Below are 141,203 nucleotides of genomic sequence, written 5' to 3'. Positions count from 1 at the left end.
CACCATCCTTCTGGCCTCACAGCTCACCGTTCACTCCCTGGTAATTGGAGACAATTTAATCCCCATCCCACCTAGCCAATCACAAGCCCGGCAGAGCAGGTGACCATAAAGACGCCCCCGCCACCCGGGCAGCGAGGCAGAGAGCCCCCTCCGCACTCTGACTTCCCCTTCCACTTTTGCAGTTGAGATGGAATTTACAAACCTAGACACGCACAATACACACACACATGCACGCACGCACACACACACCCTGGTGTCCCGAGGTTGCATATATACACACACAAATACTATTCACAGAAGCACACACAATTGTGTGCACACACAACTACACATGCGGGCACAGGAAGATTAGTGTACACGACAGATGTCAAAGGCTCCATGGATAGATGGTGTCTATATCCACACAGATACACAAAGTCTCACATTAGTGCAAACGTGTGTACACAGTTCTACTAATGTGTGTAAACTCTTAGATATATCATGGCACCTTGAGTCGGGGGACACATATACAACAGCCACACACAGATCTCAAGCTGTGCTTAGCGAACACCCTCTCAAGGTGTCAGAGCCTGTGTGCACACCAACACACGGCAAAGACGAGGGGGAGGAGGTGTCAGGCACAGAGACAGTGGTGCGTGTGTACACATGCATGCACACATCAAATACACGGGACCCCTCAATGTCCACTGTGTGTCCCCACAGAGCCTTGTGGTCCCTGCCTGCTGAACTCAGAGATGGCCCAGTTCCCCGGGCTGATTTCCCAGGAGAAGGGGGGCCGCAGCCCCACCTGTCAACCTGCTGTTTGTCACTCCATCATGGCCAGTGCTCTGACATTCAGAGCCCGGCACTGAGATGATCACATTTAGCTGTAATGTACCACAGATTGCACTGACATTTGGAAAATATTCCACCTCGGGACCCATTCGACTTCAAACTTTTCTCCTGGAAGAGGAGAGAAGCAGCAGAGAGGGGGCAGTCGGGGCCTACTGTGTTCCCAGCCTCACCTGCCGGAGACCCTGCCACACTGGCTGCCCCTTCTGCGTCTACTGGGGACAGGGGGGTGGGGTGGAGGTCCCCAAGGCAAGATGAAGTTCCATACCATACAGCAAGTCCTCACAGAGGGTCTATTGAAGTCCCTCCACCAAGTCTGGGGCCTGGAGACATCTGCCTGCTGTCAGTGGAGCACCCACTAAGCCAGGGCTTGCTTGAAGCATGACCTCATTTGGCAATGGTAATGTGAGGTAGGAACTATTTGCATCCCTTTCGAATGATGAAGGACCTAAAGCTCAGAGAGGTGAAGTGACTTGCCCAGGGACACACAGCCAGGAAGGACTGGAGCTGAGATTTGAACCCCAGTCCGTCTGGCTCCAAGACCTGTCCTTTTTCCCCTCCACATGATGTGTCGTTGCAGAGTCAGGCAGCGCTGAATCCTCCCCAGGACCTCTCACCGCCTCTTCCCTTCTCCCCTTCTCCCCTTCTCTCTCTGGCTTCCTCTCTCTCCTCCCACCTCCCCTCCTCTCCACCTCACTAAGCAGGACCAGCGTTCCCAGAATGACGGCACAGTCTGGGACAGCTTCCTGCAAAGGAAGAGGAGGGGCCGAGCTGCACCTGCAAAGCCAGAAGAGTGGCAGGATAGGATGGGTGTCTGCGGAATCGATGTGCAAGCCTCGCTCTAACGCCACTGAAACCACTGCCTGTTGGTGAATGGGACTGCTGGATCCTTCCTACGTGGCAGCTGCAGGAACCCAGGGCCCGGATGGGGGAGACTTGCCCAGGGTGGCCCAGCCCTCTCTGATGCGGTGCCCAGCCCAGTATCCAGGAAACAAGGCTACCCAGGCCGGAGGTGTGCCTACCATTCCCCAAAACAAGAGCCTGCAGAGAGTCCCACTGAACCAAAGGAACTAGGAATAACGGTGGAAGTATAGACAGGGTAGTAGGGAGAGAGGAAAAAATATATTCCGAAGGCAGGATGACAATGACAAGGCCCCAGCTAGCCCATAAAGAGAGAGAAGAGGTAGGAAGACTGTCTGAATCTCTTACAAGCTGATTAATCTCCTTAAATAACTCGGAGTCCAACTTCCCAAAAGGCAAAAGAAAGTTAGGTTAATCTACTCTAAATGATTCCTGAGCTTCTAGAGATGGCAATCAATACTCTCTCTCTCTCTCTCTAATTCTCAGTAATTACAAGAAAGAGGGGGTTTTGTGGAAAATGACATTCTAGCCACAGAGAGAATCCCAGGCAGGGGAATCAATTGGCCTCCAGTGGGAGTCAATCCTGCCAAGGAGGGTGCCGTGGGACAGCCGCCATTACTTCACATTCCCGGCCACAGGGTCAGCACGAGGTCCGTCTGCTGCAAGAGCTCAAATTGGGTGGGAGAAGGGAGGCCAAAGCGGGAGGGTGAACTGAGCTCTCCGGCAGAAACACAGTCAGGTCCCTACCCTACCAGTGCCTATCACTGATGTCACTGGAGCACTGCTAGTGCCCAGCACCAGTGGCCTTGGGGATACTAACAGCGCCCACCCTTGATCATAGGAGTGCCATCAGCATCCATTACCAATGTCGTTGGGGGCACATCAATGCTTAGCACTGGCACCCCGAGGACACCATCACTGATGGAAATCATCAACGATGACTTGGGCACCACCATCAATGTTCACCGCTAGTGCCCTTGGGGGCCCATCAACTGTATTCTCAGTGGTTACCCATCAGGATCCATCCCCAAAGCCTGGATCTGCATCCTCACTGGTGCCCCCAAGCACAGCGACGGTGCCACTCGTGATCATCACTGTATCTCCACTAGCCATGGTGGCTGGCACGTAATAGACACTCAGTAAACATCTGCTGAATAGATGAATGATGGGGTGAGTGTTCTCGGGACAGACAGGCACCTCTTCTCTGTCCTGTCCACTACCCTGTCCTCAGGGCCTTACACAATGCCTGGCCACGGAGAGGGCTCCATAAATACCTGTAGGGCGGGTGGGCGGGGCGGGGACCGCAGGTGCATACAGGATGCAGGATGCGTTCGTGGAGGAGGAAGGGAGGACTCTGAGCAGTTACTGCCCATCTGTAAGGCCAGGGAATCGGCTCCGAGACCACAGAGCCCAGCACAAAGTAATCCCGAGAGAGAAGAGACACACGTGGACTCGGTGGTTTCAGCTGATTCTCTCCTTTGCAGTGGAGCTTCCTGGCCCTGCTGCCCGCTTCTACCCTCCAACCTGGGCACAATTTTCTAGAATGTCCCTAGGTTCTGAAGGGAAAGCTCATTACCTGTGATCTGCCCATAAAGACGTCAGTAGCTGCCTGGCGGCCGGGGAGCCAGTTGCCGTCGACTGAGCCTGGCAGCGGCTGGGGGAGTCAGCCCCGCCCCTGTGCAGCCACATGCTTCGTGCAGACTCAGCCATGACCCTGGAGAGCTGACCCCATACAGTGCTCCCCCGGGGGGTCCGGCCGAGGATGGGGAAAGCTCAGCCTATCTGCCATTTATCCAGCACCCACTGTGTGTCACTCGCTCCTCTGCGCCACCGAATCCACACCCGCAGGACAACCCTGGGAGTCGGGTCCAGCCACCATGGAGCCCCATTTCACAGTTAATGGGAACTGAGGCTCAGAGAGGTGGGGGAGTCTCCTGAAGTTACAGCGAGGATGCAGCAGAGTCAGCCCTCAAACCCAGGTTGGTCTGCCCCCAGGGCCCGCTCCTGCGGATGGCTGTGCACAGCCTCTGAACCCAGGTCAGCCCACGCCACCAAGGTCATCTTGGGACGGGAATAGCATCCCTGCAGGCAGGGGTGAGCAGATGGCAACAGGGAGCAACCCCCATCTCAGCCAACCTCTAACCTCTGACCTCTGCCGGTCACCTGGCTGCCTCCAACATGACCCGCCCCATGAGATGTGTATCTCAAATCAGAAGGCAGAGATGAAGGGACCTGGCCGGGGAGCCTTTTGGCCCACAGCACATCTTCATGTGAATTAGAAGTCACTTGTCATCCAGGCGAGGGCCTGGCGGCCTTGTGCAGTGGCCAGCCTGCGCCACCGTGATAGCAGCGCTACCGCCACTTAGAGATCACGTTTTGCTCTTAAATCACAGGGCCTTGGAACGTTAGCTCTAGAAACATTATGGAATCGACCCATGTTTTCCCTGTCTCGGCCATTCGAATACCATATTTATGATTTCTGCCCCACCCAAGTATCACCTGGACTACCATTTACTTAATGTTTTTTCTTCCTCCAACAACTCTCTTTTTATACTTAATTTTATTTTGAAAGCAAAACTTACATTAGTACATTAAGTGGAAAACCAGTAACAAGACACAGAGAGTATAAAAATAAGCACAGTGACCAGTGGTACTGAAGCTGGATCCGACAGGGTTGCCGGCTGAAGGCTTCGCCCTGGGTCCTGTACTCCCCTCATGAAGTTTACTGAGTATGAAAGAAGTGACAAAGACACTCAAATGCCAAAGCCCACTTTCTCTTTGCCATAGTCAGAAGATGGAAAGAAGATGGAAGAGGAACCACCCTTCCCACCAGGTGAGTTCAATGTTCCCTAGTGCTATATAGGGATTGCCGGGGGCGTGCAAACCACACATTTGGAAGCAGAAGCATCGGTGAGAGCTCTCCGGGTTTCCTAGAGCAAGAGCCTAGGGTTCTCTTCTGGATTCTTCCACTGTCTGCTGTGTGACCTCAGTCAAGTCCCTTCCACTCTCTGTGTCTCAGCGGGACAATATATTCTGTACAAATGCTTTCAGCTCTGATATCCTAGAAGTATGAGATCTAACGGGGGTGGTTATATTGTCTAGGATAGGGGTGAACAAACTTTTTGTATGTTTGGCTTTGAGGGCCATACAGTATTTGGTAACTACTCGTCTTTGTCACTGTAGTGTGAAAGCAGGCACAGACAATATGTCAACAAGTAGATGTGACTGTATTCCAGTAAAACTTTATCGACAAAACAGGCGAGGGCCAGCCCACGGGTGGCACTTTACCAACCCCTGGTCCGGGCCTAGGAGGATGAAAGGGGCCCCCCTGGCTCCAGGTCTGTGACAGGCCAGGCGTTGGTCTCCTGTGAGGGCCCAGCCTCCCTCAAGGAAGCGATTCTTCCCTGCTGCCTCCCCGGCAGCCATTACCCGCCCGTTCTCTCTCCCTTCTGCTTTCAAAGCTTATTCATAGGCAAAGATCTAAGTCATTCTTCGAGGCGAAAATCATGGTCTCCCTCAGAGCCAGCAGCATCCCCCCCCCCATTTCAGTCTGGTGTGGCTGAAATGCATGGAAGGTTCTAGAAGTCAACAGATTTGGATTTGAAATCTCACTCCTCCACCTGGACAAGCATTTTCACCTCCTGGGTCTATTTCTTCTACTGTAAAGCAAGGGCTGATATATACCCACCCCTAGGAGGTCAATTGCCGGGATTAAAGAGTTAATCTCTACAGAGCACTCAGCAAGTATCTGGTGCACAATAGCCCCCAACACTTTACCTGATATTATCATGAGTAACAACAAGGACAGCCCAAGGCAGGCCCCCTTGGTCCTTGGCCTCCCTGGCCCACCTCCCACCACGCAGCTCGGCCTGCTGTCCCCCAGGGCTTCCCCTCAGCACATCTGCTGCACAAATCACTGCCATCGATTTCTTGGGAGGCAGCTTTAGGGTTTTGTGATTTTTTTTATTTTTAGTTTGATTTTAAATCCCTGTTTATTCTTAGCGCTTTAGGAGACGAAGTGAAGACTTGGAGGCAGGTTGGGTCCTTCCTGACACCTGGCTTTCCTGCTCTCCCCCGGCTCCCGGCCCAGCTCTACTGCATGGCTGGTCTCCCCACCCCCCTTGGGGGGATGGCACTGGGGCCTCTGCCCTGTCTGGTGGGGGAGGGGATGGAGTCAATGATAGGGACTTGATGCCCAGGCACTGTCCCCTGTCTTCCTGCTGACTTCTCCCCAAGCCCGAGTCAGGATCTTCCCGGGCTTCCTCTTCCCACCCCTCAACCTTGGGCTCTGGGCACTGGCTCAAGGGCCCCCCCAAATGTGCCACCTCATAACTGTGGGTCTTGAGCACACCATTAAAACTCTCAAGGCCTCTGTTTCTTCTTCTGCAAAAAAGGCATACAGGTGCCATCTTTCAGGACTGTGGGAGGACTCATGGAGATAACCGAGGTGTGGGGCTTTGCGAGTGCTCTGCATGCATGAGGGGGTCTTGGTGATCACCGCCTGGCTGGGAGAGGGCCTGGCTGCCTCCCAGGGGCCGCTGGGTCCAGGTGGAAGCAGGCAGAGAGGCCTTCCCAGCTGGGTGTTTCAAGCTCAAGCTCTGGAAATGTTGCAGCTGCCACTCTGCTACGACCCAGCTGGGACCCACTGACAGCATCTTAATTTCTGCCCAAGCTCTTTTCCAGACCGGCTGCTAATTAGGGCTAATGGGCAGCTCTCCCTGCTGGCTCCTGCTGCCTCCTCCTCCTCCTCCATTAAAGCAGGCCACTGAGCAGGGTCACTGGGCAAATGCCCCAGGCCCCCACTGGCAGGTCAGTCCTCTGGGTTAAACATTGCTCTCCAAAGTCTTTTTGCAGGGTGAGCTTCGTTGTTGCTTTTTCACCTGACAAATGTGGGGTGGGGAAGGGGGGGTGGTGGGTAATATTCATCCAGGCAGTCAGTCATTCAACAGCCATGTACCCACTTCCTACTTTATGTCACGCCCGTGGGAGGCACTGAGGACATACAGATAAGCTGAGCCAGGAGCCTGACATTCCTGGATTCAAATCTTAGTTTAATCTTATTCTCTCTGTGTGACCTTGGGCAAGTTACTTAACCTCTCGGAACCCAAGTCTCTGCATCTGTAAAACAGTCGTACCTCATAGGGATGTTGTATCCCAGCTCCACAATAAGGATGCCAATGAGATGTGGTGGGCTGAACATCGTGTCCAGCACCGCAGCCATGAAGCTGAGGTCAGGGGATTGCAAAGGGCCTCGAATGCCATCTTGAGAAGCTGGAACTTCATGCCAAGATGGCATAAACCATAACTATCATTCTTACCATGTTTACTTCTGTTCAACACTTATTAAGCACCTCCTGGTGCTGAGAATAGTAGCTGCAATTACACAGCACTTACTGTGTACCAGGCACTGCTCTAAGTGATTTACATGTACTAACTCATTTAACCCTCACAACAACCCCACTAGGCAGGTACGACTGTTGTCCCCATTTCATAGATATAGAAACTGACACACAGAAAGGTCTAGGAACTTGCCCATGATTGTTCAGTCAGTTTTAGTTATCTACTGCTATGTCACAAATTAGCCGAAAGCTTAGCAGCTTAAAACAATAAACATTTCTTGTCTCCCAGTTTCTGTAGGTCCAGGTGAGGTTCAGCTGGGTGCCTGTTGGCTGCAGATGTCAGTTCCTTGCCACGTGGGCCTCGCCATGGGGCAGCTTGTAACATGGCACTGGCTTCCTGCATAGAGAATGAGCCAGAGAGGGTGCCCAAGGTGGAAGCCACAGTCTTTTTATAACCTAATCTCACAAGTGACGTCCCAATACTTTTGCTGTATTTTATTTATTAGAAGCAGGTCACTAGGTCCGGCTCAAAGTGCAGGGGAGGGGTCTGTGCAAAGGCATGAATACCAGATGCACGATTGCCCTGAGAGCCTTCTTAGAGGGTCTCTACGACAGCCAGTAAGAGTGGAGCTGGCATGTCACTCCAGGCAGGCTGGCTCCAGGATCCGTGTTATTAATCTAGAATCTAGTTCATATCCCAGTTCCACAATTGTTGCCTAAATGATGAGAAACTAGATACCATCCCTGCCTTCCTGAAGCTCTGCATCTAGAAAGGGAGGAGGGTGAGTGAGCCAGAAAGTGCTGCGACAGAGGAAGGTGAGGCATATTAGCAGGAAGCCTTCCTGGAGGAGGTGATGCCTGATCTGAGATGCAAAACACAAGGTGGAACGGGCCACACAACGAAAGGTACAGCAGAGAACCTGGCCACGGGAGCAATTTGTGCAAGGCTCACATGGAAGACTGTGTGTTGTGTGAAGGCCAATGTCTGTAGGATGAAGGGAGCTGGGTTCGACAGACAAGGAGCAGGGAAGGTACACAGAGGCCAGGTCATAAGTGGGCAGGGAAGGGACCTTGGGCATTATTCCAAAGAACTAGGGAGTCATGGAAGGTTGTCCACAGTAGGATGTGTGTTTTTAATTTTTGTGTAATTTTTTCTTAAGAGACAGGCTCTCACTCTGTCACCCAGGCTACAGTGCAGTGGCATAAATAATCATGGCTCATTGCAGCCTCAAACTCCTGGCCTCAAGCGATCCTCCTGCCTCAGCCTCCCAAGTAGCTGAGACTACAGGTGTGAGCCACTGTGTCTGGCCATGGATTTATGCTCTGGATAGTCATGGATAGTCTTTTTAAAAGACTGCCCTGAATGGTGTGAAATGAAGAGGGTGACTTGGGGACACAAACAGGAGTGAGGAAGCCCCCTTTATTCATTCATTCGGGTAATATGTATTTAGCAGGGACCAGCTATGTGTACTGTTCTAGTCACTGGGGACACGGCAATAGATAGCACAAGGCCGGTCTCTCTTAGAAGTTACATTCTAGTAAGAGAGAAAAATAAACTTGAAAAACTAATAAAAAAGAAAATTATCAGAGTCATAGGTGCTATAAAAAATGGTAAAGCAAGATAGCATAAAAGCAAAAGGGGCACTTTCACCTGGGTGATTGGGGAAAGGCAACATCGACCTTAAACTTGAATGAAAAAAAAGAGCTGGCTGTGGGAACACAGCATTCCAGACAGAGAAACAGCAGTGCAAATGTCCTGAGGTGCGGCGAGCTTGGGCGGAGGCTAGCGCAGCTGAGGCATACCGGGCAAGAGGAAGAAGGATAGGAAGTGAAGTTGGAGAAGTAGACAGAAGCCTGAACAAAAGGATGATGCCTGACGCTGAGACCTAACCGACAGGGAGAGAGATGGGAATGCTGGAGAGTGAAATTAAGAAGGCTCGAGCCACTGGCCTTGGGTAAGCAATTTGGAGTAACGATGCTGGGTCCAATGGACCAGGGGAGCCATAGCAAGTGAGAGAGAGAGGAGAGGCTGACCCAGCCCTGGCCCACTTTACAGCCAGGCCTCCTCCCCAGGGCCCAGCCACAGATTAACAGTCATCCTGGAGGCAGACCCAAGCACAGGCAACCGGTTAGGCAGCATTTGCATATTTGTTTAATAAAAAGTTATGGATGTACAAAGACAGATAATTAATTACCCAGCATATTTCTCGCTGCTCCTTCCCCTCCTCCCCACATTGCCACCACGGCCCCAATTGCTTTCCTCTCCTTCTGGCTGAGTCAGCAGAATCCCTGCCTCTTCTGAGGGGGGCACAGGCCCAATAAATATGTACTTATTACGTGCGTATTGCAGCCAGTCAGGCCTACGCAAGCAGCAATCCCGGACCGTTCTGCCTGAAGTATTTATGCCAGTACCTAGGGCCACTTTAGCTATTTATTTTCGCAGGGAAATTAGATAGTTTGATAGCTTTCAATGTAATTATGAAAGAAATTTACATGAGATGTTTATGGGATGGGGGATCATTAGGCACCCGAACCCCAAGGATTTCCATTAGCTGGGTCCCCTTTATGTCCTCCCCAGCTACTGCAAGGGGGTGGGGAGGTGTCCCTCCCAGGGGAACCAGAGGGGTGGAAATCCAAACTGCTGGAACAGGAGCCCCAAGGAGGGGGAGCTATTTCTGTCTGTTTCAGCAATAGGCTTGGAGCACCATAAGTGCTCAGTAAATGCTCAGAGTCACTGCAGGGATAAATGGATGCTAGCGCCACAAAGCAAAAGGTTTCTTCTCTTTGAGCCTCAGTTTCTCCATCTGTTGTAATGCCTCCCTCACCAAGTTGTTCTGAGAATTAACTGAGATAATATAAGCAAAATGCTCCCTAACCATACACTGCTATTTATTGAGCACTTACTATATGCCAGGAACTGTTTTAAGTACCTTACTAGAATCCTCATAACAACCATTTTAAGTGGATGTCAGTACTTTAACCTTATCCCCCTTTAATGGATGAGAAAAGTGAGAGCTGATCAACTAAATGAGTCACCTAACAGCCAGGTTTCAAAGCAGGCAGCCAGGCAGAGCTCACGCCTCCAGGCAGAAGCTGTGCAGCCACCTTAGCTTCCTCTGGGGTAGGCGGCGAGGCTCTTTCCCGTGCATTTCAGCGAGAGCCTCCTGCCTTCTCCCACCCCTATGTGTAGCCAGGGAAACCGAGGCCCAGGGGGAAGAGCCCGCGCCAGCGTCCCACTGCGCGAGCGAGGCTGAAACCTGGGTCCACCGCCTCCGCGGCTCCCTCCCGGCGTCGCCGCGCTCACCTCCCCACGGGCTGGATAATTAACGGTGGCTGATTAGCGCTGATTGCGGCCCCCCGCGGGGCGGAGGAGGGTTCCCTTCTGCCGGCTGGGACTCGGGGTGTGGGGTGGGGCGATCGGGGAGCCGCGGACCCCTCTCCTCCGCTCAGTGCCTCGCCCGCCGGGACAAGGCTGGCTGCCGGGGGTAGGGGGCTGGGGGCTGGGGACTGAGCCCCCGCGGGACTGGACGCATGAGGAATCCAGGGCCAGGACGAACACACTTTAATCCAAAAGCCGGAAACTGAGGCTGAGTTGGTGGGGGGCTTCTGGGGCCAGACAGCCTGAATTCTAATCCTGTCTCTGCCACTAAAACCAGCTGTGTGGCCTTGGGCAAAGTTGTTTGTCCTCTCTGAGCCTCGGTTTCTTCATCTATAACGTGGAAAGCTAATAGTCCCTTCCTCCCTGGCTTGTTAGGAGAACAAAGTAAGACGTTGTAGGAGCATGTCCGACTGGAAGTAACACTCAAGAAACATCGTTTTTATTACCCAAATCCCTGAAAGCCGGGAAGGCCACTAACTGGCTTTTTAACCAGAGACTGCATGACTGATAGAAGCAGCAGAAAGCTCCACCCTTGGGACCTAGGGGCCGCCCCCCCCAACCCCGCGTGGGACCCCCCCAGATGTCAGAGGTGGGTGAGGAAGGAAACTGTGTGTTGATCATCTGGGTGTGCCGGGGACCAGGTGAGGTCACAGGTGAATCCTATTTCCAGATCAGGGGCCCTTGCACAGGTCAGAAATTCCAACTTGGGCCCCTCTGACCCCAGAGCCTCTGGGAAGAGATTGGGGGCCAGGCTGAAGCCCCCTTTCCTTCGTGGAAACTCACCTGGGCCCTGGGTGGCCCTGCCAGTCCCAGGCCTGCCAGAGGCGGAACCAGGCTAAACGGCGCGCAGAGGGCTTAATGGAGAAAGCTAATCAGGGAATCCTAGAGGGGACGCCAGACGAGATCCAATTAAAACGCCAGCCTCAGTGAGTTCCCTGTTTTAATTTTCCACAAATTAGCTTAAAAGGGGGATGGAAATGAAGATATTAGATTTTTTTTTTTTTTTATAGAGCCAAAGGGGAAATCCTTTGAGGATTATGTTACTTGTTTCTCGTCTTAAAAAATCAAATCAAATCACTCTGAGTGAGGGGATTTGGGGGATTTGGGGGCTCTGCCCACCTTGGAGGCACTTTTCAGGGCCTGCCTGTTAGGGTGCAGGCACAGTAACCCCTTCGTAATAGACAGCACCGTTTCCCGAGTCAGCACTTCCTGAGCACCTTCCTGACAACCCCACAGGTCCGCATCTTTGCACCTGAGGCTCAGAGAGGTGGAATGATTTGTCTGACGTCACACAGCTGGGTAGAGCCTGGTTCCAACATTCATGTGCTCCCCACTGCAGCCAGGCTCTTTTTCAGCCTCAGACCCTGGTCCGGGCCTCAGCCTCACTCCCTGGTCCCCACCACCTGCTCCAAGAACACCGCAGAGTCGAGAATGGGGAGACAGGCAGGCTCCAGCCTCCTGCTGCATCCCGCAGGGCCAGCCAGAGGTCATTAGTATTCCAGAGGCCCCACGGACTTCCTGGCCTTCACCCAAGGTGGGATAAGTCCCTCTCCTGGCTTCTCCAGGGTGGCAGTGATTTCTGACGCCACCCCCGGCCCCCTAACGCAGGAGCAGAGTCTTGCTTTGCCCTTAGGCACCCCAGGCTGGGACCCAGCCCATCCGTAACTGTCTCCTAGCAAAGGCCAGCTCCCCCGACCCCAGTGGCTGGCCCTGGCAGCCAGTGTCCTCCACTCCCATGCCCCCACCCCCATCCTCCTTCTACTGGAAATAATTCGTTTCACCAGTGTGGAAACAATACAAACTTAGATTCTGCAGCAATACCCACCCCTCAGCCTTCCTCTCAGGCAACAGCCCTCCCAAGCCCCAAATCCTGAGGGCATTCCCAAGCTCTGCTCCAAGTCCTGGGGTGGGATCCTGGCAAAGACAAAGCTCCCACCCTTCTGGGCTGTGTGCCTTTGGACAAACGACTAACCCCTCTGCACCTTTATTTCCTCCTCTGCGAAATGGGTATAATAAAAATCTAGCCGGAAAGGTGGTGGCGAGGGTTCAGTGATCGCAGACATGCCAGGTCCTGGCATGCGGAGGATGCTGAGTAAATGTTACCCACCTCCCTCCAACAACTGGAGGTGCAGGGCCCAGGTGGGATGGGGAGTTACATGGAAGAAGCAAAAGAGGGCTGAAAAGATGAACAAACTTCCCTTAGTGGAGTACCAGGTCCCCTGAAGGGGAGATAAATAGACATCAGGGAGCGGTGACAGATGAGAATATCTCAGCTGCCTCCCTGGCCCAGTGGAAAGAGAGCTTAAAGTCGCAGGGCTGGTGGGTGAGGGCCAGAGCAGATGCCAAACTTCCCAGATCACTGGCAGAGCAGCAGCTGCCCTGCACCTGGGCAGGAAGGAGCCTGGGACTGGAGGAGCCAGACCTTCAAGGCTCAGTATGAGCTTGCTTAGGGGGTGCCTGAGTCTGAGGACAGCCCCTTAGGTTCTGGTGGTAGCCCAAGGCTAGGGATGTCCAAGCTAAGGGTTGGAGTCTAGTCTGGGGAGATGTCTGCATCTGGAGTTGTGCCAGATGTGTGTGTAAGTGCAGGTTTGGGGGATGTCTGTAACTAGACAGTGAACTGCGGGTGTGAAGCTCCAACTTTGAGATTCCCCAGATCTGCATTTGATGCTGTCAAAACTGAGATGAACCCCAAGTCTGTCTGTGAGCCCAAGCCTGGGAGATGTCAGAATTTGAGGTGAGCTCTGGATTTGGGGTGCACTGACAGTGAACCTCAAAATCTTGGGGGTATCTGTCAGCCCAAGTATGAGGGTCATCTGAACCTGGATGTGAACCCCACATTCCAGGGATGAGGTCTGTTTGGGGGTCCTGCCTACGAGGGTCCACACCAGCTCTGGAGGTGTGTTTGGAAAGGGGCCGGGCGTCTCAGCGCAGTGAGGACTGAGTCTCGGGTGGTTACTGAGCAGCAAGTGAAGACCCGCCCAGTTCCCACCCTTTGGCTCATCCTTCACCCCTCTTTCAGTGCACACAAGCCTCATAGCCTTGGTCCCACCCCTCCCCCCATTCTGTCCCCTCCCTCAGCCCCACATCTGCCGTGAATTGCTAATACTACAGAAAATTGCTGTTGCTGAACCCCAAGTCTCAGGCACCTCCACACTCCTTCCCCGGGGTGAGGAGGATCAAGAGATGCGAGAGAGCCCATCATCCCCTCCTCCCCCAATAGGGAAAATCCTCCCCAAATTGCCCTTTGGGGCCTGGGAAAGGCAGATCCGATTCTTGGGGAGCTTGGAGGCCTGCTGCCTTATCTAAGTCTCTGGAACAAGCATTTTGCATTTATTTCCCCAAATGTGTTGCCGAATTGCGTTCCAGCCCATGGCTCCCAGCCATCTGCAGAGAGAAATCCAGTTAGACCTTGTATAATAAGTTCCTGACAATCTTGCCGAGGACGCTGGGTCATAAAAGTCTCCTGGTTTTATCGCCGGTAACAGACACGGAGTGAAATTAAGTTGTCTTATCAAATTTAGATAATATATATCCCTCTAGAGTAGAAGGTTGTGCATGGGGCTTTCATGGTATGGGCCCAGGAGGGGGACAGGGAGTGGCAGAGTGTTCCTGGGGATGTGGCGCAGGGTGAGGGCCTTCCCAGAGAGCCTGGCAGGACTGGCCAGCAGCGGGGCAGGGTTACTGGCATCCCGGGTTTCAATGTCAATCAGGCCTAGATTTGGCACCTGGCTCTATCATTTCCATGCTAGGTGAACTTGGACAATTTACTTCTGAGGGCCTTGGTGTCCTCATCTGTAAAGTGGGCATGAGAATAATGGTGCCTGCATCTTGGGTTGTTGTGAGATTTAAATGAGATGCTACATGCGGCAGGCTTAGCCCAGCGCTTGGTGTGTAGTGAGCACTCAATGCTTGTTGCTGTCATTTGGGAATGGAGAAAGGAAACAAGGGCTGGACGCTGATACTATCTAGTTCATTCTCTTCTCATCTTCCAGGTGGGGAAACTGAGGCTCAGAGAGAGAATAAATGGACAGTGGGTACCCCAGCAGGCAGGGCTCTCAATTCACCCCTTCAAGGTTGAGCAATCCCAGCTCAACCTGGGCTTTCCGAAAGGGGCCGCAGGTCACCTCTTTCCTGCTTCTGTTGATAGTCCTGCCATTCAATGCCTTGCCCCAGGAAATGGACGTACATAGTAGGAAGCCCAGATGACCTTTTGCTCCAGGAATGGACTCCCAGGACATCGCCCAGGGCCAGGCTCCCACAGGCCTGCCCAGTTGGTCCTGGGAAACTTATCTCACTGTCCCAGCAGGGCCATCATACAGAAACCAGGGTCTGCCTAATGGAGTTGACCTGCCTTTCTCCCACAGCCAGGATCTTCTCTGTGGCAAGCTCAGACTTTGGCTTGCACACCTCCAGTAATGTAGAGCTCACTACGTTACCAGGCAATCATTCCATTTCCCCAAATCTTCTGACTTCTAAGCTAAGATTCATTCATCATACAACCACACTCTGCTACCACAACTTTCTTTCAGCACAGCTTGAGTGTGTGTGAGCCTTTGCGTGTGTGGATGGATTTCTCTGTGTGTTCCACACTGTGAGCTCTGAAGGGAGAGGAAACTGAACCGGTACAGCTCTGTGTCCCCAGGGTGCAGGGCCCTGCACACAAGAGGTACTAAAAAAAAAAAAAAAAAAAGCCACACTAGCTAAACTTTATTGAGCACTTACTATGTGGCAAGCATGAGTTGCATGCATTAACTCATTTAATCATTTATAATAACCCTGGGATGCTATTACCATTATTGGCTCCAATTTACAGAGCGGAAACCTGAGGCACAGAGAAGTGAGGTAACTTGCCCAAGGTCACACAGCCAGGACGTGGTAGAGCCAGGATTTGAATGCAAGTCCAGACCTGCTACTCTTACCTCCCAGGTATTTGTAAAGATTATTTGGAATGAAGGAAGGGAAGGAAAAAAAGGAAGGGCACACCCAGGTATTTATATCCACTCTTCCAGGTAGATTGGGCTCTTGGAGGACTGGAAATGTGTGTGACTCATCTCTCTCTCCCCCACCCCTAACACAGTGCTTGGCAAACATTGGTTGCCAACAAACAATAAATGTTTGGTAAATGAGTATTTACTCATCACAGGCATGGTTTTCTTCCCCATTATCCAAGAGCACTTGAGGACTATATTCATATCTGTAGAGCTGCCGCTAGCCCATGCTATGTGCGTTAGAGAAAGGCCCCCCCTCTAGACAGGCACAACCCCGTGGATTCAGCTTGGCAAGTTAACAGCCCATTGTGCAAAGAAAAGAAAAAGCTTCCTTATCTGGTGCCAGGGGTCCCAGGTTGGCGAGTGGAGCCCCCACTCTCCTGGGAGTGCACCTTCGTGCAGCACACAACCTGAAAAACTGTCCACAGAAATTCTGTTCCGACTTCCTAGGGCCCAGCACTGAGCCTGAATATGCAATAGGCGTCATGAGTGTTTGTTGAACGACTACTTGCCAGTATTTGCCTCTCTCCTATCCTGTTTCACCCGCAGCCAGTATGAGCCCCAGGAGAGCCATTGGTGGAAGAGCCACCAGCTGGGTATGCTGTGGCCATGGTGCTGATGGGGGAGTTTGCAGATATGAGAGGGACAAGACAGGGTCAGGCATAATTGGTAAATATTTGTCTATCTAATCAGAGGGCTTTTTAATTAGCAATTTCATCCTTGCAACTGGTTTATTTTTTTTTTCTTTCTGCGGGAAGTCAATTAAATGTAACAGATGGAGGAGAACATGGGGGTTTCCTTGTCTCCCACCATCTGTCCCATCCCACTCCACCCCAGCTGTACTCACACCTCATTGGTGGAGCTGCCTGCCAGTTGCCAGAGAAGGGCGGGGCTGGTGGACTGATACACAGAGGCAGGATCCCTGACCCCTGGGGAAGCCCTCCTTGGTGCTCCTGGTTTCCCTGGCCACCACGCACATCTAGACTGATGCCTCCAGGGTCCTAAGACCCTTTGCCAGCTGGGCATCTTCCTCCCCTGCCCACCTAAGAACCAGCAGCATGGAGCCTGGATGCACTCCCACTACAGGCCTACCAAGGGCCCCCATCCAGAAGAGACTCTTGTTTAGTTCAGCAAACATTTATTGAGTGTCTGCTTTCTGCCAGGCAATGTGTTGGGCACCGGGGACATAAACTGAGTCACCCCTGCCCTTCAGGAATTCGGAACACATTGAAGAAGACATTTATTCATTCCTTCATTCTTTAAATATTTATGAAGCAGCATGTGTATGCCAAGCTCTCTGCTAGGCCCTGGGGACACAATGATGAATCCAACAGGTCCCTGACTTTAAATAACTCAGTCAAGCAGAGGAAACAGGCAGGTAAAGCCATGCATTCAGTAAGCATCTATTGAGTGTCTACACGAGCCGGGCACTCCTCTGGCTGTTGGGGACACAGCAGTGAACAGCACAAAGTCCTTGTCCTCTCTAGTAGGGGGAGAGACAATAAACAGATGGATGTATAACAGCAGGGATGATCAGTGATATGAAGAAAAAATAACCATAATGTTGGAATCTAATTGAGCTCTGCAAACATCCATATTTCTTGGCGTGGCCTGCAAGGACCCCCATGTGAGGGTCCAGCTTCCTCTCTAGGATCTTTCTTACCGCTCCCCACCTAGTAGGCGACGTTACGGCCATGCCCACCCTCCGATGATTCCTGCAACCTGCCGTGCTCTGTCCTGAGGCCTTCACCCAGACTGTTCCTTCTGTGTGGAACGTGCTTCCCCATTCTTTGGCCGGCTACCTCCTCAGCGGCAACAGTGTCTGGGGAGGCCTCCCCTGATCTCTCAGTCTGTGTTGGGTTCTTCTGCTGCCCTCCCATTCCTGCAGCCCAGGACTCTCCTCCTGCCCTGGGTGCGGCCGTGTCTTCATCTGTTGCCTCATCCTGTGCGGGAACTGGCCTGGGGCCCAGACTGCGTCTGCCTTGCTTCCCTGCACTATCTCGCCACCACCAAGCACAGTGCCTGGCACATGCCCCGTCCCCTATCAAGCCCACCTCTATTGACTGGGTTGAATTAAACCAGGTGGAGAAAAGGAGAAACCACATCCCAGGCAGGGGCCACGATTTGCAAACACAGAGCAGCGTGAAAGCTTGCTAAGTGCTTCAGACCTAGGGAGCAGGCCAATCAGACCAGGGCATGAAGCTGGAGTTAAGCGTAGGCCTTGCGTGTTGAACTAGGATGTCTAGAATTTATGTTCATACACCTATAAGCCAACTTCAACCATTCACATTCCTCTTCCGTGACTTTACCAGAGATCCATGTGTCCCTGTACTGCTCTTGGCTTTTTCTTTAAATCATCATCATTTCACTTATTTTTTTATAACAGCTTTATTGAGATATAAGTCACATAGCATAAAACTCACCCTTTAAAAATGTATAATTCAGTGGTTTTTAGTATCTTCACAGAGTTGTACAACCGTCACCATTGTCTAATTTCAGAATATTTCTCATCACCCCAAAATGAAATCCTGTACCCATTACTCATTGCTTCTCATTCTCCCCTCAGCCCCTGGCAACCGCTGACCTATTTTTTATTTCTGTGGATTAGCCTATTCCGGACATGTCATATAAATGGGATCGTACAATACGTGACCTTTTGTGACTGGCTTCTCAATAAGCACCCTGTTTTCAAGCTCCAGCCACATTGCAGCATATGTCAGGACTTCATTCCTTTTTATTGCCAAATAATATTCCATTACCACAGCAGTGCATGAGCATTCCAATTTCTCCACGGCCTCTCTGTGTCTGAGTGATCTTCCCAGGTTGGCAGTTGCTTAGTAGCACAGACCTGCTTCGGGCCAAGGAAAAGGGAAAGAATTGAAGAACAGTCTATCCCACCACGGCATCCACTGCAGCAGGTCGACTGTGCAATTCCAAAAGAATACTCAGTCCTGTTACACACACCTTCCAGTCATGATGCCTGCAAATTTTGGAAAAAATAAATTGCAGACATGGGAAATGCAGTAAGGGACAAATTCTGGAGAAAATACAAAAAGAACTGTCCAGGGTATGCTCCAAGGTTCATTGATCTTGCGCTATAGCAAATGCTAAACCATTCCGTTTACATTCATCGGTTGGCAGACATTTGAGTTGTTTCTGCTTTTTGACAATTTTAAATAATGCTGCTACTAATTTTTGTGTACAAGTTTCTGTGTGAACATATGTTTTCACTTCTCTTGGGTATATACCTAGGAGAGGAACTGCTGGATTGTGTGGTAGCCCCATATTTAACTTTTTGAGGAACCGCCGAACTAGTTCTAAAGTGGCTGCACCATTTCACAATCCCACCAGCAACGTCTGAGCGTTCCGGTTTCTCCACATGCTTGGTGACACTTGTTATTTTAGCCATTCTAGTAAAGTGATATCACACTGTAGTCTGAAGTGGTATCTCTATAGTTTTGATTTGCATTTCCCTAATAACTAATGACGGTAAGCCTCTTTTGTGTGTGTGTGCTTATTGGTGATTTGTATGTCTTCTTTGGAGAAATGTACATTCAAATCATTCGCTCTTTTTTTTACTTGTATTTGTCTTTCCATTGTTGTGTTGTAAGAGTTCCTTATAGCTTCTGGATACAAGTCTCTTATCAGATCTTTTTGCTTTATTCCTAAAAGGAAACTTTCTGTCATTATCTTAAATGGAAAAATCAGCAACACCTGTCATACACCAAAGGTAATTGTAAGACTTACTCCAATTCATTCATTTAATCAACAAATACTTAATAATCATCTTCTATGACCCAGCACAGTTCTTGGCACTGAAAATACAGCAATGAACAAGAGAAGTAACATTCCTACTGACATGGAGTTTACAATGACGTGGAGGAAAGCAAAAACCAAAGAAAGAAAACAAAAATGCCATGCTCTGCAAAGAGCAAGAAGAGAAGAATTCGGTGGTGTCTGGGGGCGACTTTGTCGTTGGATGGCCCAAGAAGGACTCTCCAAGGAGGTGACCCTCAAGCAGACAGCTAAAGGAGGGGGAGGTGCTGAGTGTGCAAAGATTATGGGGAGAAATTCTCTACAGAGGGAATAACGTGGAACTGAGCTCAGTATATTCAAGGACAAAAAGGGGGCAATGTGACAGGAGCAGTGTGGGCCCGGGGGACAGTCACATGGGGTGGAGCAGGAGAAATGGGCAGAAAAAGACCCCGGCCACACAGGGCCTTATAAACCAGAGCAAAGGTCTTGGATTTGTTGTCAGCACGGGGAATGCGCTTGAAGAGTTTTAAGCAGTGGAGTGACGTCATCTGATTAATGCTTTTGGAAGACCCTCTGCTGCGGTGTGGTGGATTGTGGGGGTGCGAGGTGGAAGCAGCAAGGCCCGCGCGGAGGCTGCTGCAACCCGCAGGTGAGGGATGACGCCGGCTTGGCCCAGGGCATGAAGAGATGGAGGGAAATGGCTATTTCAGAATGTTTTGCAGGTGAAGTTGACAGGCGTGGGTGATGGACCGACTGGGAAAGGTGAGGGAGAGGAATCAAGGATAATTCCTAGATGTTTGACCCTCTCCTAAAACCAGGCAGGCGAGAGGAGAGGCCGGGGTGTGGAGTCGCACAAGGCTCCATTTAGGACTTGTAGGTTAGAGACATCTGTTGGATATCCAAATAGAAATGTCAAGAAGGCAGCTGGAAATTTATCGTCATCTGGAGAGATGTGTTTGGGAATCACTGGTGGTGTTTAAGGCCGTAACTAGATAGAGTTCCTGACAAGAAGGGGCTTGATGCAGAACCTGGCAGTGCACTTGTGTCAAGAGGACCGGCTGCAAAGGAAAAACCAAAACAGGAGTCTTGGGGACAGCAACCAGTGAAGCGGGGTGGCAAACAAGTAAGTGTGGCATTGAGGAGCCCAGAGGACAAAGTGTTTTGAGAAGAAGAAAATGGCTGGAGAAATCAAATGTTAAAACAAATCAGTATTATTGTGTTCAAACTAGACACAGTTGTTTGCCGATGGCTCTGAGTCTGACCTGACCTCCCTTTGGCAAGAGAGTGAAAGACAAACCAAACCAAACTGGGGTGTCCCCCTTGGCATCAAAAGAGAACTGCAACATCCCCGGGGAACCCAGATCATGTGCCCCCTGAGGTTATCCCCCAACCTCCAGGGGATTCTCCCGGTGCACCTGGAGAACCACTTCCACAGGCCAAGGGGAGTCTTCAAGGGCTGCGGAGGAGGGGAGTGGCGTGGTCAAATTAAAGGGGACAGTGGATGGACTGGAGGAGGAGAGACGGGGCAGGAGAAGAAGGACGGAGCAATGGCCCCGGGGAGAGATGGGAGGTCTGGGCTGAAGCAAAGGAGGCTGAGCCTGAACATCTTCAGGGGTCACCTAAACCCCCACTCACCCCTCAAGCCTCAGAGCCACACACCTGCTCTGCCACCTTGCTCTCTGCTCATCCGAAGTCCCACCTCTTCCCCCAGCTCTCTCTGACCCCCACACCCCCATCCGTTCTCCTGCGCCGGCTCACATAGCATGCTAGAACTCACGGACAGCTTACTGCGTGCCAGCCGCTGTTCTTAGCACTTTGCTCATGCTACCCATTCAGTCCTCAGCCCCCCTCCATTTTACAGATGCGAAAACTGAAGCACAGAGAGGTCTAGCAAGTTGCCCAAGGTCCCACAGCGAGTGAACAGTGGAGCTGGGATTTAAACCCAGGGGCTCTGACTCAGGTCCATGTGATGGTGATGGAGAACAGAGTCCAACCTTCTATGCAGCAGGGAACCCCTCTGTCAGTGAGCCTGACAGGGTCGGGCATTCACCACCTTCTTGGTCAGTCTGCTTTGCTGATCAGGCGGGTTTGTAAATTCCCCTTTTTCTGTACCGCAGTCTGCCTTCCTGTAGCCTCACCCACCGGCAGTGCACAGGGGCCTAGGAAGTGGCAAGGTGGCACAGAGGTTAAAATGAGGACCTGGATCCATAGCTGCATGACCTTGAGCAAGTCACCCTACCCCTCTGGACATCCATTTCCTCCTGCGTGCGCCTTGCTGGTGACAGCACTGGCCTCTGTGCAGTGAGGACAACAGGGCAGGTGCTCAGCCCATGGCCAGGCCCACAGGAGCTCCCACTTGGGATGATGGGTAACAATGGATCCCATTTAGAGTGACGACAATATCTGCTCTGCACACTGTCACCACCTTCCCCAGGACCCGTGGCTGCTCCTCTCCCTCTAGGCCATCGGTCTGCATCCTCAGCCTCAGGTCCTGTTCCACTTTGTGCCTGTCCCATCCTTGGGCGTCCCCCTCTGCCCCCTCCGACTCCCCGCTGCCTGCCCTCCTGTGGCTCAGGTAAACCCTGCTGCACCTGCTTCCCTCCTAATCAGGGACCGGGCCCCTCTGACCCCTGCAGCGCCCCATGAGGTGCCTTGCATTCCTCTTCCTCAATCAGCTGTGCTCTAGTGGCCTCTCAACTGATTGCCCCTTTGTCTCCTGCCAGGCCGGCACCTCTGGAAGATGCCCAGACCCCCTACCGTCCCCGGGTGCAGGCCAGTCTGCCTGCCCTGCCCACCCGGCTCTGTCCAGCAGGCTGTGCCTGGGACCTGCAGCCTTCCGAGTGGGCCGGGGTGTGAACGGGGCATGTGCAAACAAAGCCATCAGGACCGTGTGGGTGTGCACACACACACTGATATGAATTCCAGCAGCACACTCAAGAGAAACATCAACACCATGAGCAGGAGGCAAAGTGCTTACACCTTCTTTCAAAGGACGTCCACGCTAACCAGAAAAACACATGCACACTTTTGGAGACAAAACCTGGAAATCCAGACCACCCAGGGACACACATACACACACATTCCGGCAGGTGCTCTCTCCACCCCAGCCTGGGCTTCAGCTCCCCACCCCCTCCTCCTATCGCTCCCCCGCTTCTTAACTCCTCGGATGGGTTGGTTAATGCCCAAGGCCCTGGGCCTGAGCGAGCACAGATAACAAGGCAAATCTCATTTCCAGAGCAGTCTGTGTCTGGCCCCCACCCCCACCCCGCCTAATGTGAGCCTGGGGCTGCACTCAGACACCCCACCCCCGCCCAGCCTGCAACAGGGATGGGTGCTGCTGGTCTGGCTGTCTGGCCCTCCTCATTCCCCAAAGCCACTGTGCCCCCTCCTGGGAAAAAAAGGGGGAGGGGTCTCGGGGCAAGACCAGGGTGGGCTGGGGAGGGCCAGTGGCCCCAGTGGACCCCTGATGACTCAAGGGACCTCATTGTCTCCCTGTGGCTATGGCCGGCCTTGCTCAGGAGGCAGAATGATCACATCCCAGCCAGCTGGCTGCATCCCCTTCCAGCTCAGTGCCCAGGGTGGAGGGGTCCCCTGCAAGCTGGCTGAGGTGGGAGGGGAGGCAGGAGAGCTTTGGCACTCTGGGCTTAGCCCTTCGGCTCTGCGCCCATCCCCTGGTTCCACAGCCTAAGGCCCGGCCATCATGCAGTGTCTTTGGAGAGGGGACCCAGATGCTGCTGGGCAGGCGGGGGGGGGGGACTTTGGGGGCTTTTTCGGGGCAAACTGCCCCAACCCTTGCCCTACTTCCAGATTGGTATTCACCTGGAACATGCAGTCCTGCTATAGAGGTTGGTAAAATACTGAACTATTCCCAAGCCCACCGGAAAATAAGTGTTGCCCCTAAGCTCTCTGAGTAGCCTCAACACTGGTCCCTTCCCTGCCTCTCCCCTCATTCCCAGAAATTAAGGAGTTAACACCTGGCACAGCAGGGGGCCTCCAAGGTGGGTGACTAAATATGGGAAGCATCACCCAGGACCTCCACCCGACTCTGACTCTGTCCACACCTCCACCCCAGACCCGGTCCGGCCACCCTGACTCGCTCTCTGGCCCTGGGTGTCTGGAAGCAGGGGCGACACAGGACCCCATCACAGCTGGAGGGTCCTGCATCCAGCCCTTTAGATAAGAGTCCTAATGGGCAGGGGGCTCCAAGGAGAGTTGGGGGTATAGACAGAACACTGCCCCACCCCCCACCAAAGACGGCAAAGGGAGGAAGTCAGCGGAGTCCCCTCCCTGGGTCTCAGCCAAGGGGAGTGGCAGTGGCCCTCCCACCTGAGCTCTGGCTTCCGGCTCACACTCCTTGCTGCCCCCCACGCTGCCAGTCCCTCCATCATCCGCACAGATTTATTTCACAATAATTTCATTTCATCCCTGGCTCCAGAAAGATGGATGTGCCAGCGAGGTGATCGGGGAATCGGTGTTGGGCTCATAAATTCGCTGCCCCTCTATGAAGCTCCCATGAAGCCCCCTGCACTTGAGGTGGGGGAGCTGAAGGGGTGTGTGTGACAGGTGACCGTCCATCTCTCCCTGCCACCTTCACTGGGGGTGGCAGCGGAGGGGTAGCTTGAAAGCCTGGAAGAGGGAGAATTTCCTGCCCTAGAAATAGAGAGGGTTCTCGCTCCACTTTTGTCACAACAAGGCTATCTGTCACTGGGCTGGCAGGATGGCCCGCCTCACCCCGCCCCTCCTCAGCCCCCAGCCACAGAAGAGGAAGTCACCAGCTAAGTGGTCCTGGAGCTGGCTGGGGGACCGGGGCAAGAAGCAGGGGTGGGCACCCCTCTTCCATCCTCTCTCTGGGCAGCAGGAGGCACTGTGCTGAGGCGGGCGGGCAGAAGCCTTGTCCACAGCTTGCTCTTTCCAGGAGGGAGAACACACGCGCGCGCGCGTGCACACACACACACATACACGCAAGCACACACAGCTAGCAAACACTCACACACATGGAATAGTAGCACGCCCACACCGACACCTGCTAGAGAAGCCATCACAAGCGCAATAGCAGAACCAAAGCAATGCAGGAGAAAGGAGCATAGGATTTGGAATTGAGGAGAGCCAGAAATTGGATACTTGCTCTGCTGTGTGGCCTTGGGCCACTTTCTCAACCTCTCTGAGCTATACCTTACTCAGCTGCAAGGATAACCATACTCCCTCAAAGGATTATGGTCAGGATAATGTGGGAAAAAAAGTGCCTGGCACATAAATGGCATCTAGAATCATGATTACTATACCTCCATAACTCCCACTCCTCTGACTACCTGTGCACACGTACACACACACACACACACACACACACACGATCTGTCCTCACTCTGCATCTCTCCATAGCCTGCTTCGCCACTCTTTTCATGTCTGCATGATTCCTACCTGACCTCTCACTTCAGACCCCCAGGAGATTCCCAGAATGGTGCAGCCCGGAGCCCCCTGGGGCCACACTCAGGTTTTCCCCCCTCACTCCACCCCTACCTCCCTGGTTGTCAGAGCCCTCCCCCATCCTCTTCCTCACAGTCCCTCCTGCCCCAGCTTCCGTGCTCTCAGATGTCAGGAAACCAAGGCTAGAGCCTGGAGATCATTCGGGACAGGATGGCTCAGAAGAAGAATGGATGTCACAACGAGCAGCAGGAACAGAGACTCAAATAGGGAAATAAAGTCTGAACTGGAGGTTCTCAGTCCTGGCTGAATGTGAGAATCACCAGGGCAACTCTAAAAAAAAAAAAATACTGATGCCCAGGCTGAGCTCCAGCTCTGCCCTACTCCAGCTGTCTGATCTTAGATGCATGAGCCACTTCACTTCTCTGAGCCTCAGTTTTCCTCGGGAGATGACCAGTGTGCCCACCCACGGAGGGTAGCATCACGATTCTGGGCATCTTGTCTTTAGCACAGGGCCTGGCCGTTGGTGGCGCTTGGGAGCACAGGGGCTTCCTCCCAGGAGCCAGCTGGGTCCCCTCTGCTGTAGGCGGGCCTGCGGTTGCCTGCCAGCCCGCCCCACCCAGCCCGTTCCCTCCAGTGCTGAACCCTCCTGCTACTCTCCATATTAAACATTAGCCCCCTGCCTTGCTCAAGCCCCAGGCTCAGCTTTCATTCCCCCTGCCCCCAGTCCACATTAGCCCTTCCCGGGGGTCCTCCAATTAGATTCACACAGGATCCGTTTCTCCTCTCGACCCCCAGCTTCCCGGATGAGGAGGGGGGCAGGGAGAGGCGTCTCTGTCCCTGATTTTATCCCATCACTCTGGCCCTCATTAGTATTCCAAGGAGAGCCCTCTCCGCGGGCCCCAGGATTTGTTTGCCAGCCGGCCAGTTCCCTGTCTCCCCAGTTCAGAGTGAGTAATTCTGTCCCTCCCAGGCCCATTTAAGGGAGTGAATAATTAGTTACATTCAATTAGGCCTCTCGCTGCTACTGTGTCTCCTGCCTGCCTCACTTGGGGGGACAGGCACACTAATGAGACGGCACATGTCTGATGCAGAGCGGGTGTTAAACACCGCCGACCCCCGCCGTCCGCAGGGGGCAGAGAGTGGGAGGGACTGAGGGGGGCAGAGAGGGCCGGGAAGAGTGGGGTGTGGAGGGGGGAGAAGACAGGAGACACCAAGTGGGGGGACCCTGGGGATGAAGGCAGGGGAGGATGGGAGGGTGAAAGAGGTGCAGAGAAAACGGGAGGTGGGAGAGGAGACATGGAGAGAGAGGGAGAGAGGGCAGAGGAGGCAGCAGAGGGAGACTTACCAGGAAAAGGAAAGAGAGAACCTGCCTAACGGTCCCCCACTATGGGCGTCTTCTCGTGAAGCGGGGTCCCACCCTCCGGTGGAATCCTATGCACCAATCAAAAAGCATGTTGTCGATCTCTGTTTATTGGCATGGAGAGACGTCTGCTGTGCACTGCAAAGCAAACAAGGCTGCTTGCAAAACAGTGCATATAATAATAGCCTAAGTTTAAAAAATATCTTTGGCACAGAAAACAAGCCTGGAAGGACCCGTACCTTGTGGTTGGCAGGGTGTGGGAGCCTTACAGGTGGTCTTATTTCCCCGTTCCTGTTTATTGCTTGGATGGGGGGGCGACGCACCAGGATTTTCATAATGAGCCAGAACGGTGAGATTTGTTCGAAAGAGAACAAGGTGAGATGGAAGGGCTGGAGATGGGAAAGGAGGTGGTTGGGGTGTAGGCAGATGCTGCAGAGGGTGGGAAAGGAGGTGGCTGGGGTGCAGGCAGACGCTGCAGGGGGTGACAGGGAGCCCTGGAGTGAGGAGGAGGGAGGGGACTAGCTGGGTAGCAAAGCCCAGCAGGATGAACCAGGCGGCAGGGAGCCCCAGGGACAGGGAGGGACATAGGAATGGAGGTGCTCCTCCACCCCCGCCCAGCAGCCCCTCTGTCTGGGCCAAGGCTGCTCACTGACCTTGCTGGGCCCCTTGATGGTGCTGCTCATCCCAGGGGAGCCCCCCTCAAGAGCTTCCCCCATCCCCCAGACTCCAGGACCACAGCAAGGGTATTTTTTTTTTCTTTTTTCTGTTAATACAAATTAAAACGGCATCTCCCCAACCCTGCAGGTGAGTTTGTAATTTTCTGTGCCAGAATCACTCTAGGGGGAAGAAATCCTTGGGAGCAGAGTCTTTAATAACTTCTGCTGCCCAAGGAATCGACTGCAGGGTCTGAAGGCTTAATGGGGTGGGGTGTCCATACCTGTGGCGGGGGCTGCAGGACTGGGGTGTGGGGGCTGTTCATAGAATTAGGAGGAGGGTTGACCCAGCTCTGCCTATCCCAGGGCAAATCCCTCAGTCCTAGAGCTTCAGTGCCTTGGGCCCTGGTCACCTGGGTTGCATGGGGTAGCACCTAAGACCCCAAGGGCACACTCCAGCCTCCTGGCTGGGTGTGGCGGGAGACAACCTGCCTAGGATGTGTTGCCTGAGCCAGCTCTGTACCCTCCCAGGGCCTCAGTTTCCCCTTACATAAAGCAAAAGATAAGACACGATGAAGTTTTCAGTCTTTTAAGCCCAACTCTCTGTGACATGCTTTCTTGGGCTCTCACTGAGTTACTTATTTTTGGAATTGGTACCATTGAGACATTGAGAGATTTCACATAAAAACTGAGATTCCCAGCAATATACAATCCTCATTCCTACTGGGCAGCCACTGGGAGGCGCTGATGGACGCTGCCCCCCCACAGACGGGCAGAGCCTCTCCACTTTGCCATAGTTAGTGTCTCCCACCCTAACCTGCCTCGCCTCCCTCGCCCTATGGGCATGAGTTTACATCCCCCCCCCCATCCTGCACCAATGCCCATTTTCCTATTTACTAAATGGGTAAAAATCACAGGTTTTTTGAGTCAACCTAGTTAGGTCCAAATACCAGCTGTAACTCTTGAGACCTCAGCGAGTCATTTGACTTTTGAGCCTCATCTGTGAAATGGGTGTTATAAAAGACCACGCCGTACGTGGGACTGTGCGGACTAAGACAACGCATGTGAAGGTCTTAGCGCTGTGCCAGGCACACAGCGCGCACTCGGCGGGAGCTCTTAGCAGAGTCACTGCGCACAACCCCGGCTCGCGGGGAGGCGCACAGCAGGAACACAGTCGAGGTTTGTTACACGAAGTAATGAATGGAGAGGACGAGAACTGGGGAACGGATGAAGTTGCAGAGTCCAGGCTGCGGGAGGCCCGGGCTCAGGGGCCAGAGGAGGAGAAGCCTCATCTTCAAAGTCTGGCAAAGCCAACTTCACTCGGGAAGTCCCAGCCGCCGCCGGGGTCTCCGGACGTTGCCTTGGCGCCACCTTCCGGCTGATGCGGGCCTCACAGCCACCCCTCCACCCACGCGCCAGGGAGGACCCTACACCCTGAAAAGGTGGGTCCTGTTCACTATTTTCCGAACTTGCGTAGGAACCCAACCCTTCATCACACATCCAGGGACAAAAGCCCGGAGCCAGAGAGGAACTTTCCTGAGGCCACACGGAAAGCTCCTGGCGGAGCTCCCATCAGGACCAGAACTAGCGAGAGCTGCCAGGATTAACCACCTCTTCCGTTTGCCAGGGACGCTCAGAAATACAAAATTGCACATTCTTGTGCAGGGGCCCTGCTGATTCTCGGGGAGAACGTCTTCTCCCAGAAGCAGACCAGGAGGTGAGGAATAGATGAAGGTAGTTTATTTGGGAACCCAGGTTTATAATCGAGGAAGCAGCAGTGATGAAGTAGGAAGAGAGACAGGGAAGGGACGGAAGCCGAGGCAGAGTGCCCACCGTGGGCATCTATCTGGGGCTCAGTCCCGCTGGGAGCCTAGGAGGCAGTGTGGATCACACCTCAGATCTGTCCGTCCGGAGGGCAAGGAAGCTGGGCTATTTATCCTCCCACTTTCAACCCTGGTTAGTTGAGAGTACTCCCTGCAGCTCACCTGGCCTACATCCACACCATGCATGTTTTCGAGACCTGGGGGAGCCCTGAGGGCACCCATTCCCGCCCCCCCCCACCCCGGGCCTGCAATAGGAAACCAGCTGCTTACATAGACTGCCAAGGGCAGTCAGTGGTTCTCAAAGTGTGATCCCCGGACCAGCAGCGGGAGCACCACTTTGGAAACTCATTAGAAATGCAAATTCTTTTTTATCTGTATATATTCCTGGGGTACAAGTGCAATTTTGTTGCACTGATGTATTGCATAGTAATACAAATTCTTGAGCTCCATCCCAGACCTACTGAATCAGAAATGCGGGGGCTGGGGCCTAGCAACCTCTGACAACCTCACAAGGTGGTTCTGACACACACTCAAAGTTTGAGAACCTCTGACCTGGGAGAGACAATGGAATCTGCTACAGGTATTGTCACCATTTGCCAGATAAGGAAACAGAAGCAAAGGGGTGAAAGTGACTCCCCCAAGGTCATGCAAATAATAGGTGGCAGACATGGATCTTTTGTCTCGTTCCACCAGACCACGGCACAGAAGTAAGCAGCACTAGCATTTGGGCTCTATGTAGGGGGTGAGAATTAGGTCCCAAAGCTTCCCTCTCCCCCACCAGCACTTTGCTCGGCTTTCTAAACCAAAGGCCTCCACCTGGTGCATCCAAATGGTCCTTGAAGCTCCTCTGGGAAGTCTGCCAAGCCAGGTGCCCCTCTCTTGGCTCCCAGCTGCCCCCACAGCCTCCTTCAGGACAAGCCCTCTCCACCCCCACCCTCTAGCCAGCAGGATGCATTAGGGGAATCCAAAGCAGCTTCTTTCCTGGGAAAGGTTGAGACCCCTGGGCTAAATCTCAGCACGGGTCTTTGAGTCCTTGTGCCGGGGCTTTGCCTGGCACCTTGCATTGCTCTTCCTTCTCCTCCGTGTCCTCCAACCTCCCTCCCCTCCCCTCCCCTCTGCTCCCACTCCATCTGCTGCTCCTCCTGGCTAGGCTCCCCCTCAGTTGGCACAGCAGGAAAAGAGAACAGGATGGTTTATTTTTATCCTGAGATACTGCTGGGGGAAGGGGGTACCATCTGACCGAGAAGCAGTGGCTCCTGTAGCAGTGGAGAGGTCAGAAGGCGGTGGGAGACCCAGGATCTCCCTGGGAAGGAGCTACAGATGTCGGTTCCAGACAGCAGGCAGACCTGGGAGAAGCTCAGGATCAAGAGTGGGGAGCTCTGTGCATGGCACCACTGGGTACCACTGTGTGACCACAGGCAGGTCACTTCCCCTCTCTGGGCCTCAGCTTCCCCTTCTGTGAAAAGGGGAGGGATGCAGCCTGCCTGCCCCAGAAGGCTGTTTTGGGGAACTTGAATCAAATGGAGAGAACACTTTGCAAACTTGATGCCAAATGTTAGCACACGTGGAAACCACCCTGGAGGAGCATCAGCCTGGGGACACTCTTATTTGTCCTTAGAAAGTGCCCTAATTCTGGGAGCCTGACAGCAAGTTAAACAGCTCGTGTCACCCAGCATGTCCACTCTCGTTTTTCTTTTTATATGTTTGATGATTTTTTAATTACATAAGCATTATGTGAATTCACTCTCCTTTTAGAAAAAAAAATGAAGCATTATGGGAAACCCAAATCTCCCTTTAACCAACCTTCTCCCAGACCCTTCTTCCCCACCCCAGACGTCACCACCCTGAGTTGTGGGTTTTCTGCGTATCCTTCCAGAACCTTTGTTATATATAGGATGTATATTATATTTATACATATATCCATAGATAACATATCATACATCAAAGTGTAGTACTTTACCAAAATGTCCCATACCCATCATTCTGCAACATGTTCTTATTTTCTCACTTGACAGTGTTTTGGAGATCCTGCTGTATAAATATATTACAATTTGATTTAGCCAATCCCCTGCTGGTGGAGCGTTAAGTGGCTTCCAGTCGTACACTATCACAAACAATGCTGCAATGGAACCTCCATGTATGTCTCCCTGGGCACAGGGAAGCCACCAAGACACATCTCTGGACACCGATCTGCTGGGTTGGAGGGTGCGGTGGCCATTACTGTATCACCCCTGCCACCACCACCTAAGCTTTGCCTCCATCTTTGAAAACAAGTTGGAGACTGGCTGGGCTCCAGGGCTGGGATGGGAGGTTCTCCAAGGTGACCTGTTTCTGTGTCCGGTGCTAGGGCTTCTGTCTCGACCGCAGGGGTGCAGGCAGAGGGGTCCGTGCCCGGCCAGTGCTGGCCCCTCGCTCTCACACCACGGCAGCCGCAGGCTCTCTGGCAGGTGCCCACGCTGCCACGCTCCGGGGCACGCACAGCTCACTGTCTCTCCTGCACTGAGATTCGGCTTTCTTTGCCATCCTCCTGAGTGACTGGCTGGCACCCGTGCAGGGTTTCTTGCACTGGAGCGGCAGGGTTGGCGCCAGGAGGATCGTCTATATAAAATGTCTCCTGAGGATCCTGCAACACAGCCTCGGGGTGAAGGGCCTGGGGAGCCAAGGTGTGAGGTTACCCCGACAGCAGGGGCAGCTGCGCCTCGGGGGAGTCCCTGGCTGGAAAGCGGAAACCCGCCCAAGCCCTTTCCCCGTCCCCACACGCTGGATCAGCGTAGATTCCTTGGGTGCCTCCTGCCCCCTGCTGGCCACACCAAGGGTGACAAGGAGTTTCCAGAGCGAGAGCCAGGGGGTTCTGGGAGCTGCTCCTCTTGCTATCACCCGGCTGACCCAGCACCAGCACCCAAAGACATGGCTCCCCACGTGCTCAGTGCCAGGAGGTATGAAGAATACCCAGGGTTAGACTTTGCCAGTGGTGCCAGGTCAGGTCGGTGGGGAGGTGACAAAGCCTGGCACTGAGGGAGTGGACAGAAAGAGCCAAGGCCGGAGCATGGGGGCATGGGAATGAGAGTAGCCAGTCCTACTGCCACCCCAGTGGCCACAGGGACAGACCCAGAATCTGTTTTCCTGCCCCGTAGGCAGCAATGTGTCAATCTTTCTTCCCAGTTTGCCAAAGCTCTGTCCCAGTTCCCGGGGTGACCTACCTTAACCTTTGGCTTCTTGACCACCTTTCCTAGAGAAAGAAAGGATGGAAGATTGGGGAGGCCAGACCAGGAAACAGGTCCCCCCGCCTCCTTAGTACCTCCCCACCTGGGGACTCACTGATGTAGACAGACACCAAGAGGACGATGGCACACAGGATCCCCAGCGTGATGGGGATCAACACCCAGGCTCTCGGCCGTTCCCAGTGACCTGGAGAAATCGAGACTTCAGCATGACACCCCCCCAGCCCGCCCCTGTGCCCAACGCTGCCATGCCTCGCCAGACTGTAAAATCCAATGTGCAAGCTCATCGACATCGGGGTCGCCCGTGGGGAAATGTGGCTGGCAGATGTCTCTGCCTTTTTTTTTAATGTTTTGAAATATTTGCCAACATTTTAAAATTGGGAGATTCCATATGAAAAAATCTGGATATCTTGTTTCTCTTACAAATTGGGAAGCTTGAGCCCCAGTGGGCAGCCTCCCCACCTGGCCATCGCGCTGAGTGGCAGTAGCTGTCTCTGCCTGCACGCCACACTCCCCACCACTCCCTACTCATCTCTGTACTGCTGCTTTTCTTACAGAAGAGCAGAGGGGAAAAGCAAAGCATCTTGTACCTAAGTCTCTATTCTAAGTGAGTAAATGAAAAAAAGACCAAGAGGCAGACAGGAACAGGGTGAGGCAAGGGATGCAATTGCTTCAGGACAAAATTTAAGGGGACATCAAAAAACTCCGTAATCAAGATAAATGCTATTTTAATGCCATATTTTGAAAATCAGCAGGAAGACACCAACTCAGCAAACTACAGCCCGTAGGCCAGCCGCCTGCTTTTCAAATAAAGTTTTATTGGAACCAGGGCCAGGATGAGGGTGAGGCAAGTGAGACGGGGTTGTGCAAATGCTGGGTTGGACTCTGTTCTTTATTTAAAATTTTACTTTTTTGTTCATCGTAGATTTTTTGCATTAATTTTGATTTTTAAAAATATTGCATCCAAATGTTATTTATCTTGATCACTACATTTTTATGGCACCCCCATGCATATTGTGACTGGGGCAAGTGTCTAGCTCACCTCACTCTAGTCCCAGCCCTGCCAAGGGGAAAGGAAATTTTAAGGAAAATCAAAGAGAATGTATTTCTCTTACCCCTGACCTTTTTCACTCATTAGCATGACCTCCCTAGTCCCTGCAGTTATCTGAGTTCGTGACCTGTGCTGTAGGCCAACCTTCTCATTCTAAAATCTAAACTGAAGCTGAGAGGGGACAAAATCACCCGTGCTAGTACCTGAAGTGCGGGGTGGCAGAATAGCATTTATGGAGTGCCTCCAAAGTGCAAGAACCCATGCCAGGCACTTACACCAACCTCTTAAGGGAGGTGCTATTATCCCATTTCACAGATAAAGAAACTGAGGCTCAAAGAAGGAAAGTAACTTGCCCAGGCCCCCAAGATAAATGGCAGAGCTAGGATGCCTCCCCTTCTCATTTCACCTCCCCTCCCCTTTTCCCACTCGGTGTTTCTATGTGCCTCAGTCTTCCCCTTGAGTTCCCACCTCCCAAGACTGCTGCCAGGGCCCATCGTCCAGGACTCACCACAAACAGTATCAGCCTTGTCAGTTCCTGCCTGTAGCTCTATCAGGTTCTGGGTCTCACACCTACGCACAGACACATGTGCACACACACACACACACACACAGAAAGAGATATTAAGTTTCCCCAACCATAAGATTTGCAACCCTGGAGGGAGACAGTCTACAATCAGCAAGTCCAGGTTCACTGGGCATGCATTATGTACAACGTCCTATGCTGGTTACTATAGGAATGACACAGACCCTATTCTTATGGAATTCATAAGTGCAGAGAAAAGATTATTGCACATCTTGAAGAAGTATTAATAATAAATAAGAGAGTCTATAATGAGTGCCAAGCTTTGTGATATAGGCTAAAGTGAAACGGGAAGTGTCCATTGGAGACAGGGACCGTAATGGCTGGGATGGTGAGATGATAAGTTTGGCTGAAGACAGGGTTTCTCAACCTTGGCACCAGAGACATTGGCTGGATCATTCTTTGTTGTGGATGTTTAGCAGCACCCCTGGCCTCTACCCACCAGATGCCAGTAGCATCCCCCTCCCCAGCTGCAACAACCAAAATGTGTCAGACGTTGCCAAATGTTCCACAGGGAGAAAAACTGGCCCAGATTAAGAACCTCTGGTTTAAGGATCTTCCAGAAAGACTGCCCTGTGGAAGTAGGATCTGAGTGAGCCCTGAGGAATGGTGAATTTGGAGCAACAGTGCATTCTAGCTAAGCAGGACAACACGATGTGAGGGACACCGGGCAGGTGGCATGCAGGACGGTGTTGGGGAACTACGGAAGACTGAGTCTTTAGAACCACGTTGCTGGTAACCAGGCACGGAGGCCTTGACTGGATGCAGCTGGCAGGTCTCATCCACAACCAACCCGATGACTTAACCAGTTAGGGCATTCAGCCCGCCAGAGAGCCCAGAGGAGAAACAAAAGCAAGGAGGCTGAGCAGGCCAGACATGAAATGCTGAAGACCTGGTCCAGGTGACCCCAGGAGGAGTGGGGAGGAATTGACAGAGAAGGATGTTGCTCAGGAAAAACCATCTAAGGTGGGGGAAAGAAAGAGAAGCTTCAGAGAAAGCACACTTTAGTTTTACATAAGAAAAGCGTTCAAGAGTTTACCACACGGTCACTCCCATTTTCCAGATGAGAACACCGAGGCTCAGAGAGGTGAGGGTCACACATTTACTGAGCTGCAGTCGGATTAGAAGCCAGTGTGCTGATTATACTCTGTGCCTCCATTTATCAGTCAACATCTATCAGTAAAAATGTATTAGGCAGGCAAGTGCAGTGACTCATGCCTGTAATCCCAGGACTTTGGGAGGCCAAGGCAAGGCAGGAGGATTGCTTGAGGCCAAGAGTTCCAGACCAGCCTGCGCAACATAGCAAGACTCTATCTTTACAAAAATGTTTTTAAATTAGTCAGGTGTGCTGGTATGTGCATTTAGTCCTAGCTACTTGAGAGGCTGAGGTGGGAGGATCGCTTAGCCCAGGAGTTCAAGGTTGCAATGAGCTATGATCAGGCCACTGCACTCCAGCCTGGGTGACAGAGCAAGACCCTGTATCTTGAAAAAAAAAAAAAAAAAAAAAAAAATTGGTCAGGCATGGTGGCACACACCTGTAATCCTAGCATTCTGGGAGGCTGAGATGGGAGGATTGCTTGAGCTCAGGAATTTGAGACCGGTCTGAGCAAGAATGAGACCCTTGTCTCTACTAAAATTAGAAAAATTAGACGGGCTTCATGGCAGACACCTGTAGTCCCAGCTACTCGGGAGTTTGAGGCAGGAGGATCACTTGAGCCCAGGAGTCTGTGGTTGCAGTGAGCTATGATGATGCCACTGCGCTCTACCTGGGGTGACAGAGTGAGCCTCTGTCTCAAAAAAAAAAAAAAAAAAATTGATTGAGCACCTGCAATGCATCAGGCACTGTTTTAGGCAAAGGGGATGTATCAATGGGGGGGGGGGGGAGGCCAAGTCTCTACATTTAAGGAGTTTGCAATCTACCAGGGAAAGGCAGACAGTTAACAAATAAAGTGTATATGGTATGCCAGTATTTATGTAAAAAGTAAAAGGAATGAGAATATGTGTGTTTGTGGGCATGCATTTATTTTCTTATTTGCATGTGTGTACTATAGAATCTCTGGAAGGATATGCAAGGAACAGTGGCTCCCTCCAGGGTGGAGAACTGGGAGCTGAGGGGCAGGGCTAAAAGGGAGACATCACTGTGGGCCCTTTCATGTTTTCTGGCCCATGTACCTGTGTTTCCCAGTTTTAAAAATCAAATGCAAAAAATTAATGGGCCATGTGTTTAAGGTACTCTAGGCAGAAGGGTCTGATGCAGGAAAATGAACAGTGTGTCCAGGGGACTGCAGGTAGCAGGATGCACTGCCATGCAGGGAGGAGATCAGGAAATGCAGCTGGAAGGTCGAATGCCATGCTAAGGAGTCTGGGTTTTTTTCATCCTGAAGGCAACAGAGAGCCATGAAGCATTTCAAACAGGGAGTGTCGTGATCCGAAAGGAAATGTAGAACACTCACTTTGGCAAGGGGATGGAGAACCAGCTGAAGGGAGGAGGCTAGAGGCAGAGAGGCCGGTGAGGAGGCGAGGGCATCACCCAGACCATAATGACGGGGCCCGGACAAAAGTGATGACAGTGTAGACAGTGAGGAGACGACCCCCAAACTTAGAAGGCCAGATGGACAGGACCTGGTGACTGGTTTGGATTAGAGGGGAGGAAGGGAGGCCCAGGGGTGAGTGCCCAAAGCCACAGTGGTGCCTTTCACCCATGGTGAGGGGAGTAGGTGGGTGTGCCCCCCTGGGATGCACAGAGCTTGAGGTGCTGGCGAGCCGCTGGGTGGAGGGGAACACTCAGCAGTTGGATATGACAGTCTGGGACCCAGGAGGCAGATCTAGATGGGAGACGCTGATTGGGAGCCATGGGAGAGAGATGGGAGTGGAAGCCATGGGTGTGGGTGAGACGGCACGAGAGGCTGGCAAAGGCATTAGACAGGAGAGTCCAGAACAAAGCCCTAGAAAACCAGATAAGGAACAGGAAAGAGGAGGAAGACCAAGGAGGAGCAGAAGGAGAATGAAGAGGAGTGTCCCGACACCCCCAAGATGGGACAGCCTCATGAAGATTGAGAGCTCAGCAGTATCTATGACCACTAAGAGACAGCAGGCAAGAAAAATGCTGAAATGTGCCCATCTGGCCGATCACGAGGCCACTCTGTAGATGTTTCACAAGTGTACAAGTGTGTGTGGACCTGGGGGAGCAGAGACTGCCCCGTGAAGTGGCTGGACAGAGTAGAGGCAGGTCCATGCCACTGTTGGGGCAGGGAATACAAGGGATGAGTCCTTATACCTTGTCCAACGGCGACACTCTTCGAAAGCAGATGACACATTGGAGAAGAAGCCAACTGCACAGGGTTCGCAGACAGTGTCAGAAATGCCTGTACCTGGAGCGGGTGGGGAGGGGAATGTTGACCATCACAGTGGACACTTGTCTGGCTCTCGAGGGAGTCAGTGGACAAGCAGGAGAGGAAGAGCTCCTGCCCTGAGTCTTTCTGAGACGACTGCAGCCCTCAGGAGATTTCTCCCGATGCCCCCCAAAGGCAGATATACCCACGGCGGGCAGGGGCATGGACAAGGTCCCCTTTCCTACTCACTGTAGCAGGGATGCCATGCAGGCTGGAGTCTCACTTCCTCTGCCCCTGGGGCTAAGTGCCCCCTGCCCAGCCCCTCACCTTTGACCCTCGGCTCATCTGTCTTGTCTCTAGAGCTGATTCCTGGACAGGCCACTTACCGATCCGCTTGACGCCAAAGCCAGGGGAGCACGAGCTGTGCGGGGCGCAACTGTCGCAGGCCTCGCTGGTGCAGTGTAGGCCTTCTTCACAGGTGCAGGTGGTGTCTGTTTCCGAGGTGCCCTGCCTCTGCACCTGGAGCCCTAGATCTGAGCAGAGACAGGCCAGAAGGATGCGAACTCCATGCTGGGCCACACTCAGAGCCCCGCTCCCCACCCTCCCTGCTTTTTCCCTTAGGCCCTCTTCCAAGTAGAGATGGCAGTCAAATAATTAATATCTAACGGCCAGTACAACCCAGACTCCAACCAATCAGAGCAGACCCTGGCTACACACAATCAGAATGGCTGCACTGTCAGCAACATCGGCTGGAATATGAGCCTGGCTCCCCAGTGTCCCCTTCCCAGCAGCCCACGCACTGTGGTCGCAGTGTTTGTGCTGGTAGCAGTATTTCTCTCTGTTCCAGGTGTCTAGGAATTCGCCGTTACCGCAAGGCCGGCATTTTGTGTCGATGACATCTGTGCACTCATCCACCAGTTTCTCTCCTGGAAAACATCCGGAAATGAGGCAGCTCTGGCTAATTCAATGAGCCAGACACGTATCACAAAATGATCAGGCCAGGCCTTAGAGTGGGGGATTCAAAGATGAAAAGTCTCGGACCCTTCACAGTATGGTGGGAAAGATGGAAGAGACAGGAACCCTAATCTAGGGTAGACAGAGGGTTACCTGGTAGAGAGGGAACCCAGAACATTCTGACAGCAAGGCAGGGATGGGAAACGAGTCATTTGAGACTCGAGTTTACAGGTAATACATGGGTCTGCATCTGCTGGGAAACCAAGAGGGATCCCACTGCGGGGCTAGAGGGCTGGCATCTCACCTGGCCGGCACAAAGAACAGCACTGACTGTTTAGTAGGTACTTTTGTCCTCTGCATTCAGTGTGTAGTTCTGGGTGGACCTAAAAACAGAATTGTGCAATTTGAAGAGAGCTTGAAATCTCTGCTGTGGCCTCTTTGGCAGAAAAGTGAAAGTCGGCAAGGACAGAGGCTGCAACTGAAGTGGAAGTCCAAAGCAGAAAACGGAGCCTGCATCTGACTTGGTGTTTGTTTTTAACTAAACTGCCAACTGAGCTGATTACAAACACACCCAGAGAATCATTCTGGCGGTGGCGCTGGAACTCACAACATTCTCTCAACTGAACAGATCTGCCTTTTGGTTGGACTCCCGACTCTTCCTCTTCCCAAATTCCCAGCAGGACATGAGGACTCCAGTGCCTTCCCCGGCATCCTGAGGCTGGCTGGCTTCAGCTGCTCCCAGTCCTGCATGGGGCTATATTTAGCACTCGGCCTCTTCCTCCCATTCTTCGGCTCCTCTTCCTTCCCCGCTCCAAGCCCCATTTTCTCCCTCCAGCTCCTCATCGTCTGCTCATCCAGCCCCTCCCTCACACATTGCTAGGATTGTGAAGCTGGAAGGATCAACTCCCACTCTTTCATTTTCCAGATGGCAAGACTGACCGACCACCAGAGAGGCGAGTCACTTGCCCAGGGTCTCATGGTGACAAATTCCGAATGAGAACCCAAGTCCTTCTCTCCATCAACTTGTGTTTCACCTACACCACTTTTACTACATCTGGGTACCACCTATGCTATCAATTACTACTTGTTAATTTAAATACATTTATTTTCAATGTAAACCTTATTTCATTGCCATGAGAGAAGAACAGTGTAAGCTCTCAGAAATAAAAGGTAACCTTAAAAATAAATTCAAAGCAAACAAAGCAATGTTATTAAACCCCAGCTGGTTGCTTTGCTTGCTGAGGGCCGTCCACCCCAGGCCTGCTCTTGATTTTTGTTTTAAAAGGAGGATTAGCAAGACTGAGAGGCATTAACTGGAGTCTACCTCCAGAGACTTCCTCCTTGAAAAAAATGGGAAGGATTTTTAAAAGAACTGTAAAGTGAGTCTGCATTTAGTTCTCTATGCATGTTCTCCCTAAAATCATCCCACACTTTGAGAACAGCCAGGGAAAAGAGCACAGTTTTGAGAGTCAGACAGCTTTAGGCTCTAGTCTTGACTTTGTAACACTAGTTATGTTGCTTCTCTTAGCTTCAGTTTCCTCAACTCTAAAATGCGAGTACTAACACCTGTCCTGCAGGTTAGGTTGTGAAAATGGAAAAGAATATAAATATATGTATATGGCCTGGCACAGTGTCTGGAACATAGGAAATGCTCATTAAATGGCAGTTCTACTCATCATACACATGTAGCTGCTTGGATGCCCAGCACCCTGGCTCACTGGCTGGCGGTCCAGGATCCTACCCAACTGGTAGCTGTCACTCAACCTGAGTATCTGAACAAATTATTTACAGAACTGTGTCTTAACCTAAATGAGGAAGGAAGCAGAAAAGGCTACTGCCCCCACCAGCACATCACAAGGCACCATCCTGTGAACATGGACATTCCCATTGTGCTCCCAGATCATTGAAAGTCCTTGATACCGTCTTCAAACACGTGATAAGTACAGCTCCTCCTCTTAAAGTCTATCAGTCTCCCTCCCCAAAGCTCTGGTTCTTCTGCCACAAAGAGCTCAGGACTAGGGCTCAGAGACTCTCATCCTCTGAGAGGCAGGCTCAGGAATCTGGCAGATGTAGATTCATATCCAGGTCCCATCATTACCTAGCTATGAGACCCTTGGGAAGACAATTCCCCTTTTTGAGCCTCAGTTTGCACATCTGTATAATGGGGGAGTGGGGAGAAATCAGACCAAGAATGCGTGTAGTGTTTTGCTCAAAGTCTGACACATGGGTAGCCCTCAATAAGTAGCCCGTGCTACTGTTGTTGTCACAGCCCAGCCTCTACTGGTAGCCAAAATTGGGAGTTATGAGGGCAGACCCTATTCTTGAGAAGACCATACTTCATTCTACCTCCTCTGGCTCTTCCTCCAACCTCCCTCAAGGGCCGTCTTTGCCTCTCTCCAGCTCCACCTTCTCCCTGCCTACTTTCTTCCTAAAAGCCACTGCTTGGAGTGAAAATGAAAGCTCTGGGACCAAAGCAGCTTTCCCATTCCCTCTCTTCCCTAGCTGCCAACCCCCACGCCACGACTCATTCCTGCCCAGACCTCATGCCAGAATCTACAGCCCCTGAAAGTAGGGGGAGGCCAGAGGGGCTGGATCGAGAAGGCCAGGTACTTGGGGGATTCCCAGCCTCCAGAATGAGGAACTACAAAAATACATTTCAACAAAAATTGAGTCAAGTGTGGGCTTCTGAAAATCCCGGAGATACGCTTGGCTGAGCCTCAGCCCTCCCGTGCCTGGAGAAACCCCTGCTGGTCTCCATCCCTTTCTTGAACTCTTCTTCTCTCCCAGGGCCCCCATGTCATCTTAAATTCAGGGCACAACGACAGCCTTGGGGAATCCTCCAATGGGAAGGGGTTGTTAAAAGCTCCTTGCCTTCTCAAACCAGTACCTGGGACTCTGCTACCACCCCTTGTTCCCACAAGATGCCCTGGAAGAAGGCAGCCCCAGCTGGCAAGAAGATGATAATCACTCACAGAGGCTGGCATTTGTCCACAATGGGAAAGGGACAGGAAACGGGCCAGATCCACCCCTTCTCTTGGCCCGCCTCACACTCCCCGCTTCTCCCCAAATCTCTACAGGTCTCTGTGTGGGCAGCCTCTGAGGCTCCCTAAACCCAAATCCACCCACACCCCCTAGGCACGTGTGTGCCAGCCATGCCTTACCTAAGCGGCCTCTATGGGCTACCTGGGACCCCAACCAGGGAGAAGGGAGAGGCAGCCCACCTCATTTAGCCAGGAACCAGGGTACTTTGCCCAGCCTCCATCCACCCTTCTGTTCCCCCAAAACCAGCTAGGAAGGTCTCCTCCCCGAAGTCTTGCTTCTCTTTCCTTCTCATTCCCCACTCTCAAATCCTGTCGGGTCGGGGCAATAACAACTCACGGTGGTCAGCAAGCAGCCCCAGAGGACACACTGCAGACGCAGACGAACCATGGCGAGGTGAGACCCAGGCGGCAGGGGACTGGGCGCCCGGGCGGGGCCGCTAGTAACTCCCCTGTCCCAGCTCTGGCCGCGCCCAGGAAAGGGGCGGGGTCGTGGAGGACCAATCGCGGTCCGCCTGCGGGGGGGGCGGAGCCCCTTGCAAGTCACAGCAGGGATTTCCCCAGGACATTCCCAGGACTCTAATTCCCTCCGGGAGTTTAGGGACGGGCTTTGCTCAATAGGGGAGGAGGCGGGGTCCCAGAAGGAGCCCTTCCTCCTTGCCCCCAGCACTCACAAACGCCAAGCCGAGGCGGCCCAGGAGCCAGCCTGCTTCCAGGGGGGCGGAGGGAGGAGAAAGAGGTCCTCGTGGGTGCTGGGGAGGACGCTTTAGGGACCCCCCCCCCACCACGGTTCTCTCCCGCACCGCCCTACCCCCGCCTGCTCCGGGAATCCTGGCAGAACCGAAAGCGTTTCCACCGTGGACAGAGTGGTCTCAGGAAGTCCCCCCACCTCCACCACCCCAGAAAACGGGAAGGTCACGTTGGTTGCGGGGAGGCATTTCTAGGAAAAGGGGTTTCCAACTCAGAGTTTCACTCTCTTTCAAAGGAAATTCCCTCGTGTGGGCGCGGCGTCCCAGCTTCTCCATCCATCCATCCATGCACCCATGCGTCCCCACCGCGTCCCAGCTCCCACCCAGCGCCTGGAGACAGGAGTTCATTGAGTGGACCAGACTTCTGCGGAATCACAGGACCCCTCGAGAATGTGAGGAGCCTCGGGGCCCTGTCATCCTGCAGAGACACACATACCCTGTGCCTATATTTCCCCAGTTTCTGGCTGCCTCGAGCCGTTTTTTTTGTTTGTTTTGTTTTGGTTTTGTTTTTGTTTTTTTAATGAACGTATTTAAAATACCAAAGAATAAAATAAGTTTCAATTAAATAATCCTCCCAAATTGACCGGCATGATTAGAACATTAGTAAGCCCTGAGGGCTAAATTGACAGCTGTTAACGCTCATGATTTGGTTTTAACTGCCCCCCCCCCCCGCCCCCCTCCCGCCACTGGCACCGCTACCCCACCCGGCTGGTTGACGAGAGTTTATGGGGGTCCAGTAAGCCAGTCTGTTACCAGCTTTTGACAACGGTGCACTGTGTTTCTGTGTGAAGTGGAATTTGTGAATAGTTGCACAGCTCCACAGTATTTTTCAATTCTGTCTGTGTAACAGCCCATCACGTCAAAGAAGACCAAGAGAATGCTTGGCAGTTCCTACTGCCTTTGACCTTTGACTTTCTGCTAAGCCCACTGGTACTGGAAGGGGCCCGTGTGGCCTTGTCTGGCTTTGGGGGCCTTGGTAGCCTCAGCCAGTTTTGCCTCTGTGTCCTTGGCCTCGCTGCCTTTCTTGGGGGCCTTCTGCTTGGCTGTACATGGTTTGGGAGGCGCTTTCCTCCCCTCCCCAGGCGTCTTGGCTGGCTTTTCCACCTCACCCAAGCTGGAAGGGCCCTTTTTGCCTCACTTGGTTTCTTGGGGCCCTTCTCCTTGGCCTCCCCAGCTCTCCTAGGGGCCACTGAGGCAGCCGTCCTCCTGGGCTGGATTTTCCTCTTGTGCTCGGGAACTAATTTGAAGCTGCCGGTGGCCCCCTTGGCCTTGGAGTTGAGAGGTCTGGTGAGGAGGCCGCGACGCATGCTGGTGACCAGGGCCTGCTTCAGCAGGCACTTGAAGGGGATGACGTTCACTGTTGGGTACTTGTGAAGAATGTAGAACCCGATGGCCGCCAGCGACATGCCTGAACATTGCTCTCCCGCTCCACAGCGCCTCCAGCACCAGGTGCAGCATCCGGGCGCCGGCTCAGCACGAAGTTTCACCTGCGTGGCTTTTCAAACCCAGGAGACCGGGATGATCCTGCCACGGAAGTCGAAGTAGAGGTTTTGCCGGTGAGGCTCCCAGGAGCCATCACACAGGCAGCTGCAGCTGGCTAGCCCCAGGTGTCCTTCCAGCCGTTCTTAAAATCAGCATTAACCCTCTGCTCTGCAGCATGGAATGTGTGAGTTCTGGTCCGGGTTCTGCCTCTGACGGACTGGGGGTTTCCTTGAGCCTCAGTTTTCTCCCGAGGAAACCTGAGGAGCTTGAAGTAGACAGTGGTTGGAGTGATGTCTGGAATAGGCCAAGCGGCCAGACTGCACCGAGCCGAAAGGAAAGGAAGAGGCTGCTGACCACATTCTCATGGCTTCTGCTTCTGAGGGCACACTTGCAACTCATGTGAGTTCTACCTCTGGAATCTAACCTCTTTTCTATAACCTCTGCCACTGTCCTAATTCAGAGGCTCTTCATCTTTCGCCTGGACCATCCCAACAGCCTTATTCCTTCAATACGTACTTCTTGAGCACCTACTATATAGCACACAACTCTCTCTCCACACTATTGCAGTTCTCTTGGTAAACTCCAGATCTGATCTGATTGGGGCACTTTGCTGCTTAAAAACCTCTTTGGGCTCCCCTACGCCCTCAGGATGATCCAAACTTCTTATCCTGGCTGAGCACGCCCTTCCCTGCTCAGCCCCAACCTCTCTGCCCACACTCACTTCCTGCCATGCCCTCCCCTGCACACTGGCTTCAGCCGTGCTCACCCTCTCCCAGTTCCCCAAACACACCATCTTTTTTCTTTATGGTTTATCTCACCATGTCTTGCTGTTTCCTTCCTTCTGTTCTCCTTCCTGAAACCGGTTTAAATGTTGCCTCCTCCTTAAGCCTTCCCCAACTCGCCAAGCCAGAGGCAGGTACTCAACCCCATCCTGCCTCCTTCCCGCTGTTCCCATAGCATTTAGCATGCTAGACCGTAACCCCATCTGCCTGGCTCCATTTGCTTGTGAGCTCCTTGAGGACAGGACTGAATCTATCCCAGTCCTGGACACATGATAGGACACAGGTACACATGTGTTGAATGAATAAATGAGTGAGCGAGTGGGTTCAGTAACTTCCCATTCTAAGCACAGCCTCTGTCATAAAAAGGAGTTGGGGTCAGGAGTACAAAGCTGGTAGTCTCAGCACAGACCTCAAGCTGCATTGGCCCCTCGGACAGAAGGGACAGTGGTCAGCTATCAAAAGGCCAGAAACACTTGAAATCGGGATCCAGGGGACTTCATTAAAGCCACCCAAACATGCCCAGGATGTTGAAATACCTTTTAAATATGTTAAGAAGGTTAAAAGATCTTTTCCCTTTTTAACCCACTTGGCAAAAAAGACAAGCACAGTTTTAATTCCTTCGGGAAGGGGGGTGTTACTATAATAACTTCAGCCATTACTTAGTCTTTATTTGCTTGATTCCAAAATTGGGCCTTTCGCAAAACTGCCTGGGGAAGCAAGTACACAGAATTAAAACATTAATTATATTATATAAAACATATCATAGCAGCAATTAAAGCAGCTTAAATTAATGTGTGAAAGAATAAATAGGAGCCTCTGGCTTGCCCCATGGGGCGAAGACCAGATAAGATAAAGGGAAGATATTTTAGTACATACACATCCCGAGGAGACGTGCTGGCGGCACAGGCCCAGGGAAGCCACAGCATCTTGTTCTGTGGGGAAGAGTAGGCTGGAGGAAAGTGAGAAGATGATTTAAGGGGAGGGTGGCAACATTCAGAGTCCCATCAGAGAGGGAAACTCTGAAGGCTTCAGTGACAGGATCAAGGCAAAGGACATTCAAAAGAGTGAGGACCCAGAATTTTGGAATGACAGAGAAAATGGCCTTTGCAGGGGGGATAGGGTCAAGGCATGGGTGAGGAGCATGCCTTGAGGTCCAGTGTCCCCAGCACTGCCCAGCTGGCAACCAGAGGGTTCTATGTAATATAGAAACCCGATTGTGTTGCTCCTAGGTTTGAAGTGACTCCCCAGGGCTCTCAGTCCTTCAGCTCACAGGGCTGCAAGGCCATGGGCTTCCTGGCCTGCATCTATGCAAACCATCCTTCCTGCCTTCTATTTGATGTTCCAGCCCCACCCCCCAGGTGTCCTGTGCTGTCACCTCTGCCTGGAAAGCCCTCCTCCCCCTCTCTTTTCCTCCTCCTCCTCCTTCAAGGCTCTGCCTTCCTCTGGAAAGCCAGCTCCAGCAGACAGCCTGGGATGTGCCCACCTCCCTCTCCATGCGCTCTCAGAACCCCGGGGGCTGCTTACCTAAGCAAGACTCCCGACCAGCCCCATTGTATTTCAATTATTCTGTTTACTTGTCGAGCCAGTGTGTGTTGAGGCAACTGAACTCCATAGGGCATAATAATGAAGTTTTTTCCCCTTAATCTCTGCCTTCAGCCATGCTGTGTTGAATCTCCTTTTCCATCCCTTAATGACATATCAGGCAGATTGCATTACTTTTGGATCACTTTCTGTTGTTAAACCTCCATCCTTTAAGGCTTTATTCTCAAACTCAATTTAAATCTCATTTTATCTTCTCTCTTACTTATCCAAGGGTTAACTTGAACCAGGATCCTGGCTGCTAGAAGTAAAAGGACTTGGGGGCAGAGGGAGGGATGTCCTAGTTGGGAGATACCCCATAGTACCCTCCCCCTTGTTGAAATGGGGGGCGGAATGGGAAAGGGCAAATATCCCTGTCTGTTTCTGGCCACTGCTGCAGCCCTCTCTGTTGGTTGACACTCTTTCCCTGACTACTTGAAGTGGCAAATGTTCACATATGGTTTCTCATGGGGCACATGAGTAAGTTCCTTGGGGGCTTCTCCCCAGCACAGTTCTCTGGCAGGGGGCACCCAGCTCAGGCTTGACCTCTCCTACCTCGCCCCACCCCCTGGGTTCTGCCACTGATGAGACCCTCTTGCCCAGAAGTCAACCTGCTTGGGCAGGACACCAGAAATTGCTCCAGCCAGGCTAATCACTACAGTGTCCCTGTGACCCAGAGCTGCTCTACAGCGCACCCTCTTTCCCCACCTCTCCTCCCTGCTCAGACAGGCACAGTCCACTACCCCCCATCTGAGAACAGCATCCTACTCTTGCAGTCACCTCTCAATCTCCATGAGGGACTCTCTTTGGGCCTTCCTCACCCTTTAGTTAGGAGGGAAGGAAATTGCCTCCGACTATAAACACCATGCTCCTCAATAAAACCAAAGACCTCCCTGCTCCCCAAGATTGTTATATGGGCAAGGAAAAGGAAACTGGGGATTTGACTAGTGGATATGTGGCCAGTTCTTCCTCCTTTAGTAAACCCTGGAGGGACAGTATATGGTTCCCTAGAATACAGAGAACACAGGGCAGGTTGCCTTTGGCGGTGGGCCCACCATATTGCCTAAGTGAGATGTGCTAGGACTCCTAAGTGACAGGGAACTTCCACTCAATAACCCTTGGACGGGGCCATCCCTCACATCTAACTTGATTCCTGGAGGGGAGGAACAGTGTCTCCTTCATCTTTGTAACCCAGTGCCCACACAGAGCCCAGGCACAAGTGTTTATGGGGTAAATGCAGGATGGTAAAGCAATGAGACCAAAGAGACCATTGGGATCCACCTGCTCATTTCCACGCTCCCCTGGGCAGAAGCCCATGTCCATGAGATGCACAGGCTCTCTCTCTGGGGTTTCCAGGCCTAACTGTGGACAAAAATCTTTCCCTTTAACTCAGCACAGTTGGCTTGGGATTTTTAGCAAAGGGAACTAAGAAACTCAGAAAAGAACCCAACCGTAAATTTGGAAAACCCGAGAGCCAGCAAAACAGATGGGTGGGTTGACAAAGTGTAGAATTCCTTTATCGTGATCTAGTTAAAGCCACTTGCCAGATTCTGACTCCCAGACAAGGGGGACTCGGGTCTGGGTCTCGTCCTTTGCCGACTCTTGTGTCTGAAAGAAGAGTTGGTTTTGGTTGTAGGGGAGGTGATTCAGATTCCTTACCATGGCCCCAAGCTCTGGCTTCTCACCTGTCCCTCCACTGCCCGCTCACTTGTTACCTCCAGCCATCCAGCCATCTTGCTTGCCACCCCAGAGCTGTGTGCCGCACCCTCTGCCCGAAATGCCCCTCCTCTCACACTTCATCTCCTAACTCACCTCACCATTCAGGTTGCTGGGACAGGCAGCACCTCCTGAGAGAGGCCTTCCCTGACCACCTTATCTAAAGCGAGTTCTCCCTACTACCCAGCGCCTCCCTCCTGCTGTCCATGACCCTAGCACCTGTCCGAGTCAGGGTTGTCCTTGCAAACAAGAGAAGACAACTGGTGAACTTAAATGGAAGAGAACGCTATTGGGAGGGTGTCGGGCAACTCATAGATTCAACAGGAAGGGGAAGAGCTAAACTCAGACAAGAACCACAGGAGGCTGGGCACAGGCGAGACTCTGCCACAGAAGCGTTCTTACAGATCGTCTCTGTGCCAGCCAACCTCAAAGACAGCCCTCAATGATCCCGGCTTCCTGGTCTTCACACCCGTGTGCAGTCCCTTTCTCTTACCAGGGTTGGTCTGTGTGACCAACAGAAACCAGCAGAAGTGACCGCGTAGGTCACATTGGGGTCAGGTTATAAAAGCACTGAGGCTTCCATCTTATGTGTTTCTCTGTCTCTCCCCGCTTCCCCTGCCCCACATCAGGGCCTCTGGGGAAGCAGCTGTCTGCCATGTCATGAGGACACTCAGGCAGCCCAAGGAGAAGCCCACGTAGCAAGGATGTGATGCTTCCAGCCGCCAGCCACATAGGAAGTGGAAGTAAAAGTGGATCCTCCAGCACCAATCACTCACAGACTCACTCACATGACTTCAGCCCCAGCTGACACCTTGCTGACAGCCTTGTGTGAGAACCCTAACCAGAGCCACCCAGCCAGGCTGCTTCTAGATTCCCTAACCCACAGAAACTGTGAGATAATAGATATTTGTTGTTTCAAGCCACTAAGTTTTAGGGTAATCTCTTACACAGCAAGAGATAACTAACACAATCTCTAACTGACCCTGAATGTGAGCATCACTCCCTCAGGGCTCAGCGTCTTGGGAAGGGACGTCAGAGTGGCCATCTTTGGCTTACAGGTGGTGGGAAGAACTGTCTGCGCCTCCTTGGCTTCCTTGGCAGGGCCTCTGCCCCCTTTGCCTTCAAATAAGAAGGACATACAGTCGCCGAGCAGCCCAAGGAACGCCCAAGGAACGTGCTCGCCCTGCAGTGTTCTGATCACTTAGCGCAGCTTGTCATTCCCTACGCAGGATGGCGCTTTTCTCCTTTCCCCTTCCTCTTCCTAAGTTTGGGCATATACCAGCCCCCAAACTAAAGAAGGCAGATCCTTTCTTGGTCTGATAATGCAGGGGAAATATTCTCAAAAGTCTGATGACCGGCTGGGCGCGGTGGCTCATGTCTGTAATCCTAGCACTCTGGAAGGCCGAGGTGGGCTGATTGAGCTCAGGAGTTCAAGACCAGCCTGAGCAAGAGCGAGACCCCATCTCTACTAAAAAAAAATAGAAAGAAATTAGCTGGACAACTAAAAATATATAGAAAAAAGTTAGCGGGACATGGTGGCACATGCTTGTAGTCCCAGCTACTTGGGAGGCTGAGGCAGAAGGATTGCTTGAGCTCAGGAGTCTGAGGTTGCTGTGAGCTAGGCTGACGCCATGGCACTCACTCTAGCCTGGGCAACAGAGTGAGACAGTCTCAAAAAAAAAAAAAAAAGAAGTCTGATGACCTTAAAAATGCTAGAGCCTGAAGAAAGACCATGAGAAGGCAACTTAGTTTGCCATGAGAACTTAGTTTGCCAACTCAATTGCCATGAGAAGGCAACTTAGTGAATTCATGGGTTGGGGGGGAACACCTTTGAGAATCAGGATCAAGGGACACAATTCTACATCTTTTCACCGAGCTGAAGCCCAGTGAATCATCAAGGCTTTCCCATTCAAGATACACATATATATGAAACAGATACTTTGTTACAGACCTAGAAATAATCCATGGTCCCATCCCAAAATTAAATTAATGTTTTTCTTTGTACCTTTGTATATGTCACCTCTCATTCCTTGCCCATATGTACCTTCAGATTTTTCTTTCCCGGGCATATCATACTAATACATTTCCTATGTTACATTTTCCTAAACTATCATGTATATTATTGCTACTTTTGCAAACATCTATTTTTTTCTTTATCTATCTTGATACTCCCCTCCCCATAACAGCCTGGTGTAGGTATCCTTCTACATATTTAAGAATATATTTGTTTATTTCATAAGAAAAGGAGTCTTTAGCATTTTTGTGCAGTCATTTTTCTCACTTTACAATATGTCATAGAAAGAATTCCAGGTTAGTAGATACAGATCTGACACATTCTTTTTTTACATAAATAACTGTATAATATTCCATGGTGTGGACTTGTCACAGCTGATTCCACCATTCTCCTGTTGATGCACATTCGGGTTTTCGGTACTGCAAAGCATGCTGCAACCACACACATCCTTGTACACATATGCTCAGGCACGTCTGCTTTTATTTCTATAGAATAGATTTCTAGAAGGAATTTGTGGGTATGTATATTGTAAATGTTCACAGATATTTTAAAAAGACTTTCCAAAAATCTTGGGAAATTCACGTGTGAAGGGACATTTACTTTGTATTTTCTCCATTACTAAATGTTATTATTCATTTTAATATTTGACAAGTGGATGGGTGAAGAGAGAGATCTCATTGCTGCTTTTATTTACATTTCCCCAATTATTTAGTGAAATTGAGGATCCTATCAAATGTTTATCAATCATCTGGATTTCGTCTTCTATGAACTAATTGTAAATATCCTTTGCCCACTTTTCTATTGGATTGTCTTTTTCATAGCACGTTCATTCAATAATGTATCATTCACTACTGGTCACTGAGCACTTATTGCGTGTCACGTGTTGGGGTATAGTACTGAACTAGACAAAATCCTTTGTATAATATGGATGTTAACCCTTTTCTCTGTCATCCATGTTGAAAATCATCCTAGATGTCTGACTGTACCTCCAGGCTTCCCCACAGATCTGCTCTGGCAGACTGCAATCATTATGGTTTCAGGTTTTATGATGTAAAAATACCTAATACCAACCACCACTAGCCACTAATTTGTTAGAGCAGAAAGAGCACTTAGTCCAATCCCCTATGTAGCCCCTTGGTGGTAGCCCCCCCTCAGGCCCTCCATATTCACTGTTCCCACTGTTCCAATTTCCTACTTCAAGCACTTGTGACCTTCTGCCCAGGGGCCTTTTATGGCCACAAGATTATGCTTAGCCCTTGAGAGGGACAGGCCAGAAGGGCCAGTTAATTCCCCTGGGAGCAACCTTCTACCGATGACTGACAGGAGTTGGTGGATAAATCCCCCAGCTCCCTCGCCCCGCTCAGCTGGGAAAACTAGGAGGTGTGTGTTCTACGCTGTGTCCCCAGTCAAGATAGGCTGCAGTTGTCCCCCGTGTAACCTGCATGAGCCCAGTGTGTAAGGGCTTCCTTCCCTTTCTGTTTCACTTCCTCACTCCCCATCAGCGCTTCCTGGAGTCACTTTCCAAATAAACTACTTGCACTCAAATTCTCATCCCAGTTTCTGTTTCTGAGAGAATAAAGCCAAGACACCTTGATTTACAAATGAGGAACTGGCAGCAGGAAGTACTACAGTTTGGTGGGTAGAAGCACACTTTGACGTCATAGAAGTTTGGACCTGGGTCCAAAACCTGGGTCTGCTACTGACTGTGTGGCCTTGAGCATGTTCTTAACCTCTGGTTTCTCCTCTGTAAAATGGGCCTATGAGCTCACGTGGCTATTATAAGGACTAAATTAATTATGTAATCTCATCATAATATCTAATAAAAAGAGGATTAATCATTAATAATAGTACAAGTAGCTCACCAAAGGTCACATGGGAACCTAGGACTCTTATGTTTCCGTCTTCCTGTGCGCCAGGGATATTACAGTCATGGGGCTTTGTCCTGGGCTTTAAATACTCCTAGACACATAGGTGGATTGGGGTGTTTATCAGTGCTGTCCAACAGAACTTTCTGTAATCATGGAAACATTCTCCATCTACACCATTCAATACGGTAGCCACTAGCTACATGTGCCTGTTGGGACACGCGGGATGTGGCTAGTGCAACTGAGGAAGTATATTTTTCTATTATATTTTAACAAATATAAATAGCCACATATAGCTCACGGCTACCATATTAGGCAGCTCAGGTCTAGAGAAAGGGGGTTGGGCAATGGTGGAAAGAAGCTCTCTTAGTTCTTTTCTTCTCCCCCATTCTCTCTTACCCCCTGTCTCCTCTCCCAGCCGGAGCTATTCATCCCCCTCGTCGTAGCTCTCCGCCTTTCCCTCCTTTGTACATGCTGGGTTCCATGGAAGGAAGCAGCAGGGACTGTGACAACCATTGTATTTTCATACACCCAGCAAGGTGAAACAAACTCCTTTGTGATCCCTGCATTGAAAGACGGGACGAATACTTGCTATAAATAAAGCTGAATAAAGATCCTTTTCTAGATGGCTTCCATTGTTCCCTCTCCTCTTATAGTATTCACGCTGAGATAATTTCCAGCTTCTCACATCCTCCATAGTTACAAAACATACCATTACCTCATTTTCATTTCATTAGATTTACAGGTCACAAGACTACTTTGATCCTTACCAAGTTCATCATTAATGGTTTCAAAATAATGATTCTTTCTGTTTCAGTGTAAGCCCAACACAGAACTTCCTACTTGTGTATTCTTTTATCTCCTGCTTCCTACTTTTAACTCTCTAGTCTACACAATAGCAGCTAATGGAGTTTTCCAAATGCCAGGGTGTATTTCATACCCATGAAGTGGCTCCCCACACAGTTCTGTAACCCCACAGTAAAAACAGTAAAAGTAGTCATTTCTTTCCAACCATATAATCCTGATGGACGGCAAGGAAAGGTATCTCATAAACCATCAGTTCTCCCAGCCTACATGCCCATGGAACCTTTAATTAACTCTGCAGGGTACAGTGGAACACGTGGGTTTAGGAGGCTCACGGGCATCGGTTTGAATGCTATGTCACTTAATAGTGAGAAATAAAATAACTTAAGCTTTTTGAGTCTCAGTTTCCTCATCTGTAAAGTAGAGGTAAGAGGTACTCACTTTGCAGGGTAGTGGCAAGGAGTCAAAGGATTTATATGGGAAGCAGGATATTGAAGTCATTAAGAGCATGGACTCCACCACTAACACTGCTCTGTGACCTTGGGTAATTTACCTACTCCTCTGGGCCTCAATTTTCTCATCCATAAAATGGGGATAATTATAGTACCCACTTCTAGGGTGTTAGGAGGATTAAATGAGGATATATAACATCCTCAGTACAGTGCCTGACTCAAAGAAAGCCCTAAGGAAATCTTCTTACTCTCATTGTTACTATAATACTTTCTTTAAAGCAGGGTCCCTAAGTTTTCTTTGTGTTGTGGACTCCTCTGGCTGTCTGGGGAATCCCATGGACCCTTCTTAGAAAAATATTTGTCAATGCATAAAATATGATAAATAGAGTTACAAAGAAAACCAGTTATATTGAAATACAGTCATTAAAATATTAAGACAAATATGTGATATAGCACTATATGTGCTTCTTTATTCATGGATTAAGTAACAAGATCTAGTGGCAAGTCTAAAACCTCCATAATTTCAAAGCAATGATGCATGCAAACAATAATTCAAGACATCTGCAACAACTTCAATAAAATAGAAATATCTGTGGTTTCTATTGGTGACAATGTAGCAGGCCCTGCTAATACTACTGGAGTTTATTGCTTACATTCATAATCAAAAGAAATGCTTAATTTCAGCTAGAGATAAATGAAAATAAGGAAGTAAGTTTTTCCCATCCAAGTTCATGAACCCTAGGTTGAGGGTCCCTGGTTCATAATATATTTAGCACCCCTTTATCCTCAGCTGTGGATACAAAGTCACAGACTAGGAGTAATGGGAAAAACCTCCTCACATCCCATTATCTAGCCTCTGATCCGACAAGTGGTTAGAAAAGAGAAGTGCACCGTTCTACAAAAATGTGCAATAGCTGACAAACTACTACTGGCTAAGCTCACGCACACTTATAGAGCGTGTTATAAGTTATAGAGCAAACACAGTGAAATGTTCATTTGCGGAATATGAGTGAAGAACATTCAGGAATTCTTTGTAATATTTTTGCAACTTTTCTATAAATCTGAAATTATCTGAAAAAAATTTAAATCTTTTCAAAATCCTGAAGTCTAGAGCCAGGTGCTTCACTACATAGTAAATGAGAATTATACTTAATGTGCAGCCTGTCTGAGCTCTGCACACCCTCTGTATCTATAAAAAAAAAAAAAAAAAAAAGGCTGGAAGAGTTCTCATGAGAAAACTAGCAGAGCACAACGGCAAAAAGTTCCTAAACTGTGGGGTTCAGTGCACTGTGACATTGAGCCTGTCATATAAGCTCTCTGTGCCTCAATTGACTCATCTATAAAATTGGCATTATAGTGGCATTTACCAAGGAAACGATCTACATAACATCAGGAAAGGAATCCTTAAACAAGACACAGAATGCTCCAAACCATTAAGGGAAAGGTTGAAACATATGACTGCATTAAAATTTTAAACTTTCAAATGACAATACACCATAAACAAGGTAAAATGACAAACCCCCCCACAGAGAAAAGACCTAATGCTGACACAAGATTAGTATCCAAAATGTGTAAAGAATTCCTATGGATTTATAAGAAAAATACCAATAAACCCAATACAAAAATGCGTCAGAAATTGAACAGGCAACTCACAAAGGAAGAAACCTGGATATCCTGTAAGAGAAGATGTTCAACATCACTAAATTCAAGAACATTAAAACTAAAACAACAAGATATTTCACAGCCATAATCGTAGGCAAAAAATAAATAAAGTCTGAAAATATCAAAAGTTGGCAAGGATATTTAGAAATGGTACTTCTTATACATTGCTGGCAGGAATATATTTCTTTGATACTTCTTTGAAGACTAATCTTGCTAAAGTTCAAGATGTGATCGACTACAAAGTCAGCCATTCCACCCTTAAATGTGTATCTTCAAAAGCTCTGACATGGGTACCCAAGGAGATGTGTATCAGTATGTGCAATGCAGCACTATCTGTAAAACAAAAAAACCTAACTGTTCCTTAGTACAGATGTATGAACTGTGGCTGAGTCATACAATAAAATACTAGACAGCAAATAAAATAAATTAGAGCAGTAGTTCTCAAGCTTTAGGGTATATCAAAATCACCAGGAGGGCTTCAACGGTCCCCAACCTTTTTGGCACCAAGGGCCGGTTTCATGGAAGGCAATTTTTCCAAGGAGTGGGGATGGGGGGTGGGGTGTCATGAGTGGGAGTGTGTGCAGAGCTCAGGTGGTGATGTACAGCCTGTTTCCTAACAGGCCATGGACCAGTAATGGGCCATAGCCCAGGGTTTGGGGACCACAGGTGGATGGCTGGGTCCCACCTATAGAGTTGCTGATTCATTCAATGGATCTTGGGTGGAACCACAATGAAGCTTGGGTGGGACACCAACTTTTGTGTTTTATACAAGTCTCAGATGTTACTGATGCTGCTGGGGTCCAGGGACCACACTTTGAGAACCAGTTAACTAGTTATATGTTTCAACAAGTGAAATCTTGAAAACCTGGTAAAGCCAAAAAAAAAAAAAAAAGCAAGTTGTAAAAGGATACATGAAATATATCTAAACACATTAAACAATACTATATAATTATTGGATACATATTTCGTAATAAAAGTACAAAATATACATGAGAATGTATTGCAGGAGAACGACTACCTCTGGGGAGGAAGAGGAAGAAGATTGGAGGAGGGTCTTAGCTCTTTTTATGTCATTTCATTTCTGAAGCAAATTGGCAAAAGCATTTACAGGAGTGGTGTAATCATTTAATCACAGTGGTGAGCTCTCCGTCCTCTCTGCCAGATCTTGGAGTTTGGTCGCATCCAAAGTCCAAGTCAGTTATTGGGGGATGATCTGGGCCCAAACTCAGATCTACAACTGAGTAGTAGCTGTTATCACCGTTGTTTGGCGAGAATGGCAAAATGCTGATGGTTGTGCCAGAGGTTGTTCCGAGTCTTACTCATGATTGGAACAGTCTCAAGATGAGGAGTCCTAATTTTTGTTTACGGATGGCCATTTTTCCAGACCCTTGTGATGCTCCTGATGGGGACAGTGTCTTTCCAGCTTGGGATCCACAGAGCATGAGCCAGGAGGCTGCACAGTTCTGCGTGGGCCTCCAGGAGCTCCGTCTAAGGCTGGCACCTGGCAGGACTCAGGACCGGATGGCGTGGCTCACGGAAGGACTGCTGGCCTGGAGATCAGGAGGTCCCCACTTCTGCTTGTGCCATGAAAGGTGGGGATGAGGAGAGGGTGCAGGGGGCAAGTGTGCTTAATTCTGCAATGGTTTAAGTTATTGCAAGCTCCAGCTTTAAAGTGAAATGCCAATGATTTTATAATAAATAATTTGCATTAGAAAATCACAGTGGTGAGTAGAAAGATATGTATTATAGTATCTTACATACTCTAATGCATGTTTGAAATGTTAAAGATTTTTAAAGTTTAAATTATTGATATATAGTATTATTACATACGGTTGTTGTGAGGAGTAAATGAGATAATGTGAAACTTCTCGGTTAAGATGGCAAGATGAAGTCAGGTCACAGACTCTCTCCCTGTATATGTAACCAAAAAATAATAATAATTAAACCAAATTAAAAGATACTCAAGGCCAGGTGCCATGGCTCATACAGCATTCATTCCAAAATCCTAGCACTTTGGAAGGCTGAGGCGAGAGAAGCACTTGAGGCCAGGAGTTTGAGATCAGCCTGGGCAACAGTGGGCAACAAAAATATATAAAAATTAGCTGGGTGTGGTGGCACAGGCTTGTAGTCCCAGCTACTCAGGAGGCTGAGGCAGAAGGATTGCTTGAGCCCAGGCATTGGAGGTTGCAGTGAGTTACTATTGCACCACTGCACTCTAGCCCAGGCAACAGAGCGAGACCCTGTCTAATTAAAAAAAAAGGGGGGGGGGGGACTCAAAACTTTAAGAGAATCAACCAATTCAATCAAACAATGAAAGGGGTACAATTTTGTGGCATGAGCATCGAAAAGGGATAGCCAAGTGTCTTAGTCAATTGGCTGCTGTAACAGAATACCATAGACTGAGTGGCTTAAAAGACAAACCATTATATCTCACAATTCTAGAAGCTGGGAAGTCCAAGATCAAGGTGCCAGCAGATTTGGTGTCTGGTAAGGGCCCTCTTCCTGGTTTGCAGATGGCTACCTTTTTGCAGTGTCTTCACATGGCAGGAAGAAGAGGCAGGGGAACAGAGAAATGCAGAGGCAGAGAGGAGGGAGAGAGATAGCTGGAGAGAGAGAAAGAGAGAGTGAGCACACACAGGAGTGCTGTGATCTCTTCTTATAAAGGCACTAACCCTGTTGTGGGGGTTATACCCTCAAGACCTGATCTAAACCTAATTACCTCCCAAAGGCCCCACCTCCAAATATCATAACACTGGGCACAAGAGCTTCAACATAAGAATTTGGAATGGCGGGAAGGGGGAACACAAACATTCAGTCCATAGAACCAAGGTAAGAAATAGAAGATTCTGGACTGAGTCAAGTGTGGTTTTTAACTCACCCCACAAAGGGACACTGGGAAAGCAAGTGAACCCACAGAGTCCTAATATTTCTCACCTGTCTCCTAGAGAGAGCGAACAACCTGGGGAAAAGTAAAAGAAAAATCCCTGGGAGTAGAAGTCCCTATCTGCCTCCAGCAGCTCTCAGCTGAGGTGGGAAAAACCACCCAGTTTCCATTTTCTGGGGCACCGTGATGAATTATGGTAAAGATCCGAAGGCCAAGTATATCTGCTCAAAGGCACTAGACACGCCCCTGGCTAAGTGGGGTGAATATGGAAACGGCTATTTATCAAGATCTCAGAAGAGGAGCTGTGCCCAGGTCCCCATCAAAGGTTGTACATAACCCCAGGACAGCTCTCTCCTCTCAGGCCATTTTACAGTGGACGGAACAATGAAGAAATGTCCAGAGATTTGAAGAGAAAGGTGCACTCCAAAATTTTACCACGCCAGGTTGGCATTCAATTACAAATACAACAGGCAGACATTAACAAGCACTGAAGATCTCATGGAATATAACTCACGTGAGCCTCCCTTAAGAAAAACTGAACAGTGAAAATTAGCTTCTAAGATAAATAATTCAGGATCTAAGACACTCATGTAAAAGGGTGGGTGAACATCAAATACATATTAAATAGAGAATTTAGCAGCTGTGGGAATTACTGCTTCAGAAAATAAAATAAATATTGTAAGCCTTGAAAGCAAAATAATAATTAACTAACAAAAAAATCAGAAGGTAGGAGGAAGTCTAATAAAAATTCTAATTTCCATAACTTTCAGAACAAGGAGTCAATCAATAGTCTAACATTGAAAAATTGATTTTTAAAAATTACCTCAATTGCTAAATGTTTTTCAAAGTCTTTGTCTTTACATGAATCTTTTAGAAAATAATATTGCTTATAATGAAGAAACAACTACTTAAACTTCAATGATTCCTTCAGTGTAGAGTTGCCAGATGAAACACAGGACAGGCAGTTAAATCTAAGTTTTAGAAAAACAATGAATAATTTTTTAGTATAAATATGTCCAAAATATTGCACTGGGCATACTTACACTAAAAAATACTTGATGCTTATCTGAAATTTTTATTTTATTTTACTTCTATTTATTAACTCTGACAACTCTAGTATTATTTAAGTGTCTTTATAAATATTAGCTACAGTGCATTGGATGTAAAGTGCTTTCATTTCATACAAATTGAACAATGATGGGACTTTGAACTGACTTGCATTCTGAATTCTAGTTCTGACTACACCTCTTAGTAAATGCACAGCTTTGGACAAGTCACTTAACCCTTAGGTTAAGGAGCCCATCAGGTTCCTCGCAATCTATAAAACGTTTGGGTTACTTTGTTTTTGAGCATCTACTTTCTTCCAGGAACTCTACATGCATGATCTCATGCAATCTTTACAATGACCCCATAAGGAAGGTGTTATTATTATATCTCTGTTGCCAAGACAGATATCTGTGTCTTGATTGAAGCTCTGGGAAAGCACAGACCGTATCTTTCTTGTTTACTACCATGTCCTTTTAAACTGGCACAGTAAACTTTAGTAGGTACTCAATAAATATTAAATACATGAAAGAAAAAAACCTCACATCACTATGAAAGAACAGAGCCAACATTTGAACCCAAATCACTTTTATATCATTCTTTTTTTCTAACGCTCAAATTTTAAAAATTTTTATTGATGCATACCTTACATATAGAAAACTGCACAATCTTAAAGACACAAATCTATAAATGTTTACCTGTGTATATATTCCATGTAACCACCATGGGATCAAGATAGAGAACATTTCCATCTCTCCAGGAAGTTCCTTCAAGCACCTTCCCAGTCTATGCCTCACTTTCCCAGAGGTAACCTCTATTCTGACTTCTACCATCATAGATTTGATTTGACCAAAGCTCTCACTCTTAAATACTAGGTTTCCCTCTCCTGGGTTGTATCAGATGACATACAAAATAGTCTTTAAAGTGTTTTTGCAAACCTTTAGGCTGTATCTTAGTGCTGTTGGCATTTAGAATAGGTCTTTATGCCAGCTTGTCATCACCAATTCAAAAGTGAAATTTTAAGAGGCTATATTATGCCCGGAATTTGTTGAAATGTAAGGATTTTACCCAAGATTGCTTTCTGATCCTACTTTCTGATTCTCCTTTTGTAATCTTGTTTTTAAAATATTCTCCTTTTTAAATCTTGTCTTTAAAAGAAACTCAACAAATTTCCTTTATCATAGACCCTCCGGCCCTCCCTCCCTTGGATATTCCCGAGCCCACCACTTAGATACTTTTTAATCATTTCTTGTATTATCCTAGAAGTGGCTGCCTTCACCAGATACAGCAGGCTGAAATAATAATAATAATAATACCAGATTAAAGTAAAACCAAATTAATATCTAAAAAAATTCCTCTGCTATGGAATATAGTATTGAATTTACTCTTCCTTTCTTCCTTACTTTTTTTCTTCACTCCAAAAATATTTATTGAGTACCAAATGCTGCTCCCTCCACAGAGCTGCTGTTTGACTACAATTGCTCATTGCCCTATCTTGGCTGTCCTACAAATCACGAGGTGAAGTCCTCATACATTCTAGGAAACACACAATCTTTCTATAGTACTGGCTGGACATTAAGTTATACCTTTCTCCCCCTGCATCAAGCGGTAACCCACTTTTCAAAAATTTGTAAGACCCAGTGAGTTCAAAGATCCATCTTACAGAAATCAGGTAGCTTTCATTGTAGCAGACACCTATATTATAGGGCCGTTGTGAGGATTAAATGAGATAATATTCATAAGAGATTCAGCACATGGCAGACACACAATAGATGTTACCTATTATGTAAGGCAAACATCTAAATGGAAAGACACCAAAGGTCTGAGCACTCGCCTCCATATAAGAATCTCTCCCTATAGAATTAACGTGCTCCTCTATCATAAAATACTCATCATACATTATGTTATTATAATTTGTGTATTGCTTGTATTCCCTAAAACAGGTTATGAGCTAACTGAAGAAAAGGACCTTGCTTATCTTATTCCCCACTCCCCACAAAACCAAGCACATAGTAAACTCTCATTAAATGCTTACTAAATGAATCAATGAATACATCTTCTAGCTTAAATCCACTACCAAATTCAAGGGCATTATTAAGGAACTGCCATATACCCCTAAAACCAACACCATTTTGCCTTATGCTTGGTTATCTTAATAATCTAATTAGCGTGACTCTTCTTATATTTTCAGTTTTAGGACTCAGAGAAGAAGGGATAAGAATGAACATTTGTGGGTTATCTATTATTTGACAGACTTTGTGCCTTTATCTCTAATTTCATACAATCTTATAAAGTAGCAATTTAAATAACTAGTTTGCCTTTGAGGAAACTAAAGTTTCAGTTATGCCCTCTGAGAATTCATATTTTTTTCCATCACAGCATATATCTCAGTTTGCAATTATACACCCAAATGTGATTATTTGCCTAATTCTATCTTTCTGCTAGACTGTACTGTCAAGATAACCGAGAGGGGTCTGCATTTGTCCACCATAGTGCCTGGCAAGTAGGCATATAAGAAATCATAGGGCCACATAGTAGGCGTGTAATAAATATTCAGTGAATAAATGACTGGAGAGAGCCTATGAGCAGGTATCAAAGGAATCTGGCTTCTCATAGTGTTTAAATTCCACAGCTACCATTTTTACCTAGCATGCACTATTCACCAGGAGAAAAATAGACCCCATGGGATCTGAGGATTTTCTTAACTAATAAAAGAGAACCTGATTCATATAGCTATGGCTGTGATTAATAGTGTATTTACAATTGTGTGCGTGAATTCCATTCCCTGTGACAAATATATCCTATAGAGTAAATGAACAATACAACATTTTACATGCTTCACGGTCGACAGTTACATTCTGGGAAATTTGTTTTCGACATTGAATGAATATTCTAGGAAGAAATAAATAGCTCAAGGAGAACCTGTGACTATATCACCAGAAGCCTTTTGCCTCTTGTCAGTGAAACTAATAGAGTACACAGCCTATTTAAATGTAAATTTAAATAAAACATTTTCTCCACCTTTCTGCTTTGTTCTTTGTGATCAGAGGTTACAGGACTGTAAATACTATTCTCCAGTTCACACATCAATAGGTATTTGGGTTTTTTGGTTTTTGTTTTATGCAAGACTAAATCAAAGTATTTGGGGATTTAAATGTTCTATTTCCACAGTTAGGAAGGAGAGAATGCGCTCTGAAAACAGAAGGCCTGACTGAAGTCCTTTTGGGAGGGGGGTGACCAGGCGTGGGACCCAATCTCAGCCGACGACGCCGTTACTAGGGAACCCCCGGCGTTCTCAACCGCCGCCAGAGAGCTACTTCCCCGCCCTCATTGCCAAGGAGATCGACGCCCTGCCGTAAACGCGCGCGCCATTGCGACACTGCCGCGCCTTCCGCTGCGTGCGCGCCCTCTGCCCCCATCTTCACTCTCCGCCTGGCCGCCATTGCCTCGTGCCCGCGCCGGTCGGTTGGTGGCGCCTTTGTCCTACGGCGGGCAGGTGGGCTGACAGGGAGGCGGCAGCGGCGGGCCTGAGGCGAAGGAGCGGCCGGGAGCCCGCTGCTCTGGTAGCGGTGAGTGCCGGGAAGCGGTGGCCGTCCGCTGAGGCGTGCGGCTGACGGGCCGGCGGTTGTGGTGGGGGGGCCCGGGCCGGACTCGGAGGCTAAGGCGGGAGGGCCCGCTCGACTCGCGGCCGCGGCCTCCGCTCTCCGGGTGCGCGCGGGGCTGCGCATGCCCGGTGCGGGGCGCCGCCGCCCCAGGCTCCCGTCAGGCCCAGGCTCCGGCGCCGGGGCGGCCTGTGGTGGACTGAAGTCGGCGGCGCCTCAGTGCCGCCGCCTGTTTGTGCACGAACCGTCGTTAGAGTCTTCGAGGTTTCACTGGAGGGTAGGGTCTCACACCCCGCGCGCTCCCTGCTCGAAATGGTGGAGTCGCTCGCCTGCGGGTCCTCAGCGAGTCGATGGCGCAGTCGGGATTCGAACCTGGGCCCAGACGGCCCGTCTCCCCGGGCGTTCAGCGCCGTGTGGCGTCCGGAGCGCTGTCCCCCGCCGCCGCTGCCTCGCGGGCCGCGATTACATCCTCGAGGCGTCTCCTTGTCGTGTGGCACCCCACCCATTTTATAAACGCGGACCCCGGGCCCCGAGAACGGGGAGAGGAACCGTGCCCGAGGTTACCCCGGAAATTAGCAACAGAACCAGCTTCCGAACCAGCTGGCTTTCCAGTCCCCCGAGGCCGGGCACTTTCCCTTGCGACGGCGCACAGGGGGCCTTTCTTGGGACGGCGTTGCCCAGATTTCAGTCTCGCGTTGCACTTTTATGTCCGCGTGCCATCTGTACTGCCGTTTACCAAATGTTAATCTTCTTCATTTAAACTGACTCTTTTTTCTCCTCTTAGATATATTTGTTTAAGGTGGAAACTTCAGTCACAAACCAGATAATGGGAAGCCAGTTATTTTTCTAATGCTTGTAAAAAAATAAATACCTATCTATTAAAATAAACAGTGCGTCCTTATTCCTCCTGAAATTATTCTGCGTTCCACACTTGGGGAAACGCTGCCCCAAGAATATGGGGTCAATTGTGGTCCTTCTGGCTTTCGCTCTATGCACAGAATTTTCCCCCGAGGCTTAGCAGTTTCCATGAAATGCCCCGGGATCTTTGGGAATGATGATATTACAAGCTTTCTCCTTGTGGACTGTCCTGAACCGCAAGAGCGGTCTGCTCAAGTGCCTCCTCGGTTTTTTTTATAGCATTGTGATGTGGTAGCCACCTGACGGCTCATAAAAAGATGTTTCCGCAAATGCTGGCGGAGCTTCTTGGGTTTTGACAACTCTAGAGTTAATGTTTTCTTTGTGAGTCAATCTGGGTGTGAAAGCTAACTTTGTGTCGACTTTTTGGAACCAGTAAAGCCCACATTTTGCGTTGTGGATATTAGAAATCACTTGGCTGTTTATTAACATCAAATTCTTCCTTTATTCTGGTTTGCCTTTCCTTTAGCTCATCTGTCACCCTCCAGGTGTTCTTCGAAACTTCTGACACATTCTCTTAACCTAAAACTTAACATAGAAACACTGACTTTCCTTGTAGAATATACTAGAGAACTCATATTGCAAGGAATTTTTCTGGGTTTAGGTTGCTCAATGTTGCATGCCTGTGAACACCACACTTTAAAGGAAGTATTGACAAATTATTTGTTAATTAATAGTCCATTCATAACCTCTGTTTATGTGAGTATAGCCGCGGGTTTAATTCATTGAAAGGAAACTCAGAAAAGTCAGCTCAGGCCATTCAAGTTCCCGCGTCTCCCCCAAAGGCTGTGTAAAAAAAATCCTCCTTTGTTTAAAACAAAATCCATATTTCTTTGGGGTTACCTTGGTGTGATCACAATATAGGATCCACATAAGGCTAAAGTTGTTTTCTTCAAATTTGTAAGCAGCAGTCCTGTTTAGAGAAGAAACAAGAGTTTGATTTTACCCACGAGTCAGTTCCAGAACTCCAACAAATGGAGCCTCATCTACCAGTGCTCAAAAGCTAAGAATAAACATCTTTTGGAAGGGCTTTAGAAGTCTGATGAGGAAAGGTTTAATGGTTTGAAATTTCATTTTAAACAATCATTGCAAGCAGTCCATGTCTATGGCCTGCAGATGGCAGTGCCATTGTATATAGTTTTTTACTACTGCGAGAATTATTGTAATTTACTTGTGCTTTTAATACATTAACTGCCGTGTGAGTTGTATTTAACTCATGCTAGTTTTGAGCCCCGGGCCTTGTGAAGCATATGTAACTCACACGTCTCTTTACCTTGGGACCCAAGTGAACTATTTTTCAAGTTGCATAGAACACACACAAACAAAACAATTTTTTTATTAGAAAGGATTATTTTGTTTTCAAAGTTTTTACTCTATTTTCATAATAAAACTCCATGGCCCCAAGGGAAAAAAAATCTTTTTTCCTAGTGTGACAGTGTGTTAAGAATGGAAAATCTTCAGAGGAAATGTATTTAACTTTTCCTTCCCTCTGTTTTACGTTGTTCTCTTGTTTTCAACTCCCCACGTGAGTCAAAACCCACTGTTACTCATAGTAGTAATGATAACATGAAGCTAGCAGTGCACCTGGTGAATACTAACTCATTTGATCCTTCCAATCATCTTGTGAAATAGATAAAATGGCGTCGTATCTTTTATGCATAGAAGGAAACAGTGGCTCAAAGAAGTTAGATTTCTTGCCCAAGACCACATATTTAGTAGAACATATTCAGGACATTATTGGAGATAAAAGATTGTGTGTGCCTCAGCATTTCCCAAGCAAAATTGGGAAATGTTGAAGTACAGTGGTGTCCCTACTCCAGAACTTCTCAGAGATGTTTACATGCTAAATGTATGCAGTGTCCAAGAGAGGAGGATACCATTATGCCTTTCTCCCACTGTCCTCCCAGGAGCATCTTGAGGTAATAGTGTTCCCTAAAACTGACTATTCTTTCTACTACACTGTTTCCTCTCTGTACCTTATGGTCACTAATGATTATCATGTGTTTTTGAGGCAAGTGCTTTTAAAGCTCAGTGTCAGCTTTTTTGTACCAAAATATTTGTCCTGTGAATAGCATATACATCTATCTAGACTTTTGCTTAAGCAGAGTTAAAGTAAAACTGTTTAGAAGTTAAAAGGGCAGTGACCAACAAAATTATTCTCTTTGTTACTTTCATTAATGAGAGGCATTAATGAAAGGATCTGGGTAAGGCCGCTGTCTGAAGCAGCAACACATTAGGGAAATACGAAGTATGCTGTCAGCTAAATATGTAATACCAGCATGCCTGCTGCTTTTTAAATGGTGGTTTTATTATCACCAGATATGAATATTTATAGGAATGGTCATTTTCTTTCTTTATTCTATCACTTAAAAAAACAGATACTAGGTCAACTGGACCAATTTTATGTTAAGAAAATAATTCCCCTCATAAGAATCAGAACTTTTCGAGACCATGGGACTCTTTTCCCTTTATTTCATGTTCAAAACATTGTTGCTGGCCTGTATAAAAACCAGGCAACTTTGGTCAAGTATCAGGGTAGCTTAAGTTGCATTTACAAAACAGTGTCTTATATCTTTAGCTCAATAAAATATCTTAAGTGGGCCCTGGTTTGGATCTGGAATGATTGGATTTCTGAAGATCAGGTTCATCCTGCAGCTAGTGGGCAAGATTCTGAGAATTTTGAATTTTAAGTTATTTGGCTTTGAGTACATTTAATTATGTAATTGGAGATTGACATAGTATTAACATGTATTTAGGGTCAGGGATGATACAAAAGTTTATTTTAAATCTTTTCTCGAAAATTATTTTTGATATCCCCCCCCCAAAAAAAAACTAAGAAAATGTGATTTTCAGAAAACTTACTGCTATAAATGTATAACTGAACCTTTTGCAGCCTTTGGGAAACTTAAGGACAGCATTTATCAAAATCTGTCCCCAAAAAACTGCATCAGAGTCACCAGAACAGTTTCTTGGAAATACAGATTCTTTGATGCAGTTTGCTGTCACTCACTCCCAACTAACCAATCTCTGGAGATGGGGTCTGGATAATCTGCCTTTCAGGAACCACCCTGGAAGTTTTTATGTGCATTAAAGTTTGAGAACCCTTGATTTAGTAACTCAGAAAATGAGTTTTCACTAGAAATAGAAAGTTGAAACAAATTATGGTATTTATCTAGTCATATCCCAGATTACTAATTGGAGTTGACAGCTCTAGTTTATGGTTGAGTTTACATTAATGAGTTATTTTTAAGCAAGACCTTAACTATAAGGTTTTTTTTATTTTCATAATTTGGGCTAGAGTTAATAGGAATAGTTAGAATATCTGTGGGGTTTTTACCTAGACAGGATGACTCACGCCTGTAATCCCAGCACTTTGGGTGGCTAAAGTGGGAGGATTGCTTGAGGCCAGAAGTTAGAGACCAGCCTGGGAAACAGTGAGATCGCATCTCTACAAAAAAAATTAAAAATTAGCCAGGCTTGTTGGTACACACCTATAGTCCTAGCTATTTGGAAGGCTGAGCCAGGAGGATTGCTTGAGCCCAGGAGTTTGAGGTTGCAGTGAACTATGATTGTGTCACTGCCTTCTAGCCTGGGCAACAAAGCAAAAAATTAATAAATGAAATAAAACTTGTAAAGTGTATATATAAAAAAAGAATATGAAGCTTTTAGTATTTTAATTCCTTTCATTCACATCAGTAGGATGCTTTCACCTTCTTGACAAAAAAGAAAGCAGATCTACGAAGATTCCATGATCTGCTGATAAGCTTTAGATTTGTTCTGCTTTGTTTTTAGCAATGTGGATGTGAAATTATGTGTGGCCGTTTTTCTCTTTTTGCAAAGAGTTGCTTATAGATATGAAAACAAAATTCCTCAAAGAAAAAGCAGTTTTAACCCCTACCAGCAAAACTACTGACAGCTCTGCTTTGCAGAATGTAGTTGGAGAAAACTTCAGTTGGCAGTTTCCCCTTCATTAGGCAGAGAAGTAGATAACATGCTATCAAGAAGTGGCAAGCTCAGTGGTTACTATTTTTCCTGCCTTTTTATAACTAGGCAATTGGAAAAAGAAGCTTTAATTTTTCAGTTAAAATGATCAGATGAAATTGAAGAGAGTGGTAGACTGCATACTCCTCCTTTGCAAGAGGGGCAATGACCCTGTAATTGTATATTGCTTTTATTAACCTTAGCAGTCTGGAAACTTGCGTTGATTATTTCATTTCCCTTGGAGGTAGCAGTGTGATTATCCTTTTTGTATTGTTTTCAGACATTATGTTTTTACAAATTTTAGCCATTGTCATGACATTTTCTTTATTGCAGATAATGTTTTTGGTTTATTGCCACACAGGGGTTCAGGGATAATTTCTAAATGGAGGCCCTGAGTATGTATTATGATTTATGATAAGGTAAGGGAATAAATAGATACTAGAATAGTAGTTCCCAAATACCTGCCAAGAATCACTTGAGAAACTTGTTAAAATACAGGTTCTTAGGCTCAGTTCTCAGATTCTAAAAGTTTGAGACAGGATTTTGATTTTTACTATCTTTCCAGGTAGTGCTGATGTATCTTCATTAAAGAAATGTAGGGATTGAAAAACATATATACACACGTACATGTGAATGAGGGGAGGAAAGAGGAGTTTAATGGATATAGAGTTTCAGTTTTGCAAGATGAAAAAGTTATGGAGATTTCTTGCGCAACAGTGAATATGTTTGGTACTACTGAACTGTACACTTAAAATGGGTAGGATGATAAATTTTATGTATGTTTTTTACTACAATTTTTTTAAATGTTTAAAAAAAAATGAAGAAGGTTCCATGGCTGTTGATGCTAGATATTTTAAAAAAGAAGAAGGGTAGTTTGTTGTCTGTTTTCTTCCTGAACAATGGATTGAACTAATAGATTGGTGGCTGTTAATTACTGATTCCTGTGGCCATCAGTCCATTTTATATCTCTTTATTGATAGTAAAATCATGACCTTTTAAATATTTTCTCCCCACCTGTTCCCTTCAGTGTCAAATCAATGATCCTTGAATAACATTGCTATAGTGGGCAGTATTTTTAATGTCTTAGGTTTAAATACTCCCTCCCCCCTTTTTGGAATAATATACATGCAATAAAGCTTCATTAATTTGGCTTCACTGAGACTTTTCTTTGTGATAGTTCGGTTCATAGCCTCCTAACAGGCTCTCTTGCCACTAGTTTCTTCTTTTTCTGTAGTTTTTTGTAATCTGGATCTAGTTTAACTCTGGCTTCATCTGTCATTCCTCTTTCTTTTCTTCCTCCTATCCCTACGTCCTGTCCCCAACACTAAACTTCTTGTAGTTTTTCTAAGGTATATCCTTCAACCCCAGGGCTAAGGACTAGTACTGGTCCATGGCCTGTTAGGAACCAGGCCACACAGCAGGAGGTGAGCTGATGGCGAGTGAGGGAAGCTTCCTCTGTATTTACAGCCACTCCCCCCATCACTCACATCACTGCCTGAGCTCTGCTCCCCAGGTCCATGGAAAAATTGTCTTCATGAAACTGGTCCCTGGGGCCAAAAAGATTGGGGACCGCTGCTTCACACCATTCCTTTACCTTTGCTGGAATGACTTTTCTCTTTCTGGTAAACTCCTGCTCATCCCTCAAGACATAGTTTATTGGCTCTTACCTTCCACTTGCAAAAAAATATATGTATATATCTAGTTTAAATGTTACTTTTAGGCCTTTCCTGCCTCTTTCCCCTTCTCCTCCCCGCCCCCCCAACATTCTTCCCATTCTCCTCAGTTCTGCTCCTCCCCTGCAACACACATGCACAAAGTTAGGCCTCTGCCATAATCTCACTTTAGATTATAATGTAATTATCTCTGTACATGTGCTTCTTTCCTTTATTAAACAGTGAATTCCTTTACCCTTGTCATTTCCACATCTAAGGCCTAGGATGTGTGTGACATGTAGTAGACATTTGACAGATGTTCAGTGTACTAATTGTAAGCTTTCCTTTTCAAGTTCATTACTTGCTGTCTACTTGTACAATTGAGTTGAAATTTTGCCTGTTTTAAATCTTACTTTAAATTTTCTGTAGCTTAGACTTTACTAGTTTAGATTAGCTCAACCTTTGTGGATCCAAAATAGTGAGCTTTTTCTCTTAGCTCATTTATATCCTTAAATCAATATAGATAACACAGGCAGACTATCTATTTTATCAAGGAAAAACATGTTCAGAGAAATCAAGTGACTTGACTAAATTCCCCAAAGTAGGACTACAAGTCAAATTTGCTGATCCCCAACCAAGTACTCTTTCCTTCAAAGAGTAAAAATTAGAAGGGCAGGAAATTGTCAATAGTGAGTTTTTGTCTGAAGAATTGAAGTGAAAAGAACACAGTGACAAAACCCAGAAACACTGTAGTTTGAGGTGATAGAAATTGGAGTGGTAATTGAATAAGTAGGTCCTGCCCTCTCAGGTGTCTCTGGGGCATTTAAACAATGGAATGTCTAATATAGACTGGGCCTTCTCCATATTTTATCAGCATTTGATCAGGGAGTCCTAGCAAGAGTGTTCTAAATGGAAACTGTCTTTCCACTCCCTGTTGGAGGCAGCATAGCATAATGTTTAAACAATTTGGTGTGAGAAAGACCTGGATCTGAGTCTCAGCTCTGCCTCTTGATAATCATGTGGCCTCAGATTAGTCACTTTCTCTAAACCTCAGATTTCCTTATTTGCAAAACAGAAATCATAATAGTACTTCAAGAGTTGTAAAAGAGTTGAATGAAATATACACATAATGTTTTTTACAGGCTTGGGTACAAAGTAAACATTTTGTAAATATAAGTTATTATTTCCCCCATTCTGTTCCCAGGAATAATATTCTATATTAGTTAAAGATGATAATTATTTTAATTAGAGAATTAAGGAGATAAATATGATGAAATGTGTAGTATTCAAAGTGAGCTTAAAGGGTTGATTTAGAAACAGAGAAAGCATAGCATTCTCTTATCCCTGTAACTCATTACAGTATCCCTGATGTTACAATATATCATCAAAGTCTCTTCATAAATATAATTTAGTGAGAAGTCCTGTGATTTCCCCTCCCAGTTTAGACGATTTAATGTGTGGTATCTGCTGCCTTGTCAGTATGGTTTTCCAAGTGGCATTATCTTTATCAGCATGTAATTCCACTTTCGTAATTCCTGATTGTTAGTTGGTTTTTAGCTAAGCCTTTTAGGGAGTTTTATTTCATTTGTAATCAGTTATTAAAATTGTGTGTGGGCTTCTGGCTTCTTTCAAGCCAATGGTGATACTGTCAGTAAGCATTGTGGTTCATTGCTGTCAAAAGACAAAATTACAACAAATTTAGTTTAAAGACTTTAATTAGCTTTTATTGGTGATTCTAGAATCAGGCAACACTTCATTCTATAAAATAAAATGAGTGTTCTGATGAGTTTAGTGGAAAAGGTTGGCTTTATAGACAGAAAAGTGGGCTGAAGAAAGCAGAAACAAAGAAAAAAAGTGCATTGGTCATTTCAAAGTTACTTTTCTTGTAAAGGGTAAAGTAGAGGGGACTTCCTTATCATGCCAGCTAAAACTGGCCTGTTTGGGGGTTTGGCTACTATCTCTATCTCCTGATTTCTCAGAAGGTCATATAAAGATTTTGGTTTTGTCTTGGTGGTATGGAACTTGAGCATGAGTAAGTCCATTTTTGTTTGGTCTGTTGTGCCTTCTGCAGGACTTCAGTTCAAACCAATAGCCTCCTATAAATTTTAACACTGCTCTTGTTATTTCTAGTCCTCGTTGATTTCTATTGCTATGGCCTGTGAAGTATAAAAATTGGTTTTAAGGTAAAAAGAGTTATCTATCTTATTATAATTAAAAAATAGATGGAGCAAAACAGTTCTTGGTACTATGAATGAAACATGCATTTTTATTTATAACATTCAAGGACCATTGTTTGAACCCTGTCTGCCATATTAGTCTATAATAAAATTGTAGATTAGATATTGTATCTTTCTTTGGGAGTTCTTCACCCCATTCTTCTGTGGTTTAAAATGGCTCTGCCACTTCCTGCATGTTTCCTAGATTATTTTCCAGTTTTTTTCCTTTTATGTAAGTGCCTTGAGTTGGTGCTATTTTTCTTGTCTAAAAATTCTTAACTGAGAAGTGCTTTTAACTGTTTCCAGAAGACCACTTGGAAATTATAGGTATTCAGGCCAAGGTTAAGCACCTCATGGTGATTATGATGATTTTGAATGGCATTCATATTGCTAATATAATTAACAAAATATAGAAGTGCCACCAAGCAGAAGCGAAGACACTAAGAGAGACTCTTTTCTATGCAGAGGAGGCATTCCATCTTTCCCTGAAAGAGACTTCCAAGTTGCCGCTGCCCTCTTGTTAACTTCTCTCCAATCATGGTTTCCCATCTGATGTCCAGAAAGAGCTCCAAATTGTCTTTCTACTTTTTTCTCTTCTCCTTTACATTAATTAATATCATTTCTATTTCCTTAATGTTGATTTTTACATCTCTGTAAGGATTTAGGAAGAAAATAATCTGATTGAACTAATTAATACAAAAGCCCCTTTACTAGTCCCAATATTTGCATTATCAAAGAAAAGAAAAACTTATTTAAATGAATCTCCTACCTCCAATTGACAGATTTTCAAATTCTGTGACAAAATATTAGAATGGGCAAGATTTTTCTTGCCTCCTTAAATCTTTGCTCTACTGGGATGAATGAGCTCCCTGAAGTTATTTGTACTTTTGGTAGCTTCTCTATTCTTGCATTTATGAACTCATAGATTTTCCAAAAGTTCTGTATGCACATGTTAAAATTTTGGGGGTGTATGGAGATTGATGGTTATGTTGGTGGTTGTGTTTTCACAACTGTCACTGAAAACTCCCCAACCTGAGCAATTCTATTGAATAGAAATGAGACTTTAGCAGAAATTTACAGGTCTCATTTTCTCCATATCTCAGCCAAGATAGAAGTTTAAAAAACACGTATAGGAGTAAATAAATAAACATTTGACTTACCACGATAAAAGTTTGCTAACCCTAAAATTAAGAAAATGGTCTAAAAATTCTTTTTTTGCAGAATAAATGTCTTCGTGCCATCCAAATATAATTGCTTTGGACTACTCAATGAAAATAACTACTAGGAGACAAATTGCAATCAAAATGTAAAGATATAATTGTGAATGTTCTTTAAATCAGCGGTTCCCAGACCTTTTAGGCACCAGGGACTGGTTTCATGGAAGACAATTTTTCCATGTTCGTGGTAGGGGAGTGGAGCTCAGGCAGTGATGTGAGTGATGGAGAGCTGAGCTGAGCTCTCTCTGCCACTCATCTCCTGCTGTGCCCCCGCCCATCGTGGTTCATGAAAGACAATTTTTCTATGAAAGGGGGCAGCTCTGTGACCAGTCTGTCCCTAACCGGCCTGGGGGTTAGGGACCGCAACTTTATATAGTCCTTCAAGGAATTGCGAAAAGATTTCACCAACTTCCAAGTAAAATATTTATATCCTTCATTCTAACTGGAACCAGTTTTGCCCCAAAGGAATATACTATGTGACCACTTTGGTCTCCCCGGTCCTATATGTAGATACTCACAGAACTGGATATAGTTATATCCCTTTTCGTATTCCTTTTCATATGTAGAGGGCAAATTATGGCAATAGAAACTTATCAGTTAAAGAAGTACCGTATGTTCTGTACTCTCACCTAAATGTTTGCCAGGTCTAGTCAGTGTTTAGATGAGTTTTCTTTATTCATGAGACCATTAAATACATGGAGTCCTGCTGAAGTTGTGGTACTTATTTAAAAGAAATCTTAATACACACCCAGTGTATTCCAGAGGCACTTTGAAAACTACTTAAATAATCAAAGATATTACACTTCTCTCTGAATCATAGCCACTCTATATTAGCAAGTGGTATACACTAAGTGAGCAGAACTAGTCATTATTAAGTGCTTCTAAACCTGAACTAGTATTCTTCACAATTACATATAAAAGAATTTGATATTCCCTGTAAGGCCTGTAAACTTTAAGAGTTGTAAATTGTGAAAGTGCCACATGGCAGTACCAAAGCTATGGTCAGATATACTGGCTAAGTTTTATAAAGGAAATATTTTCTGATTTTTTTTTTAAAATAGAGGGATTATATCCTCTTTCTGCTTAATTAAAAAGGTCAGCAGCAATTTAAGTAGGATATACTTCTCTATTTAGATATATGTTATCTTCAGTTTTATCAGAACCCATTCTTGTAGGCATAATAGAGACTTTTGATTTAAAATGGAATTGAAGATCATTCTCACTTCAATAGGAACTATAAAAAATTGGCAACATAGCAGGGTAAAGTCTATACCAGACCTCTAAGTTTCTTGTTACTGCTATGATCTTTCGTGTGATAGGAATCTGGTTGGGATTGTTTAAATAGATAATTACTATTTTAAAACACTCTAATTAGTGAGTACTTAATACCATTTAATATCATTAGATATACTATTAATTGCTTGATGTGGAATAAGAGGAACAAAACTATACTGTAGCAGAAAGCAGTTTTATTTCTCTATTCATCTGACATATGAGATTTTTAATGTGTATCTCTAAATCATGTAGAAATTGTCAGGTACTATTTTTGCACACAGATTTCTTAATACATGGTGTTTTTATTATTCACTTCAATTTTTGTAAAGCAGGTATGTTTTGATTTTAGCAAAGCATGCTTTAACTTCACAAATTGGCTTTTCTATAAGCTTGTGTGATTCCACTCTTCTTCCTTATCTAGTTGTATATGCCAGTCTTCTCTAATGAAAACTTCTTAGGAGGAGGGTTTTATTACCTGACGACCCTACTAAACCAAATGCCAATTCTTATTCTTAGGTGTTTATCAATGAAGGTTGTAGATATTAACAGGTCATATTCTTTGTTTATTTAAACAAAAGTTAATTTTCTTTTTGCATCTTATTCTGGAAGATTTTAGCCAATGGAATGCAACACAAGACACACTAAAAGGAGGCCCCACTTCATGGAATATTGGAAGTTTTAAGACAATGGAATCCAGCTATTACTTCTTAGTAACATAAAATAGAATTATTTGCCTTTGCTCTTGTGTTTTATAAACTCTCCCTATCTTTTCCCTATTTTCTTCCCCATAAACAACTGGCTCTCCAAGAGTTTAGAAAACAACGTTTTCCCCCTTTTGAAGGGAGTGAGTATTAAAGCAGTGACGTAATTAGTTTTACACAAATTATGTGATAGCTAGAAAACTGAAGGACATTCCTTACCAAGCCATGACAATGTACTGCCTTAACTTAATAATAAAAATTGCCCAAGTGACAGTGTGTCTCTGCTGAATGGATTTTCTTACACCATCTGGTTGTCATTGTAGTTTTTTTGTTGTTGCTTTCATTTGAAATGTGCTGATGATCTTGTTTTTATTCCGTAGCATTGAACAGATGGGTTGATTATTCTTTTCAGATATTAATAAGGCAGCGGAAAGAAGAAATATGAATACGGCTCCATCAAGACCCAGCCCCACACGAAGGTAAAGTACCCTGAAGCAGTGAGTTTCCTTGGGAGAGTTGGGCTCTGGGGAGTTAAGCCCAACTTCGTACATCAAGGGTCTTTTCTTCCCCCCAACAAATCAGAAACGCTCAAGCAAACAATAAGAACATGAACCTTGTGTGAAGGGCCTTGCTGCTTTTTTAAAACATACATCAGGAGATGCAGAGGAAGCTTTGTGTTTTCGGTGGCAAATCCAGCAAGTTCAGCTTGCAACATGAGTTGCAAGCAATTGGAAGAGGATAAACCTCTGTCTGTCCCCAGCTCACGTGTCAATGGGAGCCTCCAGAACAGAAAGGAGTGCCCCAGGGTCGTTGGTGTATGCCATGCTGCACTGCAGCGGGCAGCAGAGATTCGACTCTTCATTCCAAATGGCTGCCGGTCCAGATGTTAACCCAGGTTTACGGAAAGTGCTGCCTGAGAGATTGCTGCTGTGTCTGTGCTGCAGATCCCCTGTTTGCTCGCATGCTTGGGTTACTTGTTTGAGGGGAAATAAAAAGGGCAAAAACACGTCACCTCTCAAAAGTCTCCCTTTTTCTTAGCTTTCCTGGAAATAGAGGGTGTTTTCCCACTGTATTCTTCCTTCCAGTATATACAAAAGAAGTATTCCTGGTGTGTGCCCTGGAGATACACATTAAATTGGTCCCATCTCTCAAAGAAGAACTTTATTAATGTTGCCATTTACACCAGAGATGAGGATATTGTATCCAAGTTTTCTGGCCCCATGACAGCACAAGTGCTTGCAGTGTGTGCAGTTTTATGTGGAATGCAGACAGATAGGATATATTTCATATCTGTGTCTCTTCACAGCCCAAGTGGATTATGGATTTTGCCTTTGCCCCTAAGTAAAAATGCCAGTTTTCCACAAAAAACAAATACCTAAACTACATTCCGCAGTAAACTACACCTCCTACAGTGAAGTGAATGGAGCAGCGTACAGTGAATCTTAGTCTGTACTGGTAGCTCCACAGGTCACCTGAGGATATACCCACCTAACTGAGCACTTACACATAACATACAGCTGTCCTGCTTTTGGGCAAAAAGACCTGTATTTTGTTACCTTCTTACAGGAAAAAATGGCTGCTCTGTGTTTCGTGTATGTACTCCTATTTGGATACGAAGGGAGGGTATGTTCTAGCTACCAGAAATAGATTACGTGTGTCTACTCTGCAGAGTTTGAGCAGACTCTGGGGGCAAAGTAATACTTCTGATTTCCATGGGATTCTCTGTCCACTCTGCTCGTACAAAGGAGTTGAATCTCATACCACAACTACAGCTACTCACAGCTGTCAGGTCCCTGTCCATCTCTGCTTTCAGTGCAGAAGTGGGCATGTACATTGGTATTCTGTCTGTTCTCTCTTACACCATAAAGAATGGCTATAACTTGCAGGTGAATACTCTCTGTTGGTTGATTTGTATGTGTGAGTATCCTGAAAAACATAAATGAATACTGCAGAACTTCCACAGTTCCATACAATGTCTGTTTCCATTAGACTGCATCTAACCATGCCACAGTTGTTGGGCAATCCCATCTGTATTGTTCCTCATTGTCCCAGTGTACGTAGAATACAGGTGGCCAAGAGTTTGCATCTGTGGTCAGAAATACAGAGCTCCCATTAGAGACTGTAATTGCCAAATGACTTGAAAGGAGATGTGGTGTGGATATAATTTCCAAAAAGCTCTAATGTTTGTGTTTTTGAACTAGGTGACTTACCAGAAGTGTGGAATTTGTATAAAAGACACCTAGTGGAGAACTGACTCCACTAGTAAAATTCTCCCCTTCTCTGTTGTCCCCATAATGCTTGGTGACATCTGGATAATGTTGTCTGTGTGTTTCTGCAGGCAACAAAACCAAACAAACAAAAAAATAGCACATTGAAGAATACAGTCGGTCCAATTTCTGTTATGAGTTGAGAAGGGTATTTTATATCATCCTATTAATGATACTTAACCAAATGCTTTTCACATTTCCAGTTGATTGTAGATACTCAACAAACATTGCAGTAGTGGGGAATAACTGACTCCCCTGGTTGGATTCCAATATAGCCATTGCCAGAGCATTAAATTAAAAAAATTAATTTCATCCCAACCTAAAATGCAACTCCATAATTTCATCTGTAAGGGAAGAAATAGCTTTATACTTGTCTGCTTTTTTTTTTTTTTTTTTTTTAATAATAGTCACCCCACATACAAACGACATTGGAGAGGGCCTTTTAAAATGAGCTCCTTACCAGATACTCTTTTTAATATATCACCTTCCTCAGAAATAAATTCTAAAATGAGGTTGTTTGTGGGTGTGGATAGGGCAGTGACTTCTTGCTTTATTTACAACAACAGGAGGAACAGTTAGGCTAATTCAAATCTCACTAACAATCAGTCTTCCCCTTGGTGATATGTCCCTGACTGGGTTCCTCAGCATGTTATTTAACATAATGAAGTTCCATACAGTCGTGCTTATTTGCTTCAGGAAAGAAGGATGGTCACATTTAGTAAAAATGTTCTGAGCCCCATCTAAAACCGAGCAAAGAGTCCTGCTTTATTGCCTTAATAAAAAGGGGGGGCTAGGCAAATTAAACATTGTATTCAAAATAGAGTATTATTAATAAAATTTTGATCATGCATCATCTGTTAAGGTAAACCAATAGGACAGAGATAAAATGCAAAGAGAGTAGGCAAGATGGGTGAGTGGGTTATGCTAGAGGGGGTAAATCATTTCTCTGAGGGTATCTCTTTCTTTGGGTGCATGCTTCCAGTCAAACCCTTGAGGTAATTCCAAATGTACCAGTATGTTGACAACAACAGACTGCCTTCATTTGGCAGCCTTAATCATTTTATATGCCGCCAGCCATAGAGGATGCATCGTTCACAGGGAGAAAAAGCACTGTACCTAATGGCGAATATTTCCTTAAGTTGTGCCTCTACTTTAGTGCTTTCTACTTTCAGTAAAAATATTGGTTTTAAGCATGCTGGCAAGACCTTCATAATGCCTTGTTTTGGTGGACTGTAACCTTAAATGTCAAAACACCTGGGAATCTTTGGGAGTTTTCACAGGATTGTCACCTCTTCAGGTATTTCTGTAAACCACAGTTCTGTTGGCTTTGCTCTGTTCAGTAATGTGCCTCCCTAATGATTCCAGCTGTCAGTGTATAATTCTGACAATACTGGCCCAGCCAAGCACAGAACTCTGCATAAGGGATCCCTACCCTGGATCACATTTCATCCTGAATTCTAATCATTTAAACTCGGGCCACTTCACTGGACTCCTTTGAGCACATTTCATAGTTACCATGCAAGTTGTCTGACATTGGTCCTTCTTCAAAGATGGAATCATGGTTCTGGTTTTACCTTAGATGTCTCAATTATCATCTTCAGCTCAACACCTTGGCAATTTAGATCTTGGACCATACCCTTATGCAGATGTGGCCTTCAAGTATTAGAGGTAAGACTGTATTTCCATATGACCTAAAGAAGAACAAATAGAATTAACTTGTCTACATCCAAAGCTCTACCGAGGATTTTCCCCATAATACTTACGAAGGATGTTAAACCTGCTGTCTCTTTGATGAAAGTAATTGGGGATTGGCTTATCAGAAATAACCTGGCTGTAGACAAGTTTACATGTGACCTGAGACGTTTTCTACTTACCCACGAGGGTCTTAATTCCTGTGATAACTGCCTGCTTCGTGGTTGTGAGACAACCTTAGCTCTAGCTTGGCCTCACAGTTAAAGATTCCAGGTTGTGATTACCTCATACACTAACACATGAAGAAGAATCGTCAGTTCTCAGCAAGTTCCACTTCTGCCAACAGAAAAGTCATATTTGTGCTTGAGAAAATCATCAGCATGCTTCCTAAGGAGAAGCATGGGCACTTAAAAAATTCGGATCTCTGAGATGTGGTATCTCATTACACCCCACATCCTACCTGCACCTACTGGCAAAATTCTACACGAGTCTGTTGTCTCTATTTCTAACAGTAGCATGGAGCCATCATGGTGGGGGATCAACATCACACAGGAGCCAGCCATATAGATAATGGTATTTGTGGATAGTATATCTGTGACAGAAGTTTGGAGAATTGATGAAGGATTTTTTTCAGGGTCAACAAAAGTCTGGCCCTCCCAAGGAAAATATTCCAGTGAGCAGAAAGGAAGAAAGGAGACGCTGACCTCTTCAGAAAAGAAAGAAAAAAACAGGGGCCTTCCTCCCTGACCTTCTATACAGCCAAGGCCAAAGAACACCATCCTGGACCTGAGTTTTCAGTCTGTTTCTGAAGAAAAGCTCAAAGTCCGTCAAAATCTTCCAAGATGATCATCTGTTGGTTCTTACTCTGTAGGCTCTCAAATGCCTAGTGCTCTTCACACCCCTTTAGTCCTCAGGAAGAGAAGCATTCTACCAGAAGCACATCACTTGCCATCAGAGCCATTGTTTCTCCCTTCACCCATCCTTTCCTTACCTCTCGAATGTTTCGCAATGGTGTGACTATATTCCTCTCAAGGTAAAGGGCATTTGCCTCCCCTCTCCCCCCTGCTGAATAGATGAGAAATTTACAGCAGAATTTTAGTTGTGTTTGCCACATGCCTTCAGTTTGTGAACTCCAGTGCTGAGATTTATTTAACCACTGTTTGGTTTCTTTTTAGCCTGTGGTGATATAGTACCTGAGGGTGTGCTGCATTTGGTTTCCTTTAGTAAAACACCTCTGGTGCTATGGGATGATATTGTAAACGTTATTATGCTCCAGAAACCTGCTTCTAACCCACTTATCATCTGAAGTCCAGCATCTCATGCGAGAGGCTTTGTCCTCCCACACTCTGAATCCTACATACTGTACCACCCTTTTGTTAGCTGTGTTCTTGTTTTGAGAGAGATGTTGGGACCAGCAAGAGCCCTATTGTTCTGAGGAGTTCCTTGTTTGGGTCCTAAAGTGACTCTAAAGGGTTTTGTTTTTGTCTCCAGAACAACAGCAGTCTGCCATAGTGTTCATCTTTTAGAGAGGAAAAAGGCTTTGCCTTTTCATTTTAGAGAATTATTAATCTTCTCTGTTCCTACCTACTTCAACCACTCCTTTGGTTCTTTTCCCCCTTGTGAATATCACCTCTTCTACGTTTTTACCAAGAAGTCACTTGAGAGAGCATTAGTTTTGTTGCACGTGGACTTTAGAGTCTTTGAAGGAAGGGAAGGGGCTTTCCATCTCAAACTGGAAGGTTGAACCCAGACTTTGCGAATCTAGGGTTATAATCAACTTGCAGGGATGGACGCTAGAGGGTAAGTAAGGTTTTTCAGTGGATTCAAAAGAATGAGAAACAAATATGGCATTTATAATTGTCCTAAGGCTGAGAATAACATGGTGTTATTAACTGCATCCCCACTCCCATTTCCACCAGCCCAAGACTGTATATGTGTCTGGTCTGTCAGGTTCATGATATCTCAGTACTGATTGCCAAGAACACTTGGAATCGGATTCCACCTCTAATGACTACTTCTAATTGCTCCCCAAGGCAGGTTTATCTGCTGATCATTAGTAATCTAAAAATACTTTGCAGTTGTCCCTTCCCATTGGATCCTGAGTGTTTGCCCACATTATGCACTGCATCAGATGTTACACATGTTAGGGGGATTATATGACATAATACGGAAAGGTGAAATAAGAATATTGGTTAGTCTGCACTTTATTCTGTTAATAATAAGAAAAATAATGTTTAGCTATCCTCATTTAAATTCCCTGGTCTATACCATGTTTGCTCCCACAAGTCAGAAGTACTAGTGAACCTTAAAATACATGACAAGGACTTTCTATAGAAACAAAATTGGCATTTAAATTGTTTTTGATGTGCCCATGTGGATGAAGTGACGTTTTCTACCAAGCCAATGACATTGTGATGAGTGCCTCATATGTATAATCATGGTAGATGACAAAAGTATAAATGAAACGCGGTACCTGTTCTTGAGAGGCTTACAATTTAGCAGAATAGTTTATTAAATATTTACTGAACTCCTGTGCTGTGTCCTAGGGATACACAGAGCCTTTAAGAGAACTTACTGTCTGGTAAGGAAGCCATGTAAACAGCTAATTATAGAACAATGTGATAAGTTCAGTAATAGAAGTATGTACAGGGGCAAGATTCCTTTAACATATTTATGGAGCATCTGCTGTGTGCCAGACATTGTTCTACAGAATGGGTTTGTAGTGGAGATTTAAACTGACGCAGTCCTCCTCCTTATGGAGCTTGCAGTCTAATAGGGCAGACAGACATTAAACAAATAAGTATGTCATGTCAATTTGTGACAAATGACATGAGTAAAAATAAAGTGTTATGAGAGAATTTAGGGGCAGAAGGTAAGTTTTTAATCTAAAAGAATCAGGGAGTAAAGGATATTTATATGGTGAGAACTGGAAAATGTGTATGAGTCTGTTCTTGCTGCTCATGTAAAGGGATCAGGAAAGACCTTGTCTAGTTATAGCTCAAACTATGGCAAGAGAGTGGTGAACTAGGGAGAGAGTGTGACGAAGTTGTAGAATACAGGAGCCAAGATCATGCAGAACCTTCCTAGCCTTGGTAGAGAATTTAGATTGGATTCTAAATACTGTAGAAAGATAACAAAGGGTTTTACATATTTAAAAGATCACTCTGGAGTGATCTTTCTGGAGAAAGATTAGAAAAGAGGCAAAGGCAGAAATGAGGAGACCACTTTAGAAGGCTCTTGCTGTGGTTTTGAGGTGAGATGATTACAGGTTGGCCTTCAGTGAAGATAAAAGTAGGCAGGAGTGATAGCAATTTCAGAGAAAGAATGAACAGAATTTGGAAATGTGATTGGAAGGGTGGATGAGACTTTAAGGGAAGGATGACATCCAGTTTTCTGGCTTGAGCAACTGAGTAGGTGGATGTGCCATTTACCAAGATGGGAAGGACTAGAGGAGGAGCATATTTGTTGGAGAAGATCAAGAGTTCAGGGCAGGTTTTACGGAGGAGGTAATCCTTAAAGTGGGTTAGACTTAAGACATTGTTGTAAAAAGGTAAATACCAGATCAAGATGAGTAATAGAGATAGAAAGGGCTCTGAGCGACACACGAAAGATCAGCAGTTTCTAGGAAGGGTAGGGAACGTTGCTTGGAAGACACGGAACATGAACTTTCCTGTGAGAATGAGGTGGTATTTGGATTAGTACAGGAAAAATATTCCAAGTAGAGAAACCATATGAATAAAAATATTGAGATATGTCAATTGAATTAAGTCATAGAATTTAAGCTTAAGTAGAACTGGGGAAGGTCAAATTAGGAGATGCGAGGAAGATAATAATTAGGAAGAGGCCAGATGTGTTAGGGACGGATGCCCAGAGTTGTGATAGCCACGCTGTGATTGGTAACAATGGAAATAGGCATGTTAGGATGGTTAATATGGTATTTATGTGTTGAATGAATTGAAATCCAGAAGATTGATTTTTGTTTTAGTGTTATTTCTTAGAAACTTGATGGTACCAACATAGAAATAAGGGCTTGGATTAGACTTAAAAATCCAGTGGGAATGGAAAGAAAAAAAATGAACAGGACTCAAGTGAGTTAATGAGGATGGGGAAGGAAGACTCAAAGTTAACTTCCCAGAACTTAAACTTTAGTAACTGGGAAGGTGATTTATGGCAAAAATGAAAAAGGAATGGGGCTGATTGGGTTGGAATAAGAAATTTTTAATTTTAAATATGTTGAAGATGAATTTCCAATGTGGTGAAGTGTCTCATGAAGAACATTGAGTCAGAGTAGGCCAAGCATATCTGTGATTTTTTTTAAAACACCATGGGCAAAAAGGAACCAAGTTCTATATAAACTCTCAGATTGAGAGAAACTACTACTCAACATCTCTGCAAGAAGACATAGAGAAATTGCTCTTGATCCTGTGCCATGTGTGCTATGCTTTTTTTTCTTCTTCCCTCCCTTAATTTGATTATGGTGCTAGAATTTCTTCTTTCTTTCTCTCTCTCTCTCTCTCTCTCTCTCTCTCTTTGTGGTTTTGTTTTTTTGTTTGTTTGTTTGTTTGTTTTGTTTTTTTGGTTTTTTTTTGGTAACGGATCCCAAGAGAGAGGCCCGAGTGAGGTTCAAGGGGTCCTAGAAGTCATCTCTTTCCTCCCTCTTTCTTTTCTTTCCTTTCCTTTCCTTTTCTTTTCTTTTCTTTTCTTTTCTTTTCTATTCTTTTCTTTCTTTCTTTCTTTTTCTTCTTTTCGTTTTACAAGGTCTCACTGTGTTGCCTGGACTAGAATACAGTGGCCCGATCATAGCTCACTGCAACCTCAAACTCTCCTGGGCTTAGGCGATCCTCTGGCCTCAGCCTCCTGAAGTAGTTGGAACTACAGGCGAGCACCACCATGACTGGCTAATTTTTTTTATTTTTGGTAGCGACAGGGTCGCACTGTTGTCCAGGCTGGTCTCGAACTCCTGGACTCAAGCAATCTTTCCGCCTCAGCCTCCCAAAGTGCTAGGGTTACATGCATGAGCCACCTCACCTGGCTTAATGCTAGATATTTTAAGTGAAGATTTCTGTACTTTAAGGACAGTTCCTTTGATCACTTTGTATAAGATTGTGCCATTTGCTCTTTTTTCTTCTTGAGTCTTACTCCTTACTGTATTCTCCCAACTTTTCCTCCTTGTAAAGTCTCTTTTAAAGAAGTCTGGTGGGAGAAAATAGGGTCTAGGGGAAAGACACTTTCACTTTGAAAACCTGTTGATATTGAAATGACAGTTTGTCATGGGTAAGGAATACCAAATTACTCCTGAAGCCAGATAAATACTGTTACCCTAGTCAAGACCTTTGGCTTTTGGTCATACGTTCTTTCTTTCATGTCCTAATCTTTTGAGATTCTAGAACCTTCTAGACTTGCTGACCAGATGGGTGACTATCCTTAAAATTTTAGTCATGTTCTCACTTTTTGGCTGCCCTGTTTTAAGAAAAGTGCTTGGAGGGTGGGGACTTTATAAAAGAGCTGACAGGTTGGCCACCTTCAATTTCTTTGTCTTACATCTTATTGCCTCCCACAGGGATCCATATGGCTTTGGAGACAGTCGAGATTCAAGGCGTGATCGATCTCCAATTCGAGGAAGTCCAAGGAGAGAGCCAAGGGATGGCAGAAATGGCCGAGATGCCCGGGATAGCAGAGACATTCGAGACCCCCGAGACTTGCGGGACCACAGAGATAGCAGAGACATTCGGGATCACAGAGATAGCAGAAGTATGCGTGATGCTCGGGACATGAGGGATCTTAGAGACTTTCGTGATCTAAGAGACTCTAGGGATTTTCGAGATCACCGGGATCCCATGTATGATAGATACAGAGACATGAGAGACTCCCGAGATCCTATGTACAGGTACATACACAGCCATTCTGCTTGCTTTTTTGAAGTCTTTTTGTTAGGTGTGTTCTGCTGAACTAATTGAAAGCTCTGTAAGGGCAATGATTTTTTTCAGCCTTATATTTCCAATATCTATCAAGTGGTAGATGTGCTGCTTAATAAATTTTGCTGAATGTGTGAATGATTGATGAATTAAGCTTAGTGAATGAATATAGGTCTCTCCCTGTGGCTTATGAAAAGCAACTTTGTACATATGGACAAGAAATGGAATACAAACTGTCTTGGTAGTGCAGAAAACAGGGAGATATACAGATAGCCAAAAGATACATGAAAAGATGCTCGCCATCATTAGTCATCAGAAAAATGCAAGTCAAAGCCTTAATAAGATACCATTTTACACCTGCTAGGGTGGCTATAATAATTTTTTTAAAAACACAAAAAATAAGTAGTGTTGGCAAGGTGTGGAAAAATTGGAACCCTCATAAATTGCTGGTAGGAATGTAAAATGATAAAGCCATTGTAGAAACCAGTTTGGCAGTTCCTAAAAAGGTTAAATGTAGAATTATCATATGATCCATCAGTTTTACTCCCACGTATATACCCAAAAAAACTGCAAAGCAAGTTGTACATTAATGTGAATGGCAACACTATTCACAATAGCCAAAAGCTATAAACAGTTCAAATCTGTTTGAGGTGATAGTTGCACAGCATTGTGAATGTGATACCAATGAATTGTATACTTAAAAATGGTTAAAATGGCAAAATATTATTATATGTATTTTACTATAGTTTTTAAAAAGCACAAGGAAAGGAGATTGGTGGATCATAGAATGGTTCCTCAAAACTAATATCGATAATTCCTACCAGTGACTTTACATTTACTATATGCTGAGGACTATGCTAAGTGCTTTCTGTACATCATCTCTGTTCATCCCCTCTCACCAATTTTTGTGACAAGTTAACTCACTCATAGCCACAGAGTTTATAAGCCGTGAGTCCTAGATATAAACCTCATTTGTCTAATCCCAAAGAATTCTCTATATCTGATTTTTGCAGGATAGGACAGAATTTTATCTTTGTGAAAATTTCCTTAACTTTACAGGAGAGAAGGCTCTTATGACCGATACCTACGAATGGATGACTATTGCAGGAGAAAGGATGACCCTTACTTTGACCGTTACAGAGACAGCTTTGATGGGCGAGGCCCTCCCGGCCCAGAAAGTCATTCTCGTGCAAAAGGTAAAGTAACAGAACCAGTCCATTCCTGTTACTGGTAGAACACTTTACAGAAGATAGAGGAAACTAATAACCAATGCCCCAACTGAAAGGGGGCTAATGACAAGTCCTGGTAGTTCATAAAAAGCAGAAATACAAATAGTCTATTAACATGTATAAAACATTTGGCTTGAAATAATTTTTAAAATGCAAATTAGGGCTGGGTGCAGTGGCTCACACCTGTAATCCCAGCACTTCGGAGGGCCGAGGCAGGAGGATCGGTACAGGTCAGGAGTTCAAGACCAGACTGCACAAAATAGCCAGACCCTGTCTCTACAACAACAATTTTTAAAAATCACCTGGGTTTGGTGGCACATGCCTCTAATCCTAGCTACTCAGGAGGCTGAAGCAAGAGGATCACTTGAACCCAGGGGTTCGAGGTTACAGTAAGCTATGATCGGGCCATTGCCCTCCAGCCTGGTGGCAAAGTGAGACCCTGTCTCCAAAAAAAGAAAAGAAAACTGCAGATTAGTACAAATGTCTGGTTTATCTGGTTTGGTCATCCAGCAAGAAGAAATAAATATGAAATTCTAGCAATAAGAAAATTCTAGCAATAAGAAATGAACAAAAGATTGGAGCTAAAGTCATTCAGTGATTGCTTTTTGCCCATTCACCAGGGTAACTATGACTGTTTGTATTATCTGTACAGAATGGGTTTTTGGTTGTGTGTTTTTTTGTTTTTTTTTTTGTTTTCCATCCTTTTTACCTAACAGCGTCTCTTTTTTAGGTAAAGACAAACTTGTTTTTTAAGAGCCTGTTTTTTCTCAGTACATCTTTAAAGATTTTTAAATTCTTCTATACTTGGCCAAGTTGAGATCCCCAAGAACCTCATTTCCAATTTGTTATAAAACTTGCCTGCTTGATTTTTTTTCCAAAAAATTCATCAAAAAAGCAGATTAGAATAATAACGAAATACCATTTTTATCTGTCAAGTTAGCAAAAATTAAAAAGAATGGTGATACCCAATGTTGACGAAGGTGTGGAGAAATAGGCACTAGATGATCCACCTCTGTGGAGGTATCAATTAGTAACAGCCTTCCTAGAGGGCAGTTTGACAGTAAGATGAAGCATTAAAATGGCCATGCCCTTTAATCCAACCATTACATTTTGATGAATTTATCATAATAAAAAATATACTGTTTATTTTTAGAAGTTAGACTAGAGGATTTTTTTGTTTGTTTGTTTTTAGACAGAGTCTCCCTCTATTGCCTGGGCTAGAGTGCCGTGGCATCAACCTACCTCACAGCAACCTGAAACTCCTGGGCTCAAGCAATCCTTCTGCCTCAGCCTCCCAAGTAGCTGGGACTACAGGCATGCGCCACCATGCCCAGCTAATTTTTTCTATATATTTTTAGTTGCCCAGATAATTTCTTTCTATTTTTAGTAGAGACGGGGTCTCACTCTTGCTCAGGCTGGTCTCAAACTCCTGAGCTCAAACGGTCCACCCGCCTCGGCCTCCCAGAGTGCTAGGATTACAGGCATGAGCCACCGTGCCTGGCCTTAGACTAGAGGATTAATTCAGAAAGCATTTGTGTGTTATGACCTTTGCCTACAAGTAGTTCAGGATTTAAAATAAGGCCTGTGACTCAGTCCTTATTGCAGTTTTTCCTGGTGGTATCTTACAGAACGTTTGAAACGTGAGGAGCGGCGTAGAGAAGAGCTTTATCGTCAATATTTTGAGGAAATCCAGAGACGTTTTGATGCTGAGCGGCCTGTTGATTGTTCTGTGATTGTGGTCAACAAACAAACAAAGTAAGAACCCTTTGGCTATTTCTCCCCAGTAAGGAGAAAGGTCAGAAGGGAAATTCAGGCTCCTGCTTGGCAGCACTACCCACTGAACTTAGGCTACGTATTCTGGCATTGCTGTGCTGTGTTAGTCAGAGTTTTTCCAGTTGTAGGTACCAGAAAACTCAATTCAGACTGGCTTAACCCCAAAAGGAGCATTTTTAGTTTGCTTAACTGGGAAGTTGAAGTGTGGCCACATCTAGGGTCAAGCCATGTCATCAAGACTTGGTCACTGGTGTTTTAACCACTGCTTTCCTCAGTGTTGCCTTCATTCTCAGGCAGGTTTTCTACTTGATAAAAGCAGAATGGGACTGATCCCACACATGTGTCTTCTTAGCTTAGCAAACCCAATGGAAATAGCTTCTCTTTCCCAGTGTTCCACCTAAAAGCCCTGGAATGGTTTCTCGTTGAACTGACTTGACTCAGTTCACCTCTAGAGCCAGAGTGGGATTAGCCCCGCGGAACCATGCGGGCTGAAGAGGAAGTAGGTGCTTCCTCCATGGGGCAGCCCCAAATCCCTAATACTTTGGGAGGCATATGTGTGTCTCTTCATTTGTCAGCCAAGAACCAAGCCTTTGTGAAGTGCCATGGCCTTGCAGAGCTGTTAAGTGACCATGTTAGCCAAGCCAGAGCTCACAGCATCGTGTTACTCCACTCTATTTACATTGTCTTCTTGAACAGGCAGAGCAAAGGAGCAGGAGGGAGTACAGCAGCTTATAGGTTTGGCAGTAGCTATGTTCCCTTTCCCCAGGTGGTACTTAGTAAATAACTTCATGTATTTCCTAGCAGTTTGGGGTTAAAGAGCTAATTTCAAGGCAGTGACTAGGGAAATAGGTGTTGAGATACCAAGCGGCAGGCAGAGTTCACAGGCTCTTGGCTGTCTTATTCAGAGATAGAGGCTGCTTTCACTATAAATAGCTGTTTTTGGACACATGATAATAGCTATTATTTTTTGAACACCTACCTTGTGTCTACCCCGTGCTAGGTACTTTACAGAAATTATTTTTAGTCCTCATGGTAATCATAATCATACTGAATGTGTGTTCAGCAAATTTTTTGCATGTATGGCAGATGCTAGGTACTGGGGCTATAATAGTAATAGCAAATATACACACTTGTGGAGCTTATACTCTAATTGGGCAGATGACAAAAATAAATAAATAGGTGATGAGTCCAATGAAAAGAGAACACCAGGGATCTAAATTAGATTGGAGGGAAGGCCAAGGAAATAACTTATGAGCTGAGTTATATTATTCCTGTTTCATTAGTAAAGAAACTGGGGTGTGTAAGAGGTAAAGGGACTTGCTTAAAGCTTCACAACTTTGCAAGTAAATGTTAGGCCTGGGATCCAAACCCACATTTCTGGCATTAAATCCCATGCTTTTCCCACTGGCTTATGCAGCCTTCCCAAAGACAGACAAATGCCACAGTCTTAGGGAGCAGGATGGTGTTAAGGAAGGAACATTGGACTACAGAATCAAGAGAAGGACCTGGGTATCAAATACTGTCTATTGGCAACCTGCTATGTGACCTCAGGCAAGTCAAAATGATTCTGAGCCAGTGTAAAGAAAGGGAATTGGTCTAGATCCTTAGAGCCTGAAGAAAGCACTAGGGGTGAGCTAGGATTTAAGTTCTCTCTATGAGCATACACAGCTGGCTGAGACACAACAGTGTGAAGATTTGGAGTTGGTCAGGGAAGTGCTCACCTGAATCCTGTTTTTTTGTGTTTGTTTGTTTACAGAGATTATGCTGAATCTGTGGGGCGGAAGGTAAGAGACCTAGGCATGGTAGTGGACTTGATCTTCCTCAACACAGAGGTGTCGCTTTCACAAGCCTTGGAGGATGTTAGCAGAGGAGGATCTCCTTTTGCTATTGTCATCACCCAGCAACACCAGATTCACCGCTCCTGTACAGTCAACATCATGTTTGGAACTCCACAAGGTACGGAGGCTTAAGTGGGTCAGACTCCCAAAGGTAGTTACTAATTCATTTTAAGCCTTACTCCTAAGAAGCAGATTTTGGGCAAATGACTCATATCTCAGCTCAGACAACATAGGGTCCTTCTCTAAGTACACTGGAGGAGACTTGCATAGTCATTTATTTGATAGTCTGTCAGTGGATACACAGTTCTGGGCCTGCTATCTATAACGCTATACTTGGCCATTACACAGTGGTGTGCTGGCAAATGTCTAAACCAGTTCTGGAATAGTTTGTAATAAGCAATAAGAAATGAACAAAAGATTGGAGCTAAAGGCATTAAATGCTTGGTTTTTGCCCATTGACCAGATAACTGTGACTATCTGCATTATCTATGGAGAATGAGTTTTTTGTTTTTTATCATTTTTACCTAGCAGCATCTCTTTTTATAGGACAAAAGACAAACTTGTTTTTTAAAAGCCTGGTTTTTCTCAGTACATCTTAAAAGATTTTTAAATTGTTTTATACCTGGCCAAGTTGAGATCTTTAAGAACCTCATTTCCAGTTTGTTATAAAACTTTATTGCTTGATTTTTGTTTTCCCAAAAAGTCAGCAAAAAACACAGATTAGATGAAATACCATTTTCATCTGTCAAGTTGGCAAGAATTAAAAAGAGTGACAATACCCAATGTCAACTAAGGTGTGGAGAAATAGGCACTAGATGTCCACGTCTATGGAGGTATCAATTAGTAACATCCTGGGATGGAGGGTGATGGTTTACAGCATTTGCTGATTTTCATAGTGTAAATATTCCCATCATGTTTTATTTCAAGCCACCAACATGAAGTCACTGAAGGGAGAGTTGGAAAGAAAGTTGGCTCTTGCCAGTGAGATCTGGCTCCAGCACACCTCTGCCACATACTCCACTGAATGCAATAGAATCCTTGCTTTTACCCAGTTTTCTAATGGGGGACAGAGAATATAACAGGCATTTAGGATACTATTTGTAAGTGTGCTGGAGAAGTGAGCGGGGCTGTATGGACAGGGGAGAGGCCCTGACTCTTTAGAGGCCCAGGGATGGCTTCTTGAAGTCCTTCTCTGAAGTAGCTGTTAGTACTGTAAGCCCAGAGAGTTGCCATCCTCATTGCTCTTATACCACAGATTTTCCCTTTTCCCACCATACCCCGGATCTCTATTTGCCTGACCAGTGACCCCCATAACCATAGATCTCCAGTGGGTCATTTGTCTCTCTTGAGAATAGTCCTCAAGATATAGGAGGGCATTTATATAAAGTTCTGAGGAGTCTTCTCACCACCCTGTAAATCACATTCCCATGAGTGAGGAGAGAAGGTTATTTAGGGTCACAATTTGATCTTAATCCATGACTTTTGAACTGATGAATTAAAAAACCGTAGGCCAGCTCAGTCCTGAGGAGCACAGTGGAGAGCCAGCTTTCCAGAGGGGCTTGTTGGCCTCCTGCTGCTGGTCTACAGGCTGCTGGGCCTGCCTCCCATGGCTATTCCCCACATGATCTGTTTGAATCCGTGGGAGGCTGTCATGTTTCTTTGGTTTTTACTACAAGTCTGTAATCTAGAAATTCTCCCAAAGAACCAGCTCTATGCAGAGGAGCACATCCCCACCAAAGATATCCATTCACCTCCCTTCTTGCCCTTCATCTCCCTTCCCATCCCACTCCCAATCTCAAGGCTTTTTGTTACCAAATGGATTTTTATCACCGAAATGGTTTTCTTACTGATGTGAGGTTAGCAAGGCTTGGCAGAGTGCAGCAGGTGGGCACTCAGATGTGTAACAGAAGAAAATAACTCTTGTCATTCCCTCCTACAGAGCATCGCAACATGCCCCAGGCAGATGCCATGGTGCTGGTAGCCAGAAATTATGAACGCTACAAGAATGAGTGCCGAGAGAAAGAACGTGAGGAGATTGCCAGACAGGCAGCCAAGATGGCTGATGAAGCCATCCTACAGGAAAGAGAGCGAGGAGGCCTTGATGAGGGAGTGCGCGGGGGCCACCCTCCAGCCATCCAGAGCCTCATTAACCTGCTGGCAGACAACAGGTACCTCACTGCCGAAGAGACTGACAAGATCATCAACTACCTTCGAGAGCGGAAGGAGCGGCTTATGAGGAGCAGCACCGACTCTCTGCCTGGTGAGCTACGAGGCAGGGCCGAGGTGAAGTTCTGACTCTGCATTTCTCTAATCCCCAGGCTCTGTTGGGAGGGTGGCAGGCCCAGGGCTCTTGGGGTGGGTAAGGGAAATGAGTCCATCCCGTGGGTTCTCCCATGGGTTATCCATGCTGATATGATGATAATGACAACTTAAGATTTGGGTACTGAATTCTGGTCCCTGTAGTTAATGTGGTGGTGGGTGGACTAGTATTACTGGCTCCCTGGTAGCCAGGATGGATGCCCTTTTTTGTTTGTGTGTTTATTTATAGCAGTTCTCTGAGGGAACTAGGTTAGTTTCTGTAAACAGCACATACCATGAAGTGGCCCCTTTGGGAAATTGATGTTATTGTCTGTGTACTATGTGATTGATGTGACTCAGTGATTATTGTTCTTCCTTTGGCTGCTAGGCCTCCTGCCCTTGGGAGGTACTTTCAACGAGATACCTCCCTCTTCTGTCTTCCAGGCCCGATTTCCCGCCAATCACTCGGGGCGACCTCGGGTGCCTCGCTGAAGACACAGCCAAGCCCCCAACCGCTCCAGAGCGGCCAAGTGCTCCCCTCTGCTACACCCACTCCAGCTGCACCCCCCACCTCCCAGCAAGAGCTTCAGGCCAAAATCCTCAGCCTCTTCAATAGTGGCACGGTTGCGGCCAATAGCAGCTCTGCATCCCCCTCAGTTGCTGCCGGAAGCACCCAGAACCAGAATTTTTCCACAGCAGCGAACAGCCAGCCTCAGCAAAGATCACAAGCCTCTGGCAATCAGCCTCCAAACATTTTGGGACAGGCAGGATCTGCTCGGAACATGGGCCCCAGACCTGGGGCTCCTGAGGGGCTCTTTGGCCAGCCTTCCAGTCGCCTGGCACCTCCCAGCAACATGGCTAGCCAGAGGCCTGTGTCTTCCATAAGTATCAACTTTGACAATCCAAGTGTACAGAAGGCTCTGGACACCCTGATCCAAAGTGGCCCTGCTCTCTCCCACCTGGTTAGCCAGACCACAGCACAGGTGGGGCAGCCGCAGGCCCCCATGGGATCTTACCAGAGGCATTACTGAGGCTAAATGTTTCAACTGCCCCCGGTTCCCTCATCCCCTGGCCTCCTCCCACTTACTGCGTTCTAAATAGAGTTGTTTGGAGGATGTTCTTTGCGCTCTCCAGGTCTACATCAAATGTCCTAAGTTTGTACCACCTGCTCTCTCTCCTGCTCAAGGCTATGTTGTTTGTTCCTTACAAAGTCAGTTTATACTGTATTGGGGACTGTATTTTTGGTTTTTTTTTTTTTGTTTGTTTTTCTGTAGAAAATAAGTATCTCTGGGGTCACTTGGGCAGTACAAGTGTCTGGGCTAAGTTTCTATTTGGTGGGATTTCTCTGGTCCTTCTGTCTGCTGGATTTGGGGGAGGAAAGGAAGAAGTCAGGCCCAACTGGCTTGAATTTGGAATGGCATTTGTCATGTCAGTGGCCACCACCTCTGCTCACTTTGAACCTACCAAGTCTTTCCAGCTTCCTAAGTGTCAACCAGAGCTCTAGTTCCTGCCTTCAGCCCTTGCCTAGAGTTGCAGAGAAGCAAATTGGCTTTGGCAGGCACAATGTCATCAAACCCCCATCCCACAGGTTTGGGGGTCTGCTTAAGGATTCATAAATCAGCTACTCTGGATTTTTGAGGACTAACCACAGCAGCTACAGAAGAAGGAACTTTTCTGCCTGAGCCAAGATGGGTTTTTGTTTTTTCTTTTTTGTTTTCATTTTGTTGGAGGATCTCCAATGGACTGAACAGCTCCATTCAGCAGCAGTTTAACCCAAACTGTGAATCTGGGCCCCACCACTCTTCCCCCTCACCATTTCTGTCAGCATCCCCCTCTTCAGCGGCACTTCCACGGAGTCGGTACTGAGACTCTGGCCGTGAACACCCATTTCTTCATGATTTGTTTTGAGCTTTTGGCTCAAAATCCAGGCTCTTGTTTTCATCTAGACTCTTACTCTGTTTTCTGAGCAGCAGGAGATAGGGACCATTTTGATGTCAGACTTTTGGTAGCCGGACATGTTCTCGAGACAGACAGCTAGCTGTTCATGACTTTTGAGCCAGAATGAAATTGCTGAGGGAGGGCTCCTGGCTACTGCTCCACGTGGAGCCACAGGAAACTGCCCTCTCCCTAGGGATGTGCTCATTACAGCCCTGAGGATCACAGTCTCGGGACCCCAGCAAGGGTGAGGGAGAGCCGCAACTTCAGCGGAGTCCCTGCCAGTGGCTGAGCAAACAATGGTTTCCAAACTCAAGGTTCCCAAATGGCAGCATTTTATGTTCCAACTTGTTTGTGTTATATAGTGTTTTTTTTCCCCCCTCTTTGGAACTCTTGTGTTGTTAATAAGATGAAATGATTGCTTTTTAATTAAAATGAAAAAGTAAAAGCTGTGTTCATTTTTCTTGAGTGAATATCTGCAGCACCTCTTTTCAGGACACTCTTTCCCAGAGTCAGGTGGTGAGGGGCCCTGCCTTGTCCTCAACCTCCAGTTAGGCCTCAAAACCTGTTTTGACCCTGCCTTCTCTGTGTACATGCTCAGCTAGTTAGCAGCTTTTGATAACAGCTCAGAGCAAAAGCCCACAGTATTCGACATCCTGCCTGTGGTAGTCATTGCGTCGGCAGGCATGTCCTCTTATTCTAGGAAAGGAAGACAAGCTGTGAGGCGGCCATTTCTAGTTGATGGCCATGGGTGAGGGGTCATGAGGGGGCACTCTCCTGTTCACTTTTTTCTCAGTCGCCACCCTCTTTTTTACCTATTGGGCAGAAAGTTGGCAGAATCCATAGTCACAGAACCTGAAGGAGCCTTGAAGGGCATTTAGTAAACTTGGGGTGGCTGTGATGAAATGGGTGACACAGGTCCCCAGGGGGTTAGGAATCAAAGTGCCAGTAGTACTGACCTTCACCTAGTACGTGCTCCCTGCCTCACAGGGAACATCAGTGCAGCCCGGCAGCTAGTAAGTGCCTACCAGTCTCTTAGGAGATGATGTTAGTGCAGTGCCCTCCAGGCCGGGGCCCCAGAGCTGTCAGTATACAAATCAGATAACCAGACCTGGGGCATCAGCCCAACTTTTCTGTCAGTGAAGGTCAGTGTTTCTGATTAAGAGTATAGGGTCCTCCTGGAGGGCCCCTGGAGTGTCCAAATAGCACACCTCAGGCCATGAAGGGTATAATAAAATTATTTTTATTGCATTTTGTGCAGACAGGAGTCTAAAAAATTAATACAGTAAAAGCCATAAAGCATTAAATGGGAGCATTCAACAATAAAGGAAAGAACCAACCCTCTCCTTTTCATATTGGCACAAAGAACACAAGATCAATACTGAGGCAGGATGCGGAATACTGAAACATTTACACTGAAAATTAAAGGCAGGCCTAATAATAATAGTAATAATAGTAATAAATACTCTTGATTTGGTTTGCAACCTCTCCTATTTACAAGGGTTTTCAACTTCATTGCATTGCCCTGCACATAGATCGTCTAAAACAAAAGCAACACTAGTTATCACTACAAGGCTATTGAAATATTGCACTCAGAATAAAAGTCACTTGGATGGACATGAAACATCTAGCTACAGTGATTATAAAGATAATTTGATGAATGACTTTGATAACATTCATAACAAATATTGCACATGTAGCACAGAAAACTTGGGATTTTGTTGTGGGATGTTTTTTTCATCAACGGAAACTTTGCTCTTGCCAACCAGACAGTCTGGGCCCAGATAGTGCAACTTTGGTTCCCTAATTGATGTTGATGCCGCCCCTTTCTCCTATGCAGCCCACAACTTCAGCTCTGAAATATTCAGGCCCCCAGAAGGCGGGAGCCAGCTGTGGTTCTTAGAGGGAGGTCTTTTGAAGGATGCAGGGGGCTGGTGTCTAACACCTCCAACTTTCTGATTGATACATAAAAGAATCTACTCAGCCCCCTGATCAAATCTCAAAGGGGCCTTGGCCTAACTGGGAGACCTCCAGACCTACCCCCAGCCCGACCCTGTCTAGGATGGCTCCAGCTCTTCACCTTGGGCTCAAAGGAAAGAAGGTGGTGAGGTCAGGAGTACTCAGTGGCCCCAGCTCTGGGAGGTGGGCAAGATGTGTCTAACTAGGTGCTGGGCCCTGGGGCTGGAGGTACTGTACCCAGTCCCAGAGAGTGCTGGAACGAGCATGCAGTGCCTGTCCCCCTTAGGAGCATACCCTGGGGAAAGGGAACCCGGCCAACGCGCTTTCTCTAAGGATAGAGGGCGCCTCAAACCGGGAGGGTGGAGCGGAAGCGCCAAGGACTGGAGTTGGGGAAGCCAAAGGCCTTGGGTCCTAGTTCGAGGAGGGCAGAGAGGCGCTAAGAACAAAGCGCGTGGCGACTCCAGCCCTCCCCCAGGCCCAGGTGCCTGGGAGACAAAGCTGGAGGCCGCTGCTAGGCAGTGAGGCCCAGCCCCAGAGCACGGAGCAGGCGACTGGGTCCCCGAGGCCAGAGCTGCCTCCCTGGGGGAGGGAACATCAGGGGTGGCGCTGGAGCCTCCCAATGGGTTCGGCCCCTAAACCAGAATCGCCCCCTCCTCCCTCACCTGTCCCAGGGAGGAAACTCTGGGGAGGGGGCCCCCTCTCCAGCTCCACGATTTCAGTCTTTGGCGAGGAGCCATGGGATAGAGGGAGCAGGCGACAAGCCGACTGAGGAGAGACGCCTGCTCCCCAGCGAAGGCACCGGGGCGGGGCTTTCCTCGGTGGGGCGCGGGCCTCTCTCGGTTTCTCCCCCTTGAGGAGCGCCCCTCCCCTATCCTGGCCCCAACTTGCATAAGAGCCGATGAGAAGAGGTTGCGCGTCTCTGCAGCCGCCGTGGAAGCTCACATCCGCTGGGAGGCGAATCCAGGAAAAGTTGGACCCGTCTCACCTCGTCTCCAAAAAGAACTGGAGGGAAAGGTGGGAAGCCAAGGGCGTGCGGAAAGGGCGAGGAGGCGAGAGCAGGGCGGGGGTGTCGAGGGACTAGGACCACGACCCCCGCCCGGGCCTAAAGCACTTTTGCTCTCAAACTCTCAGACGTCAAGAAAAAGCCAGCTTCCCGAGGCCTCCGCCTCTCCGGGGTGCCCCCAGCGGGAGAGCTCGACAGTGGCGAGAAGAGAAGTCCGTTGCGCTTCTAGTCACATAAATATGGGGACGTTAAAAATACACTCGATGTCTCCTGTACACTATGTATAGGCTCGGCCGGCGCGCGCCCCACGGTTGGGGGAGCAGGGGCGGCGGAGTCGAGCGCGGCCGTCCCACCCCGCGCCGCCGGGAGCCGAGGAGCAGCGCCGAGGAGCGCGGAGCAGGGTCGCGGCGGGGCGTGGGAGGGGGAAAGGGGCCGCGTGGACTACCTGGGGGTCCTCAAGGCCCCAGCTCCTCTGCTCTCCGCGCCTCCTCCCGACCTTTATTGCAGCGTCTCCTCCGGCGGGACGAGGCCGGGCTTAGAAAAAGGGCAGCGCAGACCGAAGGCCAGCGGGGCTCTCGGGGACTCTGGTTTCCGCGGGGGGGCGCCCTCTCCGAGTCGGCCCCGACGGGCGTGGCCTCCGGCTTCAGGCAGCGGGGTAAGGGGCCAGGGCACGGGCACAGGGTCTGTATGTAAACGGTGACAGCGGCGGGGGGCGCGGCGAGAGCTCCGGGGCCGCGGGGCCGGGCGCTCGGCCCGGGTGGCAGGTCCTGGCTCTCAGGAGTAGATGGTGATGACCTCGCGGCCGCCGCCGCGGACCAGCATCACCCGGTCCAGGTGCTCCGTGAGGACCTCGAGGAATTCCATGTCTGAGAGTGGGTCAAGGAGAAAGACCCGGTGCCCTTCCCTCCCGACGAAATTGGGGTCGCGCTGGGCAGCCGGGGAACGCTTGCGCCCGCGTCCCTGTTCGAGGTGCAGATCCGGAAGCAGGAAGGGCTCAGCTCTTCCATCCCAGAGCTGGGACCCAGGTTCCCTGACGACCACCTCCCTTTTCCCCCGATTTTAAGTCCAGGATACAGTTTTCGTCACCATTGCGGTTGCGAGGAGGCCCAGGCATGTTGAGCAAAACAAGCTTGGCGTCCCGGGATTTCTGCACAATGACCTCGTTCAGCCGCACCGCCGTGTGCATGCGCCGCACGTTGGACTGGTTCCTGCGGGAGGAAGGAGGGGCGGAGAGCGCGTGAGCCCGGGGGCGGGACGGGCTGGATCCAGTCGCCCTCCCAGCCCGACCTGCGCTGCGGGGTGGGGCCTGGTCCTAGCAAGCCGGGGACCACCAACGCCAGACCTCTCTCAGCTGGGCTCTTCAGAGACCCCACAGGTCAGGGGCACCAACTGGGGGTTCGTGATAGAGTGAGGAGGGTAGGGACCCTGGCCAGCCTAGGAGAGAGAATGAAAAAATGCTGAAGCACTTACAAGTTCTCCCACTCCCTTCAGGAAACACAAGAGAAGCAGAGAGAGAAAGAAAGAGGGGTCAAAAGAGAGGAAGAGGCTGGGAGCTTGCGCCGCCGCCGTTTGCCCTGAGTGAGTCCTGGTGCTGTCCCCCCCGTTCCCTCACATCCTTTACCTTTCCGCTGCCTGCACCTGGGGATTCTGACGCCTGGCAGTCAGGCCCAGCCCCCCAAGTCTCAGACGGGGAAACCAAGACGTGTCTGAGCCGGGTCTGCAGACCGCCAGACCAGGACGCCTGCTCGCTGGCTCTGCCGTGGGGCACGGCCTCGCTCCCTTCGGCTCACCCCAGCCCCCAGCCCTTAGCCCCCAGGCCCGTACGGCTTCATGCTGAAGAAGTCCTTGATGCCCTCAGAGGAGACGGGACTGGGGCCCTTATTCTTCTCTGCCACCGACTTGTCCTTGGTCCAGGTGAGATGCACCTTCTCAGGATCCGTCTCCCCCTCCCCCTCAGGTTCCTCCCCCGGGGACGGCGAGCTGCTGGGGCAGCTGGGAGCACTCTGGTCATGGATCAGCTGCACCTGGTGGTTGAATGAAGGGGCAGCAGGTGATTCCTTTGGAAGGCAAAGGTTCTGCTCCCACTGGCTGGGGCCAGACCACCCCAGCAGCACACCTCCTCCTCTGGTTTCTCCTCGCTGTCACCAGCTGTCTCTTCTGGGACGTTGAGGCGGAGCCGAGTGTTGGCTGGGTTCTTTCTCCGGATCGAGCCTCGTGACTCATCTGTGATACTCTGGATCTAGGGAGTGACACAGGTTGGCACCAGCTCTCCTGGGAGTCGCCACCCATGCGCTGCAAAGAGCTGCCGCCAGAGCTGATGTTCAGCCAGGATGTGCACTTTCTGGAACTGTACCAGTTGCTAAAATATTGCAATGGTTCGATACCAAATAGCTACTGCACCACTGACCTGGCGGTGCCGGCTCCTCTCTAGAACCCCAGACCTACCCACCATCCAGCAACCAAAGGTTAACACCTGGCACAGCAAGGCTCTATCCTAGCACTACAGTCCAATTTCAGTTCTGGCTGGTCAGTGCACGTGCCATTTCTTACAATTTTTACTATCACCCTTGGATAACACTCCCATCCTTGGAGGATCTATTCTTCCCAGCTCATTCCCCTGAGGATCCATCAACCACATTCTGAGAAATATATTATGCACACCAGGCAGACTCATAACCCATGGTTCTGTCACCCTCACCTATAGGATCTGCCACGCATTCCCCAGGCAACCTGTCACCCACCTCCAGGAGCTCTTCTGTCCCCAGCCTGGGGTACCACCACTGCCTTCACCAAGGACTCCATCCCTGGGTAAGTCTTTCATTCATACTCCAAGAGACCAGTGGTCCCACATTACCCAACACCTGGTAGATCTTACACCCATACCCATAGGAGACTCATCACCATTACTTCTGAGAACTCACCAATCACACCCTAGGAGATCTGCCCCTATCACTCACCAGTTATATCCATAAGTACCCATCTGTTACCTACTCCCTGAGAGTCCATTACGTGGACTTGTCCCCCACACTGGTATCTCACGCCCCAAGGGCTTATCAGCCAGACATATTTAGCCTCCACTATTCTCCCTCAGGCCCCAGAAGTCACATACAGAGGGAAACGTGTGTCACCCATGCCAAGGTCCCTCTGTCTCCTGGCTGAGAGGTTTGGTAGGTAGGTGCAGCTGCAGTGTGTACTCCCACTGAGGGGGAGACCAGTGTCAGGAGGGAGACTGGGGAGAGTCAGGGTGAGGAGGGTAATGGTGGCAGTGCCAATGGCCAGGAGAGTCAGCCCGGGGCCATCCCAAACCTGTGCAGACCCAGCACTGACAGCAGCTTGAGAGCCCAGCCAGGGCAGCCTCACCTCCCGCTCCCGCTCGTTCTTGGTCAGGTGCATCTGTTTGAGGATCTGGGAGCGCTGCTCCATCACCAGCGTCTTCTCATAGGTGTAAGCTGAGATGTCACTTTCATGCTGTGGCAGACAGGGGTGGAGGTGGGTTGAGAGGGGCAAGGGAGGAAAGCACGAGCTCTGAGCTCAGGGAGGTGGAGCAGGCCCCCTTCCTCCTGCCAGCCTAAGGCTTCCCACCAGTGAATTAATGTCATCAAGGACAGAGCAGAGAGGGCCACATTCCCGGAAGGCAGGCAACCCATTCCCTCCTCAGCCCAGCACAGGACCAGGCATGTGAATGGATGAACTAAAGAATGGATGGATTTATTAATTGCCTGGGTGAATAGAGAAGGTGAAGAAGTAGAAACAGCAGCAGAGGGATGAATGAATACATGCGTCAATGAATGGAGGGGTGAGTGAGTGAATATGTCAATGAAGGTATGGGTATATTAATGAATACACAGAGGGATGGGTGGATGGACAAGAGGCTGTAGTAGCACAGGCTCTAGAGCCAGCCTCCCTGGGTTTGAATCCTGGCTCTGCCACTTAGTGTGTTGGGCAAATCACACTCACACACCATATAACAACGTTTGTGGTCAATAACAGACTGCGAACACAATGATAGTCCCATAAAATTAGAATACCATATTTTTGCTGTACATTTTCTATGGTTAGATATATTTAGATACACATTTACCTTTGTGTTACAATTATCTACGGCGTTCAGTACAGTAACATACTGTACAGGTTTGTAGCCTGGGAGCAACGGGCGCTACCATGTAGCCCGGGTGTGTAGGAGGCTGTACCATCTAGGTTTGTGTAAGACCACTCCGTGATGCTCACACAGTGACAAAATCACCTAACAATGCATTTCTCAGAGTGTATCCCCATCACTAAGCGAAACATGAGTATATTTAACCTTCTGTGCCTCAAATTTCTAATCTTTAAAATGTAAATGCTGATAATTGTATCTGTCTCATTGGTTGATGTGAGAATACATACATGCTAGGCATGGTGGCACATGCTTATAGTCCTAGCTACTTGGGAGGCTGAGGCAGAAGGATTGCTTAAGCCCAGGAGTTTGAGGCCAGCCTGGGCAACATAGCAAGACCCCATTTCTAAGAAGTACATATATGTATGTGTGTATATATATATTATATGTATATAGTGCATAGAATAGTGCCTGGCATATAATGAGCACTCTTAGACATGGTTATTCTTATAAAGGAGAGAGGGGTGGATGGATGAACTCCGACATCAGAGACTATGAGGTGGATGTGGGGGAAGGGGTCCAGCATCATAAGCTGATGGGTGCTGGGGTTGCTCTATTTGGTGCTGAGACCAAGAGGAATGGGGTCCAAGTGGGACTCCAGGGGTGTCTCCTGGGAACTCACCATCTCCACTACTTCAACCTCTGCAGTGATACGTAAGTGGTACAGAAATGTGGTCAAGTCCTTCTTCATCTGAATGCTGTTGTCGTCTATCTGCGCCACAGTGAAGATGCGCATCTTGCACTTCCGCCAGACCTGCAAGGGATGAAAGGGATCCAGGAAGGTTCCTTCCTGCCCAGATGCCATAAGGAGGCCCAGGGCCAGAGGACTCTGTCCCCTCACCCTTCCCACCCACTCCTCACACAGACATGCAGGCCTGAAATCCTCCCTCGCAGAGGCCGCTCCCTACAAAAGCTCCCTGCTTAGGTCTGAGGGTCCTCCATTAGAGGATCACTTGCTTGGGTTAAGCACTGCTCTCCTTTACGGCAATGCACCTGCAGGGGAGACACAGTCAGTTCCTAACATCTCAGAACGAAGGGGGTTATAAGATCCCTTTGCCGGGAGCTCACAGGGAGGAAGGACATGGAAGCTGACCCTGGCCAGAGCCCATGAGCCTTGCTCATGGGTGTGCACACATGCACATGAATCAATACATGCATACACACACCCGTGCGTGCACACTCACCTTGTGGTGCCGCAGCAGGAAGGGCAGCAGCATCAGCATGCCCCCGTCGTGCACAATCCACCAGACGTCGATGCTGCCCTCAGAGAAGCGCTCAGGGTTCCCAGGAAACATGGAAACATTCTTGGTGACCAGCAGGGCAAGGTGGCCAGCCGTGGTTTCCCGGACCAGCTCTGGGGGCAGCCAAGGAGAAGGCCAGAGGGGGAAACAGTGACTGGGTCTCCCTCAGCACACAGCAGCAGCCATGAGGGCTCCTGGAACCCAGCACCCCACTCCATTCTACCTGGCTTTGGCCTTGAGCTAAGTAGTGAGAAAACCAGCATCTACCTGGGTCTCATCACATATTTGGTTTGGGGATATGGGAAAGTTCTGAAACCTCTCTGGGACTCAGTTTCCCCATCTGTTAAATGGCAATAACACCACCTGCCCTTTCTGATTGTTAAGAACCCACCATGCGCAACCTCACTGAATCCTCCCAGTGCTTTGCAACCATGATCTACCTATAAAGGAGGCAGAATAGCTCAGAGTTAACAACGCAGCCTCTGGGCTTGTTCAAAGCCTGGCTTCCCAGCGGTGTGACCTCAGGAAACTAACAGCGCCTAGCCCTCACGGACTAATGAGAGAATCAGAGAAGGCCTCAACTTGCTGGCACTCACAGCTCATTCAATAAATGTGAGCGATCACATTACTATTAGCAATGATTACCAAGGAATCTGATACTCAGAGAGGGTGAGTGACTTGTGTACAATCACACAGCTAGGAAGGACCAGGGCTGAGATGCAGACCCCAGCCTCTGAGGCTTCAAAGCTGCAAATCTCCCCACTGCCCGGCACCGTCTTCCTCCCGGGGCCTGTGTAGCCAAGACTGTCTCATTCGCAGCTGAGTCCCCAGCGCCTAGCACAGTGGCTGGCACGTGGCCAGCATTGACTGCCATCGCCTGCATCTGCTGAATCCACACTTGGCAGGCTGTGCTTGGGAAACCCCGCCCTGGCTCTCCACTGCCCCAGCCCACCGCAGCGTTACCGATGAAGTTCCTCCACGTCTGATGATCTTCCTTCTGCCGCCAGTTGCGGGGCCAGCCAACGAGCACGGTGTTGTGCTGCAGCCCTCCAAGGCCCCCAGACTGGATCAGATGGGACACGCCGTCACGCAGGTTGGAGGAGATCACTACCTGGCAGAAGCCCTTCACCTTCTCCGCCTCCATCAGGCGCCGGATGGACTGTGGTGGGCGCATGCGATCAGGTAAGGACTGGCCAGGCCTCCCTGGCCCTGGCTGAGCCCCTTGCAGCCTCTCTGCCTCCCATTTCCCCCCTCCTTCCCTCCCAATCTTCCTGAAGCTCAGCTCTGACCATGTCAGTTTCTGGCACCAGAATTGTGCATGGGTCCCCATCATCTATGTGCCCAATTCCTTGCCCATCAATCCAGGCTCTTCATGATCTGACCCCACACTTCCCTCCACCCTGCCGCTGCCCCCACAGTGCCCCGCCTGGCATGCTCTCCGCCCCCACCCTGACATACACCCCCTGCCCCATTGTACCTGCCTCCCTGCCTAGCCCAACTCAAATATCACCTTCTTCAGATACCACCCCTGCCCAGATCAGAATTAAACTGGGTTTCTCTTCATAGCCAGACAATTTGTTCTAACAAGTTTTTAAAGTAGTATAATGATAAGCATTTAAAATGCACATTTCATCTGCACTAGGAGGGAAGCGTTCTCATTCCTCCCATTTTATAAATGAGGAAATTGAGGCTCGGAGAAATCAAGACTTGCGTAAGGACACACAGCTAATGTCACTGTGGGGATCCAAGTCCGGAGAGTCTGGCTCCAGCCCCACACTGTAAACCACTGCCCCAACGCCAAATCACAGAGGTTCAATTCCTATCTGCCACCTCCTGGCTGTGTGACCCTGGCAAGTCACCCAACCTCCATGAGTCTCGATTTTCTTATCTGTCAAATGGGGGGTCATGACAGCTACATTTAGGAATGAAGAGAATCACATGACATAATGCACACAAGGGCTTAGCATCCTGCCCGACACATGGTAAACACTCAACACATTGTTCGGCTCGGATGTTATTAACTCTACCGCGCACTTATCGACATCCATCCGGTGGGTTGGAGAGCCTTCTGTGTGTCCTCCCTTCCCTACCAGCCTGCGAGCACCCTGAGGGCTGAGACTCGGTCTGAAACACCTCCATCCCCGCCTTGCCTCGCCCACTGCCAGGTACACAGCGCATTCAGCCGCTGCACATTGAACTGAACGGACCAGTCCAGGCCTCCAGCTCTGGGCCCTGACAGATTGGTGTGAACGGCCCAGTGAGGCAGAAACAGCCACTGTCACAAGCCATCAGGGGTGCCCCTCCCCGTCTCACCTCACCTCCCTCAGGCCCCTTTTTCTCTCTCCACTCCCAGCCACGGCCCTGAGGGGAGAAAGGCCTGAATCACAGACAGAACCTACTTCCTCTGCTACCTTCGGGTGCCAACGCCTCTTAGTCTGCTCACGGCAGACACTGGCCGCCCCGGCCCACCCTGGCTCTGTCCGCTGCTCTCTGGGCGTGGACTAGGGGATGGAGACAAGAGCAGGTGACATGGAGCAGGGACCTGGGCTCGAATCCTGACTGTGCTTCCCGCCAGCTCTGTGGCCATGGCAAGCTGCTTTCCCGCTCTGGGCCTCAGTTTCTCCCTGTGCCAAAAGTGGACACTCGCCCTGTCAACTCCACGCAGCGTGGGGATCAAGAGTCCACGGGTGTGAAAACACTTAGAAAGATCTACACTTTGGCAGGAAGAAGCCTGGGGTCAGAGTCCAGTGGTCTTCACACGATTCTTGGTTTTCTGTCCTATTAGACAAGTGGCTTGACTTCGCTAAGCCTCAATTTCCTTTTCCATAAAATGGGCCCTTCTTGCTCTGATGGTCTTTTGTTCTCTGAGTTGACTTCTAAGAAATTCAGTCCCTGAGCCCTTCACCTCTTCCTCTAAGGAAGAGGACAGAAAAGCCTGTACCCTCTTTGATCCCAAAGGTGGTAAGGAAGGAAAGTACAAAGGGGTAAAGACTGTCTTGCTGAGTGTCCCAGCCTTCCCACACCGCCGGGCCTCTGCTCACCTCCTCTGCCCGCTGGGCCTGGGGATGGTTGTCCAGAAAGGTGCCCTCAAGGACGGAGCCCACAATGGTCAGGCCCTTCCCTGCCTTGAGCTGGGAGGTCAGTGAGAGCAGCTGGGGGTGCACCACGTTCTGGTCTTGGTCCACGCGCACTAGCACCAGCAGCTGTGGCCTGAAGAGGGTGCAGGGTCACGTGATTGTCTACCACCTACCCAACCATCTACCCACCATCCATCCATGAGCACCTCACCTAACCATCTGTCCTCTATACCCGCCATCTACCCATCCATCCATCTAAATAGCCGTCCATTTCCTTGAATATCAACCCATCCAACCATCTCACATATCCCTCCATCCACCCCCTGATCCATCTCTCCATTCCCCTTCCTCATCTGTCTGCCCATTCAACCACCCACCCGTCTATGTTGTCCTTCAGTCATCCACTCATATCCATATTAATGTACCTGTGCATGCAGTATTCCCTCAGTTATCCACACATCCATCTCTTCACCCAGCTGCCTTCCCATGCATATATGCACTTATCCGTCCACACATCTATCCATCCATCCATTTCCTTATTCATTTAGCCATCCCATGTGCCCAACCACCCACTGATTTAATAGCCTTCTCTAAGCACCTACTCTGGGCTAGACCCTGTGCTAAGCACTTGAGAATTCACAGACACATAATGCAAAGTCCCCGTCCCTGGAAGCCCCCATTTAGTAGGCACCAGCAAGGACAAGCCAGCGATGCCCTGGGCATGGTTCTGAGTTCCAGGCTTCACTCTTGGCAAAGTGAAGCTCAGGGAGGTGGGCAGGGTGTTAAGCACACGGGCAGCCAGTCAGAAAGGACCCTGGGCTGAGAGGCGGGAGGGGAAGATTCTGTGACCTCAGAGAGCCTCTCTGGCCCCTGATTTTCATGCGAATAAAATGGAGAAATTGCCATTAATCTAGAGATATCTGAGAGCCCCTATAACTCTCAAAGGCAATGATTCTCCCAGAGCAACTGCCGCCATATCCGATGTTGATCTGTCCGTGTGCTTTCTCCACAGAACTGTGAGTGTCCCATGTCCCCAGAGACTGGAGGGGTTTGCCACACATCACGCGTTCATAAATAGTTTGAACAAGTGATGGAATGAATGAGTGAATGAAGAGATGATCAGGATGCTGGCGTGGTGGGTGGCATTTGGAGAACCAATGTCTGGAACTCAGCTCAGCCCAGGTGCTTCAGGTGGGAGGGAGGACCAGGCTGAGCGCCCGTGGTGCCACTCGGGCCCTGGGTCAGGCCCTGCCCCCAGCTCCCGCCCAGTGCGCACACATGCCCACACCCCACTTACCTCCAGTTCTTGGTGTGCGGGGGCCCCTCCTCCAGGCGTAAGAGGGCGTAGCGAGCAGCGCTGAGGGACAGGCCTCGGATCCCGTCGCCCCACTCCTTCTCCGCCCTGAGGCGGGAAAGGGGGTCAGGAGAGGCAGAAGCCAGGAGTGGCAGGGAGAACTGTCCACCCCCCACTGGTTGCCCCAGGGCAGAGCCATCTAGCTCAGGCTCAGAAAGCACGTGCAGGTCACTCCTGCCAACTGACTTAGCCAAGCCTTGGAAAGTCGCTTCTCAATCCATTCTCTTCCCATTCCCGTCCTCAAAGCCTCTGCCCCACCCTTGCGCTCCACCCAGCCCCGTCCTCTCCCACTCCCTGCCCCGTCCCACTACCACCACCCCTGCCACCCCTCCCCCAGCCTTCCCCAGCGCTTACCCGCGGTATTCTATATACTTGTAGATGAGGCCGGCGATGAGCATGGCCACCAGCGCGTAGTACCAGGAGCAGATGAACATGAGGGCCAGGCAGAGGCTCATGCCCAGGAAGGAGAGGGTCCTGGACAAGAGGGGAGACCCAGCCTCTGAGCCTGGCAGGGCTGTCGCAGGAACTGGGGCTCAGACAGCAAGAATGAGATGGAGCAGGGACCAGGCAAGACCAGGGAGACCCACGCCAGCACCTCCATGCAGACCACGGGGATATGGGACCTTCTGGATGAATAAACGGCCAGAGACAGGACACCGCCCAAGCCCTGCCCAACTCCTGGGTCACCACACTGCCCCGGTCCCTGTGCCTTCGGCCCGGCCAGATGGGCTCTGGGGCAGTGGTCTCTGGAGGAGTTGGAAGCAGGATCTCCCAGGAAGAGGCCCCCAGCAGAGCAGGAGCATCGATATGGGAGTCAGGCAGCCCCAGTTCTGCTCCAGGTATGCCATAGTCTTGCTCAGTGACCTTGGGCCAGTCCCTGCCCCTGTTTGAGCCTCGGTTTCCTTTTTTGTAGAACAAGCATGATAATTCCTCCCCCGTCTGCCCCTGGAGTCTACTGTGAGGACGAAGAGCCATAACGTAAAATGATGAGCTGAACAGCCCCTACGGAGCGGGCATCTCCCACGCACGGCAGTGCTCAGGAGAGGCCCACGAGGCAGGTGCAGCTGCGTGCCATTCGCAGCTGAGGAAACTGAGGTTCTGAGAAGCTGTGTCATCAGCTGAGGTCTCACAGCTCGGAAGTACGGAGTCATGATCTGAACTTGGGTCAGGCTGACTTCCAGCCTCCGTGCTGTGTTGTGAGATTCTGGGCGTCAGGGCCAGGGGAAGGGTCCCAGCTGAGACGGCTTGGGGTGGTGTTATATTATTACCTAGGATTTTCAGGAGACCCCCTCCAGGGCCTTTCTTAATGAGAGTTGGGCAACAAAAGCTGGAGAAAATGGGATGCCTGGTTTGGGTTTGTGCTCCCAGATCCAGCGGGGACGGGCGAGGTGAGGCAGGAATTGGGGCGGAAGCAAGAAAATGGTCCAGGGGTGGGGGGGTGGGGGCAGGGCACCCACCAGTGGTAATATCGAAAGCGCGGCCTCCAGTTGGGCGTCCTCAGCAGCGTCTGCACCGCACAGGCCAGATTCACAAACATGTAGCACATCAGGAAGAACCTGGAACACAGGAAGGTCCCGGGGACAGATGCAAAGGGGAGAAAAAAACAGCAATAGAGACATAAAGGAAGAACAGGGGGATGGGAAAGAAACCAGGGAGGTGGCCGGATCCTGCTCTGCTGCTCAGGACGGGGTTCAAAGCCAAATCCCCTTACAACACACCCTGATACATGAGGGGCTGAGTCCCTATACAACAAAGGGCGGCTCCTGTGGCCACTGGGGAACTTGCTGGGGTTGTTAAAATGTTTGGGTGGGTTGTCGTGGGTCACGGCTGAGGGATCCAGGCAGAGAAGCCCCCTGAGCTGACAGGGAGAGCAAGAGGCCAGGCACGCACATCGAGAGGATGGGGGCGACCTCATCGAGGGACGCAATGAGGATGCCAATCTCGCAGATACAGGCAGTCAGGAGCAGGGCCCAGGTTGGTTCTCCGTTGGCTTTGCCATGGCCAAAGACCTAGGGACAGAGCAACCATCATGGCAGACTGAGACCTTAAGGACTTCTCGTCCCTCTCCCCCAGTCTTGGGAACCAGTGGAGCAGAGGCAGGGATCCTATGACCAATGAAGAAGGGAGAGAATGTTGTGTTTCTCATCCCCTAGAGCTGCAGTCCCCAACCCCCAGGCTGCAGACTGGTAGCGGTCGGAGTGGCAGAGCTCTGCCTCTCCTACCAAGCTCTGCCCCGCCTCCCCCCACCCCTGCCCCTGCCCTCAGCGTCCTTGGAAAAAGTATTTTCCACTAAACTGGGGGTGGGGGGAGTGCTGCAGAGCAGGAGGTGAGCAGGTAAAGCGTCATCTATATTTACAGCTGCTCCCCTTCGCTCACATCAGCGCCTGAGCTCCTCCCTCCCCACCCCCCTCCCATCCATGGAAAAATTGTCTTCCATGAAACCAGTTCCTGGTGCCATAAAGGTTGGGGACCACTGCTCTAGGGAACCCAAAGTGACATCAGGCTTTTGCTGTGTCTCGCCTACCCTGACATTGGTACCCCAGTGCAAGGAAGTTCAAATGATCCCTGGAGGGAGAAGAAGCTCCAATGGGCCAGATGGGAGAGGAGCTGTTGGGAGGCCAGTAAGCGGCCATGACCTTGTGCTCCATAAATCTCCTTTTTTTAAGCACCATGGAGAGAGCTACCCTTTTCTTGCCCCTTGGCTGCCTCCCTGAGTCGCTGACCAACCACAGAGCCAAAAGAAGGCCATTTATTTTTCCCCTAAGAGCAGATAATGCTTAAAGAGATGGCACCAACCATGGACCAAATCCGAAATAAGGCACACCCATTCTTCGTAGTGGCCCTGGTTCACTGTGCAGCCTCTCTGGGCAAGGGCCTGGCTGATGGGTCTACTGGGGGCACCCAGGCTACCCTCCTCCCCACACTGACCTGCAGGAAGGGCACAATACCATCCCGCGAGATGGCCTGCAGCAGGCGCGGAGCTCCAGTGAGGCTCTGCAGCCCAGCCCCACAGGTGGAGAAGAAGGATCCGATGACAATGACCCAGGGAGAGGGCCAGGCCAGTGTGCCCACCACCAGGTTGCCATTCACTGCTTCTCCAAACCTGGAATGAAGCAGCGAGGGAACAGGAGATGCCGGTTGAGCAATGCCACCCGGATTCCCAGGGTGGGTCTCCCCACACCAACTGCAGGACCCACTGTATGCCAACCACACAGCTAGATTCTGTAGGGATAAAACAGGACCCCAAATGTCCTGGGCATTTCCTGTCTGTGTGACCTTGGGCAAGTCATTTAATCTCTCTGAGCCTCAGTTTCCTCAGCTATAAAATGAGATCATTATAAACCTATCTTAGGTCAGGTGCATTGGCTCACACCTGTAATCCCAACACTTTGGGAGGCCGAGGTGGGAGAATCACTTGAAGCCAGGAGTTTAAGATCAGTGTGGGCAACATAGCAAGACCCTGTCTCTACAAAAAATCTAAAAATTAGCTGGGTGTGGTGGAGCATGCCTGTAGTCCCAGCACTTTGGGAGGCTAAGGATGGAGAATTTCTTGAGGTCAGGAATTCAAGACCAGCCCGGGCAACACAGTAAGACCCCATCTCTACAAAAAAAAAAAAAGAAAAATTAGCAGGGCATGGTGCCCTGTGCCTGTAGTCCCAGCTACTGAGGAGGCTGAGGTGGGAAGATCACCTGAGCCCAGGAGTTCGAGGCTGCAGAGAGCTATGATCACACCACTATAGTCCAGCCTAGGCGACTGAGTGAGACCCTGTCTCTAAAAAAATAAATATATAAACCTATCTTATATGACTGGTGAGAAGAAAAAGGAGATAAGACGTAAAGGCTTAGCACCATGCCTGGAATACGGTACCGTGTGATTCTAGTAAATGGGCAACTGTTAGTATTATGTTACTCTGGGCAAATCTCTTAGCCTGTTAGAACCTCAGCGTCTCAGTCTGAAAAATGGGGGTGTTGGTCTCACTGTGTGGTGTTGGTGTGAGAATCAAAGAAAAGAATTTTCTAACAATGACACTGTCTTAAAATGGAAGATGCCACCTCCGTAGGGAGAGGCCTGTCCCTGGAGTTGTGCTCAAAGGAGCCGTTGCTGAAAGACTCCAAGAATCAGACGAAGGGCTGCAGTGCGTGGTCTGCTGCACCCCTTGTAGCAGTGTGGGAGGTCTCTGGTTCCATGACATGAGCTGAGATGAGTGGACATTAAACTGCCCTGAAACTAAAGGTGCCATAGATGCAAATTGTCCATTTGGCCAGGTCACTCCTCTGCTTAAAACTCTGCAGGGTTTCCCGGGGCGGGGGGTGTTTGTTTTTAATATAAAATAAAGCTCCAATCTCCTGGTACTGAAAACCAGGCCCCCAGGCCTGGCCACAGCCTAGGTCCCAGCCTCACGTCCCTCATTCCATTCCCTTGCAGAAGCCTGGGGTGTCAGTGGAAAGTGGCTCTGTGACAGGTGTGCACGCGCCCTTCAGAAGCGAATGCTCCAGGAGCACTGCGCCACGTACAGCCGCAGGCACGCACACACAGGTACGTGCACAGACACACACGTACATGCATACACACACGTGCAGCACAGCCCCCTCCACCCTTGTTCATGCTGTCCCCGCTGCCTGGAATGCCCTTCCCCCTCCAGTCGCCTAATCTCTACTCAACACTGAAAGTGAGAAGGACAAATGAGATGATGGGCAGGAGGCACTTCTAGCCTTCCCTCCCCTGGGAAGACCCCTTAGGGGGCCCCCTCTGCACGCTCACAGCCCCTAGGCTTTCCTGTAGGGCCACCCCTGCCACTCTGCACTCAAAGTCTGTCTGCCAGTACAGTCACCACCCCCAAAGAGCCCCTTCAGGACAAAAAACGTGTGTTATTAATATTTATCTTTGCTCCCTCCAGAACTGCAGACAGTGACCAACACATAAACATTCAGTAAATATTAGATGAATTAATTGATTTTAAAGAGAAGAAAAGGAACGTATGATTATCCTAAAGGAAATGAGACACCATTCAAGCTTCTGGAACTGGAGTGACGGGAGAATGATGAAATAAAAGGTAAGAAGGTGACTTTGCAAGCAGCCCCCATTGTCTCCTTGCCACAGGCCCCTCGCACAGGCTCTGGCTCCCCTTGCCGGGTCTGTTTCCCAGAACTCAGCCTCCTGTGCCCACCCCTCCCCGAAACAGGATCAACTTCAGTTTTCTTACTTACTTGTCCCGCAGGACAACCCCCTCAATGCAGGCGCCAAACAGGACAACGGAGCTGATGTCTGCAGCAGGAGTGAAGGCGAATCCCCAAGGTTGGCGACCCCCTCCTTTCGACACCTCCGGAACCAGCCGGGTAAGGCAGCAACCTCGGCTGTCCTCTCTCCCGCCCTCCCCCACCAAGGTCGGTCCCAGTCCAGCAGTGCAGGATACAGACAGCAGAGGTGGTGGCGATGGCCAGGATGGTGCCAGTGGGGATTGACTTCTGGGCATCCCGCAGGTCCCCGGAGCGGTTAGAACCAGCCATGATCCCTGTGAACAGAAGCGCCGCTAGGACAGGAGCCAGAGCCACAGGAGGCCAGACAGACAGGGAAGGACAGACACTAGGCTCAGAGTCAGGAAGCCTGGGACCTAGCCCTGGCATGCTGACTTGTCTGAGACCTTGGCCATGGAACTTGGCATCTTCTGGCCTTAATTCCCTCATCTGCCCAGTTGGAACTGAATTGATGGCTCCTGTTACACAACGGGGTTGTTGGACGAAGTCATTCCCAACACGATCAATGATTCTCACCTCCCCATCCACTCCCAGGCAGAGTCCTCCCTCCCCGAGCTCCCTTTCACCTGTGACTGAGGGGAAGTAGATGCCAACCAGCAGGGTGAAGTAGGAGGTCATATCACTGAAGACATACGGGTGGTCCATGTCGACAGGGGTGCCCTCTGCCAGGCCAACCGAGGCCATCCCACGCCTCTCCACAATCACCCCCTTGGTCAGGTAGGAGCTCCAGAGGTTCTCTGTGGGGAGATAAGCTGCTCAGGAAGAAGTCAGGGACCAGAGCTCTGGGACCAGGAGGTGGGCGGGGCGAAAAGCCATGATCAAGATCAACCACATCTCCTCCCCTAGCCTTGACTCGAGTTTATTTCCACCGACATTTCCTAAGCTCCTGCGCTGGGCCAGACCACATGCAGGGATTTCCCAGATGGACCAGATCTAGGCCCTACCCTCAAGCAGTCCAATCTAGTGGGGTAAGTAGGCACATAAAGACAATCTCGACCGACTCAGTGTGTCCCAAATTATTCTCACCATCCACCCACCCCAAACCAGCTCCTTTCTCGCCTCCCTTATCCCAGTAAATGGCACCACCATCACTTCTGACACCTTGCCCTCAAAACCTCCCTCTCCCCTTCCCCCACTCAAAACCCTCTCTGACTTCTGTCTATTTACCCCTCCTTAATATTCCTTAAATATGCCCCTTCTCTCCACTTAGGGTTCTTCTACCATGGCACTAGTGACTTTTTGAGCCCTATAATTCCTTGTTGTGGAGGCCTGTCCTACAGCACTGTAGGATAGCTAGCAACATCATGGCCTCTACCTCTAGATGCCAATAATCCCCCTTCAGTTTTGATAACTAAAAATGTCTCCAGACATGGCCCAATGCCTCCAGGGTGGCAAAACAGCGCAGGTTGAGAACCACTGTGGGATGGTCACTGACATCACTCCATCACTCTCGTTCAGAAAACCATCATCTCCCGCTCCTGGCCTCACAGCATCAGTCTCCTCCTCGACTCCCGGCCTCTATCCTCTCTCCTCTTTTAGCCCATCCACATTAGCAGCCAGAATGAACCCTCAGAAATGAAGATCTGTGTCCCTCCCTTGATCAAAACCGTTTGGTGGCTCCTCACTGCCTTCAGGATACAGTCCCGACTCTTCAACGTGGCTTCCAAGGCCCGCTGTGACCTGGCTCGTGCCAGCCTCCCCTGCATCATCCTTGCCCCTCCTTCCTTTGCACTCTCTGCCCCAGTCACGCCAAATTACTTGTGGTTGGAAGGACACAATATACTCTTCTGTGTCTGTGTGCTTTTAGGCAAGCTGTTCTTCTGTTTGCAATTCGCTTATTCCTCTGGTATAACTGAAGATTTCCCAATTGTTGTTCAAAACCCTCCTCAGGTGAGTCCAGGAAGCCTGGTCTTGCCACCTTAGACACACGAACACTCCCTCCCTCGAGAAGTCTCTGTTCACTGAACGCACAGCTACATATACCATAATTTATTTTCTAATCCATTTGTCTCTGCCATTAGACTCCTTGAGGCCAAGGACTGTGACTTATTTATTTTGTGTCCCTAGTGCTTAGCACCGTGCTGAGCACTTAGTAGGTGCTTAGTGCATACATGTCAAGTTAATGACTTTCTTTCCTACTAGTAGTGAGACACTTATCTTCTTTCCATCTCTACCCCTCCTTGAGGCCAAGGACAGAACATGGCCCAGAGTAGGTGCTCAGTTAAAGCTGATTGGATTTAGCTGAATCCCAAGGAGGTCCCCTTAATTCTGACCGCTTAACCTACAATCCCTGCAGCGTTCGCTGGATACCAGCCCTCTTCCCTCCCCCAGACCTTTGATGAGGCCACTGGCAGCACCAGGAATGCCCTGGATCTCTGTGACATTGTTTCGGGTGAAGTATTCATCACAGGTAGCGTTGAGGAAGCGGGAGGAGCAGAAAAGGCCCCAGAGCCGTGTGGTCACTGTCTCGTTTCCTTCCCAAGCCAGCTTGGCACAGACATCAAAGCCGTGGCGAGACAGTGTGCGGTTCCCCAGGAGGCAGATCCTAGGGAGAGAAACAAGGGAGGAAGATGGGGAGGGCCATAACCTTGCCCTGGCTTCACAACAGAACCACCAGGGGAGCTTTAAAAAACACAGATGCCAGGGCCCCCTATCCAGAGGCTCTGATTTAATTTGAATGGAGCCTGGCCATCAGCATTTTTTATTTTCGTTTTTGTTTTTCTGTTTTGTTTTTTTAAGCTGCCCCAAGTGATTCTCATACGCAGCCAAGGTGTCAGTGCAGTGTTATGTTCCAGCACTGTGCACAGCACATTGGTGCCGTCCTCCCCTGGGCAGTGGGGCGGAGGGGACTAGGGATGACAGCAGAACCAACAGGAACCGGAGCCCCTGGACCCTCTCTTCTGTGTCCTTTCCCATTCTGGAGAAGTTGTCCACCAGTAAGAGACTGTCCCATTCCAGGAGGTTGTCCTCACTCAGGAACGGTTTCCCGATCTCAGTGTTCATTCTTTCAGAAGCCATTCCCACTTCGCTCTTCCTAAGTCCAACACCATGAGCAAGAAGTTGGCCCTCACAAGGGAAATTGTTTCCACCTCCAGAAACATTATCCCACTCTGAAGAGATTGCCTCCAAACCAAGAGAGATTTTCCCTTCCAAGAGAGGTTGCTCCCAACCCACACCACTCAGATTCTAAGGGATAGGGAGGGGGGGTTGGCACAAACTGGTGTGCAGCCCCTGAAACAGGGCCAGGGAGGTAGGAAGACAATGCCTTGGCTCAGGACGGCAGCACTCACGGGAAGTTGGGCGGGTCAAAGGCAGACTTGATGACGCCAGCGTAGATGGCCAGGATGGAGAGGATGACACAACCCAGGAAGACAAGGGCAAACTTGTTGACATATTTGACGCCCACAAATACCACGGTGGCCATGCAGGTGAGCACACAGGTGCCATACACACGCATATTGTTCAACATGGCTGCTGCCTCCCCGCTGGCATCTTCTGCCTTGAAGATGGCCATAGCTGGGAAGAGGTAAGCCTGTGGGGGAAAGGCAGGAAGAAGAGAGACCTAGGTCAGCAGCCGTGTCCTTCAAACACTGCCCAGCGCATGCCCCAGTAAGGATCGACCGAGAATCACCCCAGGAAAACAACCTGGAGTACAGGCAGGGCTGTAGGAAAAACGATGCCCATCACAGAATAATCACAGTAGTGCAAGACTGGAAATGACATCCAGTGACAGGCGAAAGGCTAAGGAAGGCATGGCCTGTCCTGCAAGGACTACAACACAGTCATTAAAAAGTGACATTGCAAGGAAGTTGGGAGTAATTTTTTCTATTATTTTTATTAATTATAATTCTTTTTTTTTGAGACAGAGTCTCACTCTGTTGCCCAGGCTAGAGTGCCATGGTGTCAGCCTAGCTCACAGCAACCTCAAACTCCTGTGCTCAAGCGATCCTCCTCCCTCAGCCTCCCGAGTAGCTGGAACTACAGGCATGCGCCACCATGCCTGGCTAATTTTTTCCGTATATATTTTTAGTTGTCCATATAATTTCTTTCTATTTTTAGTAGAGACAGTCTCGCTCTTGCTCCGTCTGGTCTCGAACTCCTGAGCTCAAACGATCCACCCGCCTCAGCCTCCCAGAGTGCTAGGATTACAGGCGTGAGCCACCACGTCCAGCCCTATAATTCTTAATAATTATTTTTTGTTATTATTTCCAACAGAAAGGTGGAAATAAATTAGATGTTCATAACTAGAGGTGGGATGAATAAATGATGATATTCCCACGTAGACTATGGAGCTGTTAAAAAAGATGACATAGATTTATATGGATGGACTCAAAAAGCTATCCATATTCTATCAGGTGAACACAATCAAGTTTTAAAAAACTGTGTCTCATGATCTCATTTTTATAAATTTACATGTAAAGATACATATACACATATGTGTGTACAAGTCTGCCTGTGTGGTAGTAGGTACATCCCAATGTTGGCAGTAGTTTCCCCTGAATGATGAAAGTGTGGGTGACCATTGTTTGTTTTGCACATCTGCATTTTCTAAAATTTCCATACTAATTATTAATGTTTATATTCTTACCAAAGTTATTTTCACTTGTAAATGATATTTACAAAGAGAATTTTGAGCTACTTAGGGGAACATTTATGGTCTACAGTTACATTTTACAAAAGACAGATTATCCATACCACATGGAAAAACAAAAACTAGAAGGAAGTACACCAAAATGTGAATGGTGATTTCCTTTGAGTGATTGTTATTTTCTTCTTTACATTTTTTCTTTACCTCAATATTTTCCCAATTTTCTGCAATGGACAAAAATTCTTTTATAACAATTTTTTTAGATATTTAATTTTTAAAAGTCATGGAGGCCTATTCTCCTCTCCTCCTTTGCCTCCTTGAGCCTTTCATTCCATCCCGCCCCAATCCGGTAGCTATGGCACCTGCTCGTTCTAGTTTTCCACGGCAGTGTGGTATAATAGACAAGGACAGGCTTTGCAAGTCAGAAAGACCCAAGTTCAAGTCCCTTCCACTCATTCCTTAAACTCTCTGAGCCTTGCTTTTCCCATCTGTAAAATGGCCACCTTCTCACTCATGGTAGAGTAACGAGGAGAAAATAAAATGACACACTGCAAGCAAGCCTCGGGGCCTGCACAGAGCAGAAGCTTGGGAAACTCGAGCTCCACTTCCACACACCAGGGAGCCTTCATCAGCACCTACACCCTACCGGAAGGGCAGGAAGAACAGAGACCTAAGTCACCAGCCTTGTCCTTCAAACACTGCCTGGTCACCTGGCTCCTTCCCATCGGTCACTATTCCTAACAGATCTCTTTACACAGGTCCCTCGCATGGTTCTTCTCTCTTGCAATCCAGTAGCCACCAGCCAGCCCTCAACAATCAACATTCACAGAGTACGTAGCACAGCCCTGGCACATGGGAAGCAATCACAAAATGCTAGCTGTCGTGTGACATTGCTGTTATTATTTCTACCATTATTTTAACTCTTATCAACCCACCTCTGCCTACCTACCTGGTAGCTGAGTGACCTTGAGCAAGTTATCTCATCTCTTTGAGCTTCTTATTTGTAAAATGGGCATCGTAATACTTAAACCTCATGCAGATTCAAGATAATGACTATAAAGCACTTGGAACTATGCTGAGAGCTCAGTGGGTGCCTGATAAACGACAGCTGTTTACGTTACATAATTATTGTATCTTGTCTCCCCAACTAGACTGGGAACTGTTTAGAAACAAAACCACTTCTGATTTCTCTTTGGCCTTACTGAATGGCCTGGCCCATAGCAGGTGTCCAGGGAGCATGGCTAACTGACTGCCAGGCTGGGTTCCCACACCTCCTCCTCAGCCCCTCTTACCAGCAGGATTTCGATTGTGCCCAGGATGTACATGGCCCCAGCAAAGGTAGTGCCGAGGTAGAAGCAGAGGCCCACGGCGCCCCCAAACTCTGGGCCCAAAGACCTGGAAATCATGTAGTAGGAGCCACCAGCTGCAGAGAGAACCTAGTATCAGCGAGAGGGTTCAGAGGCAGAGGGCTGCTCTAGGGGGCGAGGGGGTCTCAGTGACAGGGGCGGAAAGGGAGCTGCTCTGGGCTGCAGCCCTAGAAAGAGCACTGGTGGTCACCAGTGCACCCAGGCAACCCACTCTGCATGGATTTTGTGGCACTAATTACCACGTTGCTAATTACCCCTGTAAGAAGGTCATGGCTCAGAAAGTAGGATGGTGGAGAGGTGTCTCAGGCTGAGGGGAGAGGGCTGCCGCTGCCCTATTCAACAAAAGCAACTGCCTCCTTCCCCCACCCCCAGCAGGGCTGCCCTGCCTGCCCCATGGGCAGTTACAGCCCAGCCCCATGGTCTGCAATATTGCCTCTCTTGGGTTCAGATGGCCCCCAAAGCCCAGGGCACCATCCCTCCTTCGGGACATCCAGGCACCTTCCCCTCTCCCTGTCCCCCAGAAGCCCCAGTCACATACCAGGCACGACACCATTGGTTGCAATTGCACTCATGGAGATGGCTGTGAGCATCGTCTGTTGAGGAAACAGATCATCAGAGTGGTGGCTGGGGTGGGGGCCACAGTGGCCTGGGTCAGGGCCAGGCCTTATACCCCATAAACACCAGCCAAACCCACAGGTTCCCTTCTGCTGAGCTTCTCCCTGGGCCTGTTCCAACTTCTACTCCTGCCAAGTCCTGCTCAAGAAAACCTCTTATTCACCACGCAAGTAGAAGGAGCACAAGTTACAGCATCAGAGAGCTCTGGAAACCCCAGCTTGGCCTCCGACCAGCTGTGTGACCTGAGACAGCTCACTTCACTTCTCTAAGCCTCAGTTTCCTTATCTACACCATAGGCATAACAGCTCTGGTGCTGGCTCCTTCACAGGCAGAGCTGTCTCGAGGTTCTGCACGAGGACATGCAAATGTGTCAAGAAGTTCAGTGAATATTTGATTTTTTTAGACAGAATGGAAAGAATCTAGTTACAATGCTGTTTGTGACACATAATCTTATTTTTTGTGAGTCTGGACCTATCAAAATGTTAACCATTACAAGATTATAGGTGAATGTTATTATCTTCTCTACACTTATCATTTTCATCAATGAATTTGCATTACTTGTGTAATTACACACACGCACACAGAGATCCAGGCAAAACCTGGTTAATAGCCATCACGGACAAGCCTGTGAGATGCAGGAAGGACCAGTCAGACCTAATTTACTCTCAAAGATCATAAGCAGTGATTCCTATAAAAAGCTCAGGTCTCATGCTTCCATCCTCCCACCTCCCACCCCCAGGCCTCTGCCAAGCCCCAGCTGTCAGGGGGTGGTGAGGGGAGGGTGTCACTCACACAGGAGCAGCAGATGAAGACCATGCAGAAGGACTCCATGATGCCTGCAATGCCCACCACCCAAGTGAGCCGCAGGAAGAGGATGACGCCAAAGATGTTCTGCAGGCATGGCAGGTATACGCCCATGAAGGTGCCCATGCGCGGGGCCTGCCGGGGAGGCCAGTGTCAGTCTCTGCAGCCCCTAGTCACCGCCAGCACCCCAGGCCCACTCCTCCTCTGTGCTCCTCCCCCACCCCACCCCCATTTTCCCCTTCTCTACATCCCCATCCCTTCATCTCTCTTCCCTCTGGTCCTTACCCCCTTCTCCTCCTCTCTCTCAGCCCCCAACTCCCATCCTTCTGCCTCCATCCAAATCCATTTTTCCTTGCCCATCTTTTCCCCTTTCCATCCATCCTTCCTCCCCTGTTCCTTCTCCCCCAAGGTCCCCACCTGCACGGGCTTCTTTTTTCCGCCCTCATTGTTTTCTGCCTCCTCATGCTCCCTACTTCCCTGGGGCAGGTTGGTGTAGTTGGCAAGGCCACTGAGCAGGGAGGACACCATGGGGCTGGTGTCCATCTCTTCCTGTGGACGGAAGGTGCCAGTGTTAGGAGGCTGGGCGACAGTGGGAGGAGGTGGGGTGAGCTGTACAGTGGAGGGACAGAGGGAGAGATGGGGACAAGGATGGAAAAGCCACTGAGGTTGGGATGAGATGGGAAGGGATGAGGAACAGGCCAGGAGAGCAGAGAAAGAGGAGGGCAGGACAAGGAGAAGGGAGCAGGGAGTGAGGAGGTAATGCCAGGGAGGGAGAAGGAGGGCTGGGGGAGGCTCAGGGGAAAAGTGGGCACAAGGCAGGGGTGGAGAGGAGGGTACTGTTCCCTGGGAGGGAGGGAGTGGCTGGTGAGTCGGGATGATGACTCGGGGGTGGAGGCCCAGCAGCCGTAGCAGCCCACCTCAAACAAGGCCATGTTCTTGCCATCGTACTCCTTTCCCTTCTCTGTGTCAGTGCTGTTGATGAAGGGACTGCTTTCCTTGGGGTTGCCATCACCTGAGAAGGCAGAGGAGTCAGGGGTCTGGCACCAAGTGGTTGTTGTCCATCCACCCAGCAGACAGTTGTGCGGCCACTTTAGCTCCCTGCCCCTTGGTTTACACATTGGGAAAATGGAGTTAATACTACCTTCCTTGCAGAATTTTAGTTGACAGCATGTATAAAGAGCCTAATGCACTACCTGGCATGTGCTGGGTATTCGATGAACATGTGAGTGTTTCCTTGCTCTTGGGGGGTCATACTTTCTCTGCCAAGGTACCCCAAGACTCTCCAGAGTTCCCTTCTTGACCAGAACTGGGCTCATCCTGGTGTTTGGGTATGGAAGCATATTCACCAGTGGGGAAGCTCTGCCTTCAGGGGACACTACAGCCTGAGGTCCCAGGGATGCTCCACCTTTTGAAGAAATGACCCCTCGGGCATCAGTCACCTTGCATGTACTGGATGTCTATGTGGGCAGGGTGAGTGGGGAGTGAGACACAGGTAAGACATTATCCCTGCTCTCAGGGAACCAACCCAAGGGCAGGGGTGATACACCTGTAACCAGACATTTCCAATCCAGAGTGGTAAATTCTATGACAGAAGATGATCAAGGGACTGTGGGACACAAGAGAGGTACCCAGCCCAGCCTGGGAGGTCACGGAAGGCTTCCCAGAGGAAGTGACGTGTCAGCTGAGAACTGAAGGATGAGTAAGAGCTAGACTGGGAGGGAGGCGGGGAGGGTGTTCCAGGCAGACAGAACAGCAGAACAGCATGTTCGATGGCCCAGAGGTGAGAGTGAGCAGAGTGGGTTAGAGGAGCCGAGTGAAGTATGATCTGGCTGGAGTCTGAGGAAGCGGACATGCTGGGGGCTGAAGAATGGGTAGTGGCAGGTGAAAAGGTGAGCCTGGAAGGGAAGTGTGGGCTGGGTCCCTAAGCGATTAGCAGGTCATGTTAAAAGATGTGGATCTCATCCAGAGGACGATGGAGAGTCATTGAAGAGTTTCAGGCAAAGAAGTGCCATGAACAGACTTGTGTTTTAGAGCAATCACTCTGGCCTTGAGGTGAAGAATACAGAAAGTAGAGTAGCCGGATACTTTCAGCAGCCCAGGCAAGGCCCGATGGTGACCCTGACCAGAGCAATGCAGGCCAACAGACAGACGCAAGTATTATTGACTGGTTTCTATGCCAGGTGTTTGGGGAGGAGGAGAGGAAGAGTCTAGGATAATGCCTGGCATTTCTAGCACGGGTGAATGGATGGATGATGGTGCTATTTAATAAATGGGAAGACTACAAGAGGAGGAGTTTGGGGGTGGGGAAAATGCTGAATTTGGTTGAGGGTGGGGCACTGTGGAGCACTCAAGTAGATACATCTAGAAGCCACTTGAATATATGCATCAGGATATATCCAGGAAAGACGCCAGGCAGGGGATAGAGGTGAGGTAATCCATATAAACATGTATAGGAAGTGTGTGAAGATCAGATGCCTGGATGAGACCACTTAAGGAGAAAGTCTCTTGGGTTTCTGGAAAGGGTCCTTTCGGAAAGATATAAGGGGTCTCCACTGGCACATGTCCTTGGCTTCAGCCATCACCCTTCCTCAATTCCAGGGCTGAATTCCAGTAGGCATCTCTCTGGACCCTGGAGAAACTCCCCCATTGACCAAATCCCAAATGAAGCTGAGGCCCTATGTACCCTAAATCTCCCACTCCCTCACCTCCCAACATCCCTCCGTCCCCATCTCCATCTGTCCAAATCCTCCCCATCCTTCTCCCTACCTCCTGGAAACCTTCCTCAGTCACCCAGCCAGGGTCCATCTCCAGAGCATGACCCCCCCCATTATAAACCCAATCTCATCCTGACTAAAAGTTGGGGAGGGGGAGAAAAGTAATGCCTCGCCTGCTCCAGGGAACCCACCAGTTGCCTGCTCCCACCTCCACCTCATCCATCAAGGCGGAAACTCCTGGTTGCCAAATACAGCCCACCACCAGCTCTTCCTTCTCAGAGCTGTGAGATCCTGGGAATAACAGACTCATTCTCCCAGTGGGAGCCCAGCACATAACAGGTGCTCAGGAAAAAGTCTTTGGAAGTACATTCTCCAGGGCTCCCTTCCTGACCCCAGGGTCTCAGAGGAGCTGTTTAGGGCCAGAGAACAAGAGAAACAAGAATGAGGTGGGTTCCCCTCTCCTCTGAAAATGCGGATAAGACGCCTCCTCTTCTCCCCACGCCACACTTCTCCAGTTGTGGACCAGAGAGGTTGAGGGGGGATGAGGTGGGAAGAAATTTCCTCATGGTTAGGAAAAAGGGCTGGAGTCACGGAGGCCTAGATTCCAGTCCCAGCTTCACTGGCTGTGTCGCCACACTGAGCAAGCCACTGGAACATTCTAAGCCTCAGTTTCCTTCTTTGCAAAGGGATTGTAAGTGCTTAACTCATAGGCTGTTGAGGGGATTTCATAAAATAATGCACCTGGGGTGTTCTTGCGGCACAACTGTAGTCACTGCTGCTACTATTACAATTACCATGATTGTTAACGTACGTGGTGCTCACCCAGCCGCAAGACTTAGGGGTCCTGACTCCCATGGAGCTGGGTCCCTCTCCCCATGACGTCCCCTCTTAGGGTTGGGACCACCAGACAGGAGAGCCCCTCCGCTCTGCCTTTCACGCCCCCTCCCAAGCTCCTCCTCTTTCTCAGGGGCGGGTGGCGCGCAGCGGATGGGAAGGGGTGCACCCTGGCCCGAGACCCTGCAACTAGGTGCCCCCCCCCCCCCGCGCCGGTCTCCATGGCGACCACGCGGGCCGAGAGCGCTGCGCCTAGCTGAGCCGGCCACGCGCCCGCAGCCGCTTATGTAACGCGGCGCGCAGCGCGGAGCCAGACTCCAGGCCGGATCCGGGCCAGGACATGAGGGTAGGAGAGAGGGCGGCTCGGTGGGCTAGTCCTGGGTCCCGCCTTTCCACCCGCTGCCTGGGAGGGACGCCAGGCTCCCCGCCTCGTCAGCCGGGGCCGATTTGGTCCCCTCCCTGGAACGCCGGGCACACTGGTTGAGGGGGATGGGGAGTGAGCTTCTGAGTTCTCAAAGCACCAGGACAGCTAAGGGGAAACTCGTCCTGATTCTCCAGAGCCAGGAGGCAGGGTGTTGGGGGAGCGCCGAGCGGCGGGCGCGAGGGCAGGGCCAGACCGAGGCTGAGCCCTCCCCGCCCCCGCTCCCGCCCCCTGGGAGCTCTCAGCCCGAATCGGCTTTCAATTAAGCTGCGGCGGCCAGAGCTCCTGGGGAGGAAACGGGCGAGCGGCGCGGGCTAAGAAGCCTCCCCAGGGGCCTGGGGCCCGGCCTGGGGGAATCCCCAGGCCAGTTCAGGGAGGGAGAGGGGGCGTCAGAGGGAAAAGGAGACCTGGGGGCCGAGGACAATATCCTCAGGTTCTTCTTTAGTCCGGAGGAGCCCTCTTACTTGGGCCAGTCCCACCTCCCCGCGGTCAGTATCCTGGTCCTTCTGGTACATCCTTAAGAATCTAGAATCAGAGATGCCGGAGTTCTTGGTCTGATGGTCCCTCTTCCCTCAAGCCCAGAAGGTCCTTAGTGCGGCCTACCACCATCTCCAGACACTGATGGGAGGCCTTCTCTCTCTGGGAGCCAGAATGCCTGACCCCGGTTCTGGCCACTCTAGTTCCAGGTCCTGGACCCTATATCCTATATATAGAAAGAAGGTCTCCTAATGGGCCTGCTGCACTCAGCGTCTAGAAACTAATGGGGAGGGGACAGAACTGAAAAGAGTTCCTAGTTCAACTCTTGCTTCACACACATAGATACAAGCCTCTTTCTAGGCCTCCGGAGACCCCATGGAAACCCTGAGGCCCAGTGAAGCCTTGGTAGAGAAAGCAGGTAGCCGGAGTCTGGGGAAACAGAGAGATTAGCTCTCAGGCTGAGTCCCTGTCTCAGAGTGGAGGCATCTGAAGGGGATCCCGGATGGAAATGACCCCCCTTCTCTCCCTGGGCACCGCGTCGGGATCCCTGGTGCTGCCGCAGACCCGACTTTGCCAAACCTCCCTCCTCCTCCCGCAGGCTAAGCCCATGGGGGAGGGGGGCAGTTGCCAGATGAGGTGACCCCGGGGTCACTGGGGAGATGGATGAGCTGGCCAGCCAGTAGTTCTGGCCCCTGTACACCACTCAGCCCTCTGCAGGAATGAGGAGGAGGGTGCTGTCTCAAACAAAGGATTGGGGACCCTGGTGTCCCCAGCCAAGCAGCCACTTGGCCCTGACTGGGATCCAGGATTCAGAGAACCTTAGAGTGAAGGCTGCCAATCCCTAGTAGACCCCGCTCTTTCAGCTCTTGGGGCCCTTGGGCCATCCCCCAGAGGGGTCTGTGGGAGTCAAGGCCCAGAGGGTCAAGCAATGCCCAGGGGAGCGTTTGAAGGCGCTGAGCGCAGACAGCAGGCGCAGGAAGCGCGCTAGTGCGCAGGGGACGCAGCGCCGCTGGAGGGTGGGGGGTGGGGGTGGCTGACGGCCGTGATGGATGGTTGAGACCGCTGGGGGGTGGCGGGGGGTCTGGGAGCCTGAGGGGGTGGCTGGCCCCAAGACTTCGGAGCAGAGAAACCGCGGAGGAGGCAGGGGGAGAGCAAGAGCGAAAGGACTTGCCCCAAGCCCCTTGACTCCTGGCGAGTCTGCGCACCCACCGCAGAGCGTCTGCAGTGTCCGCGCCGCGGCGCCGGGGATTCAGCCGCTGGGACCCCATTTCTGAGGCCTCACTGAGGAAGCTCGCAGAGCTAACTAGAAAGACTCCCCCCCGCCCCGCCCTGGAAACCTCACTGCCGCCCCAGGGTACCGAAAGGAGGGGGCAAGAGGGAAAAAGGAGGGCGATCTTGCTGCCCGTCCTGAGTAGGAACCCACGGAGAAGCGAGAGGGAGACAGAGATTCCGCAAAGTAGAGCTGAAAATTTACGGAGGAGGTACGCTTCAGTCTGAGGTCGGACCTTGGGAAGCCTTGGGGGAAGGGCCCCGGATTGCACCAAGTGTCCCCTTATGGAGACACCGCAGCCTGGACGGGGGCTGTCATATGGCCCCAACCCCCCACAACCACCTTTTCCTCCACCTTCCAGCTGGAAGTCTCAGAGCGAGGGACTGCAGCAGACTGCGCCCCCCGGCGCCGCCGGTGCCCCCTCTGCGCCAGGACACCCGGGTCCCCTTTCGGGAAAGGGGCCCTCCTCCCTCCCGTCGAGCTCCACGTCAGCCCATTCTAGCTCTTCCATCCCCTTCCCATTGCCTCCTCGGTTCAGCTAACCCAAGTCTGCCCCCAGGCCGTGGGCAACGACAACCCCTCGGCCCCCGGCTGTACCCCGGGCGCGGCGCATTCCAGCACCTGGGACAGCGCCTGGCGCATTCCAATGGAGCGAGGCTCCTGGCCGCCGTGGGCGCCCACCGCCCGGGTCAGTTCCAGCCTCTTCTCCGAAGGAGGCGGCCCCCGCTCCGCCTCTAACCCCAGAGCTGCCTCCTATCCTCGCCGCCCCCTCTTCCGCCGCCCCCGGACCACAGCTTACCCGGGTTGGCTCCCCCATCGCCGTCCTCGCAGTCGGTCAGGTTGTTGAGCATGGTGGCGGCGCGGCCCCGGGCCCGGGGATGGCTGCGGCGCCTCGCCCGCGCCCCTTTGCCCGCCTTCGCCGCTCTCTCGCTCGCTCTAGCTCTCTCTCGCTCTCCGCTCCACGGAGGAAGAAGCTGCAGTGCCCGCCCGCCCGGCGCACACACATTCGCACACGGACACACGCTCACACCCGCGCGCGCCCCCTCTCAGCAGCGGCGCTGCTCACCTCATCCCGTATGCAGGAGGCGTGAGCCACTGGCGGGGTTTTGGTGGGGGGGAGAGCTGGAGGGAGGGAGAAGAGGACGAGGGGCGGGCAGAGCGCGCCTAGTGGCCCCCTCGCAAGAAAACTGGGGAATTGCGCGGGTGGGATGGAAGGGGTGCTTCGGGGGACAGGGCCTCGCCTCCCTTGAGCAGACGCAGCTCGCCCCCACCCCCCACTCTCCGGGCGGGGCTCGGCACGTGGGCAGGTGCCATCCCGCGCCCTAAAAATAACGGCAGGGAACTAGGTCGCGGCCACAGGGAGGCGGCCCCGCAGCGGCTGTTTGACTGGGGGTCTGGGGTGACCCCCAGAGGGAAGATGAGAGGGACTGAGCGGCGGGGTGGGGGGTGGCCGCCATGGAATATGGGGCTCTAGGGAGCCTGTCTGCAAAGCTGGAGAGGCCAGCCCTGCAAGGCAGAGGAAAACCAGACCCTCTCCCACACCGCTGTTCAAGAGGTTGGAGCTGGAGGCATGTAGAGCCCAGGGGCATAACTGAAGCACTGTGCTGCCCCCAAGGGGGTTCGGGTCACTGGGCGGACTGGGCCATCCTGTCTTAAAATGGGTGGGGTGGAGCCTGAGGAGTTACAATGAACTCTTTCATTGTGCTAGACTGACAGGAGTCCCAGCATCCTAACCCCAAGACAAGTCCCTGGAGTTGTCCCTCTGACTGTGGAATGATGCTGGGATGAGACGTGGGGAGGAGGAGAGGAGGCAGCAGTGAGGTTCCAGGGAGTGCTGACTTTCCGCCGGGGATGGTGCAGCCTCTAGGGAGGGCAGGCTGGTCCAGAGGCTGGCCAGGGACAGAGTGGGGGAGGGGGGAATGAGGCCGCCTGTCAGTTTGGGACCAGATTTTCTCCTGGGGCGGGAGTGTCTAATCCCCTAATCCAGGATTGCTTTCTGAGGCTTCCAGAGCTGACATGCTCTCTGTGTTCCTCCCTGCTCCCCTGAGACCATGACCCCAGAAGCTTGATTATCCTAGGACCCCTCAGCACCACAAGAGTCCAGGTTTGAGCCAGTGCTGGAGACTTCTCAGGAAGCAGCACCATAGGTTTGGACCCTTTGAGTCTCTGGATGATCTAAACATCTGAGAATAGGAACAGATTAAGGGGAAATAATCTTCAGATTCACCCCATCTCCCAGTGCTAGCCGTCTAAATTCCAGGAGAGTTCCAGGACTGGTAAAGCACCAATTATCTAATGCACAGCTTTCATTTTACAGATAAAAAAACTAAGGCCCAAAGAGGGGAAAGGAATGCCTATGGACACAATGCCAGTGACTGGCAAAATTCAGTCTAGAATCCACTTCATTTTGCTCCAGTTTAGGACTTTCCTCCTCAACAGAATTTCTTTTTACACAGGTCTTGTCTCCAATAGAAGAGACAAGGATGCAGTCATAGTCAAGCTCCTCAGCAGCCTCTGATTCTTGGTCCTAAAAAAAAGAACAGGGGCTGGGTCTAAGATGAACGTTCTCTCTTGTGTTCAGGCTTCAGAGATGAAGGGCTGGAACAGCCTCTTGGCTTGCAACTGAAGGGGAGACCAGAAGACCTTCAAGGGTCCTAAAGAGCCATTCATCCTGGGTCAAGTTGGTTAAAAAGAGAGGGAAAAAAAAAAAAAAAAAAAGCCATCCATTCATATCCCTGGGAGACCTGGTTATAGGACAGGACTTTTTCAGAACCATGGACAGGGCCTGAGGCTCCAATTCCCTTGTACAAATTTGTGTCAATGATTTCAGATTGGCTTAACCACGGCATCTTCAGCAGCTGACTCAAAGGTGCCTCTGGAGGGATCCAACAAGGTATCACTGTCACTTGGTTTTGTGGACACCCAACAGACCCTTTTGTTTTCAAAAATGTCAATAGAGGAGATTGAAAATAATATTTGCATTTATAATTAGACTGTTTTATAAAAATAGCTAGTAAATGTTACTATTTTTAAAGTACATATATAAACGATATATAGAGCAGAACATAACCAATAATTAAAAAAAAGAAGGAAAGCCATTGATCTAAAGACTAAAGACAGAGAAGAAAAAGGGAAAGGGAAATTCTCCACCTTCAGGATGGAGAGTCAGCTACTCAGATAAGGTGTGAGCATTGGTATTCTTGGCTCTCCCAGAGAGAAAACCATGAAAAAGGTGAGATAAATTGGATTGGTGGCAGGGGTTAGAAGAATAGCAGGTGGAAAGGCCAGTGTTCAAGAATTTCTAAGCACTCCACTACACACACGCCACCATCACCACCACCACCACTAGCAGCAGCACTATGGTCTTCTACTATTCGGTAGACATGTATAACATACTAAAACATGTAAAAACATATGTAAAACATAGTGTAGTAGTATGTTTGTCTGAGAAGTGCTGGAGAATAAAGTAGATGCTGAGGTTTTTCAGCAATCCCAGGTCTTGGATGTCCCCCAGGTGTATTTCCCTTCATTTGTGGCCCAGAGTTAGTGCAGCTCTGGCCACTCAGGGACTGAGTCCACACACAGGGAAATCTAGATCTCTAGGGAGTACAGGTGAAGGTAGGAGTGAGTCTTCTTCCCCTAGGTAACCCATCTTCAGTAGAGTTCCTGTCTCAGAGTCATCAAGGATTCAGAAGACAGTGGTCTATTCTGTCTTCTGGCCCCAAATTCTCTGTGTATCCCTGGACAAAACTAAGTTCCTCTCTCTGGGCCTCAGTAGCCCATCTGTAAAATGAAAAGGTTAAACTGAAAAACCCATAGCACTTCTTCCTCCTTTGAAAACTCTTGATGCTCTATTAATATCAGACTAAAGCCATATAGCCCTTCCTGAGGAGCCCAGACCAAATGAGGAGATGGTTGAGGGGAGACTCCAGCCCCTCAATTGACCCCTCTCACCTCTCAAGAAGACTGGGCCCCATTCTGGCCTCCAGCCAACCCTCTGTGGTGAGGTTTTGAGAAAATGCATTGCAAGCCCCTCCTGCAATGCCAGCCTGGCATTGGCCAGTAAAATTGACCCTCAGCTCTGAACCCAGGCACCTGGCTGCCAGTGCAGCACCCCCTCCCCACCAAAAGCACTTGGAAGATGGAAGGCCAGGGAAACCCTCTCACTAAAGCAACACAAGATGCAGAACCAGGCAGGTCCTATTTCTGAACTCTGCATCTCTAAAGCTCATACCCCTCCCACCTTATGTTTCTCAGAGAGAAAAAAGCTCTGGGAAGCTGTCGCCTTGTATCAGGATCTGGGAACTGGAAGAGACTTTATAAATTATTTTTCCACCCGCCACTTATCATGAAATCAGAGGCTAGAAAATGGAAAGGTACAAATTTTCTTCATGGGGTGAACTTGTGACAGACTGGGGACTAGAATCCAGCTCCCTGACCTCCAGCCTGGGCTTCCATCTATGAAACCAGCATGAGGGACCATCTGGAAGAAGCTGGAGCCACCTGACTGGGTCCTCTTTCCACAGGAGGCAGGCATAGTGTTCCCCCTTATGGCCCAATCCCTATCTGTCCCTATCTGCATGGCATTACCCCCACAACCCAACTCCCCACTCCCAGCTCTGGCCTCATGGAGCCAAAGCCCTGAGCCCCCCACTTCACCCTTCTCCCCTACCTCTATGCCCCGTCTCCAGATCCAAACCCCTAGCACTGAATCGATGAGTCCAGTACACAGCACACCCCACACACACAGGGCTCGCCGCAGAGCACGTCAACCACCATGGTCTCCGTGGCAACCGGGGGCTTAATTAACAGGCTGCAGCCCCGTCGCCATGGCAATGGCACCCCAACAACCCCCTGTTCCCCTGCAGACTCAGCCCAGCTTCTCTCTTTCCCATTCTGGACCCCCTTCTCACTGCACCCACCCCCCACCCCCACCCCACCTGGAGAGATGAGGCCTACAGATCGTTCTGGTTCATTGAGAAGAGAGGAGGGGAGAGGAGGGGGATGAGAGAGAGAGAGAGAGAGAGAGAGAGACAGAGCAGCCTGTCACCATGGCAACTGCAGCCCCGTTCATAACCAGTTTGTTGCCATGGAAATTCCTAGGGCTCACCTTGGGCTGAGGTACTGGGCAGTGAGGTTCTGAGTCCCGGCTCAAGGATGGGGCAACTGGGAGATCTTCTTGGGCAGGTTGGAGATCTCCAGATCAGATATATATACCGATAACAGCATCATTCTTCCCAATTTACAGATGGAGAGACTGAAACATGAGGTTTGGGTCTCGGGGGATGAGGGGCAGAGAGTTTCACTGTTCTAGATCATTGAAAAATTCTAGCATTTTTATGTCTAGAAGGACACTCAGATAGCTTCCTCTCAACTCCTTTATACTACAGATGGGTATATTGAGGCCCAGAGAAGGGAAGCAGTGAGCCCAAGATCACATTACAGAGCCTGAGCTAGAACATGGATGAGCTACACTGTGGTCTTGCCCCATCCTCCTAGCTTAAGTCAGCTCTCTCTCCCTCCATAGGAACACATCCTAACTCCTGATAGTCTTACCAGGCCCACGGCACTTTCCAGTGCCCTGCCTCCTCCCTGAGAAACTGAGGCACAGTGGGGGGGTGGTAGAAATGGATAGGGGTGTAGCTCAAAATTGTAACAACTGTTCCCAGGTCCACTTCTATTCAACCAGGTCACCATCAATCTTCTAATGGTACGGGTGAGGCAACTGAGGCCTGTGGGCTGCTGCCCAGGGTTAATGGTGGGTTTCAGGCTCAACCTCTGACTTGCTTCTTTTACCCAGGTAAGTCATGTTCTCATCTATAGCTGATCCCCTGGCAGCAGGAAGCACCTCAGAGGGAAGACCTCACTCCGCTGGCACAGAGTAAAAGATGATGCTTACACATACATGACCTGTAAAAACTCTTCCAGCCCTTCTCAGTCTTACACATGCTGTCATCCCTCCCTTTGGGCTTGGATGAGGATGAGGTGGGAGTAGAGCATCTCTGTAGCGGGCAGAGGTCTGACACAACAGCAGCTGTGGAAAAGATACGACCAGCTGCTGGGTTCCCCTAGGGAGCCCTTGTCTATTTCCCCATGGGGTGATCTACCAAAGATGAGGTGCTTGAGGCTATCCCAGGGCTGAAGAGATTAAAAGTCACCCAAATCGTTCTCTAGATGGAACTTCCAATACATTCATGCACACAGGCACTCAGCTCACAGACGGACACAGAAATATACACATCAACATGTCCATCAACACACTGGCAATACAGTGACACACATAAGCACTGACCACCCCGCAGATCATCAGATCTAGTGGGGGATGCTCCTCCCTCAAGACACACACATGGCCTCTGCCACAAGTGCACAACATTCCAGACTCACATACACCTGCATACTCAAAGCCTGGGGGCTGTGCTTACTTCAACCATGCAGGAGTTTGGGAGTGTGAATGGGAAGACTGAGCAATCACCTTGGAACACGAGACAGGGCCATCTTATTCCCAGGCCAGGGGATGGGGAGTGGGAGGAGAGAAGGCAGGGGTAGGCGAAGCAGGAGCCTACAGCCACACCTCCTCTCATCTGATGAGCATTGTACACCTACTAAGTGCCAGGCTCTAGGCCTGGACCTTGGAACTGAAAGATAAAAGGATATGGTCCCTGTCCTTGAGATGCTCCAATGGAGGAGACACACAAGTAAATAACTGCCATGCATTGGGACATGTGCTCTAATGGTGCAGTGGGTGAGCTGAAGAGGAATGACTACCTCTGCCTGGGAGTGAGAGAAAGTGAAAAAGATTTTCAGAAGAGGTTAAATGAGCCATAACTTACAGAATAAGTAGGAGTTACCCTGGCGGATGGGGTTGAGGGTATGAACATGGACAGGTCCACCTGGAGCAAATGAGGAGAGAGTCAGAATGACAGAATAAAGGGCTTGGCCTTTATCATGCAGGTGATGGGAGCTTGGGTGGAGGATGGCTAGGGCAGGACTGCAGACCAGGAGGCCAGTGGGAAGATGCGGTCAGGGACATCAGAGGGACATCAGAGGCTTGGACCAGGGTGATGGTGACAGAGGGGGAGAGATGTGGCCAGATTCAGGATAGGTTTTGGAGGTCAGTGGCCAAGATGTGAGGATCAGTTGGATTTTCTGGGAAGAGAAAAGGAGGGGCTGAAAATAGCTCCGGAATTTCCGACTTTATAATGTGGAAGGCCGGTAAGGCCATTCATGAAAATGAGAAAAGGAGCAGACAGATTATGGGAAAGACAGAGCAGAGGGAGCCCAAAAAATCCAAGTGGCCACGTCCAGGAGTCGGTCGGTTGAGAAGGTCGGAGCCCTGCGGATGTCTAGGCCTCAGTTCGGTCATCTCTGCAATGAGGAGGTTCGCCAAAGAAACCCCTAACTAGGGTTCTTGGCGCTTGGGTTTGCGTCGGTCAGGGCAGGCTCACCTGCGGCTCAGCAGCGGCCCCTGGCGGCCCGGGGAGGCTCTTCCTCCTCCCCGCGCTGGGGCCACTCCAAGCCGATTCGCCTGGTTCCTTCCAGACCCGAGGGGCTCAGGGCTAGGGAGAGGACCTCTGAGAAGTGCCCCCTGCCGAGGAGACCGTGTATGCAGCCAGGATGCTACTTCTCCATCGGAGGCCAGAGGATCCTGCCCGCCGCCTCCTTTCTGTCTGTACCCAGCGTGGAACGTCCATGACAAGACCACTGCACTGGGCCCGCGAGGAAGACGCCCCCAACCCCGCCTGAGCTGGCTCCTCCCAACCCTTCCGGAGCTGGAGCAGAGAGGGAGCTAAGTGGGTCCCCGAGGGTCGGGATTGGAGTCCCCACGGGATGCTCCCTGGTCTGGCTGCCCAGGATCCACGCTAACTTCCCTGTCCCCCGTCTCCTTGCCGGATCCCCGGGCGCTGTCCGGAGAGTTAAAGGATTGGAGGATCCGCCAGGCACAAATGACCCGCTGACCTCGCACCTGCCTCAGCAACCCTGACTGATTTTCCTCCCGCTTCCATCCCACCCCCCACCCTGGCCCACTCCCATCCCATCCTCCTGCTCAACCCCTTCCCCACTTGTCCCGCCCTTTCCTTCCCCAACCCGACCTAGTCCCACCCCCTCCCCTTGGCTCTGGACCCACCCCTTAATCGCACAGCCCTCCCTCTCCCTAGTTCCGTCTCGCCGCCTCCGCTCCCGCTCCCTACTCGAGATGCCCCGGCCCCTTCAGTGCCCTTCCGCCCAGTCCCCGCCTGGACCCTAGCCCCGCCATCACAAGATCCGCCCCCTTCTACTCGGGTCCCAACTCTTCCCCTGGCCCCACCTCTTCCTTGCGGCCCCGCCCACATGGAGTCTGGTCCCTCCCCCTTCACGCTTTCCGTTCCGGTGGGCCGGGTCCTCGCTTCTAGGTCCCGGCCCCTCTCCTCTCTCTGGCCTTGGGCTGGGACCCCTCACCCCAAGTCCTGGCCCCTCCCACTTCCAGCACAAGGCCCGCCCTCCGTTGGTCCCGCCCCCTCTCTCGTCCCGCCCCACTCCGGCAGGCCCCGCCCCCTGCGGCCTCTACCTTTGACGTCTTCCCCCGGGAGGCGGCGGGGGTCCGAATGCCGGCGAGACTCCGGGTCAGGAGTTCCGGCGGGCCCTGCTGGGGGCAGCGAGGTGACGGTGAACCTGCGGCTCATGGCGCGGAAAGGGGCCAGGCGGCCGCGGTGTGGGCCCGGATCGCACAAGTGGCCGCAGCCAGGCTCCAGGAGGGAGAAAGAGCGGATTCCCCCCACCCCCGCCTGCCCGCCGCCCCCCGCCGGACGCGGCGCCGCGCAGGGTCCTAGTGCCCGCTGTGCAGATTCCGTGGATCTGGCCACTTCCCTTGGAGGCCCTGGGCTCTCAATGCCACCCGAAGGGCCTGAGGAGACCACCCGCCGCTAGGAGTCGTCCCTACAACGGAGGCCCCAGTGTGTGCCTCCTGGAGCCTGGGCCCACCTCTGCTGGGGTGGCCTAAACACCTGGGGCTAATTCACTCGTTCATTCATTCAGCACAAGTTGATAGCACTCTTGTGTTGCAGGCATTGGTGCTAGGCACAGGGGTGCTGTGGATACATCAGTAAATGAGATCGACTGGCTTTCTGCCCGCATGGGGCTTAAATTCTAATGAGGAGAGAGGTAAGAAAGATCATGAGTGAGCAAACGCATAGATAAGACAATTTGAGATTGTTATATGTTAAGAAGAAAAAATAGGGTCATGGGATTATGGGAGAAAGGACTGCATTGGGGGTGATCTGAGAAGGCCTCCTAGAAGATGTGATATTTGAACTGAGACCTCCATGATGAGAAGAGCCAACTGTGCAAAGATCTGGGGGAAGAGTTCCCTGGCGAAAGAAATGGCAAATGCAGAGGCCCTGGGGTGAAAAGGTCCTGGGCAAGGTCACTGTGCCTGGGACAGAGTGAGTGGAGAAGAGAAGAGGGATAGAAGATGAGGGAGGAGAGAAGGGCAGATTATGTGGTCTTTTGAAGGCTTTGGGAGGAGCCTGGATTCTTTTCTAATCCACAAGGGATGCCATTGGAAGTTTTTGAGCAGGGAAATGATGTGATCTGATCTGTATTTTAACAGGATCACTGTGACTGCTGGGGCTGGGGGAAGGGTTGACTACAGAAGGGCAGGCGTGGCAGCTGGGAGTCTAATTAGGAGGCTTCTGCGGACCCCCAAGTGGGAGGTGATGATAGCCAAAGTGGTGGCAGTCATCTGATTCCAGATAAGTTTTGGAAGTGGAACCATCACGACCTGCTGATGGATTCGATGTGGCATGTGACAGTAAGAGTGTAGTCAAGAAATCCTGGAAACTCCCATACATTGCACGTGGGAGTGTAGACAGGCAGGCAAAACCACTTTGGAAAACGATTTGGTCATATCTACTAAAACTGAACATACACATATCCTTAAACCCAGCGATTTTACTCCTGGGTATATATCCAAAAGAAATGGCTGCCCATGTTTACCAAAAGGCATTTACAAGAATGTTCATAGGGGTATTATTCATAATAGCCCCAAATTGGGAACTACCCAAATGCCCATCTACAGTAAAATGGAGGCCAGGGGAGGTAGCTCACACCTGTAATTCCAGCATTTTGGGAGGCCGAAGAGGGAGGATGGCTTGAGGTGGTGGAGACTAGCCTGGGCAATGTAACGAGATTCTGTCTCTACAAAAAAAAAGAAAAGAAAAAGAAAAAGTAACATAGTGGTAACTCTTGGGGAGAAGAGGTGGTGATTGCAAGGGGAATTCTAGGGTGCTGGTAATGTTTTGTTTCTTGATCTGGATGCTGGTTACGCAACTGTGTTCAGTTTGTGAAAACTTGTTAAGATGTACATTTATGATAGGTGGATTTGTTTCTATGTTTATTATATTAGAGCAAGTAGATATGTGTTTAGGTTTGATGGTTCTTGGTAATTTACCCTCTAAGGAAGACTGTCCCGCTTGTACAGGAAGAAGATCCTGATTCAGTTCCAGTTCAGATATCATGTTGGCTAGGAAACATTCCCTGACCTCAACTACAACATATAGAATCACATGCACACACACACACACACATTATCTAGAATAAAGGATCACACATTGCACACTCCCCAAGCATGATCCCACTCCTAGCAGCCACAGAATTACCCGTGTAACTGAGTTGGACTCTCTGTGGGTGGAGCCTGGAGTCTGTACTTTACGCAAGCTCCAAGGGCACTCTTAAGCACTCTAAAGTTTGAGGACCACTGAGAGGCCCTTAAGTACAGGAATATAGTCCAATTCATTTCTCTATCCCCAGTGCACAGCACTGGGCCTTGTTCCATACAGGGGCTCAATAAATGTTTGATGAATGAAAAAATATATTGATTGTTTCCTCAACCATAAAATAGAAATAATCACACCCTTCCTAGGAAGGATTGATTATGTTAGTATTTATGAAGTGCCTCGAACACTGCCTGGCCACATAGTAAGCACTCTATCAGTTAAATACATATGTGCATGCATGCATAAATGAAATCTGCTCCTAAAGGTAGAGAATCCAAGTTTATTAGAAACATTCCAACAAAAAAGGAAGGTGGGAAGAGAGGGCCCAGCCCACCTCCACTCCTCTCTGACCTCCAGAATAGAATACCAGTTTGTATCCAGCAAACTGGCTCCTTCCCCATCGGGAATGTTCTTGGTAGAGACCCGTACTGCACTGCTGAAGCAGGATGAAAGCCCTAGTATTCGGGGCACTGCAGGATGTCATAGGTCACGTAGCCCACGAAGTCCACCTGATTCACCTCATTCCGGGAACTCACACGCCAGTAGAAGTGATCCTGGCAGAAGTAGGCTTTCTCTGCAGGGGACAGGCAGGCATGAGAGGGGTCATTCCAATTCTCCTACATACGTGTACAGAAATATGAACAAGATCTTGACAATCATCCCTCCTGCCCTTTCTAGAACTTTCCAAGGTTTTCACAACATATGAGATGCTGGAGGGCACAGACCTTGATGCCCAAAGCACTGGCACAGAGCCTGGCACACAGTAGTTACTCCATACACATTTTGTGAATAGACTAACAAATCAATGGATGACCTATCTTAATGCTCAGAACAGTTCATTCACCACTGATTCATTGAGAAATCCATCCGTTCATTCAACAAGTATTGATTGAGCACCTACTATGTGCTTTGTTCGAGGCATTGGGGATAAAGCAGAAAAAAATACAGGCATGATCTCAATCCTTTTGATGCTTACACTCTGATGAGGCAAGACAGACGATTAACAAGCAAGCACCTTAAATAAAAGATTGGTTTTGAAAATGTAGAAAGCTATGGAGGAAATAACAAGTGAGTGAATAGATAATGAGGGTCAGAAAAGGCCTCTCTGAAATGGTGGCATTAATACTGAGACCTGAAGGATGAAAGGAAGGCAGCCCAGTGACAATCTGGGGGAAAAGCCTTCCACACAGAGGGAACAACTGGCGCAAAAGCCCTAAGCCAGGAATGACCTTGATCTGTTCAAAGAGCAGCCAGTGTGGGTGGAGCAGAGTAAATGACAGGAGTAGCACAGGAGATAAGACATGAAGGGGGGCCATGGGCAGATAATGTTAGTTTCATTGACCTTGGAACAGGTCTAGGGTCACTCCCAAAACCATTACCCTCCACTCCTACCCTCTCCCTAATCCCAAGGAATACGTTAAAGGTATAGAACAACCAGTATAGTTTGGACTTGAGTGTTTGCAAAGGAGATGGAAAAAAAAATGACAGATTCAAAAAAGATTTTGATAATAGAGTTAACAGACCTTGTCACCTGGTTGGATGTGAGTGGTGAGAAAGAGAAAGCAAGTATAATTCCAGCTATCATCCCCATTTTACACATGGGGAAACTGAGGCTCCAAGAGACGCAGTGACTTGCCCAAAGACACACAACTAAGAATTTTCTTATCTCTCCGTGTATCCCCAGTGGCAGCACCGTGCCTGGCACATTATAAGCGCTTGATGACTAGTGTCTGATAAAGGAATGAGCCTCCGTGCAAACCACCTGTGTCCTGTACTGGAGGGAAAAGAGCTTCCAGCCGGGGAGGCAGAAAATCTGGTTCCTAGTCCTGGCTGTGCCCTTGACTCCCTGTGTGACCTAGAAAAGGTCTCTGCATCTACAGCGATCTTATCTGTGCTGGGGCATTGCCTCGTTTTCCAAGGGCTCTTTCCTTCTCACTCAGAAGGTGTCTCATGAAGGGACCCTCCCCTGCCTGCGTCCTCAGCCCTCACCTTGGTACTGGAAGATGTCGTGCGTATTCAAAGGCACCCCGGGGAACATCTGGTCCACCAACGTGACGCTCTTGCTATCCACCGTCTGCGTCTTTACGTCGAACCTGTAGGAAGGAGGCGAGGAGACAGGTGCTGAGCCTGCGGGCGGGTGGATGGCGCCCGGGCTCCCCCTGCCGGCGGCCGCGGTGGCTCTCACCTCCAGAAGTGCTGCCCGCTGAACAGTAGCACCTTACCCCCGCCGCGCGGGAGGGCCCCGGTGACGTGGGTCACCTGCGAGCCCAGGCCCAGCTTGTCCAGACGCCTCGGGCCCAGCACCGACGCTCCTGTGTACACCCACACTTGGCGCCCTGTGCAAGGGAGAAGGGCCACGTCGGTCTGGGGGAGCGGAGGTGGCACACATTCTCCTTGAATGTGAGGAGGGAGATCCCAGCAAGGCCCTTCCTGGACCAGCGGGCCGCAGTCCCTGTGCCCAAGGAGCAGAGCCGCTGGGGATGGTTATGCAAGGGCGTGGCGAGGAGGGGAACTGGAATTCGGCCCCCAATAAATGTGCGAAATTGCATCCGCCACGGAGCGCCTTTTCCTATTACGCACACGATGGTTTCTAAGTTATGGGTCTCAACTGCTGGGGATTGAGCGGGCGGCAGAGGGAGAGAGGGGGACACTCACCAGAGAAGAAGAAAATCTTCTTGCTGAGCGGCTCCTCGAAGGCAGAGTCCAGCTTGGCGGGCAGTGCAGGCCACGTGTCGGCAATAAGGAAGGGGCCCTGCAGCCGGTGCCCCCTGCTCTCAGAGAATCGCCAGTACCTCCTGAGGACAGGAGAAGGAAAGACCCGGCGCTGAACTTGAACTGACGGCCAGTGGGCTGGGAGGGACAGGCAGTCCCTCCTCTAAGTCCCCCCATCCACACATCCCTGCCCCCTCACCCATCCTTGAAGAAATGCAGCCGGTTCCCTATTTCCGCGATGGCGTCGAAGATGTTCACGTTGCAGGCATCGTCTGCGGGATCCAAAGACACAGTAGGGGCCGCAGTAGGGCCGGCGGTGGGGGGACCCGTGGGGCCAGCGGAGGGGGGGCCTGTGGGGCCGGTTGTGGGGCGCTCTGAGGGGCGGGCAGTGGGGGGTCCGGTGGGGCAGACCGTCGCGGGGGCCGTGGGCTGCGGTTCAGATGTGGTGGTGGCTGGAGGCTGTGGGTCAGGCTCAGGGCGAGGACCTAAAGAGACACAGGATCAGACACTCCCTATTCCCGCATATCTCTGTGCCCGTAGAACATGTGCTCCCCAAAGCCCATCGGTGACTCCCGCTCTAGTACACACTCTCTTCCTCACTCCAGATGTTGGAGCTTGCTTCCCCAACCACAGGCAGGCCGCTTGTGACTTGAAGTGGCTGGACTGGCTTTTGAACCCATATCTGTCTCTCTAGAGGCTGGGTTCTTTATCACTGTCTCTAAGCACTGACCAGGCAGCGCGATGGGACCAGGCTCTACGTCCAGATAGACGCTGCGGTCCCAATTCTCCTGCAATCCCCGAACCCCAATCCCCCATTCTTGGGTACTATGACAGAGCCATGCCCCTCCCTGTCCTCCTTCCATCCTTGCCCCAAGACCTCACCATAGAGATACTGAATGCCTTTCACGTCGTCCGCATGCAGCGGGGACTCCTCGGTGAAGCGGTACATGGGGTACATGAGCGCCTCTGGCACCGATGTGTGATCTAAGCCCAGCGCATGGCCGAACTCGTGCGCGGCCACAAGGAACAGGCTGTATCCTGGAGGGAAAAGGAAGCCTGAGACGTGAGCGCCAGGGAGAGCCCCTAGCCCTGGCCACACCACCACCACTGCCGCGGCCGCAGCCCCCAGCCCCGGAGCCTCGGAACCCGGCCCACCTTGGTCTGGGCAGAAGCCCCACTTCTTGTCTCTGTCAAAGCTCGAGGTGGTGGCGCACCAGAGGCGTCCATCGCTGCGGCCCTCGCTGGTACAGGTCGAGTACTGCTTGCCCAGGAAGACGAAGGGAAAGACGCACAACTCCCCGGCCGCGTTGCCCCCGATCACGGTGGAGTCCACTGGGGAGACCCAGGGCCTTGAGTGAGCCGGGTGTGTGGGTCCCATGAGGAGCCAGGATGGGCCAGACTAGGAGCTGGAGAATCTTTGTGGCCTATTTTAAAAGCCTAGGGGGCGCTGTGGAGCACGGCGAAGGCGAGGCCAGACTAGTGGGCGAGGCCTGGGACTCCAGACCAAGGAAGAGGCAGAGGGCCCAGCATCCTTGGTGGATGGGGCGGGGGGCGGGTGGAGGAGGTGGGCGGAGTCACAGCGGTCCTAAGGACCAATGACAGTGAAGAGTCAAACTGATGGGTGGAAGAGCCACGTTTCGGGGACCAATGCGGGATGAGAGGGCGGGGCTTAATCTGGTAGGCGGGGCGGAGGTACCTCGGGTAGGGCAGAAACCGTAGAGCTTGTCCTTGTCGTAGTCGCCGGTGGTTGCGCACCATTGGTAGCCGTCGGAGCGGCCGTCTGTGGTGCAGGCAGAGTAGGATTTGCCCTCGAAGATAAACGGAAACTGGCAGGGTTTCCCGTCCGCATTGCCGTCCTGGGTGTAGAGTCCTGGGGAGACCCACGTTGTTACCCCGAAGTGCGATCCCTCCTTAACTCACAGACCGTCTGCAGTTCATCCCTTCTCTCCTCACTTCAGGATGGGAAAACTGGGCCCAGAGTGAGGAAGAGTGAATTTCAGGCCACACAGCTCTAGTGGCAGAGCTGGGATTAGAACCTAGGGTTCTGGACCATGAAGGGTGGGGGACGCCCCCCACCCCTTGCCGCGCCCCACACTCACTCTCGCTGGGGCAGAAGCCGAACTTGTGGTCGGTGTCATAGTTGGCAGTGGTACTGCACCAGGGTGTGTCATCTGAGCGGCCGTCCGTGGTGCAGGCGGAGTAGGAGCGGCCCTCGAAGATGAAGGGGAAGTGGCAGGCGGCGCCGTCTGCGTTTCCATAGTAGGTCGGAACCACTGCGGGAGGAGAGGGAACAGGGTCAGGGCAGCTGATGATGGGCGTAAGAAGGGAGGGGAATTGGGGGACTGGGGTTGGCTCAGAATCTCACCAACGCCCTTGCCCAGCGACCACAACTCTGCATCGTCGAAGTGCGCGTCTCCCTGAATGCCTTGGCCAGGAGGAAAGGCGTGTGCCAGGAGCCCGTCCTTCCCGTCGAAGGGATACCCGTCTCCGTGCTCTGAAGAAGCAGGTGGAAAGGAAGGGAGTTAGCAGAGTACTGTTAGTACTGTTGCGCAGATCGTGCACTGCTCAAGGGCGCCAACTCAGTGCGCGCTGAAATCCCGCCTGCGCGAAGCTCTCCAATCCTTGCGCCCTGGCGCCGTGCCCGGACCGGCAGGAACGGGTACCTTATGGCAAGCGGCCGCCAGGGCTGCTGGGGCAGGCAAGAGAAAGCCTCCTCCACACTCTCCGTGGTCCTTCCTCCCTCCCCTGACCCCGGCCAGGACTCCTGGCTTTCCCCTTCGCGCTCGTTCTCACCGTCGACACCAAACTGGATGACGATGTCGGCGTGCTTGCCGTACACGCGAGTGAAGGTGAGCGGTGTTACCGCGCTCCACACCGCGAAGGCGCGGGCAAAGGCATCGTCGATCACACTTCGCGGCAAGTCTTCCGAGTAGTTTTGGATCCTGTGGGGGAAAAGAGGAAGGAATGAGGTCAGAAGTGAGAGGTCGGAGCAGGGCAGCAGGGACACCCCAAGTCTCAGAGACTTCTGCATACAGGATGCTCCCTGCGGTCCACACTTCCATCTATAAAGCTCTTTCAGGCGCACTCTTTCTGTTTAGACCCTCTCAACCGCCCGGCAGGAGGACTTGGATTCCGAAGCCCATTTCCCCGAAGGGGAAAGGGAGGCTCAGAGGTGGAGCCACGCCCCCCAGATTCCACCTGAATTGGTGAAACCTGGGGACCCGTTTACTGTCACGCTCACCAGGACTAGCCTCCTCGCCCCACCTCGCCGCCCCGCGGGGCCCTGCCGCTCACCAGTATGTGATGTTGTGGTGGTGCCACTTGAGGTCGCCCTCGAAGGTTTGGAATCTACCCACGTCTGGGACTCCGCAGCGTGGAGTACGCATGGCCTCCAGGGTGGTGCTGTCCAGCTCCCCGGTCTCGGGCAGGGACAGGTGCTTCTGGAGCAGCAGCAGGGAGGACCTCATGGACAGCGTTTCCTCGCGCATCTCAGCCACGCGAGTGTAACCATAACGGTACAGGTATTCCTGTGGATGGAGGGCAGAGACTTCCTAGAACCCTGATCCCTTTTCTCTGCCCTACTGGGCCAGGACTTCGTCCCTCCAGGCACTCAGGGACTAGCAACAAAGCATTAAACCCAGGACACCAGTGCTTTCTGCCCACCCAAGAATCTCCCTTCCCTAGACATCCTCAGCTCCTTCCCACCCTTGGATGCCTCTGGCCCATGCCTACCCCACAGCCCCCCAGGTTTACTCCCTGTTCACCCCCAGCCCATGCCTCCCCCACTCCATGCCATTTCCCATTTCCCACCTAGGAACCCCTCATTGCCCATTCCTGGCCGTCACTGCCCGGGGGCCTCCACAGCACCCCAGTGCCTAACCCTGGACACCTCTAGTCTCCAGATATGCCCATCACTGCCAAGACACCCCTAAAGCATCTCCTCTGAGGCCCCATGCCCTCTCTGGGACATTGAACACTTTCTCAGCCAGCCCTGCCCAACTCTAGTCTGGGGAGTTTGCCTACCTCTGCCAGCTGCCTGTCGGTGAGATTGCTTCTCAGGTCACTGGGGAAGACCACAACGGTGGGCTGGCGTGTTCGGGGGGCCGCGGAGCAGCAGCCCAGCACCAGGAGTGCCAGGACCAGGGGCTGCCAGGGACTCATGGTGAGGGTAGCAGTGTCTGGCTACAGCTGCCCTTGTGGGGGCTTTAAGGAGGCTCTAGTAACTGTGACCCCACCCCTCCCCGCCAGGCGGGTGCTGACTCAGGGGATGGCGTGTGTGTGTGTGTGTGTGTGTGTGTGTGTGTGTGTGTGTCTGTGCTGGGCAGCCCCAGCATGAGAAGGCAAAGAAAGGGCTTACACCACCTTCTCCTCTCCCCACCGCCACAGTCTCCACTGCCAAGTCAGGCAGGACCCCAGACCCGCAGGAAACCGCAGGCCCTCAAGGGAGGGGTTGGGTTTTGCAAACTGCAGAGCTTG

At 49.5% G+C, this 141,203-nt stretch overlaps 4 protein-coding genes across 13 annotated transcripts; 1 reads left to right on the top strand and 3 right to left on the bottom strand.

Moving 5' to 3' along the window:
- Positions 1–30,361: 30,361 nt before the first annotated feature.
- On the bottom strand, positions 30,362–41,011 carry CD40 (CD40 molecule). Of its 6 annotated transcripts, none has more exons than XM_069495649.1 (9): positions 40,931–41,011; positions 37,857–37,935; positions 37,399–37,524; positions 36,985–37,131; positions 36,544–36,637; positions 33,195–33,256; positions 31,721–31,822; positions 31,615–31,643; positions 30,362–31,064 (listed from the first exon to the last, which is right to left on the bottom strand). In XM_069495649.1, exons 1-9 carry the CDS (start codon positions 40,979–40,981, stop codon positions 30,897–30,899), a joined length of 858 nt encoding a protein of 285 aa, XP_069351750.1. In that variant the 5' UTR covers positions 40,982–41,011; the 3' UTR covers positions 30,362–30,896. The 6 variants fall into 6 exon arrangements, with proteins under 6 accessions (XP_069351750.1, XP_069351749.1, XP_069351753.1 ...); XM_069495648.1 differs by having other exon boundaries at positions 31,733–31,822; XM_069495652.1 differs by having other exon boundaries at positions 30,362–31,049; positions 31,733–31,822.
- A 13,972-nt stretch (positions 41,012–54,983) lies between these two features.
- Positions 54,984–92,570, top strand: NCOA5 (nuclear receptor coactivator 5). 4 transcript variants are annotated; one of them, XM_069496486.1, is made up of 8 exons: positions 60,908–61,191; positions 73,594–73,660; positions 82,701–83,027; positions 84,115–84,251; positions 85,913–86,039; positions 87,814–88,013; positions 89,835–90,155; positions 90,638–92,570. In XM_069496486.1, exons 2-8 carry the CDS (start codon positions 73,623–73,625, stop codon positions 91,222–91,224), a joined length of 1,737 nt encoding a protein of 578 aa, XP_069352587.1. In that variant the 5' UTR covers positions 60,908–61,191; positions 73,594–73,622; the 3' UTR covers positions 91,225–92,570. The 4 variants fall into 4 exon arrangements, with proteins under 4 accessions (XP_069352585.1, XP_069352588.1, XP_069352587.1 ...); XM_069496483.1 differs by having other exon boundaries at positions 89,835–90,178; XM_069496484.1 differs by lacking the exons at positions 60,908–61,191; positions 73,594–73,660 and adding an exon at positions 54,984–55,286 and having other exon boundaries at positions 90,638–92,497.
- A 780-nt stretch (positions 92,571–93,350) lies between these two features.
- Positions 93,351–132,004, bottom strand: SLC12A5 (solute carrier family 12 member 5). Of its 2 annotated transcripts, none has more exons than XM_069496429.1 (26): positions 131,810–132,004; positions 118,466–118,560; positions 117,966–118,097; positions 117,537–117,683; positions 116,668–116,722; positions 116,055–116,185; positions 113,465–113,706; positions 112,508–112,719; positions 110,741–110,911; positions 110,333–110,431; positions 110,127–110,184; positions 107,847–108,021; positions 106,809–106,927; positions 106,376–106,474; positions 105,273–105,392; positions 104,862–104,966; positions 103,529–103,697; positions 101,451–101,646; positions 100,431–100,600; positions 99,869–100,000; positions 98,451–98,558; positions 97,207–97,329; positions 96,915–97,114; positions 96,561–96,575; positions 96,165–96,298; positions 93,351–95,956 (listed from the first exon to the last, which is right to left on the bottom strand). In XM_069496429.1, exons 1-26 carry the CDS (start codon positions 131,922–131,924, stop codon positions 95,865–95,867), a joined length of 3,414 nt encoding a protein of 1,137 aa, XP_069352530.1. In that variant the 5' UTR covers positions 131,925–132,004; the 3' UTR covers positions 93,351–95,864. The 2 variants fall into 2 exon arrangements, with proteins under 2 accessions (XP_069352530.1, XP_069352531.1); XM_069496430.1 differs by lacking the exon at positions 131,810–132,004 and adding an exon at positions 124,064–124,245.
- Positions 132,005–134,275: 2,271 nt separating this feature from the next.
- MMP9 (matrix metallopeptidase 9) lies at positions 134,276–140,907 on the bottom strand. The gene is made up of 13 exons (XM_069495921.1): positions 140,751–140,907; positions 140,022–140,254; positions 139,521–139,669; positions 139,093–139,221; positions 138,827–139,000; positions 138,424–138,597; positions 137,883–138,059; positions 137,610–137,765; positions 136,927–137,212; positions 136,671–136,810; positions 136,201–136,351; positions 136,005–136,108; positions 134,276–134,589 (listed from the first exon to the last, which is right to left on the bottom strand). The coding sequence occupies exons 1-13, from the start codon at positions 140,886–140,888 to the stop codon at positions 134,471–134,473; spliced, it is 2,130 nt and encodes a 709-aa protein (XP_069352022.1). The 5' UTR covers positions 140,889–140,907; the 3' UTR covers positions 134,276–134,470.
- Positions 140,908–141,203: the final 296 nt, after the last annotated feature.

Source organism: Eulemur rufifrons, chromosome 20 (assembly GCF_041146395.1).
Source record: "Eulemur rufifrons isolate Redbay chromosome 20, OSU_ERuf_1, whole genome shotgun sequence".
NCBI classification, from domain to species: domain Eukaryota; kingdom Metazoa; phylum Chordata; class Mammalia; order Primates; family Lemuridae; genus Eulemur; species Eulemur rufifrons.
This window is presented reverse-complemented; position numbering and strand designations above follow the sequence as displayed.

Bases quoted from the DNA above. Each gene is read 5' to 3' on its own strand.
- MMP9 (XM_069495921.1), bottom strand. From the start codon at position 140,888: ATGAGTCCCTGGCAGCCCCTGGTCCTGGCACTCCTGGTGCTGGGCTGC. The intron at 140,255-140,750 runs GTAGGCAAACTC...CTCCATCCACAG, and splicing joins CCGACAGGCAGCTGGCAGAG to GAATACCTGTACCGTTATGG. The intron at 138,598-138,826 runs GTGAGTGTGGGG...GGGTCTCCCCAG, and splicing joins CGGCTTCTGCCCCAGCGAGA to GACTCTACACCCAGGACGGC.
- CD40 (XM_069495649.1), bottom strand. From the start codon at position 40,981: ATGGTTCGTCTGCGTCTGCAGTGTGTCCTCTGGGGCTGCTTGCTGACC. The intron at 37,132-37,398 runs GTGCGTGGGCTG...GTCTCTGCTCAG, and splicing joins GCACAAACACTGCGACCACA to ATCTAGGGCTCCAGGTGCAG. The intron at 31,823-33,194 runs GTGAGTCCTGGA...CGATTTCTCCAG, and splicing joins CAAGGCTGATACTGTTTGTG to GTCACTGGGAACGGCCGAGA.
- NCOA5 (XM_069496484.1), top strand. From the start codon at position 55,036: ATGAGGAGTCCTAATTTTTGTTTACGGATGGCCATTTTTCCAGACCCT. The intron at 55,287-82,700 runs GTGGGGATGAGG...TGCCTCCCACAG, and splicing joins TTCTGCTTGTGCCATGAAAG to GGATCCATATGGCTTTGGAG. The intron at 90,156-90,637 runs GTGAGCTACGAG...TCTGTCTTCCAG, and splicing joins CAGCACCGACTCTCTGCCTG to GCCCGATTTCCCGCCAATCA.
- SLC12A5 (XM_069496429.1), bottom strand. From the start codon at position 131,924: ATGAGCCGCAGGTTCACCGTCACCTCGCTGCCCCCAGCAGGGCCCGCC. The intron at 113,707-116,054 runs GTAAGAGGGGCT...TTTCCCCCACAG, and splicing joins GCACAATCGAAATCCTGCTG to GCTTACCTCTTCCCAGCTAT. The intron at 100,601-101,450 runs GTAACGCTGCGG...GGCTGCCCCCAG, and splicing joins GACGTGGAGGAACTTCATCG to AGCTGGTCCGGGAAACCACG.